This window comes from Onychomys torridus, chromosome 3 (assembly GCF_903995425.1).
Source record: "Onychomys torridus chromosome 3, mOncTor1.1, whole genome shotgun sequence".
Classification (NCBI taxonomy): Eukaryota; Metazoa; Chordata; class Mammalia; order Rodentia; family Cricetidae; genus Onychomys; species Onychomys torridus.
In genome coordinates, this window is record NC_050445.1 from 1383445 (window position 1) to 1522558 (window position 139114).

A 139114-nucleotide genomic window follows, 5' to 3' on the forward strand; every position below is an offset into this window, starting at 1 on the left:
ACCACACAGTAAATGGGGAAGCATTGCTGGAGGTTAAAACAAACAAACAAACAAACAAACAAACAAACAGAAAACTTGGAAGCAAGTTCTAGCCTTCCCAGAGCCACATGGGCCTTGGCACCTCTGACTTAGCTTTTCTGTGTTTGAGAGAGGGGGCATACTATCTACTCTGGCTGCTTACAAAGTAAGGATTACATGGAGATGAGACAGTGTCCTCCAAAAGGAGTTCTTCCCGCAGGGAACAAACGAAGTGCACATCTGCCCAAGGGAGAAGGGGCTCACCTTCCACCCAGGGGGCAGCACTTTATTTAGGACCGAGGACAGATGCCGTTGCCTTCAAACCCATCAAGTTTGAACGAAGTTGACTCTTTACTGGCAGAAAGCTGGGACCTTGCTGATGAATCCCTGAACACCTAGTACCTGGTCTTTCCTAAAATGGAACCAGGGAGCTGGAGAGATGATGGAGCCCTTAAAGAGCACTGGCTGCTCTTCCAGAGGACTTGGGTTCTGTTCCCAGCATCCATGTGGCAGCTCTCAGCCTTCTGCAACTTCAGTACCAGAGAATCTGACTCCCTCTTCTAACCTCCCTGGGAACCAGGCATGCACATATGTATATGTAGACAAAGCACTCATGTACATAAAATAACTCTAAAAAGATTAAAAACAAATAATAAGACAAAATGGGGCTGTGCATGAGCTCTGAGTCGGCCCGCTCCTGCACAAGAATTTGGGGTTTTGCTTCTTCTCATTTCTTTGTTGGAAATACGTTCTCCAATGTGATTTTACTTATTTGTTTTTTTTTTTTTAAATAGGGCAAGTGGGGGGTTGGCACACGCCTTTAATCCCAGAGGCAGAGGCAGGTGGATCTCTGTGAGTTCCAGGACAGCCAGGGCTGCACAGTGAAACCCTGTCTTGAAAACAAACAAACAAGCAACAACAACCACGACAAAATATGGCTTCTGTGGCCTGGCTGGCCTAGTTCTTGCTGTGTAAACCAGACTAGACTCAAACTCACAGATCCCCCTGCAGGCACGCACCTTTACAAGTTTCAGGCCTCATCTTATGACCTCTCCTTCATGTGCTGGCAATTGCACCTAGGACACAAAAATGAGCGAAGTGTTCTAAAGCCAAAGCCAACAGGTCCATATTTCCGACTCACTCAGGCGGGAGTGCCTTCCCACTGCGGGCCAAGTCGGGTTCTGTCCGCGAGTACCCTCTGGTGGCACTAGAACGCAACTACAGTCACCGCGAGGGAGGCGCGGAATGCCGCAGCGCCCCCTGGCGTTAGTCAAGAGAGTCACCGAGGGCAAAGGAACTAGAACCATGCAAGAAGAAGAGGTCCAAGCTTCAGAGCGCTTCTTACTTCGGCAAAGACTGCGGGGATCGGTGCGGGATTGTACACGAGTATCTTGAAGTCTAGTGCGCGTGCATGTAGATATGTGCATCTTCATTGTGTCAGGGTTCTCGAATTCTGTGTATCTGTTATGTTGAATGTGTGGTATGTGTGAGCCCACCCGTTCACAGGCGGATAGGTTGGTGGTAGGGAGGTCCGCGCCTCCAGTGCAGGGCGGAGTCCTCACGGAGGCGTGAAATTGGTTTGGAGCAAACACATTATGGAAAGCAATTACCAGGGAGAGGTTTAGGGCCCGCGGGACCATCAGCCAGGAGGCTGGGGAGGAAGCTCCCTGGCTTGCAAGTGTCTGGATGTCTAACCCCAGAAAGGGCCTTCCTAATGCTGCTTCTTTAAGGGACAAGGCATGGAGCTAGGCATAACCTCTTCAAACCAACCACTCCATACCACCTTTCTTGTCTTCTCTTCTTGGCTCCTTGAAAAGGAGTCCCATATCTAGCATTCCATTCCCTAGACATGGCGGACGAGCCTCTGAGGCTCCAAGCCCTTTGTGGAGTCTTTTCCTCATTCCCACCCTCTGCACCTTGTTCTTTGTATTTTAACTAGTTCACACGTGTTCTGAGAGGGTGGTGTGATTGGATCGATAATGCTCTTAGGGCAGGGCCATGTCTCAGAGCTTTATATTTACTACCGTAACCCCAGCAGTGTGTGGAAGGGATTAAATAGAATGGTAAACAGGATGCATAGACTGTTGTCCCCTAGGCAACAAGGTCCTCTTGAAATAGGGATCATGTGCTTCAAATTTATTGGTCCTTCTGGCCTTTGAACGCATCTTCTTTGAGATGTCTAACAGGCTAATCTGGCTAACACAGACCTTTCTATCAATCTTGCCTTAGTAATTAATACCACCACCCACCTAGCTGTTCAAGCCAAAAAACCTGTGAGGCATGCTAGGTGAGCCCCACATGTAGTCCATCAGCAAGCACTATCCGTCCCCACAGACTTCCAAAGCTGCTCCATTGCTACCCCCCTCTCATCCCAGGATGGCTGCTAATGCCTCCAACTGACCTTCTGGATTCCCTATGCTCCCCCCACTAAGCCAGCCACGCACAGCTGGGCACCCTGAGGGACACAGGCCCAGTTACTCTTCTGCTTTTCCCCACATTCTACATCCACAGTGGCTCCTCCTGTCATTCCGATCTCAGGTTAAACACCAGCCTTCTCAAAGAGTAGGACTCCCTGTCACTGAACCCAAAATAACTCCCCATTGCCGGCCCGTCGCTGTTTGCATCTGTCTCTATACTTAGTACTATGTGCGACTCTCTCTTGTTTGCCTGGCGTTTTCAGCAGAGTAGTGAGGACCAAGCCCTGGTGACCCCTGCAGCCTTGTGCCTGCCCTGCCTGGAACACAGTGAACTCGGACATCCTCTGGAACCCCTCATCTCAGGGATGAGACAGCGTCTTCCAGACAGATCCCCATAGGATGCCGAAGGACCTTCTTCATCGGGTTCCCAGTCAGCACCTGGAAATCCTCTCCTGGCCCCAACCTTTATCTTTGCAAAGTGAAGGTCTGCAGGGGACCTGACAGCCAACGTTTCCATGACTGAGGGTGCAAACAAACCCTGGACCCTCTTGGTCGTACCAGGGGCCATTCGCCAGCTCTCAAGCCATATGCTTGCACCTGAAGCCTAGGCTAGCAGGTGAGTCTAAGGTAGGTCCAGGCTCAGGGTCAAGGCCACCCACCGCCAGTCCACTTGCCTCCACAGCCTTCTCTCCTCCAGGCCCCGCCCCACAGTCTGGCTTCCTTTAGCCAGCTGGAAAAGCGCTCTCAAGCCTGGGAATTCTGTCCAGTGACCCTTGATATCAAGAACCACAGCACACTTGCTTGGTGCTCTGCAGCTGGATTGCCCCACCCACTGCCAACTGCTGCAGCTCCAGCTTGTAGGGTCCTGGTACTGCAGTATGAGCAGCTGCACCCTGGGTCTATCTGTCCACGGAAGTAGAAGCTTGAGTCTAGGGGAGGAGATTTTTGTTCCACAACAAGCTAACGGCAGAGTTGAGAGTAGAACCCAGCTCTGGTTCTAACAGGTCCACATTCTTGCTACCACAAAGCTATATTTAAAGAATCCAACTAATGCCAGGCTGGTAGCGCATGCCTTTCTTTAATCCCAGCACTTGGGAGGCAAAGGCAGGTGGATCTCTGTGAGTTCGAGGCCAGTCTGGGCTATAGAGTGAGTTCCAGGACAGCTTGGGCTAACAGAGAAACTCTGCCCCTCCCCACCAAAAAACTGGATTAAAGGTGCTGAAGAGATGGCTCGGCAGTTTAGAGCACTGGCTGCTCTTCCTAAGGACCTGGGTTCAGTTCCCAGCACCACACGGCAGCTCACAATCATCTGTAACTCAAGTTCTAGAGAACCTGACTTCCTCTTCTGGTCTCCAAGGACACCAGGCATGTACACTATGCACACCCATGTCCTTGAGTAAAACATCCTATGTAGAATAAAAAATGAAAAAGCGGAGTAAAAGGAACAAGAACAGATGTGCACTGAGTGACCTACAGGCTTAGGTAGTGGGTAAAGATGGTTGTTTTCCTAAACCCAGGCCTGAGGCGCTCAGAGAGTAACCAAGCCTTGCTTACTTTCTCTCCCACATATGCTGAGCCCTTTTCCCAGGGGCTCTCCCTTCTCTTCCAGCCCTTGGCCACCAGCTTCCCTTTGCTCCTGCCTTGGCCTTGCCCGGCCCTCAGGCTACCTATTCTGACAAACTCTCACTCTGGAGACTATTTACCTTCTCATGTGAGGAGAGGAGCCGGTTGGCCTGGGAGCAGCTGGTGGATACTGAAGGGAGAGGTGGGGCAGCTTATGCATGGGGCCACACCTACCGATTCTGTGGGAGGGAATCACCTCAAGGAAGGTGGAGGCTTGTTGGAGACAGTACCAAATCACAAAATTTGCAGGGTTTTTGGTTTCTTTTGTTGTTGTTGTTTATTTAAAAAAACAAAGTCTCACCAAGTAGCACAATGTGGCCACTCCCACCCTCCTGCCTCTACTTCCCAAGGACTAAGAGAACATCTGTGCCATTATTCTGGCCTTCAGCCTGGAAATCTCCAGTTAACATACAGGTTGGCACAGACGCTCTCTCTGCATCGGTATCGGCTAGATGCTCATCTGTTTTCTTCTCTCAAGTGTGGATCGAGGCATCCATTCCTGTCTTGAAGATGGACCTTGTGCTGGTGGCATGACCTGACTTGAGTCACTGCAGAGACATGCCCCTTGGGGAGCTTGCTTTGTTCTCAGGGCAGGGCACACCTGGAAGGAGAGAAAGGGCAGCAAAGAATTCCAGCGGCCCTGGAGCAGCTGCTTCGGGGCAGAACCTTCGTCCAGCTCTCTTGCCTCCTGCCCATGCCCCGTCCCCAAGCATGGCGGCCGTCCCCAGAAGCCAGGACCCACCTAGTAAAGCACATCCTCAAAGTCCAGCTGCAGGTAGCGGAGCAGGCTGGATGGCAGGGGAAGCCGTGGCAGTGCGTGGGGCAGACCGCCCTCCAGGTGACAGCGGAGTGCACAGCGGCTGAGATGCTGCAGCGACCTGGGCTGCCTCACCAAGGCAAAGAGGGATGAGTAGAATCGATGGTGCTTCTGGAGACGGGAGGAGGGGCTCGGTGAGGACAGCCTTGGACCACCAGCTCCCACTTCTTCTAACAGGACCAGGATGATGACCTCTGTGAGCATCTCAAGAACCTCATGAACACTCTCAGAACTCACTCCAGAGGGTATATTTTTCTAGGACATGAGTGGGCTGCTGGGTAATTTTTATGGAAGATTGACAAGGCTGCCCCCTAGGGAATGGTGTCTCTCGGGGCCAAGCTGAGTGATGTGTCCTGGACACTGACCTGCACAATTTCAGGTGGTACCAAGTCCCTGGCCTCCTCAGGAAGCTGCACCACGCAGTAGGTGTTCATCAGGACCTCGATGGTCCGTGGGGATGTGCACCAACGTTCTAGCACCTGCAAGAGAAAGACATTCATTAGGGATCTTATCAGGTCACATGGATGATTGGATGACAGTTGTAGGGTCAACTTTCTCCCCCAAATATACTGAAGTTCTAAGAGCTGACATATGTGTGACTTCGTTTGAAAATGGGGGCTTATTTACTTGATTATGTTTTTATTTTTATTTTCTCATTTACTTTTAAAGATTTTTATTTAAAATTATTTGTGTATATAAATGTGTTGCCTGTGTTTATGTCTGTACACCACATATGTGCAGTGTCTGTGGAGGCCAGAAGAGGACATTAGATCCCTGGAACTGGAATTAGAGACAGTTGTGAGCTGCCGTGTGGGTGGTGGGATTCAAACCCAGGTCCTTTGGAAAAATCAACAAATGTTTTTTAACTGCCAAGTCATCTGCCCAGCCCCTTTTAATTTATTTATTGAGATAGGTCCCACTGTATAGCCATGGCTCACCTCAAACCTCTTATGTAGACTTGGCTGATCTCAAACTCACAGAGGTCAACCTGCCTTTGCCTTCCAAGTGCTGGGACTAAAGATGTGTGTGACCTAATGCTTGACAAGAGTCTGTTATTTGTTATTTATTGTGTGTCTGGGTCTGTGTGTATTCTAGTTTGTGGGTGCCTTCAGAGATCAGAGAAGGGGGTCAGATCCCATGGAACTGGAGTTACAGGCTGTGGTGAGCCACCCATGTGGAGGCCCTTTAATTCTTGAATGCTGACATCACAAATTTGCACCACCACGCCCACTGTGGAAACAGGAATTTTGCAGATTCAGCCAAGTCAATGGTTATTAGGGTGGTCTCTATCTAATACAGCAGTTATTCTTATATGAAGAACAGGGCTTGGATATAGCCTAGTAATTTGCCTAGTGTTTATGAGACTGTAGTCTGATCCCCAGGACCACACAAACCAGGTGTGTAATGCCTGCGATCTCAGTAATCGAGACAAAAAGAGGAAGATCCAAAGTTCAAGACCATCCTTCATTCTATCACAAGTTCAGGGCCTGTTAGAAGAAAGGTGGCCCCATGAGAATCTCAGAGTGATACAGCCACAAGCCAAGGAATACCAGGGAATCACCAACGCTAGAGGTGTACAGTACACCTCCCTTGGGGCCTCCAGAAGGAACCAGCATTGTCAGCTCCTCTATTTCATGCCCTGGTCTTCAAACCTGGGAGGGGAGGACGGCTGTGGCTGTCCACGGCCCTGTCTGTGGCTGTCCCTGTCTGGCTGTCCACGGCCCTGTCTGTGGCTGTTCATGGCCCTGTCTGGCTGTCCATGGCCCTGTCTGTGGCTGTCCCTGTCTGGCTGTCCACGGCCCTGTCTGTGGCTGTCCCTGTCTGGCTGTCCATGGCCCTGTCTGTGGCTGTCCCTGTCTGGCTGTCCATGGCCCTGTCTGTGGCTGTCCCTGTCTGGCTGTCCACGGCCCTGTCTGTGGCTGTCCATGGCCCTGTGGTTCTTTGTTGGAGCAGCACCAGAAAACCAACAACTGTGTTTCTGGTGTTCCCGTGGCTTGTGCCCGATTCTTTCCCCATCACTTTGGAGGCATGGGCCTTTAATCTTCAGTCCTACTAGATAGGGACTGCTATTGTCCCCAAGTTACAAGTGAAGGAAATTGAGGCACAAAGAAGTAACAAAGCCTGGCCAGATTGCAGTTCTAGCAGGCATGCCTGGCACAGTGGCTCTTGGCTTCCAACTACTACACCACCCTGCCCTTCCACTTGTCTCCCCCAGGCTCTGTCCTGGATTTTTATACTGGCTAAAAGGTAGCCCTGGGCCTGGCTATGGGCTCCTGAGCAGATACAAACATCAGAGCTTGTGCTGGGGATGCAGCTCAGGCGGTAGAGGGCTTGCCTTGCATACACAAAGTCTTTGATACAATTGTAAGTACCATATGAACTTGGCTTGGGGTGCAGGCCAGTCATCCTGGCACTGGGGAGGTGGAGGCAGAAGGATCAGAAGTTCAAGGTCATCTTTGGCTCCATAGAGAGTTTGAAGCATCTGGGCTACATGAGAGCCTTCTCATAAACACAAAAGCCCTCACTGGAGCAATGCCTCCACGGTTAAGAGCACTTGCTGTTCTTGAAGATGACCCAGCATCTACATGGCATCTCACAATCACGGTAACTACAGTTCCAAGGACCCCTCTCCCGGCTCTTGTAGACACCAGGCATCTATTTGGTGCACAGACAAGAACGCGGGCAAAATACTCAATACACGTAAAAATGTTTTAAGTTTTTTAAAAAATCAAGCATGGTGGCACATGCCTTTAATCCCAGCACTCAGAGGTAGTGAATTACTATGTTCTGTCTCCCTGGGGAGCATTTCCACACAGAACCTGCACCTAGCCCATCGTAGACACCACCGCACACACCAGGAACCTGGAAACCCCTGCTTCCGGGGAGTAGTGGAGGCAGGTGGAAGGACCTTGTTCTGGCACAGGGGCTCCTGGAATCAGCACTTTATGGGTCCAGTGCTTCCATTTCTTGCCCTGTCTCTGGGCAGTACTTACCAGAGCTGTCTCAGCCTAGCCTGCCTGGGACTTTAGCTTATCTCCGCTGGAAATGCCTGCTCTGTTCCCTCCCTCTCTCCAAGGAGTCCCTGCCCCAAATCCCACCTCCAGGAAGCCTGTGCAGTCCTCCAGCCCTCACTGAGGCTGCGCCAGCCAGCCTTGCCCTCTCCCTTGCCTCATGTGTATATTGGTGAGACATCTGACAGCTTAGAAAGAGCTTTCTCAAGCATCAGCTTCATCCTAGAACACCAGCTAATGCACCCTGAGCACCATGCATAGGTCACGCCCTCTTCTAAGATTACACCTGTGAACCATATTTCCTACACTAACTCTAAGATGTGAGGAACTCTCCCGACCTCACTATTTTTTTAAAGATGAGGAAACAGGCATAGGACGATGAAGCAACTTGCACACACCCTGTGCCCTGCATTGGAGCCTACCTTTTTCATGGTCACCAGACTGGCAGGCTGTTGGCGGGCTGAGCAGCCCAGTGTGCATTCTCTGGTAAGCACTGGCCCTCTCTGCGCTACTGCAGCTTTCTATCCCCGACAGCACAGGCTATATGCCGTGCTAGGAGCTTGAGAGCCCAAGACTTTCAGTGGCTGCCTTACCGCCACACAAACAAGTGTCACAGTCCGGAGCCGCATGCAGTCTTCAGCAACAAGCCCAATGCGTGTGTTCCCGAGAACTGCTGAGGCCCGAGGGGCACACAGACAGTCTCAGAGTCAGCCTTGCTGGGAGGGCTGGGGCTCTAGCCAAGGCCTGAGGGGCTTCGGACTGTGAGAAAGGAACCCACGGTGTCCTTTACTCTGCCAGTCATCCCTTTCCCGGAGACAGCTAAGGGCCGGAGCAGGCTGACAGGGGCAGGTTTACGGGCAGAGGTAGGGGTCTCGGGATGTCTATCTGCTGCTGTACCAGGTCCTCTTCCTGCCCCCGCCCTGCGGGGAAATCATTAGCTGTCAGAACCGCAGTCAGATTACAGGGAATTGCTCGTCTCCTAATTATCTGGTGTTAATAGGAGATTAATTAGTGTTAATTGTTGATTTTCTTGTATTTTCCCAAAGGGGAGACCAATCTGCCGAACTCTCGGGCTGTTTAATTATTTGGTCTTGCTTAGGAATCCAGACAGATGCTGCTAGGTTTGTGAGCAAAGGGGAGAGGCAGGGACTACAGGAGTGACTCAGAAGAGGAGGGCTGGGCTAGCGGGGACCTGCCCGAAGCTGTCACCCCTCCCAGAAGGCCAATTTAGCCTTGACATATCCCCTTTGAGAACAACTGTCCCCACTGCAGGCCCAGCAGCCTCCACGTTGTAATGCGGCTCAGCATAGCATGAGCCAAATTCCTTTCCAGGACAACCTACCCCAGCATCTCAAGTAGAACCCACTTCGGAGACGCTGACCTAAGACAAAGCTTGAAGATGACAGTGAAAAGCATTGTCAGAGGGTGGGGACAGCTAGCTGGCAGTGTGTGTGGGGGTTGTCCTACACTTCAGAAAGCAGAACTGTGTTCCTTTGCTCTTGAGCCTTGCTTGGGGAGCAGCGGATGCAAGCTCTGTCCACGGGAAGGCTCGCCCAGGGCCAGGGCACATCTTGCTCAGCCAATCCTGCTGCTATGCCAGACCTCTTCAGACTCTGTCTTCCTCAGCCCAGTGTCTGAGGAAGGCCCCTAAGCCCTCACTGCTCCCCTCATCAGCCCTGGCTCTTCTGTCCTGATCGTTCATAACCGTCCCACAGCCCTCAGTCCATCTTCCTCAAGTGTATGCACACACGTGCACACACACACACACACACACACACACACACACACACACACACACACTTGCTGTTGGTTCCTTATTCTTAGATCTCACTTACTTATTGGATGAAAGAAGAAACTAATCTGTCTGCTCAAGGCCTCCAAGTTACTTTGAGAAGCAAACAAACATGGCTGTCCTGGTCCCCAAACCAGAATGACCTTTCCCTGCCTTCAGCCCCATGCCCCCTGTACCTTGGGGAGTGCCCCTGGCCAGACTCGGACAGCACCATGGTTGAGGAGAGCTCGCACCGTGTGCTCAGGGCTGTGGGCCAGGGCTGTAGCCGGACCTTGCAGAGCACAGTGCAGAGGTGTATGTCCCCCATAGTCCATGGCATTAGCACTGACACCACAGGACAGGAGCAGCTCCACAACAGACGAATGGCCATGGCGGCAGGCCAGGTGCAGGGGCCGCTGCTTGTCCTGGTCAGCAGCGTCTGCATCTGCCCCAACTGACAGCAGCAAGCTGCACAGCTGGAAACAGCGGTTGGTGGTGGCCTCGGCATCCGCGGGGGATTGACAGCGGACATCACAGGCAGCCAGCAGTGGTGTCCAACCTTCAGCATTGCGGGTGTCAGGACATGCACCCCATCTTAGAAGCAGGTCTGCTAGTTCCACATGGCCCAGCCGGGCAGCTGTGTGCAGAGGAGTCTCTTCTTCATCCTCAGACCGACCGTCCACATGCGCTCCAAACTTCAGGAGCAACTCCACACACCTAATCAGGGAGAGAGGGGGCCAAGCAAAGTGTATGTCTGCTGGTCTGGGCACAGCAAACACACCAGGGACTCTGTGGACCTCATGGTTCTACACCTTCCTTCCATCCCTGCTTTCCCAGAAACAGGAGGCAGAATCAGCTGTGGACTCTCTGTGCTTGCTCTCCAATTCTGGAACTCAGATGACCTCTTTTCTCTGCCTCTAAAGTTGTGAGATTACAGAACTTTACACCAGCCATCACAGCCCACGGTGACATCTTCTTGGGTTTTGTTTGAAAAGGTTTATTTTTACTATTTTTAAAATGGTGTGTGTGTGTGTGTGTGTGTGTGTGTGTGTGTGTGTGTGTGTAAGCATGTGCTCAAAGGCATTTGATCCTTCAGCCTGAAGCTGGAGTTATTGGCAGTTGTGAACTGCTTGATATGGGTGCTGGGAATCAAACTCGGGTCTCTGTGAAGACAGTACATGCTCTTAACTGCTGAGTCATCTCTTCATTCAATAGCCTCAAAACCAAACTCTCAGGAGTTGGAGAGACGGCTTAGCAATCAGGAGCACGGCTGCTTTTCCAGAGGACCCAGGTTCAATCCCCAGCAACCATATGGTGGCTTACAGCCATCCAAACTCCAGTTCTAGGAAACTCTATAGCCTTCTTCTGACCTCCTTAGGCACCAGACACATACATGGCACACATATATACATGTAGGCAAAACACACACATAAAATCAAATAACCTTTAAAAACAAAACCTGAGTTCTTTCTGCAGGAATCATCCTCATGTGAATACAAGCCACAAAGAAGTCACCGTGTGGTTGGAACATGTTCCTCTTTTGGCCCAGCCTCAGTCCCTGGTATTCTATCACTCTCACATCCTAGAGAACACCAAAGCTGTGAGGACGGGGATCTTGCACAGGCTTATACATTAGTGAGAGATGGAGCTGACGGAGCTCAGCGATTTAGAGCACTGATTGCTTTCCCAAAAGACCCTTGTTTGGTTTCCTGCACCCACGTAGTATCACCATTCATGGTATGGCTTTTTTTTTTTTTTTCTTTTTTGAGGCAGGGTTTCTCTGTAGCTTTGGAGCTTACCCTGGAACTCACTTTGCAGACCAGCCTGGCCTTGAACTCACAGAGCTCCACTTGGCTCTGCCTCCTGAGTGCTGGGATTGAAAGTGTGCGCCACCACCGCCCGGCTGGAAATTTTTATATTGTATGTATTTTACTGCAATTGCTTATTTACTTTTTGTTAGGGCTTCTAGGGAACTTTAAATTACATCCACGGCTCACCTGTTCCCTCTCTCTTTCTCTCAGTCTCTGTTTTGTTGAGAAAGGGTCTGATCTTGATATGTAGCCAAGGGTGACCTTGAACTCCACTCCTCCTGCCTGTATGTCCCATTGCTAGGGCTGCAGGTGTATGCCACTATGCCTTGATCTACTTTAGTTTTTTTTTTAAGATTTATTTATTTATTATGTATACAGCATTTATGACTGTGGGCCAGATGAGGGCACCAGATCTCATTACAGATGGTTGTGAGCCACCATGTGGTTGCTGGGAATTGAACTCAGGACCTTTGGGAGAGCAGTCAGTGCTCTTCACCTTTGAGCTATCTCTCCAGCCTCATACTTTAGATTTCTATTGGACCATACTGGTATAGACTATTTCAACTGTGATGTGACTAACCCTGGGAAACGCCCTGGTGGTGAATGAGCTTAACAGGGGGACAAGGTCTACAGGAGGGCACTCAATGGTGACTTGTCCCTGTCTACAAGGCATGAAGTCATGGAGGGAGGGCCTGAGTTCTTGGGGTTTCCAAGGACCCTTCTGTTCAGATTCCACAGTGAGGACAAGTGGTAAGTGGGTTCTGAATCACAGGTCACAATAATTTTAGGTCAACGCAAAGGAATATTTCCTTGTGGAAGATGAATCACAGGCACACTTTGATGTGCCAATCAGTATCTTATGAGTTTAAATTAGTTCTTCTGTTGTGCTTGGGATAAGACCCTGGGCTCTGGGAAGCAAGCACCCTACCACTGAGCCACACCCCCTTGAACTTAGTCCTTTTCCCTCTCAGTATGCAGCCAAGGATGGCCGTGAACTCCTAACCCTCATGCCTTCATCTCTCAAGATGCTGGTATTATAAGCTATTCTTTTGTGTGTGTGTGTGGAGCTGAGGATCAAACCCAGGGCCTTGCACTTGCTAGGCAAGCACTCTACCACTGAGCTAAATCCCCAACCCCTCCTTAAGCTATTCTTGAGCTCATGGTTGTGGGCTCACCCTGATAATGTGGGAATCCTGCCTGCTGCTCTACCCACTCCCAGTCCTTTAGAGTCTGTTTGGGCTACAAGACAGCAGATCCCCTGAGAATAGGACCATGGAACACTGGATGAGCAAACAAAATGTTAAAATTTCACAGTAGTATCATCTTCTCCATTACCAAGCTGGCCAGAGCCCTCAGTGAAGTCCATGAGGCTGGGCCCCCGCTCCAGCTCTCCACACTCACCCAGGGGAGCAGAAAAACCATCTCAAGTTAGCACGCTCCTGTGGTTCCTTTCTTTCTTTTTTTTTTTTTTTTCTTTCTTTTTTTTTTTTTTTAATTTTGAGACAGGGTGTCTCTGTGTAGTTTTGGTGCCTGTCCTGGATGGATCTCACTCTGTAGACCAGGCTGGCCTCGAACTCACAGAGATCTGCCTGGCTCTGCCTCCGGAGTGCTGGTATTTTTTTTTTTTTTTTTAATGTGGAGCTGAGGATTGAACCCAGGGTCTTGCGCTTTCAAGCCTCTACCACTGAGCTAAATCCCCAACCCCTCCGAGTGCTGGGATTAAAGGTAAGTGCCACCACCGCCTGGCTTCCTGTGGTTTCTTAACCTGGACCAATGGATGTCTTGGGAGTGACTGCATATTGACACCATCAGCCCATCCTGTCCCTTGAGAGTGGGTCCAGGATGAGAGGTCACTCACTCAAGGATACCAGGGCCCCTGCAGAGGTGCAAAGGGCGTTTCCCATCCTGGTCAGGGATGTTGGGGTCCGCTCCAGCCACCAGCAGCACATGGACACAGGCGGTATGACCTGCAGTACAGGCTTCATGCAGGGCAGTGCGGCCTCCAGGGGCACTGTCTGGCTTGGCTCGACGCTTCAACAGCAACCGAAGAACTTCAGTGTGGCCACGGCTGGCTGCCACATGCAGTGGAGTGGTCAGCTCCTCTTCATATGTCAGAGACCAGAGTCCTAGAAAGGGACAGAGGTCTCAGATCTCTCGGGATGGTAAAGAGCTGCCAGGCAAAGGGATGAAGCTGATAGAGGCGGAATGAAGGAACCCAGAGCTTGTTCTAAAGCCTCCCCTCTCCCGCTCGGACCCATCCATGCCCCGCCCATACTCAGAGCACGGATGTTGAAGCGGAAATCTCTCCATCGCTCTGGGTCGCTGGTATCAAAGATGGAGTCTGGAGCCAGGCCAGCGCTGGAGTCCGCAAGGATTTGAGAGACAGAGCCCACATCCCCAGCCAGTACTGCCTGCCAGAAGGCAAGGGCAGGTCCTGAAGCCGTGCGGGTGATGATAGGTCCCACGCCAGGCTTAAGGTGCTCCTCAGACGCTCTGTCAGGCTTCTCCACTAGCCTGGCACAGAGGGTGTGTCTGCCACCCTGAGGCTCTCCCTGGCACTCCTTTGGGGACCAGCTCATGAGCATTTGGGGAAAGGGAGACTTTCAGGGAGGAAGAGGAAGGGACTATTTGCCGAGAGGGGCAAACACAGGCAGAGGGAGCAGAGGCCCGTGTCCCTTGCTGGAGTCTGACCTGGCCACAGTGTCCCACCAGAGCTATTCTGGGCTCCACATGACTTCTATCTTGGGCCAAGGTCTAGATTGGGAAAGTTTGGTGTGAGGGAACGGCAGCTAGGGACTTCAGCTTGCCCTCAATCCTTGGGACCCCTGTTCCTGAGGCAGCCAGCCCAGCTCCCATCACAGGCCTCCCCAGACCCAGCTGCCCCTCACCCCTCTGGTGGCTGCTCCAGCGAGGCTCAGCTGCCCGGCTCTCCAGCAGCAGGTCAGCTGTGCTGTGGGGGGGGAACAGGTCCTGCAGCCTCGCCAGGTCCCCAGTGTACAGTGCGTTCTGCAGAGCCATGTCACGGCAGAGCAGTGGTGATGACCGAGGGGTCCTCCGGGCTGAATAGGACTGAGCTCTCCAGGTCTGGCAGGTAGGGGCAGAGGGGAGACACCCCGGATGATGTCTTCTGTGGGGTGGAGAACTCCTTCCCGCCCCAGGCATGGCTGGTTTCTAGGAGAGGGAGCCAAAGGAGCGAGACTTGAGCCACGCTGAAGTTGGACTGTGCAGGCAATGCTGGGCTCCAGCCAGGGGGAGTCCAATATGGGAGGAGCAGGAGAGCCACCAGGCCAGCTGGAAATAGCACTGGTCTCTGAGTGCTCAATGGAGCTTCTGCTGGAGACAGGGGAGAAAGGAGCAGGACAGAGCGGTGTGGAAGCAACTCCGAGCTTTACTCCCAGGCTGAATGGCGTCAAGGTTGATGCTCTGTCCAAGCCATTGCCTCCAGGACAAAAACAAAAAGTTCTGGAGGAGAGGGTGTGCCTGGGGACACACAGGTAACTTGCCCCAGAGCCGGGACTCAACCTGTGACCCTAAGCCACTTGTTCCATTATCGGTCAGCTCCAGATGCGTAGTCTGTGACCTCAAGGGAGGCTGCTGATTCCTGTTCCTCGAATACAACCTTCCGCTCCTAAACCCAAAGGAACCTGGTGGAGATGAGCATCAGAGACTCTGTGTGGGGCACTCCCAGGGCTTCTCTGGAAGACAGACTCCGTCCAGGCAAACAGGGCTCAGTCCTCAGGCAGCAAAAGAATCACTCCCACGCCCATCCCAGCTGCTGACCTGCTCTGATCCTCAATGCTTATCCTAGATGCTGGCCCCATTCCCATCCCAGGTACCAACTTCCCGCCCAGCTCAAGTTCTGGCTTCCCATCTAGGTACCAGTCCCCCATACACACCCCAGGCATCAGCTTCCCCTGCCCATCTCAGGTGCCAGTTCACTCCCTGGATGACCCCCAGCATCTCGTACGTGGCATCTCTACCCCTCCCTAATTGTACGGAAGGCTTAGCTGGAAGTGATACAGGAAACCTCTCTTGACCATTCAGCCCAGAAGATAGACTGCTTTTGTTGAGGAAGGCGGGAATAAAAAGCAAAAGAATGGGGGTTGGGGATTTAGCTCAGTGGTAGAGCGCTTGCCTAGCAAGCGCAAGGACCTGGGTTTGAGCCTCAGCTCCAAAAAAAAAAAAAAAAAAAAAAAAAAAAAAGCGAAAGAATGGAGAAAGGAAAAGTGGAGGTAAGCCCTTGGGCTGGGTTCTGTGGAGTCTGCCTGCCGTGGGCTCTATGCTCTCACCTGGTCTGGCTCACACTGGCAGGGCACCATTGGACACCGACTGACTTTTCTCATACCCTCTGTGCAAGGTTGGCATGTCTGCTTTCCGAGAAAGCAACTGTGTTTTCTTTAGCCCTTGCTGACACGGTAGTGCTGACCACTTGAGTTTCCTACCCCGTGGGAGGGGTCTTTGTAGGAAAGAGGTTGTAATAGTTACTTTTCTCCTTGCAATGACAAAAACGAAAACCCATCACCACCCACACAACCCCACACAACAGCAGCAAACAAACTTGACAACGACGTAAGGGAGGCAGGATTTATTCTGGCTCACAGTTCAGGGGGATACAGTCCATGGTGTTGGGCAGGTAGGCAGCAGAAACGGGAGGCGGCTGGTCACAGTGCTCCCACAATCGGGAAGAACAGAGTGAGGAATGCTAGTGCCCAGCTTCTCTTCTCTTTTGCGTTCAGTCGGTACCCCAACCCATGAAATGGATCCACCTACATTCAGGGTGTGTCTTCCCAGCTCAATCAACCCAGTCTACAAACTTCCTCCCAGATATGCCCAGAGATCTGTGTCCAAGGTGACTCTATATCCTGCCTGCCAAGGTGACAGTCGGTATTAACCATTCACCGTCATGGAGGGGAGGACCACTCAAAGGGCATTGCCTCTACCCCTCTCTATGGTCCACCATAGGCCCCTCCAGGCCCACCTCCATTCCCACCCAAGCACCCTCACTTCCTTCACCCCCTCACCCTGGAGATGCTTTGGCTAGAACTGAGTTCCAGATCAGGAAGAACCTTAGAGGATGTCCTGTCCAACCTCTCCTCACTTTATAAAGAGGGAAACTGAGGCTCAGACAGGTTCCAGGGTGAGTGAATGCCAGTGGGCTGTAAGCAGGGCTAACAGCCCTTCTAGACTTGGTACTTCTCCCTTTGGGTCCTCTCACCTCTGTCCTTCCCTGGCTCTCCCCTCTCCACCCACTTCTTTATTTTTTATTTATTTATTTATTTATTCCGGAGCTGAGGACCGAACCCAGGGTCTTGGGCTTGCTAGGCAAGCGCTCTACCCCTGAGCTAAATCCCCAACTCCACCACCCACTTCTTAAGTAACCTGAGCAAGTGAAGTGGAGAGCCAGCACAGGAAATGACAAGGTAAAGCCACAGGTGTGGTAGGAGGGGCTTGGGCAGCCAGAGCAGAGGCTAGATGAGCCAGGGTGGAGAGGTGAAGAAAGGTGGCAGGGCCCAGGGACAGGAAGCCATGAAGATGGTGACCAAGAGAAGAAAGCCCTCAGGAGCCACCTGGGCCTTTATGTGTCTGTCCCTCCCTTGGCCCTGGTGGCCCCACCCATTCACCACAGCCCGCCCCACAGGTCCACCGTCACTTCCTCTTTTTCTTCTCCTTTGCCAGTCTGGCCTCCTCAGCCTCCTGTTGGTCCTTGCTAAATTTCACATTCTTTCTACCCAGTGGAGTCTTGAAATACCATTCCTGGGGTGGCAGAGAAGCAGGGACTGAGTCCACGGCGTGCAAACCCTCCTTTCCCCTGGCAATTGTCTTCCATCATCCCCCAGGTTTGGGGGTGGGTGGGCAGGTGCCCCATCACAGCAGGGGCTTCGCCTAGTCCCCAGCAGGTACTTCAGGCCACAGTGTCAGCCATCTAGAGAGGTGCATGTCCCTCCACCCGCACAGGCCTCTGTGACTCCTATGTCAACCTGTCTCCAGGGATGGTCATCAAATCAACAGTGACAGCTAGAGCCAGCAGCCCAGGTGGCACACTCTCCAGCTTCTTTGCTCAGGCTCCTACACCTTGGTCCCTTCCCTGGTGTTACTAATCCCTTTCCCCGAAGAAGCCTAAGTTCATTTACCCTGACCATCCCCTGGTAACAGGGCCACAAAAGGAGGAACCCCGGACATGCAGAGGGCTGACTCCAGGCTGGCACTACTGAGCCCCCTGACCCTGCCCTGGCACTTTCACCTTTAGGGATTCCTCCTCTTCCCTGTATACTGGATCCAGCCTCGCCAGGTGGCTCACAAACTCGGAGGCAACCAGCGGCTTCTTGGACAGTTGAAGGAGCCGCCGCTCAGTCAGCACTGACTGGATGACTTGTAGAATGTGACCAGGGGTATAGCCGTCAGATACCCGAGCCAGGGCACTAACGTCCAGACTCTGGGTCAGCTGTGTTCCCCGGTTCTCTATCATGCGCTTCCAGAGCACTGCCGGCAGAGGAGAGGTCGGGGTGTAAAGGTCAGAGAGCAACAGAAAAGCCAAGCCCACAGCTCTGGCTGTGTCTAAGCAGCTCTGAGCCCCGGAGAGCAGCGTGTCTCTCCAGGAAGGTGTGGGACCTGGACAGGTAGGGATGATGTTCTAGTTACATACCCAGTGTCCATGACACTGAGGTCAGGAGCCAATGAGCCTGGCTGCTAGTATGTGGTCTTTCCAGACCTGTCATTGGGTACTAGAGCTGAGGCTCAAAGCAGCAGTGGGGGATGGGGAGAGGGCAGGGGCTCAGAAGGGTCGGAGTCCCTGGGTTCCACTCCTGGCCTCACCATAACGAGAAGCATAATCGGGCCGAGGTATGAAGAGGATGCGTTCATAGAATCGGCACAGCCCCTTCAACTCCGCTAGCTGTGGACGGTCAGTAGTGCCAATCAGCATCACACGGTCACCAGGACTCAGCAGTCTGGTGGCCTTCATGAGGTCTTTCTTTATTCTCTTTGGGTCCAGCTGCTCCAAGGAGAGAAGGTTGTAGGGTTGAGACATGGTGCCTGGGCCTGTGAGAGCCCTGTTCTCAGAGCACACGGCCTAGGCCGTGCTTCCCATCAGTTCTGAGTGTCACGGGCCTTCGAAAGCAGGCATGACAAGAATGGAGAACTCGAGCAAGGTGTCAGTTTCGTTTTCAGTGACTGGAGCAGGATTTCCAGCCCCCCCCCCCCCCAGGCTCTGGTTGTCCCTCACAGCCTTCCTGCCCACACTCCTCACCCTCCTTTCTTCCTTTGGGATCTTCTTATAGAAGGTTTTCTCAGTATTTCCAATCCAGATGACAGAGGGCTGGTAGACCCGGGCCACCTGGAGAGGTTGGAGCGTAGAAACCAGGTGTCAGGCATCCCTGGGCAAGGGTCAGGCCCCAGCAGCTGACCTTGCAATCCCTAGCTCCCATTTGCTCTCCTCTGCCTTCTTCTCCTCCCACATTCCCCGGCATAAGGACTGCAGGGGAACCCAGGCTTCCACAGGGGTTGCTGGGAAGACATCAGCTCAGGCCCCTGTATCTCAGCACTACATAGGTCATCCCTAAAGTGCTCAGAAAACCCACCCTGTGGTTCTTTCCACCCAGAGAAATCACCCCTTGCTCCACAAGGCTGCAGACCTTAAAGACAGTGTGCACCAGAAGCTGTGCACCATTCTTTCCAGGGTATTTGCCCATCACGTTGCCAGGTGACAGGTCAAACAGGTTGGCACCGGTTTCTGTGCATACGGCATGGACCAACATCTTCTTCCCCATGCCAGAGGGTCCCACCAGGAGGATGGAGCGGACATGGGGAGCCATGGAATGTATGTCATGAGAGCCTGGGAGGAAGTAGAGAGGGCTGGGGCAGGCCATGGACCAAAACTGGGCAGTAGGCTGCAGAAGACCCTTGAAAGTTTTGCCAAGGCCTGGGGCTGAGGGTGTGAGGTGCAGGTGTGCGCTGAGCTCTCTCCCCCAACACTTGAGCAGTTTCCCCAGTCTGCAGCAGCAGCCTGCTGAGCAACCCCACAGTGGGGAACTGAGTGTGAGGCCAGGAGGGACCGTTGCTATTTTCCAGACCATATATTTTCACCCCTGGATTATGGTGGGTGGCGTTGAAAGGCCCATGACACACTGGTTTGGAAAGCTCCTGGTCTCTGGCATTTAACAAGCTCTCAGGGATGCTCTTCTGAAAAAACGAGACTGACTACAGGGTGTCACTTGGGACTGAGCAAGTCATGGATGCACTTGATCTCTGGGGTGGCCCAACCTGAGTGTAACTGCAGAAGGATCTGGGGCTGTCAGGAGTCCTATACCCACTAAGGTTAGGGAGAATCAAGCTTGCATACCCTGCTCAGCCATGCTTTCCTGGTCCTACCCAGCCCCGGTTTTTCACTCCCCTGGGGTTCTCACCCAGCCGAAGAACCCCATACAAGGCCATGTTCTGTCGTATATCAAACAGGGAAGGCATGGGCATCTTGTTTGCCATTGTTAGTGTGGACCCAAGATAGAGGCAGTCACCTGTGGGGAGAGGGAGGGACCACCTGATGAATGGCACTCCTGTGGGTGTCTGGAGGAGAGATCTGCTGGAGGAGTGGCATCAGGAGGGGGCAAGGGTCAGAGGCCTCCATGGGAGGGGCCTCACCAATGTAGTCATTCAGTGTCACCAGCATACTCTTCTTTATAAGGCCGATGACAACAAGCTCTTCAAACAGCGAGTCCACAGTCCTGGGGGAGAGAGGTGCAGGAGGACCTCGAAGACAGTGAGAGAGGACAAGGGAAAGGAAGGTGGAGGTGGGGGGAGGGGTCTTGGCACAAGAAGAGGGGACAAGGGGTCCCCTGGTAACATTCTATAATAGAAATGACAACAGAGCTTCTGGACAGCCAGAATCAGAAGATGGGGTCTGGGCCACATTGTCAGGGGACAGGTACTCCACAGTGGGTGCCCTATGGAACATGGCAGGAGCCAACACCCCCTGTGACAAATGTCCACCAGCCTTTCATGTCCACCATTTGAAATGTGGGTTCAATGCAACCCTCTTTCCCTCTTCCCACGCCAAGTGTAGGGTGAGAATGTCCTTGTGAGTTGTGGTGTTCAGGCACCTGGCATTAGTGGGTAGAAGGCTTTGGGCAGGTCCTTCAGTACCCCAGGGTGGTTAACACGGGCACAGATGGAAAGGAGAGAGCCAATCAAAGGGATAACATGTATGATGATTATAAAGCCCATGTGTGCTGTTCTGCTTTGTCGGTATGTGTGCGTGCGATGTATATTTGGCATGCAAATGTGTAAGTGTGGGTGTGTGCACACAAGCATGTGTGTGCACATGCATGCTGAAGTCAGAAGTCAACACCAGGTTGCCTTTCCTGGATTGTTCGATCCTACCTTTACTCTTTAAGACAGGGTCTCTCACTGAACTGAGAGCCTATCAATTTTGCTTGACTAGCTAGGCAATAGCTTCAGGGATCCACTTGTCTCCCCCCCCTCCCGCCCCCACACCTCATCCCGATTCAAAAGCAGGCAACAACCACCACGTCTGACTTTTTTGTTGTTTTTGTTTTGTTTTTCAAGACAGAGTTTCCCTGTGTAGCCCTGGCTGTCTTGGAACTCACTCTGTAGACCAGGCTGGTCTCAAACTCACAGAGATCCGCCTGGCTCTGCCTCCTGAGTGCTGGGATTAAAGGCGTGTGCCACCACCACCCGGCGGTGTTTTCATTTTTAAAGGCACTTGGTGGACAAGGTTAGGGGTTCAGTGAGGTGAAGCAACTTCTCTAATGTTACACAGCAACAGAACCAAGCCCAGAAATCAGGCTTTCTGTCCTGGACCCCCTCCCCAACACAGTGCAAGGCATGTGCAGCAGGATCTACTACCTGTCTGGGGTTAGATCTTTCTCCTTCCTCTTCTTCCCACTTTTCTTCCCAGCTTTTTTCTGGTGGGCAATGAATATACCGGTAACTGCTTTTTATTGCCTACTCACCCCCCTCCCCTCCCCTCCCCAGCCCTGGACCCTTATCTGCTTTTGGAGCTTTCAGTGGCCTGCCCTCCTCCTTGTCCACGGCCAGACGCAAATTCTTCAGTTCCTGTCGCATCAGCTCGTCCACCTGGGGACGTGGCAGGGTGTGCAGTGGGCAGACGGGTGAGAAGTGGGAGGGGAGGAAGAGGAGCCTCAGGAGAAAGTCAAGGTGGGGGGGAAAGGAGTCGGCAGCCGCCAAGGCTTTCCCACTACAGAGTGAGCAGCCCTCCTGCCCTCCGTTGCTCCTGTCCACACCAGATCGGAACCCGCATCTTGTTCTCCATGACGTGGGAAGCCACCCTCGCCAGCCATTAACATGGGATGGAGTCCACAAAACAGAGTTGGAGCCAGAAATCCACCCTTTACAAATCTCTGTAACCTAAACAGCTGTGGGTTTTATGTGGGCTGCTGGAAGCCAGGACCCTACCAAAGATGGGACTGAAGGATGATGTATCCCTCCCACCAGATAGCCCTGGTGGTGCAGTCCCGAGGTTTGGGGGTGGGGCATGCTCAGCACCATGCCCAAACTGACCATGGTTCTGGGACCCTCCTCCTGCCCTCACATCTTTACTGGTCCCTGAGGGGAAAGGGGGCCCTGGGGAAGCCAGGGACAGTGTGGGTGATGGGACAGCAGGTAGAACCTGGCCTGTGTACAGAGAACAGAGGTTCACAGAGGATTGGCTAGATGCCCAGGGTGGGGAACTGGAGGGCATGGTTGGGGAGGGGTCTGAAGTGGCTAGACAGTCCAGAGGTGGACAGAAGGTAGCAGCTGAGGGAATCCTCAGGCTGTGTGCATACCTGTGCCCGGATCTCCAGCTCCACTTCCTTCCTTTTTTCTTCCCGGAGGGTCTCAGAGTCAAAGTGCTGGCTGGGGTGTTTGTTGTCATAGCGGTTCTTCCACAAACCTGACCACAGTTTTTAAAAGGCGGTGGGGGAGGGGAGTCGGCACAGCTAGTCTCCTATTCTTGTTGGCTGCCCTAGGCTTAACTGCTGGACTCCAGAATTCAGAAGAAAATCAGTAACATCCCCACCCAGGCAACCATCATACCCTCCTTTAACATCTTGCCTTTCATCCCCCAGTGTCACGCCTATGGCAGATGCCTACTTTCTCCATGACCCAGAGCCTGAGACACTCCATCCCCAGGCTCCACACACCCCCAGCCCACCCCCTTCTTACTTGTGTATTCCTCGTGGCCAGCATTAATCACAGGGATGAATTTGGATGGCAACACTTTGAATGTCACATCTGGTTCCTAGCATGGAAACATGAGACCGACCTCGCCTCCTGACCTGTGCCTACAGGCAGCTGGGGGAGATCCTTCCTGGGAGCAGTCTATAGTGATGCCTCAGGCTTTCCCTCCCAGCCCACCAGCTCCTCTGCAGGGCTAACCTTCCTGGCCTTTTCTTCCTTGGTTTTCTTTTTCTTCTCTTTTTTTTCCTTCTCTTTGTCCTTAGTCTTCTCTTGTTCCTTCTTCTTGTTCTCCTGGGCCTGCATCTCCAGTTCTATTCTCACCTGGATACAACAACAAATGGTGTTCAGGAGCCTGAGAGGACTCCACAGAAGTGGGAGAACCCAGCCGGGCGGTGGTGGCACACGCCTTTAATCCCAGCACTCAAGAGGCAGAGGCAGGTGGATCTCTGAGTTCGAGGCCAGCCTGGTCTATACAGTGAAACCCTGTCTCAAACAAACAAACAAACAAACAAACAAACAAAATAGGAAGAACCCAAAGCCTGGCACAGGCAGACCTGGATCCTCACAGCCTGGGGAAACTGCCAAGGTAGAAACAGCTGAGTGTGCAGAGATGGCACTGGCAGGGGGTGTCAAACAAGAAGAAGATGCTGAGAAGGACTATTCTCATTGCAGCTGCTGCCCTCTCCAGGACCATGGGACTTTGGAGCCCCAGTGGTCTCACCAGACCTCCCTCTTCAGGGCCGTGGCTGCCTTTAGTCCCATGCAGTCTCTTTAGCTCTGGCCACAGCTATCTCGGATAAGGCTGACCCTTCCCCATCCACTGCCACATCCTCAGCTCACATTCACTGTTGTCTTTAATCCTGTCCCCATCTCAAGAGTACCTGCTCTGGAGTCTTGTCTGCAAAGATCAGGTAGGATCCACCCGAAGCCTCGTCTGGATAATCAGGGAACCGACCAGTAAGGGCACTGAGTGGGTACAGTGTAGTTAGAGAGATAGATGAGTGGATAGATAGACGGGTGGGTGGAGGGATGGATGGGCAGAGGAGTAACTGAATAGACTGATGGATAAATGAATAGGTGCACAGAGGGAATGGTTGACTAGATGGGAGGAAGGAGAAATGGATAAAGGGAAAGAGATTGGGGATGTAGAAAGCTTAGGCGGTTTAGACTGGAAAGGGCTGACTGCTGTAGGGTCCTCTCCCTATTCTGTCCTGGTAACTTCTCTTCTCTCAGGGAAATGGGAAGGCAGGTGTGGAGATGGTCCTTATCGTGGGGCTCAGGGGCTAGACCAAGCGTGTTAGGAAGCAGTGAGGGTGGATGCAAAGGGGGACCACCTTAACAGGTTGGGGCATAAGGAGGGGGAGCTGCTCTAGGGACAAAGGAGTGAGGAGGGATGAGGTACAGCAGGTTGGGTCAGCTGCCGCTGTGGACACTGACTGGCACTCAATAAACCACTGTCGGATTTGATCCTTCATCTTCTCCTTCATGTCAGGCCCCTCAGTTTCTGTGAGAGAATCGTGGGTCTTCCCTATGGCATCCCGGAATTCCTCTTCCTTTTCTACCTGCCGGATCCTCCGGGACTCATCCCCCAGGAAGGCCTGGTTAAGGATGCTCAAGCGCCCTGTCTGGTCGGGCGAGGGGAGCTAGGGGAAGCGGAGAGAGGGCAGGGGGCTCAGGGTTTTACATGGGGTAGCCCAGCCCCCCATGTTTAGACACACACACACACACACACACACACACACACACACACACACACACCTGCCCTCACTCAGCCCCCAACACACCCCACACATTCGCCCAACTCTAGCGCACATGCCCTCACGGAACAACGGGTATGCCTGCATCAGGAGAAATTGTGTTTGGAGCCGAAATTTGTCTGTGTAAATTACCCTGGTAATGAGTTTGCTAGATGCATCCGGGCTGCCCCCCACCCAGCAACCCTCCCCCGTGAGCCCGGGGCCCCAGCCCCCACGCATGCCCCGCCCGGCGGCCGAGTTGGCAGCCGCTCTCCCAGCCACTTTCCCGCCTCATTGGCTCCCAAATGTATTTTAAATATCACTCTGCGCAGAGACAATTACTGAAAACGCTGAGCTCACACTGTTGATGGGCCCGGGCGGCCATGCTCATTCCTCACCCACTACTGTTACCCCCACCCCTGCTCTCCCTCCTGGGGGGTCCCATTCTGCAGCCTCCTTGCGAGTCTTCGACCTCTACTCATACACAGCAGCCCCCTAGTAGTCTTCCAGCCTGCAACCTTCTAGTCCCTCTGGCCTCGCCCCCAACCCCTCTGCCAGCCAGGTCTCCACAGGATCTATCCAGGGCAAAGCTCCTCTCCCCAGAGTGTGACTCTCGCCCAGTCAAGGCCTTCAACAGAGATTGGCTGGATGAGGGAAGGGTCTGAGAGCAGAGGACACTTTAAGAGAACGGGGCTGCTCACTCCAACTGGACACACACATGCGCACGTGGACCATACAAGGGTCTCAGCCCCTTCCAGGACCTGTCCCCATGTGCAATCACTCAGTTGAGCAGAGAAGCTCATCTGGGCTCCCAGAGCAAGTGGGGGGCCTGTGACCTCACAAGTCCAGTTTAGGGGTGTATTCCTACCCCAACATGGCGTCCAGTGGTTCCCTGAGACTAGAAGAGACCTGAGGGATACCATGGGGTGCTCCTGCTGGACCCATCCCTGCAGCCTCTCCTCCTAGCTCGGTCAGGGATGCAAGGTCCAGGATGCTCTGTGCCATCGTTTTTCTGCTCCCACCCCCACATTTGAGATCCTATGGGATGCTCTAGAAGGGGGCCGAGTGGACAGGACGGTGAGTTCCCTGTCCTTATGCTTCTTTCTCCCCCAGGGTCTACTGCCCTGCCTCAGTGGACCCTGGGACAGGGGTGCATAGGATGGAGATGGGGAAGGAAGAGCCCTGTGTGGGCCAGGGAGGGCTCACCATGCCAATGAACTCCATCTCCATACGCCGATCCTGCTTAATGCGTTTCCTCTGCAGGTAACCTTTCCACACCTGGGGTTGGGGACACATGTCACCCAGATGCTCTCCAGGCCATGTGACCTCAGGCCTAGCGGGGAGCAGCAGGGGTGCCTCTTGCTGACTGATGTCTCCTAAAGTCTTGGCCCAGGAGGTTAGGGTGGGACTGGAGAAAGGAGGGTGGTGGATGCCCTAGAACTGGAGTTAGAGGTGATGGTGAGCTACCAGGTGGGTACTGAGAACCAAACTCAGGTCCTTTGCAAGAACTGCCGGTGCTCTTAACCTCCCCAGGCCCTCCCAGCAGTTTTCACCTAAGGGAACTGGGCTAGAGATGAGAGAGAACCTCTCTAGGACCTAGGTACAGAGTGGACCAGTGTGCTTTCGAGGTGCCGGACATATTCATCCCAAGACACCTCTGTGCTTGGCCTTATTGATAGATTAAGGTCCCGGGTTTGGCATCAAGTTGTGGACCACAGGCTTGAGACACCTTCCTTCATTCCTGGGATTACCTACTGAGCTCAGCCAGCTCTTACTGGGAGAGAGGAGTGACCCTGGTCCTCTTTCTGCCAGCCAGGGTTACCTTCTGTATGACAATGGCTCCCTGGTCCTGACTGAATTTCTGTCTCTCATTCTCCCGAATCCTCTTATCCCGTTCCTCCTCTTTCCGAATCTCTCGCATGAAGGTGGCTCGCAGTCGGCCCTGCCTGGCCCGCTCAGCACTTTGCACTAGAATCAGGGCCTCAGTCCGGCCCATTCCTCGAAAACTCTGGCCATAACAGTGACAAAAGAACAGGAAGACGTGAGGGGCGCTTGTACCCAGGGTGGGCAGCTGAGAGATCGGTCACCGAGGCTGTGCTGGGGTCACAGTCCCAAGTGCTGGAGATCTGTGCTGCAAGGTGCTGGAGGGTGCCAGGGAGCAGCCTTGGAGGAGGCTGGGGATTGCCAAGGAGCACTCTGAAGTGGGACTAGGATATGGCAAGACCTGTCTGTCCTGGGGAAAGAGGTGTAGGAGGACTCTTGAAGGGTGCCCCTCACTTACAGTAAACATCCTGGCAGGGATGAAGATGTTCAGAAGAGGCCCCTGTGCCCCTCTCTTTGGCTGTCAGGTGATTGAGACAATGAACCCCAAGGAATTGGAATTTCCTCCCCGAGGAAGATCACGGGGGGAGGGGGGGGTAGGAGGAAAGTGCTGGAAGCCTGCTGCCAGCCAGAGGGTGAGCTTGTTTTCCAGAAAGAAACACTTGAGAGTTGTGACAATTGTTAGCCCACCTCGCAGGAAAAACTGGAGCCCAGATAGCAGTGCTGGGTGGGACTTTGAGGCGACTACTTAGTGATGCATATCTGGCCCTCTATATAGACCTGAACCTCATGTTATGACCTGAAGATGAACTTGGAATCACTTCTTTGCGCCTCTTCCCAAGGTGGCCACACTAAATACATCTTTTACTGCTCTTCACTATAAACTTGTCTAATTAGCCAGCTGAGAGCACAAAGCTGAGCCTACCGACTTTGTTAAGGCTTCCAGGACTCAGGTGCTGGTCTAAGGGACTCTGGCAACATTACCTCTTGAGCAATCAGTGGCTCCAGTCTGCTCAGGATCTGGGCCAGCATCTGCTGTCGTGCCTTCATGGTGCTGGACTGCTCCAGCTGAAAATATTTGGGGATGGGGACCTCCAGGTCTGCCTTTAGCACAATATGGGGAGAAGGAGGGTCAGGAATTAGAAACCTAGGCCCTCTGGCCAGCTGCTGGGTCTCCAGCCATGCCCGTATTCCTTGACACTGTTTCCCTCCCACCTAGAGACCTGGCATGGGAAACTTACAGACTCTGGTTTATGACCGGAGTCACCCCTTTCTTATCCTGCCCCACACCTGACTGAGAGGAATTCTGGGGGTACCAAAACCAGCCATGCCTCGGGATCTATAGGAAAGATTTGATAGTGCCTTTCTCATCTTGACTCCTACATAAGAACATGGGATCTTGGGGACCCCTCTCTCCCACCCCACCCCCAAGTCTACTGGGAGCTAGGTGGGAAAATCTTGAGATTCTTTGACTATGAGCAAGGACTGAATCCTGGCCTTGATGGGACAGGACTGGAGAGTGTCCAGCGCTGTGCTCTGAAACCTCTAGAACTTGGCTGTGCTCACAGGTCTCCTGGGATGTTTCAAGAAACAAGGGCAGATTAGCGGGGCTGAGATATACTCTGCGTTTCCAACAAGCTCCTAGGTGATGACCAGGGACCATACTTTGAGCAGCAAGCCTCCATAAGACCCTCCTAATCTATCCCCTGAGGTTCCCAGGTCTTCTCAGACGCAATATGAGGCCAACTCTTCAAAAGCCCCCCAGTTCCTGGGAATCTAAACCTCACCCCTCATCACCCTGCTCCCTAACAGAACTGCCTCAGGTCAAGGCCTGCCCAGTCCCAACTTATGACTCTGTACAGGCCCAATCCTCCAAACCCCAGCCCCACTCAGGTGGCTGCTTACGCACTGGGGTCAGCTTGAGATCCTGCAACACTCGGTCCAGGCAGTGGGTCTCACACAGGTCAACACGCACCAGCTCATCCTTGAGCTCCAGCACGCGGCCTGCCACACCGTCTAACAGGCGACGCAGCAGCCGGCGCTTCTGTGGCTGTACCATCTGGTCGTAGGCCATGTCGAAGCGGCGCAGCAGCCCCAGGTAATACAAGTAGTGCACCGAAAGCCGGTACTGGAAGTTCTGCCGCTCCTGGCTGGGCACGGGTTCCAGCAGAGATGGCTCTTTCTCCAGCACCTCTTCCAGAGTCACATGGGAGGCCTCCCAGAGGCGTTGGTAAGCTCTAGAGAGAGTGTACTAGCTGTGTGCCTCAACAGCACCACAGAGGGAGCTGGGCATGGGGGAGAGAGTTGCTGCCTATGAACTGTGGGACTGTGAACTTGGGGTTCCAGAGGGACTGATGCTCTTCATGGTGTCAGAGTGGACTTCAATGAAGTAAGGGGCCGCTGGGGAATGAGTGGGCACAGGCCTGGCTTGGAGGGCTGGGATAAAGGATTTCAGGTTTTGATGGATCAGCAAGGAGAGTGAAGACCTGTCCCAGGCTTCAGAGTCTGGGAAGTCAACAGCCTGGGCCTGGTGTTCCCGGGAAGAGGGGAATCTAGAAGCATGGGGTCCTTTGTAAGGAAGAGCACTGCCCCATCCACCATGCAGTGAAAGTCTGGAGTTGTGGGTGAGGAATGAGGAGAGAGATGCATCCATTCCACAGAGACCTGGGGCTGGACTGCATTGTTCAGGGGAAGTCTGCAGACTGAAAACTAGCCGCAGGCAGGTGCAACCAGGGACCATGGGAATGCCCAAATCCACCCAGGGCCTGCCAGCACTCAGCTCCCCTCTCTGCCTGGGCCTCTCGGGTCCAGTGAGGTCTTTGCTCTTTGCCCTCTCTAGCCCTCAACTCACCTCTCAGACATGGTGTCTTCACCCCTCAATGCCCTTTGTGAGTTGGTGGGACTGTAGCAGCTATCCAGGGGCAGAACAGTCTGGCTTGAAGAATTCTGACCCATTGTACCTATGTTCTAAAGCTGAGGGGTGGGGCTGGGGAGTGCAGGGCTGGGGAAACTTATCTAGGAATACATCCCCGAGGCTGCACACCGAAAAGTCCTTGGGCAATGGCTGTAGAAACGTCAAGGCAGAATGTGGGACAACTGACCCTTTTCGTGTGCCTACCAATAAAGTAACAGTCTCTATTTGATGCCACCTGTGAGTTGGAGGGGGCAGGCAGGTGAAGCACATGTTCCACGGGCGTCATTCCAACTGGAACTTCTCATCCAGAGTACTTCGGGTGGAGTTTTATTATGGTTTCAACCCATTTCCCCTTCTCAGTCTCCTGAGTAGCAAGTGTGCAATTGTACACTCTTTTAGTTACTTTCCTATTGTGGTAAAAACACCATGACCAAAGCAACTTCGAGAAGATTTTGGCTTATGGTTCCAGAGAGCTAGAGTCCATAATGACAGGTCGGAGACTGCAGGCAGGCATGGTGGCCGGAGCAGCTCACATCTTCACCCTCACAAAGCAGAGAGAACACTGCAAGCAGGGCGAGGCTTACGCTCTCAAAACCCACTCCCGTGACATGCTTCTTATAGCAAGGCCAAACTTCCTGAGCCTCCCCCAACAGCGTCACCATCTAAAGACAAAATATTCAAATGTGGCACACTAAGAGACATCTCATTCAACCACCACATACACTGTGACTGTCCCCTTCTCCTGTGCTTTTAATCCTTGTGTGTGGGGAATACTGGGAAGAGAAGGAGGGCCTGGTGTATGACAGGCACACATGCCACCCCTGAGCCGCCTCCTCAGCCTGGCCTCTACTCTTGTGTATGACCTCCCTGAGAAGTCTGTGTGGTGGGAGCAGGGAAAGGCACTGGATTGTGGTCAGAAAGCCGTGAACTCTCCCTTTCCCTGATTTTGGTCAGGGAGTGGCGGTGAGGGGGGGCACTTTTTTGGCTCAGTGTTAAGCAGGGGCAAGAAGGAAGGCAGGAAGAGAGGAAGAAAGAAGGAAGGAGGAAGAGAGGAAGGAAGGAAAGGAGGAAGGGCCAAGGAGGAGGAGGAGGTGGCAAGGGACGCGGGGGCAGAGGAGGCACCCTCACACTTGCTGTAGACAACTGGAGGCTGTTGTTTAGATGGTGAGCCCCCTCAGGGCCGAGGTGTGCTCCTCACTCCTGGGTCTCCCAGAGGACCTGCTGCTGTTAATGCAGGAATCACTCCTTCAGCATCAAAGCGTCAAACCAAGCGGTGAGGAGAAGCAGAGGTGAGGCTCAGGCCGGACATCCTGGGTCTCTGCATGTACGTGGTAGGTGGGGGTCCAGGCCGAGGGCAGGCTAGTGGAGACCATAACTGCAGTTTTTTGTGTGTGAACAGTTTTCAAATGTCTCAAAACACAAAGGAGAAAATTTAGGAATCTCACAAACATCTTAAGTTGAGAGGGGAGAAATTATTAGAAAATAATAGAGGAGGGCTGGAGAGATGGCTCAGGGGTTAAGAGTGCTGGCTGTTCCTCCAGAGGACCTGGGTTCAATTCCCAGCATCCACATGTCAGCTCACAACTGTCTGTGACTCCTATTCCAGAGAATCTGATACCCTCACACAGACATGTGGACAAAACACCGATGTACACAAAATACAAATAAATAAATTGAAAAGAATAAAGGAAAGTTAAAAATCCAACAAGGTGGGCACGGTGGTGCATGCCTCTAAAATCCGAGCACTCAGGAGGCAGAGGCGGGTGGATCTGTGAGTTCAAGGCCAGCCTGATCTACATAGTGAGTTCCAGGCTAGTTAAGACTCCTTAGTGAGACTTTATCTCCAAAAATAACCTAAATAAATAAAATAGTGCTTTTTAAGTTATTTAGGATAGCAGGTTATTTAGAAATTGGCCTAACCTATACTTTACATATATGAAATGTTGTTATTTGCATGTTATTTCTTTTTGAAGTCGAGTTACATACTTTGTAACTCAGGCTAGTCTTGAATTTGAGTCAATCCCACCTTTGCCTCTTGAGTGCTGTTTTCATATCTTGAAGAGTAGATTTGCAGCCTGGGGCTGTAGCCCAGTGGGTAGATCTCTTGCCTAGCATGCACAAAGCCCTGTACTGAACAAACAGCTCAGTGGTGCACACCTGTAATCTCAGTCTTAGGGAGATGCACAGGGTTTCTCTGTGTAGCTTTGCACCCCTGGAACTCACTCTGTAGCCCAGGCTGGCCTCGAACTCACAGAGATCCTCCTGGCTCTGCCTCCTGAGTGCTGGGATTAAAGGTGTGCGCCACCACCACCTGGTCTGCAGAACAAGTTCCAGGGCATCCAGGGCTACACAGACAAACTCTGTCTTGAAGATTATGTCACAAAGAAACCATGTCTCAAACAAAACAAAACATGGCAAGAGTTATATAAGGCTCTGAGTCCAATCACCCCCACAACAAACAAACAAACAAACAAATCTGCAGTCTCCCAGCACACTGGCTGTTACGTAGAGTACAATGACATGGATGAAAGTCGACCCAAATCCATCGTCTTAGGGTAATGCATCCTAGGGATTGTGGGCCCAGAAATGGAAACAGCATAAAAGCCGTCCTCTGGTTCTGGCCCTGGCCCTACTTCAGCTCACTGTGTTGAAACAGTCATTTATTTACAAAGCACTGTCACCTGTCACCTACGGCATGTCTCCAGACAGCAGTTTTTATAAAGTGTGTTGAGATTCCACCTGCGGCAGCTCCAAACACTGAGTACACTGTTGCCCGAGACAACACTCTGGTTTAACACATCCCTTTTTCAAATCGCCACTGCACGGGAACATATGTCACTTGGGCTGGTGTGCTAGGTGCTGCTCTTGGTGCTCTGACACAACATGCTTGGCAAGCTCTCCAAGCAACAGCAGACTCACAGCTGTCTGCACTTTCCAGGAAGTCTGAGTGGTTCTGCCTTGCCAGCCAGCCACTCAAAAGGTGTATCACTCAAAATGGAGCTGTGATGGCTAACCTTGGTTGTCAGCTTGACATACCTCAAGAGGGACCCTCAACTGAAGAACTGCCTCCATCAATGGCTTGTCCTCTTTCTTGTCTGTGGTATATTTTCTTTTCTTTTAATTATTATCTATATGGTATTCTGTCTTCATGTATGCCTGAAGGCCAGAAGAGGGCACCGGATCTCATTATATTATAGATGGTTGTGAGCCACCATGTGGGTGCTGGGAGTTGAACTCAGGACCTCTGGTAGAACAGTCAGTGCTCTTAACCTCTGAACCATCTCTCCAGCCCTAACACTGGCCTTTTTTATTTGTTTGTTTTTCAAGACAGGGTTTCTCTGTGTAGCTTTGGAGCCTGTCCTGGAACTCACTCTGTAGACCAGGCTGGCCTCGAACTTATAGAGATCCACCTGGCTCTGCCTCCTGGGTGCTGGGATTAAAGGCGTGCGCCACCACTGCCCAGTGGGATATTTTCTTGATTGCTAATGATTATAGGAGGGCCCAGCCCACTACAGGCAGTACTATCTCTAGGCCAATGGGCATGGGCTGTGTAAGAAAGGAGCTGAACTTGACCCTGAACACAAGCAACATTCCTCGGTGGTTTCTGCTCCACGCTCTTCCCTACCATCATGTTTTTGGCAGTAGACCAAATGTATAGTGACAGTGGTCCATATGATTACATGGCTTAGTGACAGCTATGGGCATCTGATTTAATTTTTTTTTTTTTTGCAAGTTTACTCTAACATTCATGTAAGGACAAAACTAAAAATTTATTTCTTAGAAATATTTTCATTGTTCAACATCCACTTTTGTTTTTTACTTATAGTGCGTGCGCGCGCGTGCACCATGGTAGGCACGTGAAGGTGTGAGCACAGCTGTTGCGGTCAGTTCTCCCACTGTGTGGATTCTAGTCATCAGGCCTGGAGGCCAGTGCCTTTACCCTTGAGCCATCTTGCTGGCCCTGTACACAAAGTTTAAGTGAAGTTTATCTCACTACAAGCTGATGCTATCTACCCCTTGTAGGTCAGCGGCTTTAGTCGACATATGGGCAGTTACACGTGCATTTTGCCTTTTCCCCCCATTTGTGTGTGTGTGAATGTGTGTGGGTCAGAGGTCGACATTTTCTCAATTATTTTCCACCTACATTTTCCTCTGTTTTTATGTGTATGGGTGTTTTGCAGGAAAGTATGTCTGCATACTTGTGTACAGTGTCCAAGGAAGCCAGAAGAGGGCATCAAATTCCTTTGGTCTAGAGTTAGAGAAGTTGTGAACTGCCATGTGGATGCTGGGAATGGAACCCAGGCCCCCTGAAAAGTAGCAAGTGCCCTTAACTGCCAAGTCATCTCTCCACCTTATTTAAATTTTGACAAATATATTTATTTATACACCCAATGTCTCAGTCACAATATTTTATCACCCTAGAATGTTCCTTTATGTTCGTCCCAATTTCCCTCCCCATCTAAGGCAACTATTTTCACTTCTCCCTCCACAGTCCAGTTTGGCATGTACAGTTTCACACCAATGAACTCATACAGCATACATTCCTTTGTGTGGGATAGTCTCTTGATTGCTATTGATGTAGGAGGATCCAGCCCATTATAGGCAGTACTATCTATAGGTAGGTGGGCCTGGGATGTAGAAAGATAGCTAGCTGAACTTGAACCTGAGAGCAAGCCAGTGAGCAGCATTTCATTATTTGTGATGAAAACAGCAGGACTGAGCAGGGGCAGAGAGACAGAGCAGGCAGACCTGAGTACTCAGGCTGGAGAGATGGCGCAGACGTTAACAGTGCTTGCTTGACGCTCTTGCAATTTGTTCTTTGAGACAGATTCTTACTGTGTAGCTTGGGCTGGCTTTGAACTTGACACCTTCCTGCCTCAGCCTCCTTTGTTCTGGGTTACAATAATGCACTACCATGCCTGGCTGGTTTACTTTGTTTGTTTTGGTTCCTTTGTTGTTGTTGTTTTGTTTCAAGACATGTTTCTCTGTGTGGCCCTGGCTGTCCAGGAACTCTCTGTAGACTGGGCTGGCCTGCAACTCAGATCCTCTTGCCTCTGCCTCCCCAGAGCTGGGATTAAAGGAGTGCACCACCACTGCCATGCTTTGTTCATGCATTTTTGTGGAAATACTTGAGTTTATTTTTCCTTTTTTAAAAAAATGTTGTTTCTATTTCTTTTGGTGTTTTTTTGATTTGAGTGGATTATGGATTACAAGGTTTCCCCTCTTATTTTTTTGAGACAGGATCTCTCATTGAATTTCGGGCCCTATCAACTGAGTTAGACTTCCTGGCCAGCAAGCCCTAGGAATCCTCCTGACTCTGCTTTCCCGGTGCTGGGATTACAGGGATGTGCTGGTGTGCTCATCTTTTTACGTGGATGCTAGAGATCCATGCGGCTTTTTGTTGTTAGATTTTATTTTGTGTTTGTATGTGCACAGGCATACAGTCCTCAGAGACTCTGGAGCTGGAGCTACAGATGGTTGTGAGCCACCCAACATGGCAAGTACTTACTAGAAACTGAACATGGATTCCCTGTAAGAGCAACAAGCACTCTAAACCACTGGGCCATCTCTCCAGCCCTGGGTACTCAGGTCTAACTGCACCATTTCCCTGCACCTGCCTCTTGCTGTTGTCATCAGCACATGTACACAGCTGTCCATAATCTGGCTAAGTGACAATTCACACCAAGGGTTGCTGTGTACTATGAGAGTGCTGTTCTTCAACTGAGAGTCCTGAGTAGGTGAGTTATTCCTGGAGGTGACACTCTTAGAGAGGGGACTGTCAGTCAAAGCGGTTGTTCACTTAACTGGTGTTTGGTGAGCAAGGTACTATCCAGAAAGGATATCTGTATGACAGTCACTGCATCACTGGACCACCCTCTCCCGAGTCCACACCTGACCTAACCCTTCAGCCACCCTCTCCAGAGTCCACACCCGACCCAACCTTCTGTCAGATTTTTTGTTGTTGTTGTTGTTGTTTTTCGAGACAGGGTTTCTCTGTGTAGCTTTGGAGCCTGTCCTGGAACTCGCTCTGTAGACTAGGCTGGCCTCGAACTCACAAAGATCCGCCTGCCTCTGCCTCCTGAGTGCTGGGATTAAAGGCGCGTGCCACCACTGCCCAGCTCCTTCTGTCAGATTTTGATCCCAAATCTGAGCTAAGCCACAGGTTCTTGAACATTGTGACAACAGAAGCCCAGAACAGCTCAAAACATACCAATTTTGGGGAAAGGAGGGTCCCACAAATCAGAAACAGCATGTGTTGGGGTGGGTGGGCACAGCCAGAGATACCACCTGCCTGCATGTGAAAACACGCAGCCCTGCCACCCGTACTCCATTTTGAAAACCCTGGTGACATGGCAGCTGCTGTGGTTTCCAGGCCAAGGGCACAGCTGAATCCCAAACAAGGCACAGCTAATCTTAGATAATTTCAGACTTTCTAGGCATTCTTAAAATGGTCAAATTGGTTTTCTCCTGCCGAGTAGGTGTAGGAGACAAATGCACTGACTGGATTATGAGGTTGAATACACTTCCCTTCCTTCAGATGCCAAGTCCTTTCAACCCTGAGCTCCAGGGGCCCACTGGTTTGTTTTTTGTTTTTGTGGTGGTGGTAATGGAGGGTCAGGAACCCAGGCTGGCCTCAAACTCCCTAGTGTTGGGATTCCAGGCCTGTGCCGCACCTGGTTTGAGTTCCTAGTAACAGGTAGTTGATTTGGTGACAAGTGACGACTCTGCTGGACTCAGGGCAGGCTGACTCAGACCGCTTTGCTCCTGGCCCAGCCAGCAGAACAAATCCTCTGGGGCTATGGTGGAGCAGAGACCTGCCAGTCTCAGCTCTCAGTGGAAAGACTTGGTTCCTCTGCTAAGCAGCTCTGGGACCTCACCTTCTGGGGAGGACAGACCTTTATCACGTTTTTAAGGAACAGGACCAAGTCTGCCTTTCCCTTTTGAGTACTTCTGACCCTGTCTCAAAAAACAAAACAAAACAAAAACAATTTAGTATTTAAAGATCTATAGCCTTTCTGTCTTACTGGCTTTCCCACTCGATTGTAAGCTCTTAGATGTGCTGTTAACACAGTTAAAAATGGCTGGTGTGCTTTCCAGCAAAGATGGACGCTGAGGTTTCAGAGGCGAGTGACAAGCACCCTCAGGTGAGGGGTGGATATGATAGTGCCTGCTGACATGAAGCCTCAAGGTTCCAAAGGACTAGCTGGACTGCAAAGAACCCTGGCTAAATGTAAGCTGGCACAGCTAATAAAGGGTGGTGTGGAGAAGATAAAGCACTCGGAACTGCAGACCCCAGACTCTGCATCTCTCCCATTCCACCGAACACAACCAACAGTCTAGCTAAGAAACCTGGATTTCTAACAAATGTCCTATGTGATGTGAGGTGGCAGCCAGAGTATGTCATAATGCAAAGTATGGTCCATGACCTGCTGCTCAGCATCCACACTAGGAAACTTGTTAGGAATGTTAGCTCCTAGCTGCTTCCAGTACTCCCAAAAAGTTGGCAAGGTCCACCTCTGTGACCTAACAAGCCCTCTCTACACCCAAGTCTGCTGAAACACAGGCCTAAGGAAAAGCTTGACCTGGAAGGGGCGGGGGCAGTACATTACTGTAGCTCCAGAGTGCCCAACCCCTCTGCCCTATAGGCTTGCTGAGGGGAAGTGAATGCTGACTGCAGGGAGAGAAGGAACACCGAGACCCAGGAAGGAGGGACTGTGGATTCCTCTTTATTGGACTCTTCGTAGATGACACACAGATCTAGTTAAATAATTATTAAAATACCGACCAGGACTATATGGCCCTGGCCCAGGGCTCCAAACCAGAAGCAATAAGGAATGGGGGTGGTGGGCTGGCAGTATTCCTCCAACATCACCAAAACCCATAAAGCGAGGCTCTTGAATCCTCCCAGGGCCAGACTAGGGCTTGGGCCCTTGGGTTAACCCAGGGCCCCTTGGCTGCATCTCTCAGGACAAGGTAACCAGCAAGGGTCTGGAGGGAACAGCCAGCCAAGTTCAGACAGACAGACCCAAATGGAAGGAAGATGGGAAACGGACAGGTGCTGTCCAGCTGGAGATAAGATGCAGCGAAGGCAGGCTGAGGGGAGAGGCTGGGGGGGCAGTATTGCAGCAATGCGGAGTGCAGCCCCGGGTCCTGTCCTGAGTGGCTGGTCAGGTGTCAGCTGGCGGTCTCCAGGTGGCATTCCTGACCCAAGCCTGGCTGAGGGCTCACACGTTGTGGGTCCTCTTGGTGAGCTGGGGCTCCTCATCTACCAGCTTGGATTTGAGGTGCTCCTTGTAAGCCAGGATGTCCCCAGGCCACTTAGTGATTGTCTGCTTCTCACAGACCCAGATCTCCTGCGCAACCTGGAAGCAGATGCTGGGTTCAATCTGGCCAGTCCTCGGCACCCTCTCCACCAGGACTATAATGAGGCTTCCTGAATGAAACAGCCAGCCTCTCCCTCGAGGCCTCACCCAAACCCATAATCCAGCTTACTCTCTCTGGGGACATTTTACTCAAGAGCACTTTAACCAGTATTGTAGATTTTTCCAAGCCAGATCCTACTCCACCACTGCCCTACTGTGAGGTCTCCAGCAGGCTCCCCACGTATTCAGAGGCTTCACAAGCCACGTTTTTCTACCCTTGCTTTTTTAGAAATACATACAGAAATGACCAGGAGCCTTCCTCCTCTTAATCTAAATCCTTCTTACTACAACACTTATTTTTGGGTTGAAGAATCTTGACACAGTAATAAAAGTCTGATTTCCTCATTTGGGTCATCTATACCAAGTTAACTACTATCCCCACAGAGTCATGAGATCTGGTTCTCACCAGGTCACATAGACCTGAGCTCCTTCCCTGAATTTAGCAAACATGTTATGCCCTCCATGCGCTACAACTAACTGTGCTTCACACAACTTCCGACCCACACTCCACTCTATGCCTCAGGCCACACCCACCTGCTGGATGAGTCTGAAGTCATGGCTGACCAGCATCATACCACCCTCAAACTCATTGATGGCATCTGCCAGTGCATCAATGGTCTCTATGTCCAGGTGATTGGTAGGCTCGTCCAGAAAGAGCATGTGAGGGTTCTGCCAGGCCAGCCAGGCCAGACACACTCGGCACTTCTGCCCATCTGACAGGTTCCGGATTGGGCTCACCTAGAGGAACCATGACATAAGAACTTGGTGTTATACCTGCCATGCAGCATGAGACTTCTCTCCCCTCTGGCTCCTGTTATCATTATTTGCTTTTTTTTTTTTCTTCTGGTGAGATGTGAGCTTAGGATGACCTAAGATCATACAGCAAGATACTGGCCAGGCTATTAGTCTTGAGACCTGACAGGATACCTGGAAACATGACCACTCAGCCTCTCGCTATTAGCATGTAAATTCTGATGCAATGACATGATCCGGTGATGCTGCAGTTTCATGTCTGTTTTCTAGCTCTCTCAAGCACTCTGGCTCAAGAGCCTGTCAAGAGTCCTGCTCACTGTCCTTCCCCACAATTCACAGTACATGACACTTTAAAGGAAAGAAATGGAGGAGACTCTGGGATCACTTCCAAACCTAGGTGTTTCCTGATCATCTGGCCATAGCCCGAGCCGTCTTGGGTCCTTCCCAGCCCTCCTCTCTCACCTGCTGTTTCCCAGTGAGGCCGTATCTTCCAATGATCTTCCTCATCTCCTCCTTCTCCTTGATCTCTGGATAGCACTTCATCATATACTCCAATGGTGAAAGATCCAGGTCCAGCTGCTCCTGTAAATGCTGCAGAGAAAACAAGACCACCACATTGGGGGGAACCTCCTCCTAAAGGAGGCCACTTCGTGTGACAGGGGCCTACCCTAAAAGGGGCCTGCCCCAGGGGCCACCCAGACACTTGCTCAGGACCCAAGAAGCAGGGAGAAGCTGATGTTCCTAGGGAGGGGCTTAGACAGATGTGGTCCCTTCTACCCTGACCCCCAACCTAGATGCCAGGCCTGTACCTGATGGTAACGCCCTATCTTGACATGAGAATGCTTCCGGATCATTCCGTCTGTGGGTAGAAGCTAGGAAAGAATTAAGTAGAATCAGAAAAGTAAGCATGCCAAAAGAAATCCTCAAGAGAAGCAAACGCACGGGGGCTTGGACAACCTCCCATCAATGCACTCTGCTAACAGACTACTGTCTAGGTACTCTTCAGGGTTAAAGAGGCGGGGCAGACGCTCAGTGCATTAATTAAGGCACTTGACAACCTGGGTTGATCTGGAACCCACACGATAGAAGGTGAGAACTGACACCCATAGTTGTCCTCTGACCACCACATGTGAATGCACACACAACAAATGTAAACGTATAGACTTAGGACAACTCACTCAAACAGCGAAGATGAGCCCAAGTTTACTGGATGGACATGAGAGGTAATACACTTGATGTAGGTCCAACACACATTTTCTCAAAAGAACTCCAGTGTACAGGCGTCCGTCCTACAGCCTGTAACAGGCACTCTCAGTCACCTTCCCACCTCCCTTCCCGGCCTCAGCACTGCCCGGGCCTCCAGCTGGCTCCCTCAGCCACCAAAGCTTCACTCCCTCCCTTCTTCCCTAATGACGACGGTACAGACGACAACGTGACCCTAGCCCCATACCTCTCCAGTGAGCAGCTTCAGGAGGGTGGACTTCCCTGCACCGTTGGGTCCCACCAGAGCCACTCGTGTGTCAAGGTCAATGCCAAACTCCAGGTTATTGTAGATGCAAGGCTGAGGCGGGCAACGAGAGGAACAAAGGTTAGAACTCAATCTCCTCTGCCGGCCGGGCACGCCAACTCCATAGGTGGGGAGAATGGAGGAGGGAATTACTGTCAAAGCTGATCCCAACCCACTGCTTCCATCTGCTGAGCCTGAAAGTCATCCACACCCTGGCAAAAGTCAGCACAGTCAGCAAGAATGGGAGAGGCCATGCTGAACTGCCCATGCGAGATGTACCTGGCCCCTAGCTACACACAGGCTCTTCCCATGCGCTCTGGCCCACACTCACCCCGTCTTTTGTGTACTTGAAGCTCACGTTCTGCACCATAATGACAGGGGGTGGGATTTTACCACACGGTGGGAAATAAAATGACAGCGTCTAAGAAGAGGAGGCATTTTCATGTCAGCACTCTGTTTTTAACCCATGCTTCAGCCACCTACCCTAACCACGAGACCTCACCTTGTCACTCACAACCCTTTCTGTCAGTCCTGATGCCATCATTTTCTGTAGCGTTTTCTCTTTGCTCTGAGCCTGCCGGGCCAGCTTGGCACTGCCATGGCCAAACCTGGCAATGTAGTTCTATAAGAGACCAGAAGAGGAGTCAGAGTGTGTACAAGAGACAAGATGGGGCCTGAAGTGTGCATGTGCACAGGACACCAGAAGTAGCAGCTTTGGGTTTTTTTAGTGTTTTGAGACAGGTTTCTCTGTGTAGCCCTGGCTGTCCTGGAACTCACTCTGTAGACCAGGCTGGCCTTGAACTCAGAGATCCTCCTGCCCTGCCTCTGCCTCCCGAGTGCTGGGATTAAAGGTGTGCACCACCATGCCTGGCATCAACTCTAAAACCTTGAGTAAGAAATGACCCTCCATTTCTTCCCAGCCTCCTCCAGCCCCCATCACTTCCCAGTACAGGTGGAGAACGGCAGCATAACTTCCCTACCTTCATGTGTGCAATCTGGTCCTGCTCCCAGTGAAACCTCTTCATCTGGTTCTCCTCCAGCTCCAGCCGTGTCTTCACATACTGATCATAATTACCCTGTGGGGAAATGCCCCAGGCAAGGTGGCAGTTTTACCCAGGGCTCAGTCCTGGGTTCCCACTCAGATCGGAGGGTAACAGCAGCATCACCAACTGCATGTGCTAACCTAGATCCTGGTATCTATTTCTGCAGACCGAGGATGGAACCCAGGGCACTAGCATTACACGTTAGGCAATGGTGTACCACTAAGCCATGCTACAGCCCAACCAGAAATGTATGGATGTCTATTTAATTCCATGCCTTTTACTCAGCCAAGCCAAGACAGGATCCATGGCAAATCCTAAGATTAACCCAAAGAACACTCAGTGTCTGTAGAAGCCTTGAACAATCATGTGGACACCATGGAGCTCAGGCCCTCCACCACCTCCTACTGCCCACCTAGAGGCTTATGATAATAAGGGTTGCCCCCCACAGGAAAACAAACCACCTGGATTTGGGATCATGCCCAATTGGATTGCCATGGTTTCTATCTAAACCAAACAAAGCCTAAGACTCAAGCTAGTCATCCATTAAAAAGATCTAACAAACAAGTCACAGGATATCCACACACAATGGTAATAATACTATGCATCACTAAAGAGGCAGACTGCATACTCCTCTAGAAAGCATTACTAATTTAAAAAGTAACCTGAAAAATATAATGATTATTAAGGATTACAGAAGAGGGACTGAGGTTAAGAGCACTGGCTCTTCTTCCAAAAGATCTGGGTTCAATTCTCAGCACCCACATGGCGGCTCACACCCATCTGTAACTCCAGTTCCAGGGGATCTGATACCCTCTTCTGGCTTCATTGGGCACTTGCACTTATGGGGAGCAGAGACACATGTAGGCATATCCATATACACAAAGGAAAAAAAAACAGATTCTAGAAGATTAAAGACAAAGAATATATCCATATATAATATCTTCTGCAAATGATTGCAAATACGCAGTTTTGGAAGGTGATATAAGAAATTATTAATGCTCCCACACTGACTGTGACTATGAATGAAAAGTTCTATTTTCCCTTTTCCTATGTGAAACTGATGGGGAAATCCAGGCTGGCACGACCCTCATACTTCAGCCAACATAGTGCTGGGGTCAAGTGGATGCCACCACACCTGGCTCTACTTTTTACTTAAAAAAAAATTATTACATTTTTCTTTATTTAGTTCTCTGTGTGTGTTCATTAGATTCCCAGAATACACATCAGGTGCTCACAACTACCTCTAATTCCAGCTCCAGAGGATCCAACACCTCTGGGGGCTGCAGCAGGATCAGGGCCTTCCCCAGACACTCACATAAGGCAAACACGCAAACACAAACACACACACACACAAACACGCACGCACGCACGCACGCACGCGCGCCATCCATGGCCTACAGTCAGAAGCAAAGGCTTTGGAACTAAAACAAAATGGGCCAAAGTACTTCTTAAAAAGACTGTATCATACTTAATAACAAATTCAAAGAATTAGCAAGTGTAGGAGCCAAGGCCCACTCACTGTGTAATACTTGAGTTTCTTGTTGTGCATGTGGATGATATTGGTACAGACCCCATTCAGAAAGTCCTGGGAATGGGACACAAGGACCAGGATGCGCTTGAAACTGTGAAGCCAAAGAGCCAATCAGGAAGGTTGCAAACAAGAGACTAGTCAAAAAAGCTTACATAGCCAGACCCAGAAAGCCCTCATCCTCTCCCACCCTTACGCCCAAGTGCCCTTGCAACTCCAAGTGCCCTTGCAACTCCTGCAACAAGCAGGGACCTAGGCAGCACTGCATTCCCTCAGTCAAGGGCTCCAGGAGCCTTTCAGTGGTAAGACAGCCTAAGCCTGGGGCTTCTGCTCCGTCAGCAGAATGGAGTAGAGATGGAATAGTAGTGAAGTCAACAGTCTGTATATACAATAAAAGGCATCCAGAACTGTGGGCAAGGCCAACTCATACCAATTCAGTAAGAGAAGCACGAGCCCTTTCTTTTGAGACAGCACTAAGGTATATCCTGCTTCCTTTTAAAGCTGATACAATGTTCCAAGCTACTCAGTTCTTTGGTTATAAAAGAACCATGATCATATTTGTTAATATTTTTCTTTATCACCAGATCATGAATTTAAACATTAGACTCACTTTACATGATTTGTATGTGTTGAGTACACATACACTGACAGATACATACATACAAATAAACATTGCCTTTAATAAAGATGCTGTACCCGGGACATAGGAAAAACAAAAGGTTTTGGTTTTAAAGGCTCACACAATTCAGACTTAAAAAACAAAAAGAACAACAAACCACCCCAATGAAACAAAAAGGCCCACTCTCTAACTGCACTTGGCCCTGGCTACATCTGGCCTCTCTCTGGTGTCCTTTCTGGGCACCCATTTCCTTGGGCTCGGCTACTGAACCCTCGGGGTCTGTGGCTCCCAGCCCCACTCCTTACGTCTTAAGCTCTTCTTCCAGCCACACACAAGCATCCAGGTCCAGGTGGTTGGTAGGCTCGTCCAGAAGCAGCATGAAGGGCCGAATAAAGAGGGCTCTGAAGGACACAAAAAGAAACAACAGGCACCTTGAATGCTGAATGGAAGGCACAGCTTGCCTGCCATGATGCTGGTCATGTCTGGACTGAATCCTCAAGCCAATCTGTAGCAGGCTTCTTGGACCGCCAGATCCCAGATCATGGCACAGAGACTTGTTATGAATGTTCAGCCTTAGCTTAGGCTTGTCCCACTGGCTCTTTGATCTTAATTTAAGCTGTTTCTATTCATCTACATTTTGCCTCAGGGCTTTCAGTCTTTCTTTCATCCTGTGTGTCCAGCTTCCTCTGTGTCTGTCTGTCAGCTGCCTGGCTAGCTGGCCTCTGTCGGCTCCCTCTCTTTCTTCCTCCTCCTCTCCTCCCTGGATTATTTTTCCTACTTATTTATTCTCTCTGTCTGCCAGCCCCACCTATCCCTCTACTGCCTAGTTACTGGCCCTTCAGCTCTTTTATTAGACCAATCAGGTGCCTTAGGCAGGCAAGATAAAACAAATGCAACACACCTTTCTATAGTTAAACAAATGCAAAAAAAAAAAAAAAAATGCAGCATAAACAATGTAACATATCCTTACATAGTTAAAACAAATGTAGAATAAACAAATGCAACACATCTTTACATAGTTAGACAAATATTCCACAACACCAATCTGTTTTCTTCTACATCAGAGAAAAAAAGGGCTCCAGAACTCAGGACTGAGAGTTATAGAAATGCAGCCTACAGGTAAGGCTGAGGCCTTTTGCACCTGTGAGGTGTGAGGTGGCAGTTGGTGAGCATCAAAGGCACAAGAGGAAACAAGTTATCAAGGCAACAACCATCCTGGTTAGACTAGTTGATGGGGCTGCCAGACTCCAGCAAGCACCCAAAGAATGTCCTTTTGTACACAGGTAAGTCAAGGGACAGGCTAAAGCTCCGGCTTCCAGACTGCAGTCACCACTCTTGGAGAACATGGTAAGAGTATCTCTGAGCATCACAGAGAGTTGTCTACCTCTCAAGCTCCTAAGCCAGCCAGAGCAGCTTCTCAGCAAATGGAGTCACTACACTACATTTGAAGACAGGCCAGCCGGGCAGTGGTTAATCCCAGCCCTCAGAGGCAGGCAGCTCTCTCTGAGTTCGAGGCTAACCAGGTTTACAGAGTGAGTTCCAGGACAGCCAGGATTATTTCATCACAGAGAAACCCTGTCTCAAAAAACCCAAAAAAGACACCGGCAACTCTAGCCCCATGGGGCAGCCTCACCAACCTGCTTCCCAGGAATGGTGCAATGCAGAAGGTATCACCCATTTAATTAGTACTATGGCTTGAATATTCCCCACTGAGGCATTAAGAGGGTAGAAATGCATCTGAATGTTGATGCTTGGCTTCTGCACGGTGAGCAGGATTAGGCAGTCATCAGGATAGAGAGCCCAATGAGCACACACTCATGGCTTTATAAGGAGACAAGAAGACAGACACATGAACTTCCCATCTCTCAACACATGAAGCCTACACTACACTTTAGGACTCTGCCAGCAAAGCCACCGTCAGATGAGGCCGTTTGGCCTTGTACTTCCAGGACTATGAGCCTCTTTTCTTCATAAAGCATGCAGCCTCAACAGATATTCACTATCGTACGAGAAAACAAAGGAATACAACTCAGCCCTCTGGGGAGGGCCACTGAAGTAGTGCCGGACTATAGAAACTCACTTTAAGCACAGATTTCCGAGGGTAAAAAGGACAGGTGACATCAATGCCGTCTAATATTTAACGATCATAAAAACTAGCAGGATGGAAGCACAAAAGGCAAGAAGGGGGTCAAAGTGAAAGAGACTTAACTCCACTGTTTTACTTGCGTCCGCTCAGAGTACTCCTGGACCATGTGCTGAGGACCCAGCACTGAGCATGGAGTCCAGACACTCAGTCCAGTCCACATACCTATGGAAGCCACATCACTGATGGTTGTCTCATCTGATACATACTGACCATGAGACCAGTTCTACAGCCCTACCAGGGTGGACACTCCACTCCAAGAGATGGGGCTCCAAGGAAAGAGGGGAAGGGGACTCACCTGGCAAGAGCAACTCTCATCCGCCAGCCACCACTGAAGTCTTTCAGCTTCTTGCGCTGCATGGCAGGTGTGAAACCCAATCCGTGTAAGATCCTTGAGGCCCTCATCTCCGCTTTGTCGGCGTCCAGCTCTTCCAGCCGCTCATAGAGTTCCATGAGCTTCTCACACTCCGCATCCTCATGAGCTAACCGCTCAGCCTCCCTCTCCAGCATGGCCCGCTCTGTGTCCACCTCCATCACACACTGCAAGGGTGTTTTTTCGCTAGGAGGCATCTCGCGCGTCAGATGGTAGATGTCTATGTGCTCGGGGATGGGCACTTCACGTTTCCCAATAGCAGAGAGCAGCATGGACTTTCCTAAGAGAATGACAGAAAGACACTCGGCCACTTCCTCACTGTTCTTCTGCACCTGTTCCTAACAGGCAGTCCAGGATCCCCATTCTTTAAGTTCTTGTCTTCTTTTTGCTCACTCTCAAGATTCCCTTTCCAACTTCAAGTCTTGTGCTACTGTTCCTGTGAAGTCCTGTTCATTACAATGGCTTCACACACTCCCCATTCCTGTTTCCCCTCCCAACTTCTCTATCACCTTCTGTCAAAAACTACTCACTTGGTACTTACTGCATACTGCTGTGTCATAACTTCCCTGTCCTGGACACATCTGGTCCGCCACTCAAGTATTAATTTCTTGCTTTGCTAGTGCTAAATACACACTAAGTAACAGATGGTCCAAGAAAGAGAAACCACCTCCCACTTCACCCTCTAAGGGCCTCACCGATTCCATTTAAGCCAATGAGGCCATAACGACGGCCTGAGTTTAGTTCCAGTTTGGTGTCGCTGAGCAGCTCTTGACCATGAAAGGTGAGTGAGAGGTTGATGATGTGGACGTCGGTACTGTTGGGGTGAGAGGCCAGGACGCCGGTGACCGCGCGAGCAGCAGCTTTCTTCATCTCAAAGTCCTCTAGCTCCTTGGCCAGCAGGTCCACTTCTGGGGACAAGTGTAATTTGGGAGGGGCTGTCAGACAGCAGACTCAGAGTCCCGGAGCGCTATGCCCCGTGCCCGTGACACAGACTCGCCCAGCATGCTTTCACAGGCGAGTTTTCACTCCGCACTCCTGCTAAGTTCTCTTCCAGTGTCCGTTCCCTCCCACTGGGCCTAACTCCCCACCTTCCACAAGTCTAGCCAGGGGTAAGACTCCCCACTGCCTACCGTGATCACACTAGCTTCCTTCTAGAACTCTTATTTTGGAGACAATTCTTACCACTTAACTCTGTCATTTTTAGCTATATTGTCTATTATTTCTGTTCCCATTATTGTTACTATGTTTCTTCAAATATTTAGTGTCTATCTTTAGTACACCTCACACACACACACCACTCAAAACACTGCATATCCATATAAACAACTGAGATGACTAAAATAGACATAAATAACACTGAAAAATGGCACAGGAGAGAGCAAATAGGAACACAACCAAGGTTAGATGTCATCAGAAGGCACTGCCATAGAGCCAGGCTTTGGGAGAAAAGGTCAAACAGAGCTTTGTACAAACAATGGTATCAAAACTTAATGTGTGAAAAAAAAAAAAAATGTGGTAACAACCAAAGGACAATGAGCAGTCTATATCAGCAGGAGGACTGTGCAGCGACTTTTCAGGGGCAACGAAGCGACAGGCATTAAAAAGTGTGGTGCTCACTATCATGCATCGCCACAGTTAACTTCAGCTATCAACTTTACAAAAACCTGGAAAGAGGAGCCTCAGTTGATGAATTGCCTCCATCAGACTGCCCAGTGGCCATGTCTGTAAGGCATTTCCTTAATTGCTAATTAAGGTAGAGGGTCCAGTCCAGTGTGAGCAGTGCCGCCCCTACATACGAAAGCTAGCTGAGCAAGCCAGGAAGCAGCATTCCTACAGAGTCCTTGTTTGACTTCCCTCCCAAACTGGTTTCAGTCACAGAACGTTTGGTCACAGCAACAGAGAAAGGAAACCAGAAACTAAATGTTCTGAAAGCAAACTGTGTTTATACAGTATGAGTGAGTGACACAATCAGTGAGGAGAGATGCTCAATAAATCCCCCAACAACAAGACCACAGCGGGTTTCTCCGGAAAATCACCTAAAACACTACGTAACAAGCCGGGCGTGGGTGGTGGTGGTGGTGCTGGTGCTGCTGCTGCTGCAGCACACCTTTAATCCCAGCACTAAGGAGCCAGAGGCAGGTGGATCTCTGTGAGTTCAAGGTCTGCCTGGTCTACAAAGGGAGTTCAGGGCTGTTACACAGAGAAATCCTGTCTCAGGAAAACCAGCCCCAATACCCAAACCAAACAAACAAAAACAAACCACCACCACCAAAAAACCCAATATGTAACAATAAGTTCTTCTCATTAGTACAATCACTATCCTGGTGACATCAAGACTACCATATGGTAAAGCCTGACACTCACTACCATGGGTGGGAAGAAAAGTTCAGAAAAATGATAGGAAGCTGCCTTTTCTTTTATTGTCCTGTACAGCATCAGGGCAGAACAGCTCCCATGTGTGTCTGCCACTCAGTTCAGTGCCCTTGAGCAGTAACAAGGTGGCACCGTCTTTAACTTGATGGGTTTGGTTGTCACTGAAAAGTTCCATGGCCTATAAAGACGCGTGTGCCGGGATGTTTGCTCTGTAAGAGCAGGCTGGCCTCAAACCCCTCCATCTTTTTGCCTTAGCCTCCTGAATGCAGGGATTACAGGCCTGTGCATCTGCGTCCAACTAAGACACACTTTTCATTGCCTCTGCATCCAGATTCTGATGCTGGCTGGGGCAACCAGATCAGGAAATTCAGCCAATTCCCCTCCATCACCTGTGGTCTCTCTGCCATTGGCCTCCTCATTTTTCTCCTCTGCCACCTGAGGTTCTGTGACGGCGTCTCCGTTCTCCTCATGTCCCTTCCTGGGCCGCTGTCGAGCTTTGGCAGCTTCCTTCTTTTTGGCTGCTTTCTTCTTGGCCAGGTCGGAGGGCATGGTGATGAGCCACGGGGGTAGTTACCGTTCTTTCAGGAGTCTGAAGAAAGGCAAACCGATACTCCAAAATTCTACACTTACAGGTAAGAACGTCTGAACCGTACGTAGTCCACCCCTCCTCGGAATTTTCCTTTCCAGCCTCTGGTGCCTCACTCTGTGCCCGCCTTGCCTCTGCCAACTCTGGGTCCCTCGCTCTCTCTCCGGTCTTCCAGCCTCCTCTCCTCCTCTGGGCTCGCGCGCCAATCCCCGCCGCCGGCCTCCCTGGGATGCGCCCCCGCCCGGGCCTTCAGTGAGGACCGCTCTACCCCTAGTCTCTAGTTTCCCAACTTGGCGCTCGCGCACCTCAGCCGGCCGCCGCCTTTTCGGGTCTTCGCCAGGAGTTCGTCCGGACTTCGTTTTGGTCGCTCCCCTCCACCCACCGACTGCGGCGCGGTTTCTCCCCGGGAGCCACGCGTCTTCCGCGGCGGGTCCCAAAGGGTCTCCGCGCTCGCTGCCCCTAACCTCCCCCACAACCCGCGCGCCTGCGTCTCTGCCTGGGCCAGTTCTTTTCCCTTTCGGCCCTTTCCATCCCGACCCCGATCTCCCTTCCGCTTCTCCTCCCGCTTCCTGCTCACGGGTCCGCACTCTCCTCCCCTCCGGCTCCCCTTCCCCGTCAACTCACGGGGCCTCGCCGCTCGGCCTCTGTCGCAACAGAGCTGCTCCTTGAGCTCCTCCGCGTGCGGCCGGCTCGCCAGCCAATCACGGCCCCGGGCGGCCCTTGGCGCGCCGCCGCGAGAGCTCCTGGGAAATGTAGTTCTTGACTCGCAACGACCTCGGGCAGGACTCTCCTCAAGAACTACCACGAATCCCAGGTGTGGCGCAGTCCTAGTGACGCCATCAGAACGCGCAAGACTCCAGGTTGGGGGTGGATTGGAGTCCAAGAGTCCTGTCCCAGCAGGCCGGTTTAAAGCGCTGGAAACTGCAAATCCCAGATTGCTCCTCGGAGAGGCGAGCTGGTCTTCCAGACAGTACCCCACCTCGAGCAGATAAGTTTACCCGGCTGCTCATCTGGTTTAACCAGCAGGGAGTGTGACTACGCTTCCCAGCATGCATCTAGGGAGAGCTGGCCCAAACAATGGGAGAAGTAGAGGTGGAGGGAAAAGGATGCGTGAGGTGCTGCTACGCAGAGGCGGCACTGAAAGTGAGGTGGCCCTTCGCGGACAACACCAACAGGGCTCCATACGAGAAAGGAGCCTTAGTTTCATGAAACTGAAATTGCAGAGCCTCGCCCATCGCTGGTCAAACTTTTAGAAAGTGCCAGACGTTGTTCTGAACCTTGGTGTCTTAGCCGAGAGTTAATGGATTCCATCAGAGCTGTATAAGTGTTGTGGGAAAAGTCTGACGTCGAAGGACCACTTTTCTGAGTTTAGCTTTATGGACAATTAGCTGTGCTTTGTGGCGAAAAACTTGTAATCTAAGAAATAAAGCTAGGCTGAAGATCAGAGGACAGAGCCAGCCAGAGTTAGCCACAGAGGTCAGGCAATGGTGGCACACACCTTTAATCCTAGCACTTGGGAGGCAGAGGCAGAGATCCCTCTGGATCTCTATAAATTCAAGGCCAAGCTGGGCTTCAAGAAATTAATCCAGCCTAAAAAAGAAACAGAGCCAGGCAGTGGTGGCACACACTTTTAATTCCAGCACTTGGGATCTCACACCTTTAATCCTAGAACTAGGAAGGTTGAAGCAGAAAGTGATATGGCTGGGCAGAGAAAAGAATATAAGGCGGAAGGAGACAGGAATTCACTCTCCTGCAGAGGCTCTGTCAGACTCTGTCAGGTGAGGTAAGAGGTAGTGGCTGTGGCTTGCTCTGCTTCTCTGATCTTTCAGCTTTCACCCTGATATCTGGCTCTGGGTTTTTTGTTTTTTTGTTGTTGATTTTTTGTTCTGGGTTTTTATTATAAGACCATTTAGGATTCGTGCAACAGTGACTTGTCCTGTTTCATTTCCTTTGAGTCTTACTGTCTAAAATCTCTAACAGGCTTAGTGTTAGGTACATTGTAAACTCTGGATTTGTAGCTTCAAAAACAATGTAACTCTTTTTTGACCCTTGTTACCTCTCCAGGCTCCTGTCCACTGGTGCCTTATTATTGATGTCACTGAAGGAAGCAAAAGAAACCATTACTTCCCTTGAGTGCACTCTCAGAAAGTGAGCCCCCTTTCCTCTGCATTTTCCCAAGATAAATAGAAATTAGGCTTGAAGGTCAGCAGCTTCTGACTCTGCTTCCTGTGTCTTTGCTAGCACACTAATTTAGAGAAAGAAAGCATCACCCAAGAGTTTAAAGGATTGCAAAGATTAGAAAAGGGAAGAAAGTGAAGGGGATGCTTTGTTGAAGCCCACTAAAGGAAGCCTGTCTTGTCCTGGTAAAAGGCTATTTCTTATTATAAACTCCCCCTTTAATTCCTTCTAATCTGCTGTTACATTGTTTGTAGTTTAAAGAGTAGACCCACAGTTCTAACTTCGGCCCTGGGTAGAAACAAGACTTTCTGAACTAGCAGGAATATTATAGATTACTATATAAGCAGGAGGCTTTTTGGTAATGAACAAAAATGTACTATTGCCTTTTCCTTTAAGAGAGATGGCTCAGCTGTTAAGAGCACTTGCAGAGAATCATGCTTTAATTTCTAGCACCCACTCCAGGTGACTCGAACTGCCTGTGAACAGTTCCAGGATATCTGGTGCCCTCTTCTGGCCTCTGCAGGCATTTGCACACATGTGGTGAACATAGAGACAAGGGGGTACACACACACACACACACACACACACACACACACACACACACACACACGGGGGTGGGGCGTGGTGGGGGTTGGTGGTGTGGTAATCCAAATGGGCCTGTCAATCACAGAGACAGGAAAATGCTGCTCAGGAAGCTGTTCCAGAAACTAAAACAGTAGACCCGTCTAACCATTGTCCCCTCCTACCCCTGTTTTTCCAGGGGCTGGAGAGATGGCTCAGCAGTTAAGAGCACTGGCTGCTGTTCCAGAGGTCCTGAGTTCAATTCCCAGCATCCACATGGTGGCTCACAACCATCTGTAATGAGATCTGGTGCCCTCTCCTGGCATACAGGCAGAACACTGTATACATAATAAATAAATAAATAAATCCCCCCCCCTCCCCAGACAGGGTTTCTCTGTGTAGCTTTTGGAGCCTCTCCTGGATCTTGCTCTGTAGACCAGGCTGGCTTCAATCTCACAGTGATCCACCTGCCTCTGCCTCCCGAGTGCTGGGATTACAGGCATGCGCCACCACCGCCCGGGCACAGTATTCCTTTTTAGGTCCATTGTCCACTTCTGCCTTTGAAAATTGCCTCATTTTACTCTATGGTAAACTGTCTTCACTACTCTGTGCCTTATTGGAATTGATTGAACAGAGATGAAAATGGCTGGGAAGCCAAGGGGAGGTCAGAGTAAGATTCCTATAACTCAAAAAGCTGATATCACCTCTCCCCAGTAATAGAAATTGTTTTCTCCTGGATGATCTACTAGTTCTTATAGTTCAGATATGTCACTTCAACACCACTGACCATGCTCCTAGAATAATCTCCACCAGTTGAGTAGTATGGTACTATTGGCCTCTTACACAGTTGAAATAAGCATATACAGACTTCAAAGTAGCAAGAAAACTTTATTCAAAGGCCAAGCAATAGTACAAACCAGAAATAAACTGCCACTCTTGACCACAGGGCACATGAGTGAGAATGCATTCAAGGGTCCTGATTAAGGTTTGGGGCTTCCTTTTGTGCAATCTAAGGGAAAGAGGGGCTGGTTACTAAGGGGTATTATAAAAGTGGTTCTCTATTTTGACAGACAGGTTTGAGTTACATAATTTTTTGTTGTTTTGGTTTGGGTTTTTTTTTTTTTTTTTTTTTTTCAAGGCAGGGTTTCTCTGTGTAGGTTTGAAGCCTGTCCTGGATCTGGATCTTGCTCTGTAGATCAGGCTGGCCTCAAACTCACAGAGCTCTGCCTGGCTCTGCCTCCCGAGTGCTGGGATTAAAGGTATTTGCCACCGCTGCCTGGCCTGCACCACCTCTTCCCAGTCAGAGTTACATAAACTTTTGAACATGACTTGTGACCTTTCCTATGATACATCTCATCTTTACATTTTTATTATTGTGTGTATACCACATGCACATTGATGTCAGAAGACAACCTTCTAAAATGATTCTTCTCCTTCCATCATAGATTCCCAAGATCAAACTCAAGTCATCAAACTTTGGTTGCAAGAGATTTTTTTACCTGCTAAGCCATCTTACCAGCCCTTTAAAATTGCATGGGTATGTGCACCCATGTGGGGGGGGGGCAGAGGGGGATGTCGGGTATCCTACTCTATCATTCTCTGCCTTATTTCCTTGAGATAGGGTCTCTCGCTGAACCTGGAGTGAGGCTGGCAGCCAACAAGCCCCATCAGTCCTCCTGTCTCCACACTACCCTGTAGTCAGATTTTTCTTTGGGCTGCCGGCTCACAAATAACAACACGGAGACTTATTAATTATGAAAGCGTGGCCTTAGCTTAGGCTTGTTTTTAACTAGCTCTTATAACTTAAATTAGCATATTTTTATTACTCTATACTCTTTCATGTACCATCCATCTTGCTTCCTCCTGCAAACCTAGATCCTCTTCCTACTTCCTCTCTCTGCCCAGAGGTCCTGCCTATACCTCCTGTCTAGCTATTGGCTGTTCAGCTTTTTATTACACCAATTACAGTAATACCCCTTCACACAGTGCACAGATACCCACAACACCACGCTCCATAGCGCTGGGGTTACAGGCATACAACCAGGCCTGCCTTTTTGTCTGAGACCTGGGGCTATGGTGCCTATGCTTGCGCAGCAAGTGCTTTTACAATCTCCCCACACCCATGCATCTGATTTTAATCACGTGCAATCCCAACTACGTGTAGGCATAAAATGATAATAGAGGATTCTCCCCTAAAACTTCGAAGGGCACCGTTTCTCTTATTGCACATGCACCCAAAATCAGTTTAGGCCAGATTATCCCATCTCTTGTTTTCAAAATGGGTTCTAACACGTGACTGAGTAGAAATGGGGCATTATCTAGAGGTCACTGAAAGAAGAAACTCATTCCATTGTTTAAAGTTGGTATAGCTACAAGCTGATACAGATGGGGGGGGGGCAGGTTTCCACCAGGACGCTGGGTGCACTGTTGGGAGAGATGTCTGTATGCATAGTACAGGCAGGTGGGAGTCCGGGGTTGCCAAGTGAATTGTTAGAAGAGTGAACGGTCCAAACTAAGTGGAGTTGGAAGCTGCTGGGCTCTTAGGGAGCCTTGCTTAAGCCTCACTAAGAAGCGCTTGCATCAACTACGAGAGTTTTACTGTCGCGTTCTCACACGTGTATGGCACGTCATCATTCATCTTCGCTGCTTTTCCTTGTCCTATCTCTTAACTTCTTCTACCTTCACGCTTTGTTTGTTTGTTTGCATTTGTTGTTTTGGTTTGCGAGACAGGGTTTCTCTGTGCAGCTTTGCGCCTTTCCTGGAACTCACTCTGTAGCCCAGGCTGGCCTCGAACTCACGGAGATCCGCCTGCCTCTGCCTCCCGAGTGCTGGGATTAAAGGTGAGTGTCATCACTACCTAGCTTTATTTTTGTTTTCATTCTTTTTTGTCTGTTTGTTTTTTGAGACAGGGTCTCTCTGTGTAGCCCTAGATGTCTTGGAAGTCACTCAGTAGACTATTTCTGTTTTCTTGATGGTAGTTACTCTGACTGCGGTGGGATGGAATCTCATCTCTGATGGAATCCCATCTCTGTGTGGTTTGGTTTGCATTTCCCTGAGGGCCAAAGAAGCTGCACCTTTTTTTCATGTATTTATTGGGCATTTGTACTTCCTTTGAGGCTGTCTGTTGAGTGCACTTGCCCATTCATTGATACGACTATTTGTTCCTTTGATGTTTAATTATTTCTGTTCTTTATATATTCCATCTTGTGTCAGACAAGTCACTGGCAAAAATTCTCTCCCATTCTGCTGGCTCTCCCTTCGTTCTGGTAATGATTTCCTTTGCTGTGCTGATGTGTCTTAATGTGGTGTGATCTCACCTGTTAGCTTTTGCTACTATTTCCTAAGCTATGAAGAAAGAACTTTTGAAAAAGATAAGCAGACCATGACATCCAGGTGCTAAGTGCCTTAAAAGAAGTGACTTCTGTGCATCATTGTAATACCAAGGAGGCGGGCTGTCACTTGGCACAACATAATTAGGCACATAACTCCTAACACCGTGCTTTTATTAAAACCCAGCTTTCCCATTCGGAGCTGGACCTTGGGCAAAGTGCATACTGTCCTCCGTGGAGTGAGAAAGATGGTAGTGTAGTGTTTACCTCACATTGGTTATGGAGATTAAATTAGTCAGATTCCTAGGTTTCTATTGGCCAGTGAAGTTCCATTAGTCTTATGTCCTGCTGTCCTGTGGCTTGTAGAATACTTGTCTAAGGATAATGTGCTGTGAGGCGGTGGTGGCGCACATCTTTAGTCCCAGCACTTGGGAGGCAGAGCCAGGTGGATCTCTGTGAGTTCGAGGCTAGCTTGGGCTACAGAGAGAGATCCAGGACAGGTTCCAAAACTACACAGAGAAACCCTGTCTCGAAAAACCAAAAAAAAAAAAAGGATAATATGCTTTGCTATTTATTTAATGTTATTAATAAACACAGAGCATCTAGTATGAGCAGAAGCTAAGTGACTAAAAAACCCTCTGTATGAAGCAAAGGAGCTATTTCTAACTGTGGTCAAAACCATTTCACCTAGGGAGCAGGGAAGATGTCTCACCTCACGCAGCGAAGTGTCTGCCACACAAACACAGGGCCCTGTGTTTGGATCTCTAACACTCGGGTGAAGAGCTGGGGACAGTGGTACTCACCCATAACTCCAGTAGAGGAAAGTGAAGACAGACAGACCTCTGGGACTCCCTGGCCAGCCAGTCTACCTGAGCTTAATAAGGAGGCCCTGTCTCTAAAAGACTCAAGTGATTGAGGAAGACACCCTAAGTCCACCTCAGGCCTCCACATGACGAGCACTATGTACACACATCTGCATAGACACACACACACACACACACACACACACACACACACACACATACATACTTGTACCACACACACGTACACAACCCCTCACCCAGGAACCTAAGCCTCCTGGCAGCCCTGTCTACGACATATCTCCTCTCCCTCAGCCTTACTTGACATAGTGGTCACAAGCAGGTAAGAGGTTCCAAGAGAATAATATTCATTTAATTTATTACACTATTTTATCATCATATTTAATTTCCCCAGCAAATTCTGAGGTAGCTGTTGTTACCACTGTTACCATTCTACACACACGCTCAGATACTGTGCTTTTTAGAAAAAAACCCGAAACAAAAAACCAACCAAACAACAACAACAAAACAAAACAAAACCCACAGCTACTTAGAGCCAGTACAAGAATTTAAGGCTGGAATCTTCTGGTTCTCTACCATCAGGTACCATCAGTTTAGCCAATCACAGTTGTGATGTCCTATGAGTAAACAGTTGATAGGCAGAGTCTTCTTCAGCACAGTTAGTGTCTTAGAAAACTTGATAACCGCTTGGATATTTTGTCATTCCCAGCCAGAGTTCAGATCATGCGCATGGAAAAGTGCTGGGGATGAGAGGAGAAATTAAGGCTAAATATGAAAGACCCAAAAAGCCACAGTGCAGCAAGAACTGACTGTTGGTTCACATTTGTCCTGGTTAGTTTTTTTGTCAACTTGACACAGCTGGGGTTACCTGGAAAGAGGGAGCCTCAGGCAAGAAAATGTCTCCATCATATTGGCCTGTAGACAAGTCTGTGGGGGCATTTTCTTGATTAGTGATTGGTGTAGGAGATCCCAGCCCACTGTGGGCGTTGCTATTCCCTAGGCAGATGATCCTGAGTTGTATAAAGAAAGCAGGCTGAGCAAGCCATGGGAGCAAGCCAGTAAGCAGCCTCCATCCATGGCCTCTGCATCAGCTCCTCCCTGAAGGTTCCTGCCTTGGCTTCCACTGATGATAGACTTTGGCCTATAACCCAAATAAACCCTTTCTTCTCCCAAGTTGCTTTTGGTCATAGTGTTTTATCACAGCAACAGAAAGCAAGCTAGCACAGAATTCAAGGCCAGCATGGGCCATATAGTGAGACCTTGTCTAAAAACATAAAAAACTAATAGAAAAGTATGAAGAAACTGAGACCCAAGAAAGGAAACGTCTTGTCCAGCATTACCTACAAAGTTAGTAACTAAGAAAGGTCTAGAACTATAGCACCAAATATCTCAGTATCTATAAGTAGCTATGATGGTTTATGTTGCTTATCAATTTGACAGAGTCCAGAATAACCTACGAGACAAACATACTGTGAGGGATTGTTTGGGGTAGGCTTATTGATGTGGGAAGACCTACCCTAAAAGTAGGTGGCGGTGTTCCTTGAGCTTGGGTCCTGAACACTAGAAAAGGAGAAAGCTGGCTGAATATTGCATTCAATTCCTGCTGCTTCCTGACTGCGGGTGCCATGTGATCAGCGGCTGGGAGCTCCTGCCACCATAGTGGACTGTACACTGGAACAAAAGAAACCGTTTCTACCCATCAGTTGCCTTTGCTCTGAGTATTCATCACAGTAACAGGAAACGTGACTAGTGCAGGAGATGCAAGGTCCCTGAAGTACAGCTTGTCAGAATTAAGACAGCCTGTAAACTGAGCTCAGCGTGGTGGTCCCAGCACTTGTAAGACTTAGGCAGGAAGAGGGCTGTGATTTCAAAACCAGCCTGGTCTCAAGGAAACAAAACATGGATAGGATTTCCAAGTTTGCATATGGAGTCGGGTGGTGGTGGCACAAGCCTTTAATCCCAGTACTCGGGAGGCAGAGCCAGGTGGGGTCTTTGTGAGTTTGAGGCCAGCCTGGGCTACCAAGTGAGTTCCAGGAAAGGCGCAAAGCTACACAGAGAAACCCTGTCTCGGAAAAAAAAAAAAAAAAAAAAAGTGTGCATATGGAAAAATGTAGAATATCACTTCAATATCTTTTCACATTGATTACATGTTGAACTGATACTGTAGTTATATCTTGTAGTAGTTTGAATATGGTTGACCCTATAATCTCATAGGGAGTGGCACTATTAGGAGGTGTGGTCTTGTTGGAGTGGGTGTGGACTTGTTGGAGGAAGTGTGTCACTGTGAGGACAGGCTTTGAGGTTTCCTATGCTCAGGATATTGCCCCGTGTCTCAATCAACTTCTTATTGCCTGCAAGATGTAGGACTGTAAGCTCCAGTGCCACATCTGACCACATGCTGCCATACTCCCCATTATGATGATAATGGACTGAACCTTTGAAACTGTAAGTGAGTCACCCTCAGTTAAGTGTTTTCCTTTATAAGAGTTGCCATGGTCATGGTGTCTCTTCACAGCAATAAAAACCCTAAGACATATCTAATACAATAGAATACTAAAGTTAATTCCACCTTTTCCTTTTCCTTTTAATGATTGCGGCAATGGCCAGGTATGATGGTACATGATTGTGATCCTAGCATTGAAGAAACAGGGGCCAGTGGATCTCTATGAGTTCAAGGTCATGACATATGGTCAGACTTTGTGTCAAAAATAAAACAATATAAAATTATAGCTTCTTGACCGTAACAGGAAAAGAAGTAAAAGGAAACATTGTGTAATTAAATAATATTTCAGTATTGTGGCTGTACTCTTGCTCCAGGCCTGGCTGGAAAGAGCAGCACCTAGCCCTAATCCTTCCTTTGTTTAACCACACCTTTCGTTTCTCTTATCACCCTATGTGAATCTTGTCTGAGAGGCAAGGATCAGAGAGTCTCCCAAAGATCAAAGGCCTATGAAAATCTTAGTTCAGGAAACCTGGAAAACCGAGGTACCTGAGAAATCAAGGAATTTGTACTTGGCATTTTATCTCTGGGAGCTCTTATCAGGTTGCTTAAAAGGTACAGAAATTAACTGGCTAAACTGTAATTAGAAATAAAAATGCCCTAGGCAAAGGGGTAGTGCTTCAGTCCTTTGAGGCTGGACCCTCCTGCAGCCATGAAAGGCTAGATTCATTCTTAAGATGCCTCTGAGTTGGCTGGGTGTGGTGGCGCACGCCTGTAATCCCAGCACTTGGGAGGCAGAGGCAGGCGATCTCTGTGAGTTCGAGGCTAGCCTGGTCTACAGAGCTAGTCCAGGACAGCCTCCAAAGCTACAGAGAAACCCTGTCTCCAAAAACACAAAACAACAACAACAACAAAAAAGATGCCTCTGAGTCTTCTTTCCATGGATCCGCATGAACCCACACACCTGTGTTGCGACACACAGTTACACAGTATGCTCAAAAAAGGAGAGAATATCATGAATGTGACAGCACAAATGTATTCTGAACACTGACATGCATCTCTATAAGGTGATGAAATTCTCCAAAATGGTAACTTAGTACATCCCAAGCCTGACAGTGTTCCATCCACGTGAGTTGTTTCTTATGAATCTAGCACAGGGCTGGAGAGATGGTTCTGTGGTTAAGAGCACTTGCTGTTCTTCCAGAGGACCCAGGTTCTTCTCCCAGCACCCACCTGGCTGTATGCAACACCTATAACTCCAGTTCTAAATGATGCAATGTCCTCTCCTGGTGTCCTCCATTATTAGACACATGTGGTAAACAGACATACATGCAGGCAAAACAAAACAAAAACAAAAACTCAACAACTATGCACAAAAAATAAATCTTAATTCAGCACATGCTACAAATTCTGCAGAATTGTTTTGTGGGGTGGGTTGGAGACAGGGTCTCTGTGTAACAGCCCTGGCTGTCCTGGAACTCGCTTTGTAGATCAGGCTGGCCTTGAACTAACAGATCTGCCAGCCTCTGAGTGCTGAGATTAAAGGCGTGTGCCACCACCACTCAACCAGAATTGGGTCTTTTTTTAAGCAGGGGTGCAAGGATAGGAATATTGCAACTATTTTTTTCCTCACCTACAAGAATGTTGAGGACATTTAAAGATATGTGGGATCAGGATGGCTTTAAATATTAGACACCAGAACCATGGAGGATGTATATATATATATATATATATATATATATATATAGCAGGGGGGACCCTAGGATGACTGTTTTGGTTTTACTCAATTACTGAGCAAGCCTCAATGAAACATTTCACTATTAAGATAAGAATTTATACTGTATCAAGCTGATAAAAGAAAAATTAATTAATTAATTAAGAAAATATTAGACACCTTCTTACAATGTACAAAACACATACACACATACCCTGGTATCATTTGGCAACAAAATTGTCCCTGTACGGTTCCAAACTGCTCTCTAGATGTGGAGCTGTCCTTGGAGACCCACTGCCATCTTTTCCTGCTAGCTCACCTTGGGCTGTTCTGCACTTAGCTCTAGCTGCCAGGGCCTTGGTCAATCTCCTCCCTTTCTCAGGGCCTTCCTGCGCTCTCTTCTTTGCCTGGAAAACTCTGCTTTATGTCTGGATGAATCTGGCTGAAACTTGGGATCTCAGTACGTCCACATCCCAATCTAATTTAATTCTTCCTGCTTTGTTTTCCCTCTCAATTCTATACTTAAAAAAATAAATCTGTAAAATAAATAAATAAATAAATAATCAATGTTTGTGTGGGTGTAAACACACACGCATGCGCGCACAGCAAGTCACAATCGTGTGGATGTCAGAAGACAACTTGATAAGAGTCAGCTCTCTCCTTTGACCAGGCATGGAACTCAGGTCGTCAGTCTTGTTGACAAGCGCCTTCACAGGGTGAGTCATCTGACTGGTTCTTAATTCCGTACTTCTCTGCCTTGTTAGTGTCTACGGCCTGTCTCCAGCAATTCTCACCACCTTAGAGCTACAGAGTGAGTTTGAGGCATCTTTCTTTAAAGCTATCAAGGTTGAGCTGAAGTGAGAGATCATCTCTGGTCCACTCGGGATTCACCCGTCTTGGTTTTAGGAGCCTCAGCCTCGGAGACGAGCGGTGCAGCAGCAAACCATAGAGAGCGGGAGGCGGGAGCGAGGGGCCCCGGATGTGGTCACCATAGAGACAGGTGACTGACAGGCAGCGGAAGAGGAAGCCCAGGCTGGGCTAGGCTGTGAGGTGGCAGCGACTGCAGAGCTGAGCTCCTCGGCCCGCAACGCAACGGGGTGGGCTCTTGGTCTCGTCACCCGCGAGGCGGCTCCATCTCCGCCCCGGCTTGCCGTGGGGATCGGGTGTCCCAGATGGCCCGATCGGCCTGAGCACCCGCTTGGTCCTGCTCTCCACCGAGACCTCCTTCTGCCGCCGGGGCTCCCAGAATAAACCAGCTGGACGCCGGGCCTCCTCTGCAGTCGCGAGACGTAGGCGATTCATTTCTGACTCCAGACGACCGGCTAGGATTCGCTTTGGGTCTTCTTCCGAGGGCTGGCACAGGGCTGTGGTTGCCAAGGGACCTAGTAGGGCACTGGCTGGCGCAGGCGCGGGTCCTGTTGGAAGGTGGTGAGCCTCTGCTGGCCTTCCCAGACCCCAATGTCTCTCGGACTGCTGCTGATCTCCCGGGTTGCTTAATTTTTTAACCTAGTTACATCAATAGCGCCTATAATTTGTGTCTTGTTGCTCTTAGGAAGGTGGACAGCAGTGGGCTGAGTGGGATGGCCTGCAAAATGGCTCCGTCAGCCATTGCGCTCCTCTGAGAGGGGCCAGCTGTGCTGAGTCACTGTGGCTGTCCACCTCCTTTAGGTGGGCAGATGGGTGTGCACCATGCATGGCTAATGATCTTATGTGACGAGGAGGGGGATACTAGAACCTGTGGGTTTCTATGACACTCAGGAACAGGGTGGAAGGAGGCTCCGACCCCTTCTCTAGTGCTAGCCTGCAGCAGTAAAGTCAAGAGTCCCTTCTTGGGCCCGAGCAGACATGGTGGGCCACGATACCTACAGGACAGGACAGGGTGGCTGAGGTGAGGCCCTTTGGTTGGGCTGTTGTTTGGATGGTGCATGCGCTTTTCCCTAACCCCTGCTTCATCAGGGGCTTCTGACTTTTGAATTAGGCCCATGCTTCAGATGGAGGTAACCCCTTTTGGGGTTGGGTTTGGCAGTATTGCATTTCCTTTCCTCCTTCTACTGGGCTACAGACTGCAGTCCCAGTAGTGAGTGGCATTGTTCACATAGACATTAGTATTTTGTTGAGGGGTGTATCAGCACCATGGCCACTGAAGACCAGGTATAGGGAGTTGGGAAAACTTTGTGGGGGATACTGGGCCTGGAAGCCAGCACACTTTGCTCCTTTCTCTGTTGCTGACCTCATTGCCCTCAGATTCCCTGGTTAAAACTGGGAGGGGGGGCTATTGCTGGCCTGGTGCCCATCAACCTATTGATCCCTGAGACTGTGCCCTGGGGCACCCCACGTCAACGCCTGCCACCATGCGCCTGAGCTCCCTGTTGGCTCTGCTGCGACCAGCACTCCCCCTCATCCTGGGGCTGTCTCTGGGCTGCAGCCTGAGCCTTCTGCGGGTTTCCTGGGTCCAGGGTGAGGGAGAAGATCCCTGTGTAGAGGCTGTGGCAAAGCCAGGAGCGCCACAGAATCCAGACTCAAAAACTGGGCTGGACCAAAGCGATGAAGACTTCAAACCCAGGATTGTCCCCTACTACAGGGATCCTAACAAGCCCTACAAGAAAGTGCTCAGGTGAGGGTGATGTGTGCATCGTCCCCCAGCACGGATGCTCATTCTAGAGCTGTTTGCTGCTGTGTTTGCATTGCTACTCAGTGGTACTTTCCTGGAAGCACTTGTCTCCTGTCTTGGTTTGCTCCTATTTCATCCCTCCCCAGATCTGAGAGTCTCACCCATGGGTGTTAGTGTTCACTGTTCTTGAACAGAGCTGTGCTTGCACTAACCCACTGAACAGACCTGAGCAGACCCTGCCCCCATCCACCAGCATCCCCTGCTTAGTGGGCAATCACACCGGTAGCTGGTTAGTAGAGATGAGAGAGGAGGTCTCTTGCCTTTCTCAACCCCAGCTCTTTCACCCCTCTGGATATATGTTCTGGGCAAGCTGGCAAATGCTCCCTTAATGACTCAGGAGGTGACCCCTTCCCCTCTGATCTCTCCACAGGACTCGGTATATTCAGACAGAGCTGGGCTCTCGTGAGCGCTTGCTGGTAGCTGTCCTGACTTCCCGTGCCACACTGTCCACCCTGGCCGTCGCTGTTAACCGTACAGTAGCACACCACTTCCCTCGATTACTCTACTTCACAGGGCAGCGAGGGGCCCGGGCTCCTGCAGGGATGCAGGTGGTGTCTCACGGAGACGAGCGGCCTGCCTGGCTCATGTCAGAGACACTGCGCCACCTTCACACACACTTTGGGGCTGACTACGACTGGTTCTTCATCATGCAGGATGACACATATGTGCAGGCCCCCCGACTGGCAGCTCTTGCTGGCCACCTTAGCATCAACCAAGACCTGTACTTTGGCCGTGCCGAGGAATTCATTGGTGCAGGCGAGCAGGCCCGGTACTGCCATGGGGGCTTTGGCTACCTCCTGTCACGGAGTCTCCTGTTGCGCTTGCGGCCACATCTGGATGGCTGCAGAGGAGACATTCTCAGTGCCCGGCCTGATGAATGGCTTGGCCGCTGCCTCATCGACACTCTGGGCATCGGCTGTGTCTCGCAGCACCAGGTGACAGCCCCTTCAAGGCAGTCCCAGTCCCCCAAAGGTTGGCAGTGACTGAATGATTGCTATCCACACTGAATTCTCGAGACCATCCTTTGTCCTTCCCAGACGCCAGCCTGCCCCTTCAGCTCTCCCTTGCTCACTTTACAGCACTGGGGCCGTCAAAAGTGCGTATCCTTAGGGACCCCTAAAGCCAGAAAGGTGCCTGAACTCACCAGCCCCTCACCCTGTTTCCCACATCCAGTGCACATCACAGTTAAGGACAATGTGAAAATGTTCTAGAGTTGGCCATCCCCAAAGTGGAAAGCCCAGAGGTCCCTCCACTACCCTAGAGGAGGTGGGGCATCCCAGCAGCAGGCCATCTGGGAGGTTCTTCTATGACTGTATTCTCATTGAGCAGTGGGGTCTTGGGGGAAGAGGATGTCCTTGGTTGTCTATTTGCTTTCTCCGTTCCAAAGTGTGGGCATTGGAAGTGGGATGGAGGTTTGGGAGCCATGCATTTCTGTCATTCGATAGTGGCAGCGGTGACAGGTGTGAATGCTGAGGGGGGCCGCGGGGGCTGTGGGTGTAACAGCTTATGTGCAGCATTGATCGTCTGACTGGTTCCTCTAGGGGCAACAGTATCGATCCTTTGAACTGGCCAAGAACAGGGACCCTGAGAAGGAAGGGAGCTCTGCTTTCCTGAGTGCCTTCGCCGTTCACCCTGTCTCCGAGGGTACCCTCATGTACCGGCTCCACAAACGCTTCAGTGCTCTGGAGTTGGAGCGGGCTTACAGTGAGATAGAACAACTGCAGGTGAGCTGTGCCTGAGGAGCCCGGCTTACAGGAGTTGGGGGCTGGGCTAGTGGGTTAGAAAGAGGCTAGCTTCCTAAATTTAAAACAACCGCAGGGCCAAGGGCCCCTAGGGTCCAGGACATTGTAAAGTAAGCTCTGGGCTGACTCCCACCAAATGTGTAGGTAAACTCCCAAGAGCTCACTTAAACGCCTCTCCAGTAGTGCTTTCCTCTGAGACAGCAACCCACAAAGTCCCAAGCTTCTAGAATTGTCCTAAAAGGTCCAAAAGGTAGAAGGGGGGAATTCTGTGGTGTGAGGGTCTCCAGAGGTGGGGTAGAGATAGAAACAAAGGTCTGATCATGATGAGGATGTATGTGAGTCCTGTGGGCACGAGAGTGAAAGTGTGTTGAGATCTCCTTCCTCTGCCAAGCACAGTCCCTGCAGCCGCTGTGGAAGGGGGCATTGCCCATCTCCCTTCTGCACTTTAGATGAAGACTCTTCTGTGCAAGGGACTAGGTGGTTAGTCAGGACTCTGCTGCCTGGGCACCTGGAGCCGGGTGGGATCTTAAAAGCAGCACTAACGTTGGGTGCATTTCCTCCCACCTAGGCTCAGATCCGGAACCTGACCGTGCTGACTCCTGAGGGGGAGGCAGGGCTGAGCTGGCCTGTAGGGCTCCCAGCCCCTTTCACTCCACACTCTCGCTTCGAGGTGCTGGGCTGGGACTACTTCACAGAGCAGCACACCTTCGCCTGTACAGATGGCGCTCCCAAATGCCCGCTGCAGGGGGCTAGCAGAGCAGACGTAGGCGACGCTGTGGACACCGCTCTGGAGCAGCTCAATCGGCGCTATCAGCCCCGCCTGCGCTTCCAGAAGCAGCGACTGCTCAATGGTTACCGGCGCTTTGACCCCGCGAGGGGCATGGAGTACACCCTCGATTTGCTTCTTGAAGCCGTGACTCAGCGAGGGCACCGACGCTCCCTGGCCCGCAGAGTCAGCCTGCTGCGGCCACTGAGCAGGGTGGAAATCCTGCCTATGCCCTATGTCACTGAGGCCACCCGGGTGCAGCTAGTGCTGCCACTCCTGGTGCCTGAGGCCCCGGCTGCCCTGGCTTTCCTCGAGGCCTTTGCTGCCAGTGTTCTGGAGCCTCGAGAACATGCATTGCTCACCCTGTTGTTGGTATATGGACCCCGGGAAGGCCGCGGGGGCCCCGACCCATTTCTTGGGGTGAAGGCTGCAGCTGCTGAGTTAGAACGACGGTACCCTGGGGCGAGGCTGGCCTGGCTTGCTGTGCGAGCAGAAGCCCCTTCCCAGGTGCGACTCATGGATGTCATCTCCAAAAAACACCCTGTGGACACACTGTTCTTCCTTACCACCGTGTGGACAAGACCTGGGTCGGAAGTCCTCAACCGCTGCCGTATGAATGCCATCTCTGGCTGGCAGGCCTTCTTTCCAGTCCACTTTCAAGAGTTCAACCCTGTCCTGTCACCACAGAGATCCCCCCAAGGGGGCCCTGGGGCCGGCCCCGATCCCCCATCCCCTGGTGTGGACCCTTCTCGGGGGGCTCCAGTCGGAGGCAGATTTGACCGACAGGCATCGGCAGAGGGCTGCTTCTACAATGCTGACTACCTGGCCGCCCGCGCCCGGCTGGCTGGTGAACTGGCAGGCCAGGAAGAGGAGGAAGCCCTGGAGGGGCTGGAGGTGATGGATGTTTTCCTCCGGTTCTCAGGGCTCCACCTCTTTCGAGCCGTAGAGCCAGGGCTGGTGCAGAAGTTCTCCTTGCGGGACTGCAGCCCCCGGCTCAGCGAGGAACTTTACCACCGCTGCCGCCTCAGCAATCTGGAGGGGCTGGGAGGCCGCACCCAGCTGGCCATGGCCCTGTTTGAACAGGAGCAGGCCAACAGCACTTAGCTTCCCTACCGGTGTCTGCCATAGCCCCAGGAAGGGCAAGGCAAGGTGGTGGACAGATGGAGGGCTTGTCACTGTATTTTTTTAAAAATAAGAAAATGTTATTAAAAGTATCTTCTGCCAAACTGTTTTTAGGTCTAGGGAGAGGGGTAAGGAGAATCTATGGGAGGATTGTGGAGAGTCTCTCTGCAGGATTCCACTGCCTTCCCCTTCTTTCCCTCCCTTCCCAGTCCCCAATGACCACAAGACTGCTGTCTGATGAGTGACCTTTAATCCAGTCCTCCCCACTACCCCTTGCCCCCTGCCCCAACCCCACAGCAGCAGGGGAGGGAGGCCAGAGTCCAGGGCCCATGCTGGACAGCGTGGCCGTCTGGGCCACAGTGATGCTTGTTCACGGGCTCCTAGGTGTTGCGTACGACCAGCGACTGCTCCAGCTCCTGCCTGCGCTGCTGGATCTTTAGAGGAAGTGTGAGCAGGGGCAGGGTTACAGAGATCCTGGTGAGTGACCAGGGGGTACCCCTTCTTGGCACCCCTCCCCTGGAAGAGTCTGGGAGCCAGGAGACTACTGCATGGGGATGTAGGGTTGTGGATGGGGTCATGGGCAGCAGCAAAGACTATTGGCAGGTGAGAAGCAAGGTTTCACTAGGATTGGAGGAGAAGGGGAGCCTCATGTTCAAGGGCCGCCGTTACCTTACAGTAGAAGTAGCGGCTGACTGCTTCCTGGGACCAGGGCTGGTGGTAGAACTCAGCCCGGCGTTCCTCTTCAGGGTTACCAGCCACATCTGTCATCACCTGGGAGGGAGCACGCACGGGGTCTGTCCTGAGCTCCCCAGTACCTCACCTGCCCGGACTGCATGCCCATCTTTCCCTCCCCGTGTGCTTGTCTTGGTGTCAATGCCCTCTGAGCCCTCTCTTCACCTTGAGGTCTCGGCTCTGAGAGCGGAGCAGGTCTTGGACGTAGCCTTTGGGGTCTCTGGAGAAACTTAGCATGAAGTCCCTCTGGATCTTGAGCTGGTTTATGGACTCGATCGTCTCATGGATCTACAGGTAGAAAGACAATGATTTCCACCTGACTGTGATGTGGGAGAGGAATGCAAGAGGAAGAAGGGGTGGGGGGACTTGCTGCTTGTGAAGGGCAGCCCCGCAGAGCCCCCGTTTCCTCTGGGCAGTGAGGGAGGGGGTGGGCACAGCTGAACTTGGAATGAGGTCAGCTTCTCACAGCAGGGAAGGGCTGTGTGTTCCTCATGTCCCAGGTCCATGCTGTGGTCTGAGTGTCTTGTCCTTTCTCTTGGTTAATGTCCCACTCTAGCTCTGGGCTCAGGCCGCACCTTACTGTCCAGAGCACTGATCTCCTGCTGGTTGGCCGTGGACAGGAGAAAGCTGCTCATCTGCCCCTTCAGTGGCTCCTCTACCTCCACATCAATGTCATAGCATGCTGTCTTCTTCTGGTCTGATGGGTCCACGCTGCCAGAGAAGCCCAGCCTTTGATGTCCATGGTACACCCCACAGAAGGCCAGGGATAGGGCAGGGGTGGGTACAGGGAGGGTGGAGAAGGCAGGGAGGGCTTTCCCCGGTCTGTGGAGGAAGCTAGGCCACCTTACCTGATGACGTGGTTGATAACAATTGGATCAGGGGGCAGCAGCAGGGCTGTGAGGCGCTGGGGAATCTCAGAGAACTTCAGACGGGGACAGTCAAAAATCTGAAGCAGGAGTGTTGAGAGGGGGGTCATTTTTGGTGTGTGTGTAAAGAGACAGTAACTAATTCAGATCCTTCCGTTCTGGAAAGACCACAAGAAGCTGACAGCAAGTCAGATTACTGGGTGCTCATGGCAATGAGCCGGGCTGAAGGTGAAGAAACAGGCATGGCTAATGGGTATGGGGCCCTAAGTATGCCTGTTTGGCTGTTAGTCCCTTCTACCACATTCCGTGAACAAGTTACTTAACACCTTGGGTCTCCGTGCCTGCATCTCTAGAATGGAGATATTAACAATCCCTGTCTCATGGGTTGTCACGAAGATTAGATGAATTAGAATACAAAAATAAGTGTTTGGAATGGTATATGGTAAGTGCTCAATAAATTCTAACTATTTCTACTCAGGTTTATCTGCTGTGTTTATTTTAAAATACATTAATAGTAACACTCTACTTTGCTAGATTTTTGCCAGATCATTTTTGTAATAATCTGGTTTTCCTTAGCTGCCAGATACATGTGATGACACAGCTTTCTCCACCCCTCACATCAAAGACAGAACCAGAGGCAGAAAGAATAGCAAAGTAAGTTACCCCAAGTCTAGACCCAGGGCTGGGACCCCAGGGATCCCAACTCCAAGGACCAAGAAGATGACATTACAGGATGCTGTCTCCCACCAAGAGGTTCCCAGCTATGCTTCCCTTGGGGGAACAGCTAAATAGACTGTAGAAGAGCCTGGATGAGCCCCTGCTCTTGGCTCCAAGGCCATGACCCTGACCATTCCTGGTATTCAGGAATTCAGCAAGAGAGCTGAATTTGAGAGGTGCTGCTGCTAGGTCACATGCCTGCTCCCCAGATCCTGGGGTTTAGGACATCCATTACCTGCTGGAAATACTTGTCTCCATTGATGTACTCTTTGTCGTGGGAATCCTGCAGCCGGTTGGTCTTCACGTACTGCCATAGTGCCTGGACAATGGCTGAGCGGCTCTGCGTATGTAACCCCAGCAGCCGGGCTAATCGGGGGTCCAGTTTGAACTGGGGAGGCTGGGAAAAGGTTACCAGGACAATTAGGTCAAAGCGGGGGAAAGTGGGACTCGGGGCATGGGGCTATGGTCCTTGGCAGTGTGCTCCTGGGAAAGATGGATAGGAAGGAAAATGGGTCTTTGAGTGAAGGATAAAGCCAACCTGATAATCCAGCATAAGGAGCAGGGTACAGCGCACACTCAAGTCCCCTGGTCTCTTCACTTGGAACCCATCTGTCTCCTGGGTTGTGGGTGTCCGGTGCCACTGTCCAGGGGGAAGAGCTAGGTCACCCACAGACCCATCTGGATTAATGGGGCCTAGGGTTTTAGGATAGTCCTCAGTCCAGATCTGCAGCTTCTTCAGGGCCTTGGGCCAGCCGGAAGGTGGTGATCGAAGGGCAGAGGCAATCTGTCTTACCTCAACGAGGTGGTTGTCGGGGCCGTAAAGGTCCTTGTCCAACTCAATGACCAAACTCTTGAAGAAGGAAGAGAACTTCCGCTTCTGCTTACTGGGCTGTGGGAAAGTGACAGGGACTGTGGGGGCAGAACAGGGACCATGGACACAGAATGGGCCAAGTTGGCAGCAGGCAAGTGGTATGCTCAGAGGCAGTCCTCTGTACCCAGACTGTTCCCAGGCCCACCCACCCCAGCCAGGGTTGACTACCCAAATCCCAGTGCAGACATTTGGTTCTGTCCTTGACTCAGCCCATACCCACCCCAGGACACCTGGAGAGACCTGGGCCATGACGTACATCATCCAAGAGCTTCCCCTCCACCCGCAGCTCCCAGGAGGCAATGCTGCCGTCAGAATCTTCAGCATCGGGCTTCGCAGGGTTAAAAGTATTGGAGATATAAAGGCGCAGCTTTCTCTTTTGCTGTAGAAATAAAGTGTAGCACAGGACCAGGGCTGTGTGCACCCACCCAGGGGTACCCTGCTTCCTCCTCCTGGACAGGGCACTCAGAGCCCTCTTCCTACCCCCACACTAAGGCACCTTCATGGGCCTCTTCAGGGCCTCCTGGATGTCCACCCGCTTCCGCATGATGGTTTGATCCAGCTTCCTCTCAAATGCTAGGAGGTCCATGTAAGCCTGGGACTCAGGGACCAGCTCCCGAATCTGGAGGAGGAGCAGAGGGGAAGCGGGGCTCAGTCAATCTTGCAGTGCAGAATGTGTGCCTGTTCTGTGATCACAGGACACAAAGGGCATGTAGGGGAGCTGTCCGATTGATTTCAGGGTGTGGAATTCTGAGTGTGGATAGGACTTGTCCCCAGGACTCTATTATATAGCCTCATTGTGTGCGGATAAAGATTGCTTCTCCCTCCAGGAAAATCCATGCATCTCATCACCAGGGAAGGAGACAGCAACTGGCAGCCCAGCAGGTGCAAGTGCCTGGCCTCATCCTGTCACCTCCCTAAGATAGTTGGGAGGTCCACCTGCTGCCCTCTCCCATGTCCAGGACTTCCTGCCATCGTCTGTTCCCTTCACCTAGCAGTCTTGGCCCTTCTTTGTCCCATGCCTTTATGCCTTTAGACCACTGGCATTCAACCCCCTTAACCTCAGGCCCTGTGTTCTGCCCCTCCTCCTCCATGGCTCCCCAGCTCCTTCCCTCAGCCCCGCCCCACCCTCTCACATAGGGAGCCTCACTTCTTAATGAGCTTTTAAAACAAAAAGAGAAAGTGACTATGACGCTGAGCCCAAAGCATTGCTCCTGAGGGAGGAGGGGAGGGCGGAGCAGCAGAGGGTGGGGGCTGGCTGGGGGCTTCTGTGAAAGGCACTCACCCTTTGAGGGAGAATTTTGTCAGCCATCTTCCTCCTCTTGGCACTGTACATTTTTAAAAGAAAAAACCAGGTTACCATGGCGACAGATCTGGGAGTAACGAGGCCACCTGCTAAATTATCCCGACATCTCCGCCCGCCTGGCTGGGGTTCCCACAGCCTGCTTGTCTGCCCGTCTGAGGGCTATAACTGCGATGTGGAGCTGGTACTTCCCTTGAAAAGCAGGACGACTGGTCCTTTCTCTGGCCTGGGACTCCTCCTCCCCCAACACACACACACACACACACACACACACACACACACACACACACACACCTTATACCTCACCACATATATCCTCAGAGCCAGAGAAATTCAGACTTAGGAGAAACTAGTGAGAGAGGAGAGGCTGCCAAAAGATGACTGCAGAAAGCGGGGAGGTGGGAAGACTGGAGAGAAGACAGCTTCTGAAGACCCTCTTCTCCTGCCAAGCAGGAGATACATGCCCAAGAGAGCCTGAGCTCCAAGAAGGGGAGAGATGGCTCTTCCACCTGGTTCCTGGAGCCGTCATGGTGTGAAGCTGGTGGGACTTGGCACTCCCGCCGCTCGGGGCTTGGAAGGGGCTGTTTAAGGGCAGGAGGTGCTTGTGGTCTTGGACCATTTGCCAACCAAGGGACACACCACATTCACAAGGACCCTGGAAATGTGCAGGAGTGTTCTATGTGAGTGTGACTCAACACTGGAACCAAAGTGGCTGGACCTATGGGAGATAGCCCCTAGAATCTGGATGCTTCTCAGTTTAAAAAGCAACCCAGAAAACCCTTGGCTGGCCAAGAATGCACACAGCCTAGAGGATAGCTCTACACTGCCCCCATGTGGCAGTCCCACTCACTGCCCCCCTCTCTATCCAGAAATCCATCCCATGGCCAGGCAAGCAACTCATTAAAGAAAAACAAAAAACAAAAAACCATTCTTAGGCTGGGCAAGCCTCTCATAAAAGGATTTCAAATAAATTGTGCACACAAAACTCTTAACTTATACACAACAAATCAAAGAGTTACTTGCTATACAAGATAATCATTCACTTTATAAAAGAATCTATCATGGAATGCCTATAAATGGTTTTCCTTGATGTGTAAAAAACTACTTAATAATGAGGTAAAATTGATATTACACCTTGTATAAGAATCCATCTGTTGTGCAAAAGGAAGCATGTGTGTTTGGCTAAATACTGATGCCTATAGGGATCTTGCCAACGGTCTGCAGAGGCCATGGGAGAGCCACCAACTTCTCAGACAAGGAAATAAGCTGGTGTGGCGGCCTGGGGGGCAGAGCTGGTCCTTCAGAGGGATTATAACGCCTATTCACACCCACTGCCAAGATGGGGACTGTGGAGGTCTAGAGGGACTCTGACGCAGCCTGGGATTCAGGACTGGCAGGGAGGTACCGGAGGACCACACTTTAGAAAACACAGCTAAAGCTTAGCCTTCAGTCTAGTGCCAGCCCTGCCTCTCCCCAAAGACTGAAGCATCACCCAGAACTTGGGGGAAAGGACGGGAAAAATGATTTAGCAGGTGACAGGCAGAAGAGCGAGGGGTGCGTGCAAAGGAAGGGACACTGGCAGCTGACTATCGCAGCCTGTCTCCACTGTGGGCACACAAAAGAACCAGACCAGTGCCCCCTAAGCCCTCCCCAGACAGTATCCAAGCCAGAATGACTTGGTCGCTGCTAGCGTCCTTCCTCAGCTTCCCATACCCATCACTCACCCACCTGGTCCCTGAGGCTTCTGCCTGCCCGCCCCTGCACGCCCTTCCACGCCGCCCCCCCCCCCCACTCACCTGCGGCTCCGCGCGGGGGCGGTGGGCACAGGCTGGCCCTGGCCCTGTGGCTGGCTCTGCCCGGGCGGGGGCGCTGCTCGCTTGCGGGCGGGCTCCATGCCCGCGGGGGCCAGGCCGGGTCGCACGGCGGGGCTGCCCATGTACGGGGAGCCCGGGGGGCCCATGGGCGCCCCCTGGTGGGGCATTCGGGCTCCAGACGGCATCCCGGGGCGCTGGGGGGGGGGGGCGGGAGGTGAAGCAGAAACCGGCGCCAGCAGGTCAGATTCGGTCCCGACCCCCAGGCCAGCGTGCTGCGTCCCGCCCCTCTCCAAGACCCGGGGCTGGTAACCCTGCGCTGAACGAGGAGTGGGAGTGATTGGTGGGAGGGGCGGGGGCGCGGGAATCTGCGCCGCTCTGGAGGAGGGGGCTCGCCGTCTCCTAGCAGGAAGCTAACTGAAGCCAGGCAATTGCCCAGGGCATAGCCGAGCCTCGGAGCTGTGCAAGGTACTGCAAAAATGAATATTAATGGCGCCTTTCAACCTTTCAAAGGATGTTCACATCCGCACGGTCCTCTGCAAGCCAGTCAGAGCAGGTCTTTTCATCCCCAATTGACAGATGGGGCAACTGGGGCTCAAAGAGAAAAGCGACCTCGCCAAGGTCACCCCCGCTCATCCCGGCAAAGGCAGCACCTGACGGGCCCTGCTCCCCGCTGCTCCGCTGAGGCCAGGGGCCGATCTCCTGCGCTCATTTACCATTCCCTGATTTCCACACCCCACTTCTGGGGCTTTGTACTTGAGTGTCGTTCCCCCTCCCGCACCTCCCCCCCCCATCTCCCTTTCAGCGTCCCTGGTTTTGGACCCTTGATCTCAAACAACTCCTTCAGCAAACTCCAGGTCTCTGACTTAGCCTGCCTCCTTAATTTCATTTCTCCCAAGGTGATACAAGAGGCTTGGCAAGGGCACCTGAGGGTCTGACTTTTTCTGAGTGACAAGTGGTGAACTGGACTAGAAGTGAGCTGCCGGGGGTGGGTGGGGGGGTGTGGGGGACAGGGATGGCTGAAGGAAGCCGCATCCTGTGCTAGCATCCATTTCTCCCTCCTATCTACCTACATTGGAGAGATAACCCATTCCCCATCCCATCCCAGGAAGGTAGAAATTGGAAGGAAATGAGGCAGGTTGTATTTCCCCAGCCAACGGGGCAGTCCATCAAAACAGATGAGGTGCAGAAGTGTTAGGAGTCCACTTGTCCAGGCCTGGGAAGGGAGTTGAGGTTTAGGGACTAATCAGGAGGTGGGATCGGTTCAGAAGAACAGGGAGGTGATTGGGGGGAGGGATGCAGACCCTATTATTTAAACACCCCCATCTCAGGCTAGGGATGTAGCTTGGTACAGTGCTTGCCCAATACACGTGAAGCCCGGGGTTTGATCCCCAGCATCAGATAAACTGCACATGGTGGTACACACTTGTAATCCCAGTCTCAACGTGGAGGCAGAAAGATCAAGACCATTCTCCCCTATATAGTGAGTTCAAGGCCAGCCTAGGCTACAGGAGACCCTGCCTCTATATATAATGAACAAATATAAAGCACCCCTCATGTCACCCCAGGACCAAGAAGCCCCAACCCTAACCCCCAGGCCTCTTCCCCGCCCCCAGCTCACCCCACCCCCTGCACTGCTCATTCCTAAGGTCTTCACCCTCTGCCAGCAGCTGTCCCTGCCCATCTCTTCTGCAGTGAAACCAGCCAGGCCCTGAATTTGCTCCCCCATTCCACCTGCCTCTGTCACTCACACCACCAATACCACCAGGGTGGAAGCCCAGGCCTAGCCATTCCCCCACTGCCATTAAGGCACCCTTGATCACTCGAGAACTGAACCTCCAAGTTGGCCATATTCAAATCCATACATAGTGCCTCTTCTTCGCTGGCTAGGACTCTTTAAAGCAACTCCCCCCAAGCAGCTAGGTTAGGATTGGTAACTCCACTAACCCACAGAACTGCCTTGGGAATTGCACCCCAGAGATCCCTGCGGCCAGAGGACAGGCTGCCACAGGGAAACCTTCTGCCCTATCAGCTGCTCTCTCTTATTCGTCAAGGCCACTGAGACTGTCTGGTTTACTGAGGGGCCCTGAGAGGAAGGGGCCTCTAGGGGCCCTGCCACCAGAACCACCATCACAAGAGGTTAAGAATTTGGGGGCCCTTGCCTCTCTCACTGAGAAGGTGCTTCCTGGAGTCACAACCAAATTTGGCCATAGTAAATCTGACTGATTCTTCCCTCCATCACATATCCCGAAGCTTGGAGCCCCTTACAGCTAGGCTCTCCTCTCATTCAGCTCAACCAGCCTCCTCCTTTGGTCCCTGGATACTCTCAGGATCCTCACGTGTCTTTCACATGTCTGTGGCAGGACAGTATAGTGTTGTCCCTTTGGTCTCTAGGCCTCATACCCCCAACTTCAGCCCTTCACACCTTTGAGGTGTTAAGGTCATCAAGTTCTGGGGACTGAGTCTGCCGAGGGATCCTCTGACCTCTTTAACTTGGGGTTCATCTCTCAAGTAGGCCTCTCTCAGCTCTAACAGCAGGGCCAAGTCCTCAGGACCCTCCTGCTAGGATGCAGAGGTCGCTCAGTCAGAGAGCTTTTTGCTCTCAGGTGCCTCCAGGGTCACCTGCTCCTAGTTCCTCAGACCCAATCTGAGTGACACTGTCCCAGTGGACGAACAGGGACAACAGGCAGCCCAACCCCAGTTGTGTGCTCCAGTCGCCACCCCACCCCCACCCCAGGGCAGGGGTAACACCTGGGCCCACTAGTAAAAGAACAGGACGACATGTCAGCTACAGAGGGGACCCACCTCTTGGGGGGCACGGTGTCCACATCCCACCCCTTTCCCCTGACAAGAGCCCAAGCCGACGCCTCCCTTCCCGGCCGCCGCGCGCCCATCCCCAGCCGACCGCTTGGCGACGTGTTCGGATGCCAGGGCGCCGGCAAGGTCCCAGGGTTGGGCCATGACCGTGCGCCCCCCAACCAAAGGGGTGGGAGAGCGGGAGCGCGCCGGCGGCCCCTCCCGATCATCCCTCCATTCAGCCCGAGCCAGCTCGCTCACCCTCCCCCGCTAACTTTCCCCCACTCACCACCCCATGGACCAGAAACTCAAAAAGTTTGCTTTTCGTGGCTTTGCGCGCCCCTCCGGCAACTTCGTCCGCGGCCATCGGGGTGGGCTCAGCGGCTCCTCTCACTCTCTCTCTCTCTTCCTCTTTCTTTCCCTTTTCTGCCTTTTTTTTCCTCCAACTCTCCCCTCTGAGTCCTGCTGGGCTCTCTCACACTTCTACTCGAGCGGAGTGGGGAGGGGGCCCCTTCAGGGCTGCCCTGACGGCCCACGGCCCACGCCGCCGCCGCCCGCCCGCCGCCGCCGCCGCCGCCGCGGCTGCCGCATTCCTGCACTGATAAGACAGAAATAGTCCGGCGGCCCGGGGTCTGCCTGCGACGCGGCGGGGACAGAGCAGCCCTCCCGTGCACCCCGCGTGGTCCAAACGGCGCAGATAAGCGGCAAGACAAGCCGAGCCGCCCGGAGGCTGTGAGATGGGCAGCGGCGCGACGCCCAGGCCGCCGGAGGCCCACCGGTGGCGGCGAGGGGAGGGAACACCAGGGGAGGTGACAGGGGGCTCGCCGGCCACCCTGCCTTCGCCACAAATAGTTTCTCGGTTAGGGAATTCGCCGACAGGGCCAGGCAGAGAACAGACAGTTCCAACTTTCTTCCCCCAAGTGGCTCCTGCCGCATTTCTGAGGCCCTTTCCCCAGGGACCAGACAAGCCAAGTAGGGAAACATTTGCTGGAAGGAATCTAGGGGGGAGCCCGAGCCCGGAGGAGGCCTTGCTCCTGTCCCGGGGCCGGCCGCGGTGGGTGTGCCGGGCTAGGCTGGCTCCTGGGCGCCCGCAGATGTGTGTGCCCTTGTCTCTCGCACAACGTGTGCCTGCACCCTTTTGTGGCACGGCGCAGTGGCTGTGGGTGTGGATGTTTATGTGCGTGCACTGACAAACGCCGGGTCTGTGTGCTTCCCTCCACAAGAGCCGCCGTGCCTGCGCGCGTGCGTGCGGGGCAGGACACGGCCTGTGTCTTTCAGCTCTGTGGGAGTCTATTTCTGGGCTTGTGAGTCTTTGTTTGTCTCTGTGTGAGAAAGTGAGGGCAATAGGGGAAGTATTTCCGAAAAGGGGGCATGGATTGGGCTCATGAGAACAGGAAGAGTGAATGTGGGGAATGGTGCCGAGCCAGGATGGGTACTTGGGTGGGTAAGGAGGAAAGAGTGAGGCAAACACAGAGCTTGATGGCTTTGGCATGGAGACCCAGGGAGGCTGGGGATGGTGAGGTCCGCCCCCGGACCGAAGAGAAAGCAGGAGTGTGGAGTGGAAAGATGAGGGAGCCCCCAAAAGAGATTGTGTAGAGAGAACGGGCCGACCCCGGTGTGCAGGAAGAACAGACAGGAGGGGGCAGTTCGTGAGATCCCAAGGCTGAGCCCAGGCCCCGCCCACGCCAGAAGCCACGCCTGTTCCCACCTTCTGGAGGAGGAGCCCGCAGGCTTTGGACAACCAAGGGTCACATTCATGGGCTTGTTAGGGCTGCAGCTGTCAGAATTCGGGAGAGGGAGGGACAATGCCTGAGGGAATTTGTGGGAGACATTAAAATTTGAGCCCTGAAGACCCACCATTGCACCAAGGGGTCCTAACCTTTGGCCCTTCAGAATGTCTTCACTGGTCAGGACAAGGAACAGAGGGAATGTTCTCCCAGGAGTCTTTTCGGCCAGCACCTTACAGTTTCCTGCCGGTCCTGGTAGTATGTCTAGCTGTCATTGTGCTTTCAGGTGCCCACTGTTCAGATGCTGTGGGAGACACTGGTTTCAGGGTGGGCTGACTCCAGCAGTCACCGGCTATAAAGGTGGCTGCTTGGGTCCAGCTGCTCACCTCCAACCGACCGCTCATCCTCTCGTCGGAGGCTCTTCTGCCATTGTGTAATGCCTACCCTCTACCTGTCCCAGCACACTCATCCTTTAAGGCCCAGGTCAGACCCTGGTTCCTGAAAGAAGGACCCTGGCCTCACTCCTGGGAACACATCTTGATCTTCTCCAAATGTCCAGTTGCATCTATTTTGTCCATAAACTGGGTTGGACTAATGCTCTTTGCTTCCGGTGTGTGGGGTTTGGTATCCCAAGGAGGCTGTGACTCCTGGAGACAGAACCCAGCCTCGGGCTTACGTTTCCTGCAGGCCTGGGGACAGGGACTCAACAACACCTTTGAGGACACCTGCAAAACGCAACAGGCCCATGGATGCAGCTGGTGCTCTGCCATTTACCTGAAGATCTGAGTCATCACAGCTACCCCTGCCTCTACTTCTAGCAAGGACTGTGAAACCCCAGTCCTTGGAGGTTCTGGGAGTGGGGTAGACACCTCTAGGCTTTAGGAAAAGCTGGGTGTCCTCGACTTTCAGAGCTACCTCTTGGGAGAAGAAGATAGTAGGTGGGCTGGCATCTCAGCTTAGGGGGTCTGGGAAGACCAAAGTGGGGGTAGCAGATCTGTGAGGTAGCTGAGAGATGACAGCGGTGGTCTTGGTGGGGAAGGAGATTGTGGGAGGTGATTTCACCAAGGGCTGAGTGATACCAGGACTAGGGAGATGGAGAGCACCAGTCAGGCCCATAGATACAGCCCTTCTGGAGACACTCCTCTAGGGGTGTCAGTATGCTGCACAAATGGCAGCTATGGGTACACAACCCCAACACACATCTAGGGGCACGCGTCTGTCAAACTGACACAGGGACAAGGAGCCACATGGATTTGCACATGCAGGCACATCTTGACCTCCCCCACGGAGATCCTGGATTCAAAAGCCAGCAGACACATTATTAGCATGCTCTTCTAGCAGGTCCGGCGGGGGGCTCGTGGCCAGGGAGCCCTTCTCACAAAGGCCGGGATTCCCACCAGCTCAGTGCCACCAGGGCGCTGGGCAGCGACATGCCGCCCACAGTGCCTGCGGAGAGCCCGGACTTCTTCCAACCCGGACAGGGCTCAGGCCACACCCGGGCAGGCCTAGAGCGTGTCTGGGGCCAGGGGAGGGCGGCCTGCCCGGCGGCCCGGAGCCGGAGTCCCCCTTGTCGTCCCCCCATCTCTCCTTCCCTCGCAGAAGCACGACCAGCACCAAATGGCAAAGCGCCGCTCCCCGCGCAGGGAGCGCTACGCCGCGGCCCGCGGGACGGACCGGCCGCCTCGCCCCCCACCGTGCGGAGCGAGCGGCCGCAGCCCGTGCACTGGGGGCCCGGACCGCCGGCCTGCACCGCCCTCCCTCCCTCCGCCCGTACCGGTCCCCAGCCCGAGCATGCGCGCTGCCGCCTCCCTCGCGGTGAAGGTCAGCCCAGGGCCCAGCTGCAGGACTCCACGGCGGCCAGGGGAGGCGGAGAAGGGAGGAGGGATGCGGGAAAGAGACTTAACTCCTTCTCTGCGGGAAGATGGCCACCTGGACCCAGCCCGAGCTCAGAGTCTTGTGCTCCCTCCCTCTGTGGAGGTCCCGATTGGGGACCAGGGAGAGAGGGGGGGAGTTGAGGAGAGGGTGGGGAAGGGGGATGGAAGGCTAGAGGAAGAGAAGGGAAGCTGGCTGCGAGAGGGAGGGAGGGAGGGAGGGGGGAGGAACAAAGGAGAGAAGAGAAAGGACAGCTTGCCAGAGAGACCCCTTTCTCTTGTGAGCTTTCCTACGTACACTCCAGCAGTAAAACTTCCCTCAGAGGAATACAATCACCCTGATTTTATCGGGGGGCGGGGGGCAGTGTAAAGAGAGACTGTTTGGAGTTCCCAGGGCCAGGACTCCTCCTGATTTTTGTGACCTGGCCCATCCCTAATCTAAGCCCACACCCTTCTCCTTTGGTCACTAAATCCTGGGACAAGTCAGGAGACCCAGAGTCTGACGACTAAGCTCCAAGTCCCCTGGGAACTCCGGCTAGAACTTAGAGCCAGGCCCAGTCTCTAGAAATGGTAGGAGAGGCCTCCGAGACCCCAAAGCCTCCATTGCTACCCCACCTGAGAGACTCAGAAACAGTCCTGGGAGATTCCCTCACAGGGGTTCCCCGGCCTGAGGAGCTGTGTGCTTCCCGGCTAGTGTCAGGACGCATCTGGGCCAGCACACAGCCTGCTGCTATGAAGGGGCTGTCTCTCTGTGTAACTTTGCCTTTCTGTGTTTTGCATGCATGTACACACACACACACACACACACACACACACACACACACACACAGAGCAAATATGAACGAACAAAGAAAAAATAGGACACCAAAATAGTTTTGTGACCTTGGATGAGTTGCTGTTATCTGCCTGCTCCTGCTTCCTCAGAAGTAACAGGAGAGACTTGACCCAGGGAGTCCAGGGCCTTTCCTGCTCAGAGACTCAAAGATTCCACAGACAGAAAAGAACTGAGGCAGAGGAGAGGGAAGGGTGGGGAGGAAGGGGGCAGAGACACGGAGACACAGCTCCACAGCCAGTGGGTGCTGCTCTCAGAGAGGCCTGAGCTGCTGTCAGCCACCCCTCTGTGACATCCTCAGGGACACCGGCCTCCCTCCTTCCTTTCCTCAGAGTCACTCTCTGCCCCTTGCCACACCTCATTTGTGCCCTCAACGCCACATACCACACCACGGCCCCCCTGCCATGAGGGAAAGACCTTACCGTGGGGTCCCCAGGGTCCTGCGCCGTGGGCAGGTACATGATAAAGGTTAGCTGAACGCACAGTCCTCCTTCCTCTCTGCCTGCGTGGATTTGTTCAGTCTAATGGGATGCTCCTTGACACCCCTCCCACCCCCACACACACCGCACACACAATGAACTGCAAACATGGGGAGCTGAGGCTGCTGGTCGCAGGAGGAGCGCAGAGCTGGCCTCTGGGGCTCTGAGCATCCCGCTGGCCCAGAGGGAAGGCGCATTTTGGATTCACAGCCAGGTTTCTTTCATCCCCCTCAAGGCCTCCATTAATTAGGTGGTCTCTTGGAGCAGGTCACTCTGAATAGCTTAAGGCACTGTAAAAAATAAAAAATAAAAAAAGGAACCACCCAGGCTAGGTGCCCATTTCTCTGAGGATATGGCAGGTGTGTGGGGCTTGTTGCTGTGGGGTGCTAGCCCACTGCACCCCAGTGTGGCTCTGCCTGTAGGCAGGACTGCATTAGTGATTGAATTAGGCAGTACCCTGGGAAGAAAGGATATGTCAAACACAGTCACCCCACCTCTGCCTTGATCAATACCTCACAGGTTTGGCTAGTCTAGGGCTTAAATATGAGAAGACTTGGGACCAAATTGCAAGGGGGGGGGGGGGGCATGGCCTGGATTTGGACACACAAACCTGCAAGCTTTCTCCTTTTCTCTTCTGTAGCTTGGAGCCAATGAAGGCACTTTGGGCCCCTTTAGTGGGGCAGCTCATCATCCCCACTATAGCCTCTGAAGCCTCTGAAGCCTCCCTCTGTGGGCCTCACAAAGTATCCGAATGCCTGATGCTCTAAGGGGGTCCAGCACTTCACGTCCCAGACTTGCATGCGGGCTGTTCGATGTGTCCGCAGGTGCTAAGTGGAACCCTCAGTCTTTGTTGCTAAGAAGCTGAGGGCCCAGATTCAGGAAGAAGCCCCTTGGCTTCCTGGAGGGTTGGTTGCTCACGTCCTCAATTCTAACTGTGTCCCTAGGAAGGCCCTTGTCCTCCCTGGAGAAATGCCTGTCCTCATCTCTGGCCAGGATGCCATCTGGTGTCCCACTGTCCCCTGCTGAACTCTGGGAATGCAGGGGAAATGTAGAGTGATGGGAACTGAACCCAGGGCCTCGTGTATGTTAAACCAGTTCTCTACCACCACGCCACACCGAAGGTCAACTTTATTCTGTAACACACACTATTTTAAGCTTCCTTGACTCTACTCTCGACTATCTCCCCTCCTCCTCCGACCATCCACCTTCCTGTCTCAGCCCAACCCTTCCTGCCAGCACACAACAGTAGTGTTTCCCCATCTGCAAAGGACTCTCCTCACCCTACTTCTTGAAGTTGTAACAAAACTTCTCAAGAGTATACCTGCATTTGCCCTCCTTACTTCTCCTTGAACTCAAATCCTAGTGGATGCACATCCCACTGAGAGTGTCCCTGTCAGGAACACCAGTGGCCTCCACACTGTCCAGTGCCACCATCGATCCCCAGGCCGTCTTGCTTAGCACACTACAGTGTTTGACCAAAGTACAAACTGCTTCCTTCTCTGCCTCCAGGATGTTCTTCCTCAGGCTCCTCCTCTGTCCTGCTCCTTCTGTTCCATCTCAATATTGGGGAACCGAGAGAGGAAGGGCTTGGCTCCTAAAGCCCTCCATCAGGTCTAACCTCCTGGTACCACTTCCTCCTGAAGGTCTGTTCTTACTAGGTTCCAGGTGTAGACCTCAAAGTTTTCTCATATCCCAGGCCTCTCCCCCAGACTTCAGACTGCTATATCTAATTGTTGACTCAGCATTTCCACTGGGTAAGGCCCCATCTGACTTATCTCAGTCTTTTTTTTTTTTTTTAAGCTGAGGATCGAACCCAGGGCCTTCCAGCGCTCTCCCACTGAGCTAAATCCCCAACCCCAGTTATCTCAGTGATAACAACACACCCTCCATTTGCCTGGGACTTCTCTGTTGACCAAACACTTTGACCTGCAGGGTCCTCACAGACACCTCAGGCGCCTGTCTGAGAGGATTTCTAATCTAAAGATAAGGAGAATGGTGTTCTCAGAGCCACGTGACTTACCAAAGTCACTGTGTCGTTACAGACTGGGCTTACACATCAGATCTGATATGGAGGTCCTTGGGTCTCCCCTTCATCCCAAGCTGCCTCCCCCAGAATCTCCTGTGGAAGGCACACCTGTCCAGGAGTCACAGAGTTACACACTGGTATTCCCACCTTTCCACACACTGCCTTGTTAATGAAGGATGCCAGAGGCTGGGAGATGGCTTACTAAGTAAAATGCTTCCCATGCAAATATAAAGAGGATCTCCAGAACATGCATAAAAACCTGGGCCCAGTAAAGTACATCTGTAACCCCAGCATTCGGGGAGCAGAGATGGACAGATCCCTTGAGCTAGCTGGCCAGCTGGTCTAGGCAACCAGTGAGTTCCTGGTTCACGGAGAGACTCAGTCTCAGTCATAAGTGGAGAACAACAGGGAAAGACACTCGACTTCAATCTCTGCCTCCACACATGCATCAACAGGTGAGTTCAGTTACGTGTACAACCAGAGCACACCACAAACATGCATGTACACAAAACACATAGACACGCAAACCCTACACACACACACACACACACACACACACACACACAAGTGCACAATCGTGCATGAAAGAAATCAAGACTCGGGCTGGAGAGATGGCTCAGAGGTTCAGAGCACTGACTGCTCTTCCAGAGGTCCTGAGTTCAATTCCCAGCAACCACATGGTGGCTCACAACCATCTGTAATGAGATCTGGTGTCCTCTTCTGTATACATAATAAATAAATAAATTACAAAAAAAAGAAAGAAAGAAATCAAGACTCCTGGAAGCCTGTGCCTTACAGCTGATTTACCTCCAATTATCTCTTAAACACCACCCCCCAACTCAAGCACATTGTTTCAAACATTGGGAATATAAATCTTCAAAGAGTCACCACTGAGTTGTCTAAGATAAATGTCAATGCACTTATGGCAGTCTCCTTAGCTCCTGTGCAAAAATCTAGTTACATTTGGAACTAGCCCCTTGCTATGTGGCTCCTCCTGGATTATGGCTGGACATATGTGTGCATCTGTGTAACATGAGGAAGCATGTACATGAATCATCATGGTCACACAGCTCCCTGTCCCTCACCTTAGGGCTGCTATGCTTCAGAAGGTCATTGCCCACAGGGCACACCACCTCACCCTGCCTTCCAAGCACCACTTGATAATCATGAGCTTGGGAAACTCCGAGGCTCTACCCTGGCCCTCAAGAAGTGATGTGCATAGCAAGAGGCTGGCTATGTGGAATAGACTATGAGATCTCTCTCTCTCTCTCCCTCCTTCCCTCCCTCTCTCTCCCCCTCCATGTGTGTGTGTGTGTGTGTGTGTGTGTGTGTGTGTGTGTGTGTGTATGTGTAATGCATATTCATGTGCATGGGTACATATGTCTATGCAGGTGTGCCTACATGTGAAGGCCAGAAGTCAACCTCGGGTGTCATTCCTCAGGACCTGTGTATCTTGATTTTTTTTTAATCATCTGGAGCTTACAGATTAGTCTAAGCTGGCAGGCTAGCAAGCCCCAGAGAGGGGTCTATCTCTCTTCCCAGGATTGTGTGTGCTATGATGTCCAGGCTTTTACATGAGCTAGGGACACTCCTCCTGGCACTGTAAGCATCTTACCAAATAAGCTATCACCATGGTTTCCCAGATTTCTTGTGGAACATGGCGAAAGTATACAGGGTTGAAAAGCAATAGGGACTGTGTGGCACATCCATGACTGAGGCTCTCGTAGTCAAAGCTGGGTTCTGCATCTCCTTGTATCTCCAAACAGTACAGTCTATGAGTGAGTAGAAATAAGTGTTCCTGGGGTCAAAGGCTCTGGTGGCAGCTAAGCAGTCTTCCTGTGGGCAGAGGGAGGAAACAGGCTAGGCCTGTCTTCAGAGCCTAGACTGGCTTGGTATCCCACCCCTGAATTTTGCAAACCTTTGTAACTGGCAGCTGTTCTCCTTAGAGAAGGGCAGAGTACCCTCCTCTATGACACTGCTGGCAGCCTTGCTCCTAGAACTGGCCCTTGCCTTGGCTACTCTGATCTGGCAATCAACTGTTTGGGGTCAGGGCTTTGACAGCCTGGCCCCACTGCCCTGTCCTGTCCTGTCATCCTTTATGGCCCATCCACTGCCCTGGATGGAGTCCCTGCAGGTAACATGGTGTGATGTTCTGAGCTGAGGCTGTAAAACGTGTTTTCTCAAGCTAGGCGGTGGTGGTGCATGCCTTTAATCCCAGCACTCGGGAGGCAGAGCCAGGCGGATCTCTGTGAGTTCGAGGCCAGCCTGGTCTCCAAAGTGAGTTCCAGGAAAGGCGCAAAGCTACACAGAGAAACCCCTGTCTCGAAAAACCAAACCAAAAAAAAAAAAGGAGAGAGAGAGAGAGGAACTAATCAAAGCCCTGGGAGATATATATATATATATATATATATATATATATATATATATATATATATATATATAAAACAACAACAACAACAAAAACCATGTTTTCTCAACTTTGGTACCATTGACATTGACATTTGGGGCAGGATGACAAGCATGGCCTCTGTAGTACTGAGCTATCCCTCCTGCTCCAGAGTGACTTATTGTTGTGGCTCTCCTATACACTGCAGGATGTTTGAAGCATCCCTGGCCTACAGTATCTTCTTCTAGACTCTTTCTCCTCTTTCTCTGGGAAGATCAACAAACACAGCCAGACACTGTCCCCTGTCTCTGGAAGGCGGGGCTGCCCCAGGATGAGAATCTCAGCTCTACAGCCATGTCTTGGAGTCACATCTGGCTCAGCACTGAGTTCTTTGACACCTCCGAGCCTCATTGTCCTTATCTGCAACACAGGGAGCCCTGTCTTAACTCACAGGGCCTGAGGTTACAGAGAGGTCCAATGCTCCCTCCCACACATAGCTACTCTCCTGGTCCCCCAGTGTCACTGCCCTCCTGGGCTGCCTCTACCTCACACTGCAGGCCCAGCCCATCCTGCTGCTGGCTGACCCCTGCTAGGGCACAGTGGCAGCAAAAGACCCCCAGAGCCCTCTAGCTGTTGGGGAAGCAAGTGGAACAGCTACGCAAATGTCCTGGAGGGAACATGTGAGACCTTGGCCAGGGCCCCTAGAAAATAGCCAGGCAATTACTCAGAATGACTAATTATGCTAGGCTCTGTGATCCCTGGGGAGTTTGGACTCTTCTCAAATCCTTGGACACATCCCAGCAGAGAACAGCCTAGGGCTACACCAGTGTGCAGATGGGTCACAACATGGGACGCCTGCAGCCTACAACTTGAGAAGAGACTAGAGGCTGCAGGGAGGAGAGGGACTCTCAGGAGCTAAACAGAAGTGTGTGCCCTGGGCAGGAACCTCAGACACACCCACAAGACGAACTGTCCAAGATCTGAGTGGGGGCAGACAGCAGAGGCCTCTAGAAGAAAGCTGGGCCTATGGACTCGGTGCTCACTCCCCTACTCTGCACGCTGCGAGCAAGTGTCCATGCTGTAGAAGCACAGCCCCCTCCACTATGCCCCTGGGGACCCCCAAAGTCCTTGAATAGATAGACAAGACAGGTGGAGAGCTTAGTGCCAGGAGCCTGTTCAGACTCTGCAGAGGGAACAGGGATGCAGCACCCAGATAGGTGAGGCACAGAAGCCATCTTGAGTGATCTGTGCAGAGCCATGAACTAGATGTGGAAAAAGCCTCATTTGGATAAGGTAAGCATGGGTGCCATGGTTCTGGGGCACAAAGAGAGGTTTGGGAGAGGCACCTTGGGGCTCAGGCTTTATCTTGCTGAGGGTCTTGGGAATGATGGGATGGGAACAGACGGCAGGTGTCCAGAGAGCTTGGTCAGGACTAAACAAGTAAGAATTACAGCGGACACACCAGCATCTGCTGAGTCATGATGGAGCCCTGCCTCTCTTTTGTTTTTGTTTCAGGTGACCCAAGCAAGCTGAGAAACTGCTATGTAGCTGAGACTGACCTTGAACTTCTGATTTTCTTGCCTCTGCCTCCTGAGTGCTGGGATTACAGGCGTGCACCATTGACCCTGTTTTTACAGTGCTGGGGCTTGAGTCTGGGGCTTGGTTGCTGCTAGGTAAGTATTGTACCAACTGAGCTGGAGGCCTCCTCTGCCTCCTGTCCGTATTGCAGCCCTAGGCTACAGGCAGACAGGAGTGGGAGGAGGGAGATGTCCTCAAATACTCAGTTAGAAAACAAACTCAGGCCAGGCGGTGGTGGCGTATGCCTTTAATCCCAGCCCTTGGGAAGCAGAGCCAGGCGGATCTCTGTGAGTTCTAGGCCAGCCTGGTCTACAAAGTGAGATCCAGGAAAGGTGCAAAGCTACACAGAGAAACCTTGTCTTGAAACACCAAAAAAAGGAGGAGGAGGAGGAAGAAGAAGAGAAGGAGAAAGAGGAGGAGGAGGAGGAAGAGGGGAGGAAGAAGAAGAAGAAGAAGAAGAAGAAGAAGAAGAAGAAGAAGAAGAAGAAGAAGAAGAAGAAGAAGGAGAAGAAGAAGAAGAAGAAAACAAACTCAGGAGGTAGAGGTAGGAAAATCAGGGGGACAAAGCTAACCTCAGCTATAGAGCAAGTTCTATGACTGGGCTACATGAGTCCCAGCTTCATAACTACAGTTTCAAACCTGAGTGAGAGCCTGAGACAAGAGGCCACGTGTCTCTGCATTCACACAGCCCTCTCCCCACCTTGGCTGCCAGTGGTCTCTGCAGCAGTTCACAAACATTCCACATCCCACGAAGCCCTGTGTCTGTTTCCCAAGTACTACCTCCAAGAAGATCCAGTCTCCCCTCCCTTCTAGCTACATCACCAGGCCAGCACCAGGGTCCAGCATTTCCCGTGTATTTCTGTCGTCATTAATGTCCTCTTCTCTGCCACCCTCACACCCACTGCAGGGTTAGGGTCAGGGTTCTGTCTCTTCATGATCCTCCAAGTCCATCTGCATCATCTGCCTACTACCAGTCTTGGCTTGGTCACCCCCCAATCTTTCCCCTGGACTCAGCTCTTCACCCCATCTCTCTTCAGCTTGTTTCCTACACCACGGCCAGATCAATATTGTAAAAGGTGTGACTAGGAACACAGTACATCCTTTTAAAGACCTGACAATAGTTTCTATCACACTAACAAAATCCAGATTCCTTGTCCAGTTCTCAAACTCATTGAACCCCATTACCTCAGGGCCTTTGCACATGCATGATCAGCTCTTTGGGATTGGAAGCCACACTCCTGAAGACAAATTTGGTTCCTGCACAGAGGAGCTGGTATCAGCTCCAGCCTTGAGGCAGTGCCTCAGAAGGGCAGTAGTGGTGGCCACCAGGGAGGGTGGAGGAGCATTCCTGTACAGCCTGTCCCAAAGCCCAAGGCATGTGAGGGTGAGGGAGGTCTGAAATGAAGTTTCCAGGACAGCCCACAGCCTGGGCTGGCAATAGTGGGAGTTTCTAGGGTACAATGAAACTGTCATCCCCTAAGTGGCCCTCAGTGAGCCAACTCCCCAGGTCCTCCCCAACCCCCCCCCCCCCCCCCCCCCCCCCCCGTGACAAGGAGGTAGCCTGAGTAAATGGAGCTGTGTCACCACCTCTGCGGGAGGCAGCAGCATGGTTGGCTGCAGTGTCTGAGCTGGGGACTCATCAGGCAGAACTGAGTGCCAGGGTAACTGGTATCACCCGAGGTTCTAGATGTTCCCCTATGAGCCAGGCAGGCGGCCAGAGGCTCATCCTCCAGCACCTCAGTAATATCAGTGTGTTCGCTTGTCCCTCGGGGCCTTGGTTCCCAGAGATCTGAGCCCCAATCACCTCCCCAAGGTAGCAGCCACTTCAAGATCTTCTTTCTGCAGGCACAGCCCCAAACACTGAAGGCAGCCATTGCAGTTCCCTCCCATGTGTGGGTTGAATGGTGAACCCCTCATTCTGGACATGTCCAGAACATCAGAATGTGAGCTTAGAAAGAGATTCTACAGGACTGGAGAGATGGCTCAGCCATTAAGAGCACTGGTTGCTCTTCCAGAAGATCTGGGTTCAATTCCCAGCACCCACATTGCAGCTCACAACTGTAACTCCAGTTCCAGGAGACCCGACACCCTCACACAGACATACATGCAGGTAGAAAGGTAGAACACCAATGTGAATAAAATGATTTAAAAAAGAAAGGAAGAAAGAGACTCTATGGAGTAACCACGGGTCACAGGTGAGGCCCTGATCCACTATGACCAGTGTGCTGTAGGAAAGGGAAACACGCTCTGTGCACACAGCAGAGTGAAGAGACACAGGGAGCAGCAGTCTGGGGCTACATCTGCTGCTCAAGCAGGCAGTCTGGTGTCTTCACTCATACTGTCCCTTGGCACTTCTGTGGCTGGCTCCTGAGACACGATGCCAGTCCATTTGTGACCCTGACCTGGAACCCTGACCTGGACCTGAGCAAGGTGTCTATTCTCTGGAAGGCATTGAAAGTGACGCCTTAGACATGTGCCTTCCAAAAGTGCATCCTGTGGCAGCACTTCATCATACATACTGAATCTGTGTTCTATAGAAGTGTGGGATCACATGACTCTCTCTAAGCTTCCATTTCTTCAGCTTGGGAATGGGTACACTGCTACTTTGCCTGGGTCAGTGTGAACAGTACAAGAGCCTGAGATAGCATGAGAACATCATCTGCAGGTCACAGGGACATCACCGCAGCAGCTTTTAATGCTTGGTACTCATGAATCCCATAACCCCACATGCCTTGACACCTCACACCCTTTCTCCTTCCACTGTGCCTAAACATGCGCCCACTCCATGCTTGTGAAGCAGTCCCTCAGACTGAGAGGTAGAAACTTTTGGTTATTCCTGCCAATATGTATATTGGGAGAATCAGCTCATTGCTAGACTGGCTGGGAGCCAGTATTGATAACTAACAGTCACCATCTCCAGCTGTGTGGCATTCAGAAGTCTGGGGAATGTGGCCATTGTCTTCATCTAAATCTTTGCTCATCTAAATCTTTACACTTAGTATTGAAAAGGGACAGAAGTTGGAGAAAGCCTCTTTATAGACTTCTCTATGCCTACTGGGGTTCGTTTTCAATTTTTTTAAAAAATATAAACATGTGATTTAAACAGGGTCTTATTTTGTAGTCCAGGCTAACCTTGAATTCTTTTTGGTTTTGTTTTGTTTTTTTAGATAGGGTCTCACTATATAGACCATGTTGACCTGGAACTAACAGAGATCTGCAGCCTGTGCCTTCCTAGTACTGGGAGTTAGCCTTGAACTCCCTTCTTCCTTCCTTCCTTCCTTCCTTCTTTCTTTCTTTCTTTCTTTCTTTCTTTCTTTCTTTTTTTGTTTTGTTTTTTCGAGACAGGGTTTCTCTGTGTAGTTTTGTGCCTTTCCTGGAACTCACTCTATAGCCCAGGCTGGCCTCAATTCACAGAGATCCACCTGCCTCTGCCTCCCAAGTGCTGGGACTAAAGGTGTGTGCCTCCACCGCCGGGCTAGCCTTGAACTCTTGATCTTCCTACTTTAGGCTCCCCAAATAGAATTAAAGGTGTGTTCCACCATGCCCAGATCATCTTAATTCTTAGCAAACATATTGATAATAGTAATATCCAGCCAGTGTCATGCTTGAGTCCTGTCTCAGCTCTGGTGGGACTATTTGTACCACTGTAGCCAGCAAAGGACACAGAGCAGGCTCAGTGACCCTCTTTTCTGCTTAGGGCCAATGGTTACATAGTCTCCAGTACACCCCTGCATCCACCCAGCCCTCCTTATGTATCATACCCTAACTGACTGAGAGATGCTTCCTCAACCACCTCCCAATAGACATGCACTTCTGGGTGGAGGTTTAGCCTCTGAGACTGCTGATTTGGGTTCTAGGCTGAGAGAGAGAAAAGAAGGCAGGTGGCAGGGTGAGGGTGTGAGTGTTGCTCTGGCCACACAATGTCTTTCAAAAATATTATTATTATTTGTTTGGAGCTGAGGACCAAACCCAGGGCCTTCTGCTTGCTAGGCAAGTGCTCTACCACTGAGCTAAATCCCCAACCCAAAAATTATTTTTGTATATACGTATGTATGCATGCATGTATGTGCATCTGTGTGTGTCTGTGTGAATACATGGGCATATGTGTGCAGGTGTGTACACAGAGATCAGAAGGTGTCCTCCATTACTCTCCATCTATTCCTTTGAGGCAGGATCTCTCCCTGAACCCAGGACTTGATTTTTTCTTGGCTAAGCTGGAAGCTAGTCTGCTTCAGTGATCCCCTTGTCTCCCTCTCTCAGAGCTGGGATCACAGGTATTCATGGGCTTATGTGAGCACTGGGGTCTGAGTCGGTCTTCATGACTGAGCAGCAAAGCCTCTCAACTGCTGAGATCTCCAGATCTCCCACTATGTCCGATACTTCTATTTGGTGCCACCCCCAAAATTCAGGAGAGGTCATGGGAAAAGTTAGGTCTCTAGAGTCTCTTACAAATTTAGTGACCTGGTCCCTGAAGTCAACCAGTCCACATGGAAGCAACCAGAGGGAGCTGAGAAAGAGCTGTCCTTTCAGAGGGGCTGGTCCTTCTCAAGAGACACAGTCTCAATTCTCCATATTGCCTCCTCATTCCTTAGTTTAGGGGTTGCAACCCGAATGCCCCTAGGGGCCCCAGCTATGACTATAAGAGAGTGGCATGGGCTTTGTGTGAGATGATAAATAACTTTTGACTTTGAGCCTCAATGCTGTAAAAGAGGAAGGGCTGGGGTGGAGAGGGGCTATACAAAGGATGGCTGTTTGTCCTTTTGAGGACCAGCAGGGTTTGGGCATAGCATGCTCTGAGGGCCGGATGTGGTGGAGACACCCTCATTGGGACTCTTGCCCTGCCACTGGGAAAATGACTTAGATTTCTGAGCCTCGGTGTAATTGTCTTAAAAGTGATGGCCAGGGTTGGGGATTTAGCTCAGTGGTAGAGAGCTTGCCTAGCAAGTGCAAGGCCCTGGGTTCGATCCTCAGCTCCACCCAAAAAAAAAAAAAAAAGGTGATGGCCATTCTAACCACATTCACACCATAGTGTTCTGAGGCTCAATTAAACCAGGAAACACTTTTAAAACTACAAGGAAGTCAAGCAACAGTGGCTGCTGTTGCCCACCCACCGGCTGAGCTCTACTTCCTGCGTGTGCCTAGGTACCCCGCTCCCAGGGTCTGTGTGCTGCCAAGGAAACAGGCAGGTGCTGGGGCATCTCAACAGCTGGGCCACTGCCCCCTGGAGGGGTTACTTTCTAGTGTCTCAGGTGCCTGGGGCTGTAACTTACTTGGTAGAGCGCTTGTACAATATGCACAAGGCTCTGAGTTCAAACCCGAGCTGTGTAAAGCATGCCCGGAATGCCAGCATTTGGGAGGTAGAGGCCAGCAGATCAGAAGTTCAACGCCATTCTCAGCTACACATCCAGCTGAGACTAGCTTAGGCTACATGAAACCCTGGTTCAAAAATGATATCTCAGCATTTTGTTCTGAATTAAGAGTCCTAATAGGACAATGGTAAAGAGGGGAAACTGAGTCAAGAGAGGGCCACAAATCACAGTGATGTTCCCTGAAAGACTGGGGTAAGTTAAAAGGACAACTATTTGGGGACTAGGGATGTGACTCAGTGGGGGAGCGCTTGTCTGTAGTATGCTCAAGACCCCAGCTCCAATTCCTAGGACCACAAACAGGGCAAAGAAAACCTCTATGAAAGGCAAGGAAGGAGTCCTCTCCAATGTGCAGAGCCAACAGACTGGGAGGTGTTGGCCATGAAGACAGACTAAACTAAGATCAAACCCTATGAGAGCTCAAGTATAGGACAGGGGAGACGCCAAGCTGACCAGTGGTGCAATGAAGAGACCATGAACAGATGTTGGCCCCTGGAGCCAAGGGAGCTGGTGCTCCAGGGCTTTCAGATGACACCTTCAGAAAGCATGGTTGAATATTTATTCCAACCCACGTGGTTACCGGGGTGCCCAGCTCTAGTTTCATGCAGAGTGTTCTGCACTCATTCCTTACAGAAAGAAAGGTTTTGTGATCAATTTTGCAGACACTTGCATTTGGAGAACTAATGCTCCCCCCATCCCACCTCACCCCATTGTGTGTGTGTGTGTGTGTGTGTGTGTGTGTGTGTGTGTGTGTGTTTAACTTACTATGTAGTGCATCCTTCTGCCTCAGCTCCCCATGTATGGGCTGAAGGTATGCATCACCTGCCCTGCTCAGGAGACAGTACTCATCTTGGGCCACAAGTCTGTCCCGCCCTCCGGGGCCTCTCCGGAAGGGCAGAACCAACTGTCCCTCAGAGGAGACAGGGTGTGTAGGAGAGCTGTGCGTGGGGGCTGGGAGCAGAGAAGGTCTACTCTGCAATCGTGGAGGTCCAGGCCAAAATCAGAGGGAAGGAAACTCTCCATCCCCATAGTAACACTTGAACATGGGACGAGCTGACTGTGGGGAGCCATCTGATGTTGGGAGCTGCAGGAGGCAGACCGGATCCTAGAGCCAAGAGCACATGAATGGGCAGTGGGGTGTCACCAGGCAAGGCAGGGCCTCTATGAGGCCAGCTGTGCCCAGAGGAACCTCAGCTCCTCTGAGTCAAGGCCTCCTCTGCCGAGCCCCCCCCCCCCCCCCCCAGTCTCATCCATCTGCTCTTCATTCCAGGAACCCTTTTCCTGCTCTGCAGAAGAGCCCCATGCTAAGTGGAGCTCTGCGTTTTCTTCGGAAGAGCCTGGGTGAGACAAGGGTTGTGGTAAAGTAGGAGTTACAGGAAAACTGAAGCAACAAAGCACAAAAGCAAAACCCCGCAAATATACACTGTAGAGCATATCTCTCAGGAACACTACAGCTAAACACCGAAGTTTCAGCAGGTGCTATGAGGCTCAAGTAGGACTTCTCTTCTAATCAGGGATGGGAGTAAGTCTCCTGCAGAGTGATATGCAACTGAATGACCAGGGCAAGAGATCAAGGAAGGCCACGGAGGCGAAGGAGCAGCAAGGAATGGCAAATCTGAGGTCATCCCGAGCCATGTGGACCCTGTCTCAAGGGCAAAAAGAAGCAGATGAAATGGGGATATAAGTGGAAAATAAAAGTCAATAAAAGGGGCTAGAGAGGCTGGGCGGTGGTGGCTCACGCCTTTAATCCCAGCACTCAGGAGGCAGAGGCAGGTGGATCTCTGTGAGTTCGAGGGCAGCCTGGTCTACAGAGAGAGATCCAGGACAGTCATCAAAGCTACACAGAGAAACCCTGTCTCAAAAAACCAAAAAAAAAAAAAAACCAACCAACCAACCAAACAAACAAACAAAACAAAACAAAACAAAAACAAAAACAAAAAACAAAGTGGGGGGCTGGAGAGATGTCTCAGCAGTTATCACTGTTGCTCTTGCAGAGGACCCAGGTTCAGTTTCCAGTGTCCACCTGGTGGTTCACAACCATCTATAACTCCAGTTCCAGGAGCTCCAACATACTCTTCTGGCCTCTGTGTGTACCAGGCATGCACAGCATGCTTATACTTACATACATACACATACACACATACATAATACACATATACATGCAAGCAAAACACTCATACACATAAAAATAAATCTAAAAAATTTTTAAAGCCAATAAAAGAGTATGGTGACTGTCCTAAAGGACAGATGAGGAAGGGGATGGTATGACAAAGGTCATTCCTATGTCCAGCAGTGTGGTTGGCCCCACTATCATGGCCAAGGGGACCCTCCCCTCTTCATATCTCACGAGGGAATTTCCATTCTGTTCCTCAGGAGATAAGCCTGGATTGACCTTCCACCCTTCTCTGTACCCCTCTCTCCTATCTGAGAAGGAGGGAGGGCGTAAGGCTCATCGGCAAGGCCATCACGGGGAGGTTAGGGGGGCTTTCCCCACAGCCAGCCCTGCTCTTTTGGGGAACCCATATGGGATAGTCCATTTGCTCCTGTTCCCATGCTCCAGGTACCTGAGTCTCGGTTAGGGAGGGGTGGCCTAATGGTCTAGCCTCCTCCATTGGTCTAGCTTCTCTCAGTTAATGAGTCCCTGGACTCTGGGCCTTAGAGGGTCTGGGTTCTATAGAGAAGGCTGCCTGGTCCTCCTTGTGCCTCAGCTTACCTGCCAGATATGTGACGTTCTTTATTTTCTAGGAGGCTGTCTCACCCCAACCAGGAGACTGTCTCTGGACTTACCCTCAGCTTTAGACTAACCTTCCTCTGAACAATGTGTATCAGATACATTGTGTCGTAATATTAACAAATAGTCACAAATACTAACATAACAATTATTTCTTGAAAGTAGCAATCTCTTCTGCTAGTTGCTCTAAATTAAAAAAAAAAATAGATTTGATTCTTTTTTTTTTTTTTTTTTTTTTTTTTCAGAGCTAAGGACCGAACCTAGACTGCCTTGTACTTGCTAGGCAAGTGCTCTACCACTGAGCTAAATCCCCAACCCCTAGATTTGATTCTAATGTGTACATGTTTTTTGCCTGCATGCACCACATGTATGCCTGGTGCAGGTGGAGGTCGGAAGAAGGCAGTGGATCTCCTGGAACTGGAGTTCTAGAACCGAGCCTGGGCCCTCTGCAAAAGCAACAAGTGCTCTTCCCCTCTGAGCCATGTCTCTAGCCCTTAGTCACTCTACATTTTATCTTCAGGTTAGGCACACGGTATAAAGATCTATATGGCCACACAGCATGACACTCAGTCCATACGCCAGGCCGGGGAAACTGCTAGGACATTGTTGGAGACCTTGCTCGGCTCTTCGAACTATGTTCTTTATATAACCCAACGAGGGACAGGCCAGAATAACCATTTGATCAAGTAGTTGGGTTTTAGCTTAAGGAAGGGTGAGCAGGTCCACAGAACCAGGGGGGTTTATGCTTATGCCTCACCTCAGGCCACAACGCATTTCTCTTCCCATCTACCCTCAGTCCCCATTTTCCCTGCACCACTGATTTTGCAAGGCCCCCAAGGCCTCTCTGGAACAGTAGAGTGGAAGTACATCTGCCTGGGGCACCTTCTCTCTGCTTCTCTACCCTCCCTGGGAGCACACTGTTCCTCCCTCTGGGCCCCAGAATGTTCTTTAGTCTGGAGAAATGGTTCAAATGGGAGTCAATCCAAGTTTGTAAATTCCAGTAAAGGCATGTGTGGAACCATGCTTGGAAGGCACATTCTCAAATTCCCTAGAAGTAAGTTTAGGTCACAAGGAAACTGGTTTCACAGCTGGGAAAGAAGGGAACAGAGTGTGCATTATTCCCAAATGGTAGCACAGCTCAAGTGAGCAGCAGCTCTCCCACAGGGTTCCTTGTGAGTTTCCCAGGTTTCTCACATCCCTCGCCATCAAAGGATACTGGGAACAAGAGCCGAAGTCCCTAGATGTTCCTGGGGTTAGTGTCCACCAGCAGCAGGCAAACAGGAGCCTCAGGTTGGCCAATGTTTATTCCTGAGGCTTCAGAATCCAAAGCCCAGAGCCCTTTACTCACCCACCTCCCAGTGACACCTTCAACTCATTACCTTTGCCACTTAATTCTCACTAACAAGTGCAATGGCACATCGAGATCTTGTGGGTCAGCAACCTGCAGCAGCTTGCGTGCCCAGCCACTGTACAGCCCACCATCGAGACACAGGGGGGCTTGTGAGCATCCAAATGCTTGGACATGTGCCCTGGCCAGCAAAAGCCTGCCACCAAGACACGTGAGGGTTGATTTCATGTTCATGTGACTCTCAAACCAAATACCAAATAAGCCCCATGCTTTCTTTGCTAACTCATCTCTGGCAGATGGGGGTAGGGCGTGAGTGTGCTGGGGCTTCTGGCTCCCCAGGAATCACCTAGTGACCCAGGGCCATGCTAGGACCAGTTATCACTGCCCCAAACCCCAGTCTTCTCAGGCTTCCTTTCTTCCCCCCACTGCCGAGCCCTACAGTGAGTGAGATCATGTCCTTCAGGTAGCAGCCACCTGTGGCTGCTGAGAGTCCCTGGAGGCTTAATTCAGTACACCCCAAATGAGCTGTGCTTAATGAAGCTTATCACAGGATGGACAGCTTCTCTGCACCTGCTAAAGACCTCAGCAGTCTCCCCACCACCCCCTACTTCAGTGCAGTCTCCTATGACTAACTAGAACTTTCTGATGTGGAGCCTGAGTTTGCTCCAGGACCAGCCAGCTGGATCCACCTGCGCACCCATTTACCTTGGGAATCTTCACCGCAACAGATCCCACAGACTTAGGAGGAGGTCCCCCTGTCGCCTGAGGTGCTGATGAGGTTGAGAGGATAGAGGTGGGAGTCCTGACATTTCTGTGGACAACAAAAGTCTGAGACTCCCAGTGTGGGAATGGGCATGCCCATCCCATGCTTGTTTCGGGGCTATGGATACCAGGTGACTTGCACACGGTCACCATGTGGCTCTAACACTCTGAGCTAGGCTGGACCTACCTAACAGGCAAAGCCCTAGACCGTTTTTCCCTGAGCTGGGCCCAGTGGGGGGTGTGTGTGTGTGTGTGTGTGTGTGTGTGTGTGTGTGTGTGTGTGTGTGTGTGTGTGTTGGAGGTGGGGTAAGAGTGTTAGGTACAGCAGCTGGCCTGGGGCTTCTCCTTGACCCACTCTGAGGAAGTAGAGGCTGAGAGAGACCTCACTGCCTACACATGCTCCACAGCACCAGGCCTTCCGAAGCCCTGTCTTCCAAGAACCCTTTCAAGCTGCATCCATCCAGGGCTCTCCTGATGTCCCCCTCCTTAGAGGTCCACACTACCTGTAGCAATTCTTTTAGCCCCTTCCCATCTCCAGCAAGGTTCTTGAAAAGAGGCCTTTCTTTCCTACACCCTAGCATGTCCCTATAGATAAGCTGGAATAGATAGGAGACTGCCCAGAGCCACCCTCCTCTTCCACTGGGTACCAGCTCCTGTGTATCAGTGTGACAGTATATCCAAGGTTGGCGCCTGCATGGTGGCAAAGATGAACCACCACCACCATGTTCCATCATGAACAACCCCCTCTGCAGCCTCTGTGGGGCTTTGAGAAGTCTGCTCAGCCTGTCTGTAGGTTGCTGACCCAAAGATGTGTCAAGGACCGGCAGATTCCTTCCAGATAATAGGGATCATTGGGTGACAGGGAGGCACTGGGATCGTTAGGAGGCATTTGTGTGAATGGAGGGATGTTATGCATCCAAGGGTCTGTAGATAGGGAGGATTCAGAAGAAACCAGATCCATAAACCCTTTTCATATGAACTTGGTTTCAGATTAACTTGTTCCTGAATCAGAGTGGCTTTGAGAGGCAGGGCCTAGGGACTCCTAGGGAGATGAAGGGACACTTAAAAGAAGTAACACAGACGAGGCGGAAGCTACTAAATGACAGATGTCATCAGGTTCAGAAGGACACTCCATGCTGGGAGGGATACACAGAGGCACCGTGTGGACACTTGGGACCAGTGGGGAGGTGGGCAGACAGTTGGGGATGGGGAGCAAGGCATGGCCAGAGCCTAGAGCTGGCAGACTTTGGCCAAAGCTCCTGCTCCTAGGCTGCCGGAGAAGGAAGCACCTACCTGTACCACGGTGGGTAGGTGCTGAAGACCTGGAGTCATAGATGGCAGGGTCCTGCAATTGAGAAGTCATCCAGTGCCCCCTTGGTGCCCTGGCCCAGAGCCTGCCACGCCTGTAGCACCAAGGGCCATGCTGAGGAGGATCTGAAAGGAGAGGGCTGTGGGAGGCGTGGCCTGGGCCCTGATCCCCTAGGGCAGGCTCTGAAGGGCCTGGAGGGAGCCTAAGTTCCAGGCCTCCTTTCAAAGGTCTGAGGAAGAATATGGGAAAGTGTGCAGAAGGGGCCAGGCCCTGGGGCCAGCACAAGCCAACCTGAAGCCAGGGAAACTCAAGGAAGAGCAAATGTGGGAACAATCCTAATGCACATGGATTGTGGGCCCAGGACACAGAACTTCAGCCAGGAGCTGAGACCCCAGACAGACCTGTCCCCAACAAGGGAAGGCAGGTCTTAGGTGTGTGAACAGAGCTTTGAAGCTAGAAGAGACCTTCTGGCCAGAATTACACTTAGCACCAGGGTGGGCAGGTAGGTGGTCCCCTGAACTCAACAACTTGTTCCAGGCTCTCCTGTATGCACTGCCTTCTGGGTTCACCCCGGTCCGGTGGCCTTTCCCTCCTGGGAAGAGCAGAAAGGCCTCAGGTGTGGGGCAAGAGAGTACAGTGCCATGGCAGGGGGAGGGGGCATAGGGAGAGGGGGTTGAGAGTGATCCAGGAATACGCAGAGCATATGGGTGGAGATATGTTGGCCAAGGTGGAAGATGGAGCGGGACCCAGCTGAGGATACTGAGGTGGGATGTGGGGCATGTGGTGGGAGAGCCGAGAGGGTCTGAGGTAGACATGTGTGAGGAGGAAAAAGGCTACAGTCTGAGGCTGGGGGCCGGGAGTCCACAGGCAGGTGAGGACAGGGAAATAACTTGAATGGGAGAGGGCTGTCCAGCAAGGAGGGTAGCAAGTGGAGTTTGGGAAGGTGCCAGGCAGTGGGCAGGAAGGAAGGTGCCAGGTAGGGAGGGAGGGAGAGGATGCCAGACAGGGCATGTGGGAGAAAGCTGCCAGGAGGAACAGGTGGGGAAAGTGCTAGGCAAGAGGGAGGTGCCAGGCAGTGGGGAGGAGGGTGGTGCCAGACAGGGAAGGGAAGGGAAGGTGCCAGGCAGCAGGGTGCCAGACAAGGGCAGGGGGAGGGGATGCAGGTGGAAGGAGGGTAGGAAGGTACCAAGTAGGGGTGGGAAGAGAGGGTACCAGGTAGGGATGAGGTGTCAGAGATGGGGCTGGATGGAGTTGGCTAGAAGAGGTAGGAGAAAGAGGTTCTAGGTCAGGGAGCGTGCCAGGCAGGGGGAATAAAGGGAGTCAGGGTAGTGGGCAACACCAGGAAAGAGGGAAGAGGACAGCAAGGAAGAAGGAGGGTGCCAGATAGGGAGGAGGGCACTGGCCAGGTAAAGGGAAGATTCCAAGCAAGAGAAAGCAGGGAAATGCCAGGTGGGTAGAGGAAGGGGATGCCAGTTAAGGGGAAGAAGGATGCCAGGCAAAGAGAAGGATGCCAGGCAGAGAGAGGATCAGGGATGCCAGGTAGAGGGAGGAGGGATGCCAGGTAGAGGGAGGAAGGATGCCAGGCAGCGGGAAGAGGAATGCCAGGCAGAGAGAGGAAAAGGAATGCCAGGCAGGAGGAAGAGGGATGCCAGGCAAGGGGAGGAGGGATGCCAGGGAGCAGACGGAGGGATGCCAGGCAGGGAAGAGAAGGGATGCCAGGCAGAGGGAGGAGGGGGATGCCAGCAGAGGCGAGGCAGTACTGCCAGCAGGGAAGGCGGGGGCGCTGGCGCAGCGCGGCTGGGCGGCGGCGTGTTTGCCTAGGGCCGTGGGGGCCGCGCGGTGCGGGTCGCTCACCTGCTCCCTCGGGACCCCGGCCGGGAGCGCGGCTGCCCGCCCTCCGCTCTGAGCTCCTGCTTGACTTGGCGCCTGCGCTGCTGCAGCCTGGAGCGGGGGAGGCGCAGGGAGCGTCTGCAAAGAGCTAGGCACTTAATAATGAGTTAGGGATCGGAGTAAGAAGCTTTGCCCCATCCAACAGTGTGTGTGATCTTCAGCTCTGAGCCCTGCGACTGAGCCCTTGCCAGACCTAGACCCACCGGTGGTGAACTTCAAGCTTGTGCACAGATATCTTGTAAATGCACCTGTGCACCAATCTTTCACAATACGCTCAAAACACTGTGTGTCTTTTCACAGCTCCACACTAACACCCTATGGGCATATATACACACAGCTGTGTGCTCACATACAGTGGGAGCATCATAAGTGCTGCAGATGTTACCTACCAAGGAGATACCCTCCCCTAACGCAGTGTTCCCGTGCATACTATGGAAGGAAGGCTTTGGTACCCTTGCAGCCTTTGAGACCCAGTTGATGCCGAGCAGTGGTGGCGCACGCCTTTAATCCCAGCACTTGGGAGGCAGAGCCAGCAGGATCTCTGTGAGTTCGAGGCCAGCCTGGGCTACAGAGCGAGTTCCAGGAAAAATTTTTAAAAAGTAAGGTGGAGACCCAATTGAGATCTTTGGTGTAGCGTGGCTAGTTGACACAGACCTCAAGAAGGCCACTCAGAGCACAGGGCCAGCCAAGCCTGGTTCTGGTCACCTGTGAGGTCTCCCCAGAGTCCCACCTCCAGTCACCAGACCCCAACTAGCAGAGTATGCAACACTGCAGGGCTTCACTCTGACCTGCAGAGCAAATGGGTTCAAAGAGCTGGGCAAGGGCCAGCGTGTGTGGGAAGAAGCCTGCTAAGTTCCGGGTACCAGAGGACAGTGCCCCCCTCCCCCAAGGACATGGCAGACAGTGGGGAGCTGTGGAAGAGGCTGAGGTCAAGGCCATGCCCTGCTGCCTTACATTTCCTTCTGCCCTACAGGCCTGACCACTCCATTCACGTGATGGACAGACAGTTCAGAATCTAAGCCCTGATCCCTACCTGGCTGTGCTGTCCCCGGAGTCCACAGATCTCACAGGCATGAGCAGAGCTGTCCCCATCTTCCTTCCTTCCTTCCTTCCTTCCTTCCTTCCTTCCTTCCTTCCTTCCTCTCTTTCCTCTCTTTTGTCTTAAAACTTTAATCATGAAAAATAGACATAATCAAAAATATAACATCTTTTTAAAAAGATTTCCGTGGTTTTTTTTGTTTGTTTGTTTTTGTTTTTGCCGGAGCTGAGAACTGAACCCAGGGCCTTGCACTTGCTAGGCAAGCGCTCTACCACTGAGCTAAATCCCCAACCCCAAGACTTACTTTTATTTGAAATTATGTGTATGTGTGTGGGTATGTGCAGATGTGTGAAGGTGCCTGCAAAGGCAGAGAGTGTTGGATCCCCTGGAGCTGGAATTCCAGGCACTTCTGAGCTGCCTAGCAAGAGCCCTGGGAACATCACTCTGGTCTTCCACAAGCGCAGTCCATGACTTAACTGCTGAGCTAGACGTGATGGCGTCTATCCCAGGCTGGCCTCTTACTCGCTGTGTAGCAGAGGGTGCTCTCGAGCTCCTGTTCCTCCTGCCTCTGCCTGAGGCCACAGTACAGGCACCCTATCCCTCTGACATTGACTATAGGCTGTGGCACCCCTCTTCTGTCCCCCTACTCAGAGCTGGTAGGGAAGCCACCCAAGATGGGACGTAAGATGATGGAGAATGAATCTGGCACCCTGACATTTCTGAGCGGGTCAGCAGGGAACAATGTCGGAGAAGTCAGTGAGATTACCACAATGCTCAAAACCTTGACTGAAAATGACTCTTCCTGAGTCTCTGCCACTCTGGATAGGGACTCTGTGATGGGACCAGGGAGGCACGTCAGTCTGGGCTTCCTGGCCACACTTTACACCTGACACCAAGTAAGAGGAAGATTTAGGGAAACAGGGCCCTGAGATGCCTGTGCTGGGTTGAGGCAGCTAAGCAGGGCCAGGCCAGTGTTGGACTAGGCTACAGTTGGGGTGTAATTATACCCTGAAGCACTACTTTTATAGTCAGAATTTGGAAACAATTTAAATTTTGTCAACACATAACAGACGAGGTCAACTGGGCAGCAGGCATTAACAGGTGCCTACAAGATAAATTACTTAGTAGTCTCTAATGCCTTTTAGATAAAAAAAAAGATACTATTGATCTAGAAGGATCTCAACTATAAGTCAAGGGAAAAAAGCAACGCATACAGGTAAGTGTGTAAAGAATACCAGCATCTGTGAGTGTGAGCATGAGCAAGCATGTGTTGTGTGTGCAAGCAGGTACCTGTGACTTGTGTGCTATGTAAATGTGTGTGTGTATCACATACAGGCTGTCTGTATCTAAAGCACTGTTCCAGAAAGATGGGTTTCTCACTTCCTTTTTTCTTTTTTTAAATAATCTTTTAATTATATTTTATTTATTTATGCCATGCCATGGTGTGTATGTAGAGGTCAGATAACAACTTTTGTGACGCAATTGCTCTCCTTCCCAAGATGGCGGTGTCAGTCATGAGGCTCAAACTCAGGTCATCAGGCTGGGCAGCAGGGGGCTTTACCCTCTGGGCCATCTTTCCTTCCTTCCTTCCTTCCTTCCTTCCTTCCTTCCTCCCTCCCTCCCTCCCTCCCTCCCTCCCTCTCTCTCTCTCTCTCTCTCTCTCTCTCTCTTTCTTTCTTTCTTTCTTTCTTTCTTTCTTTCTTACTGCAACAGGGTCCTATGTAGCCCAGGCTGAACTCAGACTTGCTGTGTAATAGAAGATAACCTTGAACTCCTAATCCTCTGTCTCTATCTCCTGAGTGATCATGGCATACATCACCAAAACTGGTTTATGCAGTGCTAAGGATCAAACCCAGGGTCGCACAAGGTGAGCTCTCTCCTAGCTGAGCCACATCCCCAGCCTCAAGGTCTCACCCTCAGTGTTGCACGTTCTACAAGCTTTGGCCACTATGTAACGATATGCACTCACCACTATAGGATAAAGCCACTTTATGCTATAAAGTGGCTTCATTGGCTCAAAGCCCCTCCCCATTCCATATCTTTTACTTTCCCAGAAGCCCCTAGTTGGAATTTTATAGCCCAGTGCACTCCTGGGCTCTTTCACGTCACAATGAAAGTTTCAATAGTGTAATTTGCTTGTTTATTTATTTTCAAGTGGAATAAGATGCCATCTCATCTACCTCTGAAATATTTAGTTTTTTGCTTTTTGTTTCTTCGAGACAGGGTTTCTCTGCGTAGCTTTGTGCCTTTTCCTGGATCTCACTCTGTAGCCCAAGCTGGCCTTGAACTCACAGAGATCCACCTGCCTCTGCCTCCCAAGTGCTGGGATTAAAGGCGTGCGCCGCCACCACCAGCCCTGCTGAAATAATTAGTAGTAAAAAGTTTGTTTACTTAGTTTTCTGTGTAATTATCATCAAGTCAGTTCCAAAGTCCTGGCTGACTGTCAGGATCCCCTCTGAAGGCATTCAGGTTCACCAGGTTCTCCTGTGGCCTTCTAACCTATCCTAATCAGAATGACTCTTCACCGCCATCTTGGGAAGTGCCTCTACCTCTCTCCTGTCCACTCAATCAAGGAGCGTGGTGTTCTTATCAAGTATCAGATATAGCTTTAGAGTCAGGCACTGAGGTACACCGTGAACAAACAGCCCGAAGCGTTTCCTCCCACTTGGAATTTAGCAGATGAGAGAGGGCTAAGAGGCGAGAAACACATGTGACTTGTCCACCGTGACCATGCAAGACTGGTTCAGCATTCAAAGCTCAGTCCAGGGGATAAGTTCACCAAAGCTACAGGTGTAGTGAGGTCCTTTGGGAAAGCCACTACTTCGTAAGCTAATTTTAAAATGTAATTAAAAAGTCGGTGTGGTGGTGTACTCCTTTAATCCCAGCACTCAGGAGGCAGAGACAGGCAGATCTCTAAGTTCAAGGCCAGCCTCCTCTGCAGATCAAGTTCCAGGATGGCCAGGGCTACTCAAAAAAACAAAGGGAAAGATATATATATATATATATATATATATATATATATATATATATATATATATATAAAATAAAAAGTGGCTTAAACACAGGTACCCTGCATGGATGGACAATGCTTCCCCCAAAAGACATAGGCTATTAAATGAAAATGTCAGTGTTAGGTATGGGGCACCTCCTGTGAGTTACTACTGGTCAGTGAGGTCCCAGAGCACCACTCCCCATAACAAGCTATTGCTGTTACTCTTGGTTACTTACTAGAAAGAGATGGGAAGACCCTGTTTCTGAGGATACTACACATTTAAATGAAGGACATGGAAAAATCAAGCTAGAACTGACCTGAAAATCTTCCCTGCTAGCTGGCTTTCCTAATGCTGGGAGGTGATATGCAAGCCACTGGGGGAGAAAAGTCATCTAGTCTTACATAGCCATGAATCCTGAATGGTCCAACACTGACTGCCAGGCAAGATGCATATTCAGGTGAGACATGAAGAACATGGAGGCAACCAGTGACTTCCTAATTGGAGGTGCAGCTTGCTACGCAGGAGGGAATTCACACCTAGTATAGTAATCCTGGTAAAAAAATTCATGGCTAGGGACTGGAGAGATGGCTCAGTGGTTAAGAGGACTGACTGCTCTTCCAGATGACCCAGGTTCAATTCCCAGCACCCACATGGCAGCTAACATAACAACTGTCTGTAACTCCAAGATCTGACACCCTCACACAGACGTACATGCAGGCAAAATACCAATGTACATGAGATAAGAGTAAATAAATTATTATTTTTTTTAAAAAGCTCATGGGTCCTAAGAGGAGAACCTACCGTTGTTCTGTTAAATGGACATAGGATCAAGCTACCTTATCAGTATTTATGTTTACGGCCCTGTATTAATGCTGCCCTCAGTCTCAGTCAGAGAAGCTTCTCTCTGCAATGGGCAGCGATCAGTGCAGGAAGTCACAACTAGTCAAAGAGCTGACAATAAGTGACTGTTGAGGGCTCAGTGTTAAGTCTGAGGTGTAGACCACCACCACTCCTGGCTCAGGGTGTGGAAAGAATGCAGAAGCCAGAGGAGGGGGAGGAGGAGGAGAGCTGTGAGGTTCTGTCTTCTGGACATGCCAAGCCACTACATCGTGAACTCGCTGAAGCCATTGTTGCCCACACAAGCCAGGAGATGAGCCAGGATTCCAGCAGGCAGCACTAGATGAACTGAGAGAGAGCAAGAAGAGGATGTGAGGACATGCTGGGAAGTGCCAGTGGTGTGGGAAGAGTGCTGGAGATGGATTGGATGAAGGTGCATTCATTGTATACATGTATGGAATTGTCCAAGAATAAATCAAAGATATTCTAAAAACTCAGTCAGTTTGATCTATCACATTAATGAGCTAAAGAAGAATCAACACTATTCAACATCTGTTTTCTTTTCTTTCTTTCTTTTTTTTTTTTTTTTTTTTTTGGTTTTTTGAAACAGGGTTTCTCTGTGTAGTTTTGTGTCTTTCCTGGAACTCCCTTTGTAGCCCAGGCTGGCCTCAAACTCACAGAGATCCACCTGCCTCTGCCTCCCAAGTGCTGGGATTAAAGGTGTGTGTCACCACTGCCCAGCTCATATATTCAGCAAGAACGCTCAGAAAAATTCAGGATGACAACTTCATCAACTTGATGAAGGGCATCTACAAGCCCCAGGAGCTGACATCACACTGAGCTCTTTTCCCCAAACTGGGGGAACACGGATGAGTGTTTCATTACCTCTACCATTGCCAGTGGGCACAATACAAGATGGGAGAGGAGAGAAAGACCGGACCAGGAAGAAGAAACAAAATGTCCCTGTCTGCAGATGACAGGAGCACCAAGGGCAGCCAGCAGGTCTGCAGAAGACCCAATCAGAAACTCAGCAAGGCCCGGACATAAAAGCATACAAAACCCACTTGCAATTCTGCACCCCAGAAAGGACTGAGTGGGTCCTGGAATTGAAACGGTAGTTCCACCTTTAATTGCTCGGATGCAAGTTTAAGGCAAGTCTGACAGAACACACACAGGGCTTGTCCGTCAGCAGCTCTACAGCAGGGTTGAAAGGAAGCAAAGAAAACCTCTGTGGAGCGGTGGAGCAAGTTGGTTTGGGAGACTTAGTATAGAGAAAATATTGATTGTTGAATTTGATGATACTGATACACAGGCTGTTCTCCCCACTCCAGACAGGGCTTCTCTGTGTCATTTTGGTGCCTGTCCTAGATCTCGTTCTGCAGACCAGGCTGGCCTTGAACTCACAGAGATCCAGGTGGCTCTGCCTCCCAAGTGCTGGGATTAAAAGTGTGCATGGCTGGGTGGTGGTGGCACAAACCTGTAATCCCAATACTCGGGAGGTAGAGGCAGGTGGAGCTCTGTGAGTTCGAGGCCAGCCTGGTCTACAGAGCTAGTCTAGGACAGGCTCCAAAGCTACAGAGAAATACTGTCTCAAAAAACCAAAAAACCAACCAACCAACCAAACAAACAAACAAACAAAATGGGGGGGGGGGGCGGTGCACCACCACCCAGCCTTTTTTTTTTTTTTCTTTTGAGACAGGGTCTCATGTAGCCCAGGCTGGTTCCCAGCTCACTATGTAGCAAAGGATAATTTTGAACTCCTTGCTTCTTCTACCTCCCAGGTCCTGGGGCGACAGGCATATGCCAGCACACCTAGCTTAACTGTCAAAATTGCAGTGAGTACTTTTGTAGAGGCAGAGAAAATTACTCTCAAATGTGCATGGAAAGACAACAAAGGAAAAAAAAATGGCTCCACAGTTAAAAGCACTTGTTGCTCCTCCAGGGGATCCAGGTTCAATTCCCAGCCCTACATAAAGGCTCATAACCATTTATAACTCTAGTTCTAGGGTATCTGATGTTCTCTTCTGGCTTCCGTGGGCACCAGGAACATGCATGGTGGACAGACATACATGTAGGCAAAACACCTGTGTACATAAAATAAAAATAATAAATCTTAAGCAAAAAACAAGAAAGGCAAAGGGTCTATCATATTGGGTATGTTTCTGAGATAAAAGGATAAAGGAGTGACCAGTGAGATGGCTCAGTGGGTAAAGGCCCTCAACCTGCAAGTTTGGTGACCTGAATTCATTTCCATAATCTAGGTAAAGGTGGAAGGAGAGAACCAACTCCATAAAGTTGTCCTCTGACCTCCATATGTGCACCTGGCACGTCCATATGCATGTATCATGTACTCACACACTAAATAAAAATCTAAAGAAATAAAGTTGAGGAGGGCTCATGCCACCCCATGCTAATGCTTATTGCTCAAGCATCGTCAGAATGCTGGGTGATGGGCAGGGAGGTGGACACAGATGGCTGGAACAGAGCAGAGAGCCTAGAGACTGACCAGCAACTATGCCCACCTGAGCTTAACAAGGGTCCAAAAGTGATCGGTGGGGAGACAAATGAGCAGGCACCCAAAGCCTCTGTAAACCCTGAACTCGGCAGGTCACAAGCTAGTGCAAAAGAGAAAAGAATCTTAGACATATTCATTCTATCCACAGCACCTTTGAGGTCAGGGCTCGGTGAAGAATTCCCAGACTCGACTCCTTGTTTTGTAGATTGATTTTCATTCAAACAGAAAGTTTGCTACAAAAGAGGAGGAAATTGGAAGTCATGTATCAGACAGGAGATTGTATTTAGGATACATGAAGAATTCTGAACTCGGAATTCGGGGGGGGGGGGGACACACAAATAGTCCAACTTAGAAAAAACGAGCAAGAGAGACGTAGTCACTTCCCAGCAGGGGAGCAGCTCCATAAGGACAAATGGTGACCACAGCCTTTCACACCTGGCAGTGCAGCCAGACTTGCACCTAGCACACCACCTGGTGCTGGTTGGCTGTGGAAAGGCACACCACCAAGTCCTCCAGGTGGGCATGCAAAGGGGCAGAGCACTTCAGGAGAGAGTTTGGCTGTTTCTCATGACTGAGTATTTGCTAACTCAGTGAGTGCAATCCTGGGCATTCACCACAGAGAAATGAAGTCTCACATTCACCCCCAAACCTGCCGATGAACATGTTCCCAGCAGCTTTCTCCAGGACAGCTCCAAACTGGTAAGGAGCCAAGCGCCCTTCAGGGGAAGAACAGCTAAATGGTTGGACTTCCAGACTGGGGAACATTACTCAGCAACAAAAAGGAGCATTCTATTGACACACATGGCTACAGGGGGAATTTCAGGATAACTGTAAGTTTGTTTCGATCTTTTGAGTTATTGGAAAATGAAAAAAAAAACCCGAGTTTAAAAAAAAAAAGTTACACACTGCATGATTCCGTTTATATAGCATTCTTGAGATGGTAAAATTATAGAGCTGGAAAGCAGGTTAGTGGCTGCCAGGAGTTAGGAGGGGATGGGTGGAGGAAGGCAGGAGGAATGCTGGGGAAGAAATGCCTGTGCTCTACGCTGTTGAGCTAGGCCAACGATGGCCCCAGAAGCCTTGCCCACATCCCAATGCCCAGAACCTGTGTCATCTATTCTAGAAAGGTCTCTGACTTGTTACTATGCTAAACTCTGGAGAAAAGAGGATCCTGGCTTACCTGGGTGAGCCATAAATGCCATCATGTGTCATTACAGAGTGAACAGAGGGCTGGGGAGCTGACTCAGGTTTGGTAAAGTGCTTGCCTCACAAGTATGGGGACCTGAGACGGACCCCCGGAAACCACACAAAAGATCAAATGTATGGCACATACCTGTGATCCCAGTCATGACAAGATGGAAGACGAAGAGAAGGGGATCCCTGGAGGCTTGCTGGCCAGTGAGCCTAGACCTTGTTTCAAACAGCAGGTGGAAGGGGCCTGAGAAATGGACCCAATAGCTTCCATACACAGGTACTCACATGCACACCAACATGAATGTACACACATGTACACATGTGAAGAGTGAGGCAAAGGGAGATTATCTGTCTCTCTGTCTCTCTGTCTCTCACACACACACACAAACACACACACACATACACACACACAGAGAGAGAGAGAGAGAGAGAGAGAGAGAGAGCGCAGAGCACAGAGATGGATCAGGCCTGAGGCAAGGGACAGACAGGTCCTACCCATGAGCCTCTGCAGGGAGCACAGCTTCTCTATACCTCAACTAAGGACTCTGGCCTCCAGCTCCCTAGTTCATGGCCATTACAGCAGCCACAGGGAACTAACTTAAGAATATTGTCAGCATCCTGGCTGAAATGTGCTACAGTAGGTTTGCAAGGTGTTACCGTTGGGGGTTAATGAGTAAAGACACACAGGACCCACTCATGTTCTCTCTCATGGTGGTACTAGAGTCCACAATTATTTCAAAATAAGACATCCAATAGAAAATGAGCTGGGGCGGGGGGTGGGGCTGGAGGGATAGCTCAGCGGTTAAGAGCACTGACTGCTCTTCCAGAGGACCAGGGTCTAATTCCCAGCACCCACATGGCAGCTCACAACTGTCTGTAACTCCAGTTCCAGGGGACTCTCACACAGACTTACATGCAGGCAAGACACCAATGCATATAAAATAAAAATAAATAAATTATTTTTTTTAAAAAAAGAAAATGAGCCAGGGGACTTGGGGGTGTAGCTTAGTTGGGAGAGTGCTTGCCTATATGCATGAAGCCTTGTGTCTAATCCCCAACACTGTATAAATCAGCATGATCTTACATACCTGCGATCGCAGTACTCGGGAGGTAAAGACAAGAGAATCAGAAGTTCAAGGTTATCCTGGACTACTGTGAGTTCAAAGTCAAGGCCACCCTAAACTATCTGAAACTCTGTATCAAAAATAAATAGACAAAGAGTTGGAACATTGGCTCAACAGTTAAGAGTACTTTCTGTACAATCATAAGTACTAGAGTCTGGATCCCAACATGAATGTAACAAATTGGGCATCTCATATATGCCTGTAACCTCAGCTCCACAGTGACAGAGACAGGATAGCTGAGTAGACAGGATAGATGGCTTCCTGTCTAGAGGAGAAATGGGAGGAGCCTTGGGTTTAGGGAGAGACCTTGCCTCAAAGGAATAGGTGGAAAGTGACAGAGGAGGAATCTGACACCATCTCTGCCCCCATACCTGCACACACACGCATATTTACATCAATCAGTCCATTTAAAAGGTAAGAAGAGGTAAATAAATTATAAAGTGAGGAAGGGAGAGGAGGATCTTTCTCCTCCTTTTTAGACAGGTCTCCTCATGTAACTTTGGCTGGCCAAATTAGGGTCAGGACCTGGGGTAATATATACCCAGCAGGGACCACAGGAGCATGTGGCCACAGCCAACGTCACCATATGTTCCCAGATACACCTTTCTTCTCAATCTCCTGTCTCCTGATGATGTTGTCATTGGCCAAATCCAACTAGAAGCCAGAAAACAGGAGTGGTCAAGCAAGGTAAGGTGGGACCTTCGGAGGTCTACTTCAGGTAGCACACAGCAGAAGAAGGCTGGGGTGTGGGTGTGGACCATGGGGAGGTAGCAGGCAGGGGACGAGGGGGAAGGGAGACCACAATACTGAGAGAGAGTGGCCCTTGCTTAGAGGAACAAACACCATGTCCCCTCAGCCTTTGGACCCCTGTGAATCATTTCCCCAGCCCTTCCTTCTGTGAGGATTGACATTAGTGAGCAATGTCACTGTGGAGAATTTATTAGGAAAAGTTAGTGCTGCCGGCCACCAGGCTGGCTTCTCCACTCTTGAGTCAGTGTCCACAGTTTGCCTGTACCTCCATGGCAGCCCAGGTCTTCATGGTCACAAGCTGTTGACGGTCCTATCCTTTTAGGATCTACCACATTTTCTCCCTGGCCATTGTTATGGAAAAGGAGAACATGAGTCTTCCAACCCCTATTCAGCTTCAGAAGCCATTCCTCTGAAATTGGGACACACACCCCCTCAAAAAAAAAAAAAAAAAAAAAAAAGAAGAAGAAGAAGAAGAAGAAGAAGAAGAAGACGACGACGAAGAAGAAGGAAAAGAAGCCAGGCGGTGGTGGCACATGCCTTCAATCCCAGCACTCGGGAGGCAGAGCCAGAACTCTGTGAGTTCGAGGCCAGCCTGGGCTACCAAGTTCCAGGAAAGGCACAAAGCTACACAGCAAAACTCTGTCTTGAAAAACAAAAACAAAAACAAAAACAAAAACAAAAACAAAAACAAAAACAAAAACAAAAAAAAGAAAGAAAGAAATTGGGATCCATCAACCTGCCAGTCCAAGGAATGTCTAGGCTGTGACTGTTCTTTCTAGCTGCAGGAAAAGCCTGAACTGGCCAGTAGAAGACGTGCCAGTCAGATGAGGCCAAGAGTGTGTTCACTCTAGAGAATTGTTAAAATGCTTAACACGTGTGTGTGGGTTTGGTTCCAAGCACGGAATAAACCAGGCATGGGAGTGTACACTCATAATCACACCACCAAAGAGGCGAAGGTCAAGGCTATCCTTGACTGCTTTAGGGAATCCTAGACTAGCCTGGGCTACATGAAATTCTGTCAGAGAAAAGAAATAAGAAAGAGAAAGGGAGAGAGAGAGAGAGAGAGAGAGAGAGAGAGAGAAGAGATAGTAAATGAATATATTTTACCTGCACCATCACAAAATAAGATCTGGAAAAAACACCACAACTATACCTCTTATATGGGCTAACATCAGAAAGTCAGAACAAGAGTGCCAATGGAGGATGAGCTAGTACAGCCCTGCACATGGCTGATGGGAAGCAGAACCGATCAGCATCTTTAGAAAATAGTCAGGCAACCTCACAGCGGGCACCTGCCTCTCACTCATGACCAGGCATTCCTACCCCCTAGGTATTTGCCAAGACTCCTCAGGGAATGTGCCTACAAAACTCTGTAGAATCACAGCCTGGGAAGAGCTCTATAGCCCGAGAAATGCACTGGAGCGCTGTCCTGAGTTCCTGAGTGGGAACTGTGTCTTCAGTCATTCCTAAGGGCCTCTTCCACAGCGGCTACATTTTCACCTCGCCAGAAAGCCCCAAGAGCTGGAGGAGTCCAAGGTCAGAGCTTCCAGCCTGCCTACTTGATGCTCCTGCCTTCAAGAGGCAGGGGACTGGAGGCCAAACTCTGGAACCCAGAGATCCTGAAGCTTCTAGGTGTTGGAGGTGTGGCATGCACAGAAGGAGTGTGCAAGCCCCTCCAGACCCCTCCCAGCCCTTGTAGTGATCAGCTCTTTTCCTAGCTATCCATCCACATCCATCTTCGTTTGTTTGTGATTCGAGTCAGGGTCTTGTTATATAGTTCAGGTTAGCCTTGAACTCATCACCTTACTGCCAAGTACTAGGATGCCAGTTTCAGCCAGGTCTCTTGTACAAATAGGCAAGTGTAAGTAAGAGAATCTCCCTGAGTTCTGTAAGCTGTCCTAGCAAATTAGCCAATGGGGCAGGGCAGAGGAAGGATGACTTGTAGCTGGTCAGTTAGAGCTCAGAAGAAAGTGACAGGACTTCCGGTTAGCAGCTAAAGTAGAACAGTCTCGTGGGACTGACCCCTCCAGCTGCAACCTCTGACACTGTATCCTGGTAGATAGTGTGTATTTGCTTCCTGTTGCTATGATAAAAACAGAAAGCCACCTGGAGCAGGAAAGAGTTTATTTCAATTTACAGTTTATAGTCCATCATGGGTGGAAATCAGGGCAGGAACTTCAGGTAGGAACCTGGGGGCACGATCTGATGCTGAGGCCATGGAAGAGTGTTGCCCTCTGGCCTGCTCCTCTGGTCTTGCTCAGTTTGCTGTCCGGGATCCCTGACTGGGGATGGCACTGCCCACAGTGGGGCGGGCCCTGCTACATCAGTCATCTATCAAGAAAATGCCCCAGAGGCTTGTTTAAAGGCCCACGTCTTTGAAGTTCCCATTTCTCAGATGACTCAGCTTGAGTCAAGTTGACAAAAATGTAACCGGGACACAGTGTCAACTGAGTTCAGTTGGGGGATCCTCGAATCTGTTCAGAAGTGGAGATCTGCCCTTTTGACACAGAAGTTGACACAGAACTGCCCAGCTGGACACAGAAGCTAGGACAGCCGACGAGGTAGAAAGCAGCAGCGTGTTTTTACCCTGGACATCCCTGAACAGGAGAGAGGATGGCACTGGCCTGCTGTGCCGTGGCGACTATTCTACAGCGCAATAGGACTGACCTTTGGCATGCATACTCACGCAAGAGGCTGTGTTTTCTGAGAAAGTGCCCGTTTCGTCCAAGAAGCAGAGCCCAAGTTCTGGGGAGGGGGGCAAGCATTGGTAAAACAGATGTAATGTAGAAATGCTGAAATGAGGCATTCCTTCCTCCAGCCTCAACCCTTGGCTCCCTCTGGATGCTTCTGGTCTCCCCTCTTCCAATCACTAACATCTCTACCCGGGCTTAATCTCAGAGCAATGGAATGAATGTCTCCTGCGATACCCTGTCCCTGAACAGACTGGGAACTCTGCTGCGGGAGAAGCAGCCAAGCTCCTTGACCATTGTCTTAAGGTTTCTATTCATCCCCTGGTAGATGGGCAGTGTACAACTAGTGGATTCCATGGGTCTCATTGCCACATGCATTTTCCCATCATGAGTTGGAAAAGATGTGTGGGTTACCATGACAACATATAGGGCATCTAAAAATCTTCAGATGGTGGTGCTGGCAGAAGCTGTATAAGTAGGGAGAGTGAGGATGCCAGCTGCCTTCATGAAGGAACGGTGCAGTCACAATCAGCCTGTCCTGGGTGGTGAGCTAGCCTCTCCCCATGTAGAGGATGCAACATCAGTCGTAAACATGGTTTTGCACCTTCTTTTTATTTTTCTTCCTGGATCCCCCCACCCCAAAGTCTCACTATGCAGCCCTGGCTGGAACTCACTGTATGTAGACCAGGCTGGCCTCACATTCACAGAGACCCACCTGTCTCTGTTTCCTAAGTGCTGGCATTAAAGGTGTGTGCCACTACACCAGACTTTTTTTTAACAACACACAGTACATTCTGGAGACTGTACATCTTGGGGCTTGCTGTGTTCTGAAGCTCCTGCTGATGTCGTGGAGAGGACCTGTAGCAATCTGAGAACGTAGCAGCGATGCCTCTGTAAACCTTAGTGAAAGGGTCACGCCTGGAAAGATCCGGCTGACAGAGAACAGCCACAGGACAAAACTGTGTTCTCATGAGGCTGACTACCAGCTTCCGAGATCTTTCCTGCAGTGGGTGCCCCCATGGAAACTGACATAGCATCCAGGTGCTTCCGTAGGACGTCTCTGTTCACAAGCCATCCCCACCTCTTGCTCTCTGCAGCCATCTGGCGTCAAAGTTCCTGACCATCATGGCAAACTGCTGCCCACTACTCATCAGCGTAGAGCCACACCCCAAGCCCTCTTGTCTCTAAAGCAAACTATCACAGTTGTAGATTCGTCACAGCAGTTTCGGGGAGACTTTCCCTGTGAGCATGCAGTTCCATCCAGTGATTGTCCACTGTGAAACTGTTGAGTTTCCTCCTCCGCTGAGTGGGAACTCTCCAAGAAGCCTGGCTGTGAGTTGAGGAAGAGGTAGGCATCGTCAGAGTCGTAACCTCTGTCCCAGGAGATTTCTCTGTGCCTTTTCAACTCTCTGGCATTTATTCTCCCTGGCACAGCTGCTTTCACCAACACCGTGAAAACTGTGCCCATCCCACTCTATGGTTCAGAGGACCAGATAGGCCATTGGTGCTTGTCAAGCAGTCCTGCCCTGCTGGTACGTGTAACCCCCCCAAACCCTTCACTCTTATGGGGCCTGGGCTCAGATTTCCCCACTGATTAGCCTTTCCAAGGCTCCACTTTCCCTTCCCCCAAACAAACTACCCTATTATCCTCTTGAATGCTGATTTGTTTGTAAAAATTCTGTTTTGTTTTGTTTTTTCCAAGACAGCGTTTCTCTGTGTAGTTTTGGAGCCTGTCCTGGAACTCACTCTGTAGACCAGGCTGGCCTCGAACTCACAGAGATCCGCCTGCCTCTGCCTCCCGAGTGCTGGGATTAAAGACATGCGTCACCACCACCTGTTTGCTTTTATTTAAAATCTTCATGGGTATGGTGGCACCAGTCTATAGTCTTAGTAACTCTGGAGGCTGAGGCAGGAGGATTGTTTGAGCCCAGGAGTCTGAGGCCATTGGGAACAATATAATGAGATTTTCTCTTAAATTTTTTTTTTTTTTTTTATGTGGAGCTGAGGATCAAACCCAGGGCCTTGTGCTTGCTAGGCAAGCGCTCTACCACTGAGCTAAATCCCCAACCCCTTAAAATTTTTTAAATTAGTTAATTTAATTATTGCTACAGAGTCTCACCATGAATCCCTGGTTGACTGAGAACTTGCTATGTAGACCAGACTGGCCTTGAACTCACAGAGATCAGAGTGTGCTGGGATTAGGGGTATATGCCACCATATCTGGTCTTTTTTATTTATGTATTTTCATTTTTGACTTGCCTTTTATTTTTGCATGCCCGTGTCTCCTCTCTTCAGGCTGCTGTTAAGATCTCTTTGACTTTGCCTCTTGGCTGTATGTTACAGAGCAACAGGGTGTGGCTTCCACTGTATTTATTCTACTTAGAGGTCATGTAGGACTTGTATCTCTCTGTGGCTTAATATCTTTCTTTGATTTAAAAGTTCTCTCCCAGGGCGGGGGTGGGGTAGGGGGTGCATGCCTTTAATCCCAGCACCTGAGAGGCAGAGGTAGGCAGATTTCTGTGAGTTTGAGGCTAGCCTGATCTACAGAGCAAGATCCAGGATGGGCTCCAAAACTAAACAGAGAAACCCTGACTCAAAAAAACAAAAAAGCCAGGTGGTGGTGGCGACACACGCCTATAATCCCAGCACTTGGGAAGCAGAGGCAGGTGGATCTCTGTGAATTCTAGGCCAGCCTGGTCTACAGAGCTAGTCCAGGACAGGCTCCAAAGCTACAGAGAAACCCTGTCTTGAAAAACCAAAAAAAGAAAAGAAAAAAAAAAAAAACACCAAAAAAAAAAAGTTATCTCCCACTCTTTCTGTGAGTGTGTAAAGATGTGTGTGTGTGTGCATACTCAGGTGCATGTGTGTAGATGTTAGAGATCAACTTTGGCTATCTTTCTCAATCATCACTACCTTGGTTTTTGAAAACAGAGTCTCTCGCTGAACCCAGGCTCAGTGACTGGATAGACTTGCTGGCCAGTGGGCTCCAGGGACCTCCTGTCTGTTCCCCAGCACTTACGGGGGTCCCCGATGCATTCCTCTCGAGCCAGCTTGTATGTGGGCACCGGCATCCAACCTCAGGACCTCATGCTTGCATGGCGGGCACTTAACCAACGGAGCTGTCCTCTACCCGGTCCCATGCTTTGAAGATCCTTGGCCACTCTCTCTTTATGTATCACCCCTTCATTGTCCTTCTGCTCTGTCAGGGACACCAACACCATGAGACCAGACTTGCGAGGGCTCCATCCATCTCTCCAGCCCTTTTCTGCGTTTTATTCATTTATTTATTTATTGCATATGTGTGAATACATGCATGTGCTTACACGGTCATGTGGAGGTCAGGCGACAACTTTCAGGAGCTGATTCTCTGCGCTGTGATACTAGGGATGGAGCTCAGGACACCAGCCTTGCATTAGGGAGGGCTTCACATCTGCTCAGCCATCTCGACACCCATCTCTTTTTCTTCCTTCCTTTTTTTTTTTTTTTTTTTTTTGGTTTTTCAAAACAGTGTTTCTCTGTGTAGCTTTAGTGCCTGTCCAGGATCTGACCTTGAACTCACAGAGATCCACCTGCCTCTGCCTCCCGAGTGCTGGGATTAAAGGCGTGCGCCACCACTGCCCAACTTCAACACCCATCTTCTCTGCATCTTTGGAGTGACTGTTTCATACCTACCTACTGTTGGTGAACAAATTCTCTTATTTGCTCCTCTAGTCCACTATGCATCTCTCTTTCTAGAGTCTATCTCAGTTATTATATTTCTCAGTTTATTAGTTGATTTAATTCACTTTTTGGTGTGTCTAGTATTTTTTTCCTAACAGCTTTATTGAGAGATAATTGACATACACCAAATTGCAAATACTTACATATAATTCGATGACTTTTACCATCATCATAATCAAGAGAGTGGATGTCTCCATCACCCTCAGAAGCCTCCCTGTGTCTTTTGGTGATCCATCTATTTCCAGGCAACCACTGGAGTGTCATTATAGTAATCTGAATGTTCTAGAAGTCAAATCCCCTAGTATCACTCTTCATCTTTCTTCTCTCTGTCGACACTGTTTGGGAAGTTAGCCTGTAGCTGTGTGTATCAACAGCTTCTTCTTGCGGATCAGTGTCGTGTATTTGCCTTTTGATGGAAATCAGAGTTACTTGCAGTTTAGAACTATTTTAAAAGAGTGGCTGTGATATCTTCGTACAGGTCTATTTGTAGAGCTATATCTTCATGTCTCTTATACCAATGCTTCGATGAGAAACGGGTGGGTCACATCGTAGATACACCCTATCGTTTGAACCCGAAATGTTCTCAGACGTCTCATGTGGTAAAGGCTCCATTGCCAGGTGATGGGCTTTGGGGATGTGATTGAATCATGACTCTGGCCTCATCAGGGGGGTAGGGTAAGCCATTTATGACTTTGTAGTGAAGGGGGCTGTTGGAAGGTAGGGCAGAGTTGGAGGAAGTAGGCCACTGGGGAATATGACTTGGAAGGGTGTATCTTGTCCCTGATCCCTTCCTCTCTATCTCTGTTTCCTGGCTGTCATGCTGTCATGAAGTGAGCAATTTTCCTCCACCACACCCCTCCCCCGTGATGCCTCACCTCACTACAGGCGTGAGAGCAACAGAGGCTCTGACCATGACTAAGTCTCTGAAACTGTGACCAGAAGGCGCTTCTCCTCCTTTAAGTCATCCAGGCAGGTGTTCTGTCCTGGCGCTGCCAGTGGCTCTTGGAGTACGTATTTCCTCTCCTCATAAACGACCAAGCTGCTGTCCAATGTCATCCTTTTAATGGCCATGTGGGAGGGTCCCCTTCGCACTGCGTCTCTGCCAACACTTGTAATCAACCTTATCTTAGTTCTTTCTCCAAGTGCATGGTGACAACCTGCTTGAATTTCATTTTCTTTTTTTTCTTTTTCTTTTCTTTTCTTTTCTTTCTTTCTTTCTTTCTTTTTTTTTTTTTAGTGACTGGAAACACTGAGCATCTTTTTGTAGTTATCTGGACAGGTATTTATTCAGATGTTCCCTCCTCCCCCCTTTTAGAATGTGTCTGGTGGCTTCTAGGCACCGTGTTTGAAAAAGAGGCTGTGGGTGATGCTATGTCCTAGTATTACAGTGGCAGACAGATGGAATGTGACCAGGTTATCCTGGTGGCGTTAAGGGTGGGCTTCAGGCTTTGGGCAAGCTGCCTGCTTTCCTGTATGTACTTATCCTGCATCACAGCCTCTCAGCATCCTTAGCTGGAAGCCAGTGCTAGTCAAATTTTCTTTTTCTTTCCTTTCTTTTTAAAAAATCATTGTGTGTGTGTGTGTGTGTGTGTGTGTGCTTGCACAGCCATGATGCCTTTGTGGAAGGCAACTTGTGAGATTCAGGTTCCTGGGCATGATGGCAAGTGCCCTGCCACACTGTCTCCCCAGCGGAGCTATCTTTTAGTCACTGTGACGGTATACTTGAGAAAACAGTGGGTTTATTTCGGCTGGTGGATTCAGGTGTCCTCCGTGGTCCCTTAGTCTCTTCACTTTGGTCTTAATGGGAGGCAGGTCACCGCAGTGGTGGGCAAAGCAGCTCACCTGAAGGTGCACAGGAAGGGGAAAGACAGAAGACCCGCCTCCGTTCTCCTCTCTCCCACTTTATTCCACTTATGTCCCCAACGTATGGGATGACATAAGTGACACCTGCATTCACGGCAGGGGTTCTCCTTCATGAACCCTCCCTGGAAACGCTCTGACCCAGAAGACTGTCTCACTCATCTCCTGGGTGATTCTCTTTCCAGTCAGGCCAAAGGGCAAAATCAACCACCACAAAGCTGAGGGGGGTTCACATCCTCTTTGCCCTGATCTCTCACACCTTAAGACTGCTGAAATGAACCAGGCGGTGGTGGCACATACCTCTAATCCCAGCACTCTGGAGGCAGAGGCAGGCGGAGTTCCAGGACAGCCTGGTCTACACAGAGAAACCCTGTCTCGAAACAGAACAATACTGAAATGGCTGCCTTCAAGCCACTAAACGCAGCTCTCTGAAACTGTGAGTCAAATGACTCTTTTTCTCTTTTAAGTTCTTCATGGCAGGTAATTCGTCACGTTTGGTTTCTTTTTCCTTTTCCCAAGAGGTCGGGGAGACTGAGGCCAGGGAGTACCATCTTGGGTGGGGGACAAGCTGGAACCTTCTCCCAGCCCCAGAATCCCAAGGATATCACTCTCATGAAACTCTACGTGGCTCCTGGAAATCTGTGGAGACTCCGGCCTCTAAACTGCAGAGACCTCGTCCCACCAGAGCATCTCTGGCTCCGGCAGATAGAGAGCATGCGCTGAGGTGAGTCCTGCTCTTACCTGGGGGTAGCCTCCCTCTGCGATCAGAAAGGTGACCGAAGGGAGGGAGGGAGGGAGGGACAGGTACGCTGCTGGAAGAATGGAGACTGAGGGACTTAACCACCCCCCACCCTAGCCCCCACTCCCCGCAGCCTAGAGCAATCCTTCCCCGGCTAGGACCCTCATGGGAGCTTCTGATTCTGGACCGGCTTGCATGGCTTCTCAGAATGCCTTGCCCGGACTCGTGCGCCCCCTAGTGGCCCCTGTGGGAGAAAGAAACCGTGCTCCCCCAGTGTTGTCTTGAGAAAAGACATCATCTCTGCCCTGCTCTGTCTCACAGCTGAGACTGCTAGATGGTGGGACAGGCCTTTAATCCCAGCACTCAGGAGACATCTCTTGGGAGTGATTAGTTGCCCTGGGATGGACCCTGTGTCTATATTTATTTATTTATTTTAAATTTTAACTTCTTTTTCCAGGGCTAGGGATAGAACCTAGGGCCTCACACATGCTAAGTAAGTGGCCTATTGCCCAACCAATACTTTTAGCCCTTAAAAAATTATTGATTATGCATGAAGAGACGAGTCAGTTGGTAAAGTGCTTTACAGATAAGCATGAGGAGCTGAGTCTGCATCCCACATCAAAAGCTACTTGTAATCCCAGCACCAGGGAGGCAGAGACCAAAGGCCCCTGGGACTTGCTGGTCAGTTGGTCTAGCCTAATCAGCTAGTTCCAAATTTAATGGCAGATGTTGTCTTATAAAATAAGGTAGAAATCAATTGAGGAAGAAACCTAATGTCAGCCTCTGGCCTCCATGCACATGTACACACTTTTCTCCAGAAGATAAAGAATCCTAGGGGCTAGGGAGATGGCTCAGGTTTAGAGCACTGGCTGCTCTTCCAGAGGACCCGGGTTCAATTCCCAGTGCCTACATGGCAGCTCACAGCTGTCTGTAATTCCAGTTCCAGGGGATCTGACACCTTCACACCAATGCGCATAACATAAAGTTAAAAGAATCATTATTTTATCTATCTATCTATCTATCTATCTATCTAAATATCTATCTATCTAAATATCTATCTATCTAGATATCTATCTGTCTGTCTGTCTATCTTAAAGACTTATTTATTTATTTAGTATACAGTATTCTGCCTGCATGTGTTCCTGCAGGCCACAAGAGGGAACCAGATCTCATTACAAGTGGTGAGCCACCATGTGGTTGCTGGGAATTGAACTCAGGACCTCTGGAAGAGCAGTCAGTGCTCTTAACCACTGAGCCATCTCTCCAGCCTTTATATATATATATATAAATAAATATATATATATATATATATATATATATATATATATATATATATATATATATATATATTTTGAGACAGGGGTCTCTCTATATAGTTCTGGTTGGACTAGAACTTGTTATGTGAATCAGACTGACCCCAAAATCTGAGAGATCCACTTGCCTCTACCGCCTGGGAGCCAGGATTAAAGACTTACATCACCACACTTAGCCCTTCTTTTTATAATATATGTATAGTCAGGGCTGGGGATGTAGCCCAGTGTTTTCCCAGCATGCACAAAGCTCTGGGTTTGATCCCTCAGCACCACATAAACCAGGCATGGTGGTGTATGCTTACAAATACAGCACTCCAAAGTAGGACCACCAGAAGTTCAAGGTTATCCTCCACTTTATAAATTCAGGTAAGTTTAAGGCCAGCCTGGAAACAGGAGACCCTGCCTCAAAACAAATGTATCTATGTTACCATCCTAATCTGGCTTTTTAAAAACCATGCCATTTTCTTAATTTCATCAAGTATGCAATGTTTAAATAGCAAGTCACCTTAATAATGTCTTTTGATCTGTTTTATTTGTTATTCATTTATTTTGAGACACATACCATCCCTGGTTGGCTTCTAACTCTATTTGGAGCTGAGGCTGACCTTGAACTTCTGATCCTCCCATCTCTACTACCCTAGTGCTGGGGTCTCAGGCATTTGCTAGCACATGTGGCTTAGGCAGTTCTAGAGCTGGGATCCAGGGCCTCAAGCACAAGCACACTAACAAAGCACTCTGCCCACTGAGCTGCAGCCGCCTTCTTAAAATGCTTTTTATCCTATTTGTTTTCAGGTAGTCTCACTCTGTAGCTCAAGCTGTCCTTGAACTTGAGTCAGTTCTCCACCTGAGCCTCCATGTGCTGGAATCACAGGCATGAGCCACCATACTCGGGTCATAAATGTCTTTTGCAGGTAGACAGGGAGGCTGCAGACAGGGCAGGGCACCAGCAGGCTAGACCAAGCAGATGGAGGCCAGCAGCCCCCTGGGAAGCCACAGTCCCCACAGCAGGATACCAGCCTGGAAGTGTAGTGGATAGCCATCCCAGCATTGGCCTGGAAGTTCCAACCCCCATTGAGGCTTCAGTAATGATCACGCCCACAAGGCGGGGCAGAGGAGGGAGCGGAAGACCAAGGATCAGGAGGAGGTCGCTCTCTTGGTTTGGGGACGCTGGACCCTGGAGGTAGACCGAGCAGAGTTCTCCAGAGAACACTGCCCTGGACTGCGCTATACCTTTGCCAGACCTTGCAACCTACCCCTTCATTTGTAAGTTATCCCACAAAATAAACCTCCCTTTTAACTACGTGGAGTGGCCTAAATAATTTCACCAATATGGAAGTAGAGGCAAAGCCCTTGAAAGTGTGCATTGTGGGCTCAGGGACCTGGGGATCAGTTGTTTCAAAAATCATCGGGAGCAATGTGAAGAACATGAAGAAGTTTGCATCCACGGTCAAGATGTGGGTATTCGAAGAAATGGTCAATGGGAGGAAGCTGACAGACATCATTACTAGTGACCACGAAAATGTAAAGTACCTGCCTGGACACAGGCTACCAGAGGATGTAGTGGCCACCCCGAGTCTCGGCCAGGCTGTGCAAGATGCAGACCTGCTGGTATTTGTGTCCCCACACCAGTTCATTCAAACCATCTGTGATGAGATTGCTGATATAGTCCCAGAGAAGGCCCTGGGCCTCAGCTTGATCAAGGGCACAGACGAGGGCCCCGAGGGCCTGAGGCTTACCTCTGATGTCATCCGAGAGAAGGTGGACATAGAAGTCAGCGTGCTGATGGGGGCCAACATAGCCAGAGAGGTGGCCGAAGAGCCGTTCTGTGAGACCACCATTGGCAGCCAGGTGCTGAAGAATGGCCTTCTCTTCAAAGAGCTGCTGCAGACCCCCAAATTCCAAGTCACTGTGGTGGGAGACTCAGACACAGTGGAGCTGTGTGGGGCTCTAAAGAACGTTGTCGCCCTGGGGGTCGGCTTCTGCGACAGTTCTGTGATGAGTTCTGTCATCTTCCTGGGCCTCATGGAAATGATCGAGTTTGCCAGGACGTTTGGCAAGGGCCAGCTGTCTATAGCCACTTTTCTGGAGAGCTGTGGGGTAGCTGATCTTGTCGGTACCTGTTACGGGGGACGGAACCACAAGGTAGCTTCAGCCTTTGCCAGGACCAGAAAGACTTGAGGAATTGGAGGAGATGCTGAACGGACAAAAGCTGCAGGGACCACATACCTCTGCCCAGGTGTACCACATCCTCAAGCACAAGGGGCTGCTGGACAACTTTCCACTGTTCACAGTCGTGGATCAGATATGCTATGAGGGTAGACCAGTTGCAGAGATGCTTTCATGTTTGCAGAAGCACCCAGAATACAGGCGAAGGGAGCGGGGCACTGGCGCGCTTCTACCTTGACCACCTCAGGATCACGTGGAAACCAGGAAGTAACAGTGAGATGTTGGCCTGGCTTTCTTCCATCTTGGACACATATGAATTATTGTGGCCTCATTTCTGGGTCATGAGAGATAGCTCATCAGCTGATATACTGGGTAACAACTACACATACATGATGAATGTGAAAAAAAAAAAAAAAACAAAGCAAAAAAAAGTATAGTTTGGTAGATTGAATCAGGATTCCAATAAGGTTCAGATCTGTTTACCTTGTGTCTCTGTGTGGGCATGTGTGTCCATGTAAGTGAAGAAGCATATGGGTCTTTGTGGGTGAGATATGTGTTTACATACATGTATAAGAGTGTGTGTGGGGGCCGGGCAGTGGTGGTGCCCTGTCTTGAAAGCCCCCCCCCAAAAAAGTGTGTGTGTGTGTGTGTGTGTGTGTGTGTGTGTGTGTTATGTGTGCATGTGTGTGAAGAAACTGGGTCATTTGGACACATGAATTTTATAGCTTCATTTCTGGGTCATGAGAGACAGCTCATTGGTTGATGTATTTATTGGGTACCAACTGCACATACACAATGAATATGAACAATGGTCCCCATGCCTTACTGGCTGCTCCACTCCAGCAGTGATAGCTTCTCCATGGAGACGGACATTCTCCTGACTGACTCTTGTGTGAGGTCAAGAGCATCGATACTCAGCAATGGAGGCATTCCTCCAGTGTTTGATTTTGTTGGGTGGTGGGTCGGTTAGCTGTCAATTTGACACAGACTAGAGTCACCTGGGAAGAGGAGCCTCAGCTGAGGAACTCCGCCATTGGATTGGCCTGCAGGCAAGTCTGTGGGGCATTTCTTGATTGATGATTGATGTGAGAGGATGCAGCCATCCCGGGGCAGGTAGTTCTGGTTTGTATAAGAAAGCAAGCTGAGCCGGGCAGTGGTGGCGCACGCCTTTAATCCCAGCACTTGGCAGGCAGAGCCAGGAGGATCTCTGAGAGTTCGAGGCCAGCCTGGTCTACAAAGCAAGTTCCAGGACAGGCTCCAAAGCTACACAGGGAAACCTTGTCTAAAAACAAACAAACAAACAACAACAACAACAAAACACAAACAGACAAAAGAAAGCAAGCTGAGCAAGCTCTAAGGACCACGCCAGTAAGCAGTGTCTTCTGTGGTCTCTGCCTCTGCTCCTGCTTGAGTGCCTGCCCTGACTTCCCACAGTGAAGACCTATAATCAGGACACATGCGTGAAGTCAATGCCTTATTCCATAATTTGTTTTTAGTCAGTAATTTGTCACAGCAACAGAAAGCAAACCAGGACAGAGATGGGTACCAGACACGGACTGTTGCTGTGGCAGACCTGACCACGTTGTTTTGGGGAGAATTGTGGAGGCATTTGGAACTTTGCATGGGAAAAGCCACTGAATGCTCAGAGCTCAGAGAACGATGCTGTGAGGACAGTGGAGACCTAGCCTGTGACAGTTCAGAGGGAAGCCAAGGCTCCCTCAGACTGTTGTGTGATGACTCTGGTCAGCCTGGCCTGGAGTCAGCTCTAACTGACAAGAGGCTGGCACCACCGGAGAAAGACTTTTGCTTTACCGGGGCAATCAATGCAGCTTAGCTGGGGCTGAGGAATCAGCTTCAATGAAGGGACAAGCAGCGGGGCAGCGGCGGCGCAAGCCTTTAATCCCGGCACTCGGGAGGCAGAGCCAGGTGGATCTCTGTGAGTTCAAGGCCAGCCTGGGCTACAGATCGAGATCCAGAACAGGCACCAAAACTACACAAAGAAACCTTGTCTCAAAAAACACCACCCCCACATTAAAAAAAAGGGGGGGGGGAAGCATCACTGGGGTAGAATCTTCTGAAAAGTATTCCCTCAGGGTCAGCACACAGAAGCTGTAGTCCAGAGGGGGCCAAGGCTGCATCTCTAGCTGGCAGCTGAACGTGGTAACATAGAAGAGTCTCCCACATGTTACTAGTTTTGAGGATGTGAAGGGGTCATGGAGAGCAGCTGAGGCTTGGCACCATGTGGCAGAGTTGGTATACCTGCAGAGAGGCTAAGAAGCCACTGGTAAAGGTGAGCCTCAGTTGTAGTTAGGATCCCAGGGTTGGAGGTGTCATATAAACTACGGCTTGGCACCATGTGACAGGATCAGAGTCCCTGAAGAGACCAGGAGAGGCCACTGGTGAACACATAGCCTCAGTCACAGTGGAGACCCCAGCATATTGTAGATGCCAGGACAGTGAGAAAACCACCCATGACAGTGTCAGGAGTGGCATGGAGCTAGCCTGAACCTATCAGACATTTGTGCATGTTACAGGTGGCAGAAGCAGAGAGGTGGGGCTATCCAGGTCCTTTAAAGGCCAGACATCAGACACTAACCTATTTAAAATGGAGTCTGGCTTTGCTTTGATCTGATTGTGACTGTTCTCCCCTCCTAGAACAAAAAGTGCATTAACTTTTTTATTTACTAGGAATTCAAAGTTAAGAGACTTTGGGTATTTTAAAGAGACATCGAACCTTTATAAAGTGTTAAAATTTTTAAAGGCTGTGGGCTTTTGTTTGTTTGTTTTTGTTTTTGTCTTTCAGGACAGGGTTTCTCTATGTAGCCTTGGCTGTCCTGGACCAAGGCTCTGTAAGACCAGGCTGGCCTCAAACTCAGAAATCTGCCTGCTTCTGTCTCCTGAGTGCTGGGATTAAAGGAGTGCACCACCACACCCAGCTATCTGTGGGGCTTTTATTTATGTTTTATATTGTGATATTAAAATGAAATATTGGGGAGAAATAATAAAGGAAATGTTATAATTTAATAGTGATGTGTTTGTGTGCCTTGCTGACAAGGGACCAATTGTACTGGTTGGTTTTTTTGTTTTTTGTTTTTTGTTTTTTGTTTTTTGTTTTTTTTTTTGTCAATTGAACACTTGGGAAGAGGAGCCTCAATTGAGGAACTGCCTCCATCGAATTGGCCTGTGGGCATTTCTGTGGGGGCATTTTCTTGATTGATAGTTGATATCAGAGGGCCCAACCCACTGTGGGCTATACCCACCAGGCAGGTATAAGAAAAGATGAGCAAGCCACGAAGAGCAAGTCGGCCAGCAGTGGTCCCTGCTTCTGCTCCTGCCTGAGGCCTTGCCTTGCCTTCCCTTTGGGACGCACAACTGCAAGCTCAAATAAAGCCTTTCCTCCCCAAGATGCTTTTGGTCAGGGTGTTTTTCCCAGCAATAGAAAGCAGACCAGGACAGTGGTCCTGATGCTGTGATTGCCTTCCCAGCTCTTCCATTGGTCTGAGAAGAGGAAGAGGAGGAGGCAGGCTCTTGGAATCCTCCATCCTCTCACTCCAAACTGTACCATGGTTTCTCTACACCTGCTCTCATGAAGTGCAGTCAGGTTATTGCCAGATGTTCTCTCCTATCCTAGCGTGGCAGACCCACTGGCCCTCACAGCACAGTGCGGGTAAGTGCCTGTAGACAGAGGAGGGATGGGTTGGTGTGGTAACAGACTGCACCACTCTGCAGCTGTTCTTGAAGGCACCTGTTTTTCAGGTGGTGAGATAGCTCCCTCCCCAACAGTGAAACTTTCCTAGTGTCCATCAACTCACCATGGCCAGACTGTTTGAGCTGAGGTGGGGACCCACTGTCTTGATGAGGAACGAGGGATGAAGATGTGGTGGTCGTGTTTAGATTTCTCAGTCTAGAAGACTTGGGCTTCAACATCAACTTCACTGCTCGGTCATCTACACCCTGAGCCAGTCACTCACTTCACAATCTGCTGCTTGTGGCTCCCAAACACACCAGGTCCTAACAGCATGGACCTTGCCAAGTCTTGGAAAAGGGTGTTTGCAGGTGAGATTAAGTTAAGGAATAAGTTAAGGGCAATCGCACAGGGAGACTACTCTGGATCACCCAGGTGGGCTCTATGTGTCCCATAGAATGGCTTTGAAAGAGACACCGAGGGGGAATCACCACACACACACACACACACACACACACACACACACACACACACACACACACACACGAGAGAGAGAGAGAGAGAGAGAGAGAGAGAGAGAGAGAGAGAGAGAGGAGAGAGAGTTGGGGAAAAGGTACTTGTTTTGTTGGATTAGTAACAGATATTTACAGATGGAACAGTGGGTAGTCTGGGCTTTTAGAGATGAACAGGTGCCTAGGCTGAGGTCTAGGGAAACTGGGTTAGCCTTTTCACAGTACTATTCTGTCTGCTTTTGTATATGTAAGAATTTTTCCATTGGAAGCAACGCTCCTCCATTCCAGGGAAGGGTTTGTCTGGGACTGCAGCAGCCGGCTGCAGGGCTCTGGCGCCACCTGGCGTCCACCTTGGAAATGACTCCCTAGGGAGTTTCAGAGCCGCTTGTACGTGGGTCTTGCACCAGCCAAAGAGAAGGGATGCTGGGGGCCGACTCAGGCCCACTTGGTGCTGTCTGCCGCCATAGAAACCCCTTTGGCACCCTAGCCCAGCTGCGTTCTCCCGGGTGCGTGTCTAATCCTCAGGCCCCACCGCCCATCGGAACCTTGTAGCGCTCTCTCTCCATCCAGGGACTTGCTTTTGAGTAGATATGAACTGACAGAGACTGTGTGGCCAGAGTATGTACTTCACGGCCTCCAACTCTGCAGGTTTGAGAGGAGACAAAAGCGGAAGATACACTCATGATGCACAAATTGGAATTTTGGAAACAAGGACTATGATTCTAAAAATAGGAAATAAAATAAAAAATTAGACATCTATAAAAATATACAAAATTTTTCTAGGACTAATTATCTTAAGTGTGTAGATTGAAAAGTCCTGAACAGTACTCAATGAGTAAGACCCATGATCTGTCACGTGACAGTGGCATTTGGGGGCTGTTGGGATAGACCTGTGTGTGAACACAGTACAGAGCACTGGTTGGACATCCTTACGTAGTCTGGACAGTGGAAGATACATCCAGCATGGCTTCCTGAAGGAGCTGAAGCCAGCTGGCTTGCAAAGTGTGGGCCAGTGGAGAGTAGGTCTGGACACTGCACCTCTCGGGGCTTGCAATGACTCCAAGCTGAGTGAGTACTTGCCACACCGAGTCCAGAGATCTTGCTGACCTAGGCTTCAAACAGGGAGGTGGGGCCTATCACCGGGCTGGTTCAGATCCATCTGTAACAGCCAGGTTCCTTATCTAGACTTACACAGAGAAAACAATGCCCTGCCCGTGTGTTCAACTGGAGTCCAGTCACACCACATGAGTCAAGAGGCCTCAGGCACCAGGTACAGCTGATAAGCGGGCAAAGGCTTTTCTCATACCTGCTTCCTCAAGAGCTGAAGGGCAGGGGACCCTGCCTAGGGTTCTCTGAGACCCTCCCTGCTGTCCTAGATACAAACTAGTTCTTGTCATGAGAAGGGACCTCAGAGCCACTACCAAGCAGAGCCAGTGAAGGGTTGGGATTGACCCATGGTCCCCCTCCACAGGACAGGTGGTTTTCCAGGACCAAACCCTTGAGATGCTTCCATCTGAAGGTCACTTACCTGTACCTGCTCAGTCCTGAGGCCATTACAGGGTGTTATCCAGTTGTAGAAGGAGGTGGGGGTGCCATTTGCAGAGTGGAGCTTGACAACCGTTTTAAGCTTGCACACAAGGGGCTAATTCCAAGGATGACCACTGATTCTCCAGGTCAGGTCCTCAGGCCCAGTCCCTCCCACAACTAGAGGAAAGTCTCAGAGAACCCAGAGCCAAAGAACCCCAAGGTTAGTTCAGTTCATCTGACTGGGTTTCCACTTACCATAAAGATTGCTGATAAGTGGGGCCATCAGTAAATGATCTTGGAGCCTGGGCCAGCTCCTGAAGGCAGCTGTGCCTGTCTCATGCCTGTACCTCTGTGGCCAGGTGCTTTTTTTATTTGATTTTATTTTTAAGGTGTTCGTGTGTGTTCATGTGTGTGTGTGTGTGTGTGTGTGTATACATATGTACACACGTGCAGGTGAGCACGCATGTATAGTGTCTAGAGGTCATTGTCAAGTGTCTCCCTTGGTCATTCTTCACCTTGTTTTTTTAACTTTTTAAATATTTGTTTTTATTATTTTTAGTTACCTGTCTCTGTGTGAACATGTGCGTGTGGGTGCAGGTGTCTGTGGAGGGCAGAGGTGTAAGAGCTCCCTGGAGCTAGAGTTACAGGCAATTGTGAGCCACCCATGTAGGTAGTGGCAACAGAACTTGGGTCCTCTGCCAGAGCAGTATGTACTTTTAACCACTGAACCATCCCTCTAGCCCCTTTCCAGCTTCCTTTTGGATCTCTTACCTGGAACTGTCCAATTCACCTAGGGTGGATGGTCAGCAAGCCCCAGCCATCCTCCTGCCTCAGCCTTCCAGGTGCTGGGGTCACAGGTACACACTGGCAGGCCAGGCTATTTTGAAAAAGTTATTTTTTACATGGCTATTGGAGTCCTACATTGAGCCATGATCGGTGTAGATGTGGCATCTGTGGGTTAGAGCCCAAAGTTGCCACATCGTGGGCTGGGGCTCATTTTCTATTACTGTGATAAACATAACCCAAAGCAGTTTGGGAGAGGGAAGGGTTTATTTGGCTTATGGTTCCTGATCACAGATGATTATTGAAGGAAGTCAGGGCAGGAACCTGAAGGTGGGTATTGAAGCAGTGGCCATCAGGGAGTGCTGCTTACCGGCTTGCTCCCTGTGGCTTGCTCAGCCTGCTTTCTTGTAGAACCCTGGACTTGCTGAGAGGTGGCACCACCCACAGTGAGCTGGGCCCTTATATCCATCATTTATCAAGAAAATACCCCCACCAGGCGGTGGTGGTGCACTCCTTTAATTCCAGCACTCCGGAGGCAGAGCCAGGAGGATCTCTGTGAGTTCGAGGCCAGCCTGGGCTACCAAGTGAGTTCCAGGACAGGTGCAAAGCTACACAGAGAAACCCTGTCTCGAAAAACAAAAACAAAAACAAAATACCCCCACAGACTTGCCTACAGGCCAATCTGATGGAGGCATTTGAGGTTCGCTCTTCCCAGATGACCCTAGCTTGTGTCAAGTTGACAGACAATAACCCGGCGTAGCCCCCTGCCCTTCCTCACCCCAGCGATTCTGCTCTGACCCCCGCTTTCTCTGAGAAAAGTCAAGCCATTCTTGCACTTCCCCGGCCCTGGCCAATTTCATGTCATTGGCATCTGCAGCCTTTTAGGTTATTTAACTTGTAAATTTCCCAAAATAATTCCAGCTCCGTGACTCCCAGAGTCCTGATTGCAAGCATTTAAATTTTTTAGTATTCTGTGCACCCCGTCCGAGAGGTTTGGTACCGCCTTCCCAGGAGCAGCCTGAATGCACAGTGAGCGAGCGCAGCTGCGCCCAGCTCAGTCGCTTCCCTCCTTACTCTGTCAAAATACCTGACAAAACCAACTCAAGGCGGGAGGAGCTGTCTGGGCCCCTGGTTTGGCATACAGTGCGCCATGGCAGGGTTGCGGGAGCTGAAGCAGCTGGTCACCTTGTATTGGCCATCAGGAGCGGAGGGAGATGAATGCAGGTGATCAGCTCACTTTCTCCCTGTTACCTTTTTGTTTGTTTTTTGGTTTTTCCAGACAGGGCTTCTCTGTGGAGTTTTGGACCCTGCCCTGGATCTTGCTCTGTAGACCAGGCTGGACTCAAACTCACAGAGATCCGTCTGGCTCTGCCTCCCGAGTGCTGGGATTAAAGGCATGCGCCACCACTGCCTCCGCCGCCCCCCCCGCCACCACCACCACCACCACCGGGCTCCTTGTTACCTTTTAGGTAATTCCTGTCATTATGAGACCTCAGCCCATGCTGTGGTACCATCCACACTGAGGGTGGGTCTTCCCTCCTCAGACAAATCTCTCTGGAAACATTGGCACAGACATGCCCAGAGGTGTGTCTCCTGGGAGACTACTAAGTCCAATCGGCTGACAAGGAAGGTTAGCCATCACAGGTGACCCCCCCATCCTGTCCTTGGCTGTCCTTGGAACATCTGGCAAGCTCCTTCTACTGCCTCTTACCTTGTTATTAAGAAAGGATGCTCCGTGTGGCCCACATTTCCCAGCTTCAGGCCCCATGGCACATTGATCAGCCTCCCCTTCTTCTTGGGTAGGCAGATCAGTGTGGAAAGACAAACAGTAGGGTGTTTCCACAACTCCCTTCCGCCTCCACGAGCATCATGGGCAGCAGCATCTCCCTTAGGGCATTGTGCCTTCAATCTTCAGCCCCCCCACCCCCATACCCATGGCTATAGTTCTGTATCCTAATAACACTGGCTCCTCCTTCAGGCCTAGAAGGAGTCACCAGGTCCCAGAGGCTCACATCCTAGCCTCTCTAAGTCCCCAACAAATGACCTCAGACTTACTAACATCCAGTAATTTCTGTCTTGTGCTCCCAAGGCTTAGGAGATCAGGAATTCTGAGAAGGCAGAGGGAAGGGCAAGTTGCCCCTGCTCTGCCAGGCTGGAGACACCTGGGAAGACTGGAAGGGGAGTCTGTGAGTGTGAGTGTGTGTGGAGGTGGGGGTGGGGGGGCTGGGAGAGCATGGAAGCATCTTCTCTCACATACGGTCTGGCAGCTGGGCCTGACAGTCAGCCAGAACCGTACATATGGCCTCTTCATAAGCTCCCAGTATACCACCAGCTGGCTTGGACTTCCTCACAGCCTGGTGGCTGAATTCCCAGAGACAGGGCCCCAAGGACAGTACTGTAGGAGTCCGTGTGTACTTATGCTGCAGCTGAAGGGGGGGGGGGGGCGAGTCACATGGTGTCCCTTCTACCTAGTTCTAGGAAGTCAAGATTGCTACTGTGGTCACTCAGACATGATGCAGCCCCACCAGGGTCTCAAGCCTCCTCCAATCACTGGCCCCCAGCTTGGCTGCTCTTCAGCTACTGGGGATGCCAAAAGGTATTTCTGCCATTTTCTACTTCTGGACAGGTGAGTTTGCCTGAAGAAAAGACTTCCCTAGATCTATGAACACATGTTTAATGTCAGAGGAGGAGCTGAAGTGCCAGGCCAGCACTGCCCCCAGAGGAAGGAGGCCAGAGAAACCATTGCCTTCTGGCTTGTCTGTGGATGGTAATGTTGGGGACACCATGCCTGCACCTCTTCGGTAGAGAGTAGAACTAAAGGCAATCTTTTCTTCTTTTTCTTTTTCTTTCTTTTTTTTTTGGTGGTGGGGGGGGTTGAGACAGGGTTTCTCTGTGTAGCTTTGTGCCTTTCCTGGAACTCACTTAGTAGCCCAGGCTGGCCTCGAACTCACAGAGATCCACCTGGCTCTGCCTCCCAAGTGCTGATATTAAAGGCATGCACCACTACCTCCCAGCACTTTTTCCTTTTCCTTTTTTCTTTTTCTTTTTAAATAAGGAGGTTAATTAGGTGCATAGTTCCGTGAGGTCAAAGGCTACAGCTGGCTACAATGACCTTGCTGGCAGAGTCCTGCCAGGCATCCTCTGCCCAGCAAGGCAGGACGTGCTTGTGAGCTCTGGTCTCTCAGCTTCTTTAACCCACTTTTTTCTTTTCTTTTTGTAGGAATACAGTGCTTTGTAGAAATTTAACACTGCCTTTTAAGTGTTGTTTCAAAAGTTGTTTTGTGCCAGGCAGTGGTGCCAGGCATCTTTAATCCCAGCACTCAGGAGGCAGATCTCTGTGAGTTCAAGGTTAGCCTGGTCTGCAGAGTGAGTTCCAGGACAGCTGGGGCTACATAGTGAGATCCTGTCTAGAAAAAAAGAAGTTGCTTTGCAATGTTTTAATAAAATAGTCAGAAATGATAAAGTTTGGATTGGGGGTATATACCAATTCAACTTGAAATTAATAAGAACTGCAAGAGAGGCTGTAATCAGCAGAGCTGATTCTGACGCTGAGGCTGCTGGCCACAGAGAGCCTTTAGCTCTTAGAGAAGGCAACAGTTGACCCGGGGCAGTGATGGGATTTAACAGAAACAGGGAATCGGCTTTGGAGGGTTTTGTTTTTCCTTGCAATGCTGGGAACTGATGGATTGTTTGAGAATCCAATCAGTGAGTCACATGAACATGAAGCTGGAGTTTGAGCTAATTGTGAGCCCCCTCACATGAGTGCCTAGTCAGCTTAACTACAGGAAAGGGATTCCTCATTTCACTTTATTTAATTAGTAAGGGAGCTGAACATCAGTGTGTGTGTGTGTGTGTGTGTGTGTGTGTGTGTGTGTGTGTACGTACGTGCGTGTTTGAGTGAGTGAGTACATGTATGTGTTTATATATGAAGGACAGAGATAGATCTAGGTTATCATTCCTCATCTGCTGTCCACCCTGGACTATTGGTTTTGTTTTGATTTTCTGAGACAGACTCTCACTAGCTAGAGCTGGCCCATGAGCCCAGTAGATCTGCCTGTCTCTGCCTCCCCATGTGTGAGGATTACAGGCAGACACTAGATGCCCAACTTTTTCTCGTGGCTTTGGAATTCAGGTCTCCATGCTTACATGGCAGGCACTAAACAGGCTGAGTTACCTCCCCAGCCCCATGAACATAATTTAAAAAAACAATTCCTGTGATTCTTGGTTATTGTCAGTTTATTTATTTCTTTTTGATTTTTGAGACAGGGTTTCTCTGTATAGTCTTAGCTGTCCTGGAACTCACTCAGTAGACCAGGCTGGCCTCAAAATCATAGAGATCCACTTGCCTCTGCCTCCCAACTGCTGGGATTAAAGGCATGTGTGACCACCACCACCTGGTCAGCTTCTTTTACTGAAGAATGTCTTTAGGTAATCCCAGCACTCGAGAGGCAGAGACAGGCAGATTTCTATGAGTTCGAGACCAGCCTGGTCTACAAATTGAGGTCCAGGACAACCAAAGTTACACTGAGAAACCCTGTCTCAACAAAACAGAACAAAAGAAGTCTTTAGGGCTGGATGTGATGGTGCAGATCTTTAATCCCAACACTCAAGAGGCAGAAGCTGGTGGATCTCTGTGAGTTCAAGGCCAGTCTGCTCTATATAATAAGTTCTAGGACAGTCAGGACTACCTAGAGAGACCCAGTCTCCAAACAAACAAACAAACAAATAAATGAACAAAGGATTTTGGGCTGGAGAGATTGCTCAGTGGTTACTATCACTGGCTCTACTTCCAGAGGACTCAGGTTCTCATCCCAGCACCCACTTGGTGGCTCACAATCATCTGGAACTCCAGTTCCAGGGGACCCAATGCCCTCCTCTGGCCTGTGAAGACACCAGATACACAAGTGGTACATAGACATATAAAATATGTAAATAAATAAATTAAAAAAGAATGTCTTTATAAGAGATTGAGGGACCGTAGGTGTCGGCCCACCAGTAGGCGGTGGAGAACCATGCCTGGCACACAGTAGCCTCACTGTAAGTGTGGTTTGTCGGATGGATGGTGGATCCACCAGGATGAAGCTTGGTGTGGAGTGTAAAGTTCTCTTCGGTTCTGTTGGAGTTTCCTCTTCTGATTCTGCATGTGTGTGGTGTGGAGGGAGTAAAGATGCAAGTGAAACATGATAGCTCAGAACAGCTTAACTAATCCTCCTCCACTCAAGTTTACCGCAAAGATACGGGGAAATACATCAGAAAGAGTTTGGCTTGCTAACTGCTTCTCTTAGGCTGTGAGCCCAGAGACATCCTGATGCTCACCACCAGAGAGAGCCCTAAACCCAGATGATTCTGAAGTGGCCCTACCAGAGCTTTTTGATTGTTTTATTTTTTAAATTGAAACTAGACTCCCCCCCACCTCAAATAATATATCCTGATTATGGTTTCCCCTTCTTCTACCCACCCCCAGTTCCTCTGTACCTCTGCTCCCATCTGGACCCAATCCCTTTCTGTCTCTCCTTAGAAAACAAACAGGCTTCTACGGAGTAATAATAAAATAAAATAATATAAAGCAAAAGCTAACACATCAGATTTGGACAAAACAAACAGGCAAAAGAGTCCAAGAGAAGACACAAGAATGAATCAGAGAGGCACTTGTTTGCACACTCGGGAATCCCGTAGACCACAACACACACGCAGAGGCCCCGCTGCGGACCTGTGCAGGCCCTGTGTACGCTGTTTCAGTCTCTGAGTTCATACGAACTTTGATCATGCTGAGTCAGAGGGCCTTGTTTTCTTGGTGCTCTCCTTCCCCTCTGGCTCACACACTCTTTCTGCCTCTTCCTCCATGGGGTTCCCTGAACTCTGAGGGGAGGGATTTGATGAAGACATCCCATGTAGGGCTGAGTGTTCCAAGGTCTCTCACTCTCTGCATATTTTCTGGCTGTGGGTCTCTATGTTTGTTCCCATCTGGTGCAGGAGGAAGCTTCTCTGCTGATTGATGGCTGAACAAGGCACTGATCCACGAGTATAGCAGAATGTTGTTAGGAGTCATTTTAATGCTATGTTTTTTGATTTTGTTAGCTTCTTGTGTTTTTGTTTGTTTTTAGAACAGTAGTATTTGGTTTACCCTAGATCCCTGGCCTATCTAGTCTCAGGTTCTTGGGTTGGATATAGGTTCTGAAGTGGACCTACCAGTTTCATTTATATATACCTCCCAGCTCTTATTTCTCCCCTGGAGTTTTCTTCACAAGCTAAAATGGCAGCAAAAGATGCAGCTCCTAGCTTACCGTAAATATGAATATTCTGAAATGAGACTACCTGGTAACCGTGGCTATGTTCAGTGAGCGTTACTACAGCAATCTGATACCTGAAGACCTATCTTCATCTGTTCAGAGAGCTATGTTTGTTTTTTTGTGGGTTTTGTTGTTGTTGGTTGTTTGTTTGTTTTGAGACAGGGTTTCTCTGTGTAGCTTTGCACCTTTCCTGGGACTCACTCTGTAGATCAGGCTGGCCTCGAACTCACAGAGATCCGCCTGGCTCTGTCTCCTGAGTGCTGGGATTAAAGGCGTGCGCCACCACCGCCCCGTTGAGAGCTGTGTTTTACGTAAATTGTGTAAGTGAGATTCCTATTCATCTTCCCCTTCACTGTTTGATTTATCCACAATCTAAAAAGCTTTTAGCCTCTCTTCCTGAAAGTACAGCCATGAATCCTTTCATCAGCTTGATATGGTACAAATTCTTATCCTAATAGTGAAATGTCTCACTAAAGCATACCCAGTGACTTGGGTTTACTATGTGGTAGGCATGGGTAATGATGTATTATCATGTAGATAAAGGCTATTGGGCAAAACCAAAGCTTATTATAAGCCACAGTCATCCTAGGGTCCTCCTTGCATCTGGAGTCATAACCACTATTACTAATGAGTACATTGCTAAAGCAGTACAGGGCTGCAAGAGGGCTCAAGGGATAAAGATGCTTGCCACCAAGCCTAACAATGTGAGTTCGAGCCTGGGGACCCATATGGGGAATAAATCACTAACACTTGCAAGCTGTTCTCTGATCTTTTTATTTGTTTGTTTGTTTGTAGAAAGAACACTGACACTTGTAAGCTGTTCTCTGATCTATTTATTTATTTATTTATTTATTTATTTATTTATTTATTTATTTATTATGTATACAGTGTTCTGCCTGTATGTAGCCCTGCAGGCCAGAAGAGGGCACCAGATTTCATTATAGATGGTTGTGAGCCACCATGTGGTTGGAAGAACAACCAGTGCTCTTAACCTCTGAGCCATCTCTCCAGCCAGTTGTCTGATCTTTACATGTGCATGCACCCACTCACTTCCACATACAAGATAAATAGATCAATGTAAATAAAACAATATAATTATGGGAAAATGTTTGCCAGGCAATTGCTGAGAGTAAGCCATAACATTTTTTTTGGGTGGGGTGGGGGTGGGGGGTGGGTTCTGAGACAGGGTTTCTCTGTGTAGCTTTGTATCTTTCCTGGAACTCGCTTTGTAAGACCAGGCTGGCCTCGAACTCACAGAGATCCACCCGGCTCTGCCTCCCGAGTGCTGGTGTTAAAGGCATGCGCCACCACCGCCCGGCCACAGGTGGCTTCTTACAGTGTTCTCACAGGGTGGGATTAGGAAGGCATCTATCTCAGTCCTCATTTACACATGCCGTAATTCTATTCCAGAGAGCTCTGCTCTCAGGATCCAAAGGTCCCACCTCCCAACACCATCATCTGGGTTGGAAGTAGACTCAAGATCTGAGTGTTTTCCAAAGGTAGGGTGTAAGAGGCCCTTGTGCTCACAGATAAGCACCCAGGGTTGTTTCTTCAAAGGGAGAGATAGATACCTGTTTTCTGCCCAGAAGGCTGGAAGTGGAGGCGGTTAATAGCCTGGTGATCTTTGCATTATCCATACGACTGAGATCACACCAACTCCTTCCCCAGACCTTTAAGATGTCACTTGTAGCCAATCTACAGAACCCATCTTTATGGGAGAGGTCGTATGTACTTTGCAAAGAGTTTCAATGTAAACAAGTCTTACGCTTTGTGGTTCACACTCGACTGTTTTAATTATCTATCACCATGAAACCTTTTTGCCAAATTGGGCTGGGCTTCAGTTGCCTGGTGGTGTCAGAGTCTGGAAGTTGGAACCAACACAACAGAACTAGTTGTGCCGAACCACATTTCCTTCTTGTCTCACTCTGACTGTCACTCTGCTGGTCCCTGTGTTTGCAAAGATCCCCCACAGTACTGGTAGGAGCCCTCCCTGTCCCATATCCAAATATGAGCCATTCCACATGAGGGCTAGGACCTGAGCAGCAAGCACTCTTAGCTGCTGTTCATCACCTCTCCATTTCCTGTGGTCAGATTGTTAGTATATGAGCACCCCCTTCCCATATCAGCCCAGGTAAAAGCTGGAGAGAGAGGGAGGGAGAGGGAGAGAGGGGAGGGAGGGAGGGAGGGAGGGAGGGAGGGAAGGAGAGAGATTGCTTTTGCCTGCTCACCTTCATTCTTGCTAGCAAATTAATTACCTTATTGCTTTCTGTGTTGCTGAGGTATGCCTTCACTGACATCAGAACCTCATTTATTCAGCTTCCAGTATGGACTGAAGACCAGCAGCTCTCCAGGAGTCCTCTAAGCCTGCAGTACCATATTGAGACTGCCGAGGCACCTAGCCGAACGGACTGAGAAACCACTGGGCTTTCGGCTTTCCCATTGTGAGACAGCCATGGTTAGACTGCCCAGACAAGATCATGGCAGCCAATCTGGCAAGTCCCCTGTTAATAGATATTCTTCTGTTTGTTTTTCTAGAGAATCCTGACCAGGACAACATTTTGTAAACAGGAAAAGGATCCGAACAGACATTTCTTTGAAGAAGACCACGATCAAGACAAACAAAAAGATGCCCAATGTCTATAGTCAGTAAGGAAATACAATCAAAACCATAATGAGCAACCACTGCTTGCTCATGAGGATGGCTGAAGTAAAACAGAAAACTACTAGCTGGGCATGGTGGCGCACGCCTTTAATTCCAGTACTCGGGCAGCAGAGGCAGGTGGATCTCTGTGAGTTTGAGGCCAGCCTGGGCTACAAAGACAGTTCTAGGACAACCAAGTATCTTACAAAGAGAAACCCTGTATTGAAAAACTAAAAAGAAAAGAAAAATATTGGTGAAAATGTGGAGAAACTGGGACACTTACCCTTGCACATCAGAACATAGGATGGGAAGTGCCATGGAAAATGGTGTGGCAGTTCAAAAGATAAAGTGGGGCTGGGGAGATGGCTCAGTTGTTAAGAGCACTTTCCGTGAGAGCAATAGGACTCTAAGTTTAAATGCCCAGCATCCACATAAAAGCCTGGCACGGCCACACTTGCCTGTAAGCTAAGCATGAGTGATAGAGGTGAAGACAGGCAGATGCCAGCTCAGTAGACAGCTAGCTTAGTCTAAATGGTGGGTTTCATGTTCTGGGAGACTCTGTGTAATGGTTAGTGTGAATTGCCAACTTCACAAAATCTAGAATCACCTGGGAGACCTCTGAGGATACCTGTGGAAGATTATTCTGACTTTGTTAATTGAGGCAGGAGACCAAACCACTGTGGGTATCCCTGCAGGCCAGAAGACGGCCCCAGATTTCATTATAGATGGTTTTGAGCTACCATGTGGTTGCTGGGAATCGAAACTCAGGACCTTTGGATGAACAACCAGTGCTCTTAACCTCTGAGCCATCTCTCCAGCCAGTTGTCTGATCTTTACATGTGCACGCACCCACTCACTTCCACATACAAGATAAATAGATCAATGTAAATAAAACAATATAATTGTGGTAAAATGTTTGTCAGGCAATTGTTAAGTGTAAGCAATAACATTTTTTAGGGGAGGGGGTGTTTCGATTCTGTGTAGCTTTGCACCTTTCCTGGAACTCGCTTTGTAGACCAGGCTGGCCTTGAACTCACGAGATCTGCCTGGCTCTGCCTCCCGAGTGCTGGGATTAAAGGTGTGCGTCACCACCACTGCCCGGCACAGTAATTTTTTTTAAAGCTGAAAATATATGCTACCTTAACCCCAAGAGAAAACCTTAAAATCATGTACAAAAAGACGCATCTATAGAAGCACAGTGGGGTGTGAAGTGCGATCCTAATTAGTCTTATCAGTAAAAACCCCGAGTCAGATAGGGAGGTGAAAGCTCAAAGATCAGAGAAGCAGAGCAGCCAGCCTTTTTTTTTTTTTTTTTTTTTTTTTGGTTTTTCGAGACAGAATTTCGCTGTGTAGCTTTGTGCCTTTCCTGGAACTCACTTGGTAGCCCAGGCTGGTCTCAATTCACAGAGATCCGCCTGGCTCTGCCTCTTGAGTGCTGGGATTAAAGCTGTGCGCCCCCACCGCCCGGCCAATTTTGTTTTGTTTTGTTTTTCGAGACAGGTTTTCTCTGTGTA

At 50.5% G+C, this 139114-nt stretch overlaps 6 protein-coding genes across 15 annotated transcripts; 2 read left to right on the plus strand and 4 right to left on the minus strand.

Annotated features, from left to right (window-relative positions):
• Nucleotides 1-4799: 4799 nt before the first annotated feature.
• Nucleotides 4800-14690, minus strand: Asb10 (ankyrin repeat and SOCS box containing 10). Of its 3 annotated transcripts, none has more exons than XM_036182953.1 (5): nt 14357-14690; nt 13327-13594; nt 9855-10374; nt 5241-5354; nt 4800-4986 (listed from the first exon to the last, which is right to left on the minus strand). In XM_036182953.1, the coding sequence occupies exons 1-5, from the start codon at nt 14628-14630 to the stop codon at nt 4801-4803; spliced, it is 1362 nt and encodes a 453-aa protein (XP_036038846.1). In that variant the 5' UTR covers nt 14631-14690; the 3' UTR covers nt 4800. The 3 variants fall into 3 exon arrangements, with proteins under 3 accessions (XP_036038846.1, XP_036038845.1, XP_036038847.1); XM_036182952.1 differs by lacking the exon at nt 14357-14690 and adding an exon at nt 13744-14153; XM_036182954.1 differs by lacking the exons at nt 5241-5354; nt 14357-14690 and adding an exon at nt 13744-14053 and having other exon boundaries at nt 4801-4986.
• A 2318-nt stretch (nt 14691-17008) lies between these two features.
• Nucleotides 17009-33083, minus strand: Iqca1l (IQ motif containing with AAA domain 1 like). The gene is made up of 19 exons (XM_036180266.1): nt 33073-33083; nt 28128-28455; nt 27203-27322; nt 26220-26405; nt 25604-25675; nt 24099-24304; nt 23543-23627; nt 22860-22982; nt 22647-22722; nt 22268-22374; nt 21474-21557; nt 21327-21385; nt 20103-20185; nt 19871-19978; nt 19100-19299; nt 18715-18801; nt 18282-18459; nt 17710-17948; nt 17009-17222 (listed from the first exon to the last, which is right to left on the minus strand). The coding sequence occupies exons 1-19, from the start codon at nt 33081-33083 to the stop codon at nt 17115-17117; spliced, it is 2460 nt and encodes an 819-aa protein (XP_036036159.1). The 3' UTR covers nt 17009-17114.
• A 3753-nt stretch (nt 33084-36836) lies between these two features.
• Nucleotides 36837-49186, minus strand: LOC118580630 (ATP-binding cassette sub-family F member 2). Of its 2 annotated transcripts, none has more exons than XM_036182481.1 (14): nt 49105-49186; nt 48284-48483; nt 46217-46429; nt 45447-45801; nt 43311-43406; nt 42378-42480; nt 40796-40891; nt 40318-40437; nt 40147-40236; nt 39759-39869; nt 39118-39180; nt 38771-38899; nt 38090-38293; nt 36837-37495 (listed from the first exon to the last, which is right to left on the minus strand). In XM_036182481.1, the coding sequence occupies exons 2-14, from the start codon at nt 48441-48443 to the stop codon at nt 37358-37360; spliced, it is 1878 nt and encodes a 625-aa protein (XP_036038374.1). In that variant the 5' UTR covers nt 48444-48483; nt 49105-49186; the 3' UTR covers nt 36837-37357. The 2 variants fall into 2 exon arrangements, with proteins under 2 accessions (XP_036038374.1, XP_036038376.1); XM_036182483.1 differs by lacking the exon at nt 49105-49186 and adding an exon at nt 48786-49069.
• An 11324-nt stretch (nt 49187-60510) lies between these two features.
• Nucleotides 60511-65928, plus strand: Chpf2 (chondroitin polymerizing factor 2). Its single transcript, XM_036182255.1, has 4 exons — nt 60511-62137; nt 62565-63129; nt 63736-63918; nt 64505-65928. Exons 1-4 carry the CDS (start codon nt 61875-61877, stop codon nt 65804-65806), a joined length of 2313 nt encoding a protein of 770 aa, XP_036038148.1. The 5' UTR covers nt 60511-61874; the 3' UTR covers nt 65807-65928.
• A 127-nt stretch (nt 65929-66055) lies between these two features.
• Smarcd3 (SWI/SNF related, matrix associated, actin dependent regulator of chromatin, subfamily d, member 3) lies at nt 66056-99278 on the minus strand. Of its 7 annotated transcripts, none has more exons than XM_036182262.1 (14): nt 99187-99278; nt 97317-97457; nt 72107-72318; nt 70293-70335; nt 69507-69629; nt 69267-69389; nt 68933-69028; nt 68678-68779; nt 68375-68536; nt 67405-67502; nt 67132-67267; nt 66722-66844; nt 66494-66595; nt 66058-66258 (listed from the first exon to the last, which is right to left on the minus strand). In XM_036182262.1, exons 2-14 carry the CDS (start codon nt 97353-97355, stop codon nt 66205-66207), a joined length of 1413 nt encoding a protein of 470 aa, XP_036038155.1. In that variant the 5' UTR covers nt 97356-97457; nt 99187-99278; the 3' UTR covers nt 66058-66204. The 7 variants fall into 7 exon arrangements, with proteins under 7 accessions (XP_036038151.1, XP_036038155.1, XP_036038152.1 ...); XM_036182259.1 differs by having other exon boundaries at nt 69231-69389; XM_036182258.1 differs by lacking the exons at nt 97317-97457; nt 99187-99278 and adding an exon at nt 75207-75424 and having other exon boundaries at nt 66056-66258.
• A 22047-nt stretch (nt 99279-121325) lies between these two features.
• On the plus strand, nt 121326-122400 carry LOC118579490 (glycerol-3-phosphate dehydrogenase 1-like protein). Its single transcript, XM_036180776.1, is given in 2 exon segments — nt 121326-122170; nt 122172-122400. Coding segments are annotated over 2 exon segments (1074 nt in total).
• Nucleotides 122401-139114: the final 16714 nt, after the last annotated feature.

What these genes read in the sequence shown, in the direction of transcription:
- Chpf2 (XM_036182255.1), top strand. Translation starts at nt 61,875, where the DNA reads ATGCGCCTGAGCTCCCTGTTGGCTCTGCTGCGACCAGCACTCCCCCTC. An exon ending in CCCTACAAGAAAGTGCTCAG is followed by an intron (nt 62,138 to 62,564) that starts GTGAGGGTGATG and finishes ATCTCTCCACAG; the next exon opens with GACTCGGTATATTCAGACAG. An exon ending in GCTGTGTCTCGCAGCACCAG is followed by an intron (nt 63,130 to 63,735) that starts GTGACAGCCCCT and finishes TGGTTCCTCTAG; the next exon opens with GGGCAACAGTATCGATCCTT.
- LOC118580630 (XM_036182481.1), bottom strand. Translation starts at nt 48,443, where the DNA reads ATGCCCTCCGACCTGGCCAAGAAGAAAGCAGCCAAAAAGAAGGAAGCT. An exon ending in ACCAGATTGCACACATGAAG is followed by an intron (nt 40,438 to 40,795) that starts GTAGGGAAGTTA and finishes GGTCTCTTATAG; the next exon opens with AACTACATTGCCAGGTTTGG. An exon ending in AAAGGGTTGTGAGTGACAAG is followed by an intron (nt 40,237 to 40,317) that starts GTGAGGTCTCGT and finishes TCCTCTTCTTAG; the next exon opens with ACGCTGTCATTTTATTTCCC.
- Asb10 (XM_036182952.1), bottom strand. Translation starts at nt 14,053, where the DNA reads ATGCTCATGAGCTGGTCCCCAAAGGAGTGCCAGGGAGAGCCTCAGGGT. An exon ending in CTTCAACATCCGTGCTCTGA is followed by an intron (nt 13,595 to 13,743) that starts GTATGGGCGGGG and finishes GTCCCTTTCTAG; the next exon opens with GACTCTGGTCTCTGACATAT. An exon ending in AGGGGCCCTGGTATCCTTGA is followed by an intron (nt 10,375 to 13,326) that starts GTGAGTGACCTC and finishes CTCCCTGATTAG; the next exon opens with GTGTGTGGAGTTGCTCCTGA.
- Smarcd3 (XM_036182256.1), bottom strand. Translation starts at nt 75,284, where the DNA reads ATGGCCGCGGACGAAGTTGCCGGAGGGGCGCGCAAAGCCACGAAAAGC. An exon ending in TCCTTATGCTGGATTATCAG is followed by an intron (nt 68,537 to 68,677) that starts GTTGGCTTTATC and finishes ACCTTTTCCCAG; the next exon opens with CCTCCCCAGTTCAAACTGGA. An exon ending in TCAGTGCTCTGGACAGTAAG is followed by an intron (nt 66,845 to 67,131) that starts GTGCGGCCTGAG and finishes TTCTACCTGTAG; the next exon opens with ATCCATGAGACGATCGAGTC.
- Iqca1l (XM_036180266.1), bottom strand. An exon ending in AGGAAGAAAAGGCCAGGAAG is followed by an intron (nt 22,723 to 22,859) that starts GTTAGCCCTGCA and finishes TTTCCATGCTAG; the next exon opens with GAACCAGATGTGACATTCAA. An exon ending in TCCCAAAGGAAGAAAGGAGG is followed by an intron (nt 18,460 to 18,714) that starts GTGAGGAGTGTG and finishes TCCTTGGAGCAG; the next exon opens with CTGGACCCAAAGAGAATAAA.